At 39.2% G+C, this 144179-nt stretch overlaps 2 protein-coding genes and 1 long non-coding RNA gene across 10 annotated transcripts in view; all 3 read left to right on the forward strand.

Moving 5' to 3' along the window:
• The first annotated feature begins 30739 nt into the window (after positions 1-30739).
• LOC148865004 (low-specificity L-threonine aldolase 1-like) lies at positions 30740-85773 on the forward strand. 8 transcript variants are annotated; one of them, XM_088976761.1, is made up of 11 exons: positions 30740-30965; positions 31151-31462; positions 31958-32405; positions 55603-55714; positions 58039-58089; positions 58353-58424; positions 58619-58751; positions 61015-61073; positions 61676-61776; positions 85392-85458; positions 85545-85773. In XM_088976761.1, exons 3-11 carry the CDS (start codon positions 31963-31965, stop codon positions 85581-85583), a joined length of 1077 nt encoding a protein of 358 aa, XP_088832887.1. In that variant the 5' UTR covers positions 30740-30965; positions 31151-31462; positions 31958-31962; the 3' UTR covers positions 85584-85773. The 8 variants fall into 8 exon arrangements, with proteins under 8 accessions (XP_088832887.1, XP_088832889.1, XP_088832891.1 ...); XM_088976762.1 differs by having other exon boundaries at positions 30791-30965; positions 31061-31462; XM_088976758.1 differs by having other exon boundaries at positions 30824-30965; positions 55591-55714.
• A 30315-nt stretch (positions 85774-116088) lies between these two features.
• LOC148865005 (uncharacterized) lies at positions 116089-116744 on the forward strand. Its single transcript, XR_016109657.1, has 3 exons — positions 116089-116266; positions 116372-116486; positions 116607-116744. It is a non-coding gene; the product is annotated as an uncharacterized LOC148865005 (long non-coding RNA).
• A 25790-nt stretch (positions 116745-142534) lies between these two features.
• Positions 142535-144179, forward strand: part of LOC148865006 (protein LIGHT-DEPENDENT SHORT HYPOCOTYLS 3-like) — a 1804-nt gene continuing 159 nt past the window's right edge. The window contains exons 1-3 of the mRNA XM_088980942.1: positions 142535-142676; positions 142759-142855; positions 143173-144179. The exon at positions 143173-144179 is cut by the window's right edge and continues 159 nt beyond it. Of these exons, the coding sequence (XP_088837068.1) occupies positions 143225-143764 (540 nt within the window). The 5' untranslated portion in view covers positions 142535-142676; positions 142759-142855; positions 143173-143224 and the 3' untranslated portion in view covers positions 143765-144179. The remainder of the gene's footprint in view (positions 142677-142758; positions 142856-143172) is intronic.

Raw genomic sequence — 144179 nt, forward strand, 5'->3', positions numbered from 1 at the left:
TGCCTAGAGGCCATACTTAGTTGGCACAAGGTGCCACGTGTCACAATTTCACTGGAGGGCCAAATCTGCCATCATTAATACTCATTGTCAATTTCTAAAGAATCAGTTGACATGGCCTAGTGGTATCAAACAAACAAATTCTCTAATGTCTAAAAATCAATGATCTTAGAAATCGGTGTTTTATGAGAAATTTCATTAGAAGAATCAACAATGGTACCAAATTAACATCACCTTAATGGTCAAGGACTCAAGGAAAACCTTTCACAATGGAACCATGGAATTTAAACCAATCCAATCTAATTGCCAAGGTTTTGGAACTAAGAATGTCTAGCTAGTTGTTTCTTTCTTTTATTTTTGATGGATAGAATGTCTAGTTGTTCTTTATAGCTATGTTTGATTTTGATAGAAAAATAGAAAATTTGAGGGGATAACTTTCTCTTTCTCTCTTACTTTCTATAAAAACCAAACATGGTTAAAAAGAAAAATCTTGATGAAACATAGGGTTTCTTAAGTTTCCAATTCTATAAGCTAAGGTAGTAACATTAGAAAGAGAATAACTTGAAAAGGGTCAGTCCCTTCGTTTGTGGACCATTTTCCTTACACCCTCATTTCAAAGGGAGAAAGAGAAAGATTTATCTCATTTATTCATTATATTGGTCTTTGTTTTTTTTCTTCAACTTATAATAGATCACTTTTTCTAGTAGGTGTTTTACATGGTTTTAACCAAACCATTTCAATCTACACCCAAGTAAGACCGTAAATGGGTTGGTCTAGGTAGAAATGGGACTGACCTGAGAAGAAATATTAAGGAACTGGAACTAAATCAGGCCCTATAGGGTTTGTAATTTTAGCTCTAGAACTGGACCAATTGGTTCTCGCGACATTCAGGTCTAACTTAATGGACCCAATTATAATAAACCTGATAATTTTATTCATTTTTATTATTCTTCATAATTATACATGATGAGGGAAGATTTGGCCCTCCACTATCAGCCGAGCTAAGTAAGGTATAAGTGATGGCTTATAAGGCATGTTCGCAGACCTATTACATAGATTTGTTATCAAGACCAAGTTCTCTAGAGTAATAACGCTCGACCGTTAGGCTGACCTGCCTATGCCAGAGTTATTCAGGGAGTCGTAATGCCAGCACAAATCACGTAACTGATGTAATAACTCAGCTAACTATAAGGAAACAGCTCTGTGAGAAGATGAGAACCATTGATGAGAGTAGAATTTATCATATTTTTATCCTCAATTATTCTGTCTTCATATCTCTTGTATTTTGGTCCAGGGTATGAAAGAAGGCATCAAGAGCAAAGAAAGACAAATCGGATGATTTTTCATAGTTTCGACATCGTTCGGTGATCTGAGCCTAACTCGCATCTCTGAACTCCGAATGGGCTGATTCTAGATCCACTGGAAAGATAAGAGAAAAACCCACAACTTTCATGTTTTGGGCTTTCGCAGATTCGGCCTGCATCAAAGTCTAATCTAGACCTGAATTCGGGGCAATTTCATAGGAAGGCCCAATCCGCAGTTGAAGCCCAACTCGCAGAAAAGCCTGGCTGAAGCCCAATTCACAGAGGATGTCTATTACGAATTCAAGAACAAGAAACTAAGAAGAATCCTTCTAGATCTAAATTCTTGATGTAATCTTAGAGTGAAAAAGGGATTGAGTTCAAGAAATAAAGAGATAAGTTTAGAATTAGGATAGGACTTTCTATTCTCGTAAGATAAACTTCAAGAGGAAGTAGGAGACCACACCCTCCCCTTTAATCTATATAAAGGAGAGGGCGGACCAGCTTTAGGGATCATTGGATCACAGAATCATTCAATCATTCAACTTCCGATTTGAATCGAGAAGCAAGGAGCAATCAGTCAAGAAGAGTTCAAGAAAGGTTCAAGAATTCAAGAAACTTCAAGAAGAGGAGATCTCAGCACCATGGGCGAAATCAAGAGTTCTTTCTTCCCCTTTGTTTGTATTAATTCTTCCATTATGAATTGATTTGTTTCTTGCTAGGGCTATGGAAAGCTAACCATGTTGATGAATATATTTTTATTTTCTTGATTTATCCAAGATTGTGATTTCCTTATAGTCTATGAATTATTGTGTTTAATGCAATTAAGAGCTTGGCCACCTCTTAATTGATTTGGGTTATGTGAATGAATTGAGAAAGTAATTCACATAATTGAATGAATAATTCATACTGTGAATTGAATGGTATATAGAGATATATATACATGATTCATCTGAATTTAATGGTTTTCTTGGACTTAATGCACTTCCATCTTGAGAGCTCTACTCGAGAGATCAAAGGGTTACCTGATGGGCGTAGGTTTAGTACATCTCAAGAGAGAATATTAAATAAATTTGTGAAAATCTCAGCTTATGGGAATAACAATTAGTCTTGGATAATTGGACCCATCAATATTCACTACATTGGTTAGGTGGACCAAAAGTCCTAGCGGTTCCATCATTTGCATATTCGATTAGTGGTCACCCTTGTTTTTACTTTTCTTTGTTCTAGTTTTTATTTTCAGTAGTTCTTGTTTCCTTAAATCTAAATTTTGACTGTCCAAATAACTAGGGAAGACTATGATTCTAATACTTATTTTGTTAAATCCCCGTGGGAACGATATTATTATACTACTTGATCACTAGTGCACTTGCTAGAGTTATATATTTATAGCTATCACCCATTACAGGAGGTCTTTAATCCCTCACACCTATATAAAGGCACCATTTTCCTGAGAGAAGGTATGCACGATTTTAAGCTCTCAAGCTCTCTCACTTTCTAAAATACTTTCAAAATACTCTCTGACTTAAGCATCGGAGTGCCCTCCCCGGGTAAAGACACCCGGGCACTCTAACTCTGTCTTTCTTGTAAAACAAAAACAGCTCAACCCAGCAGAACTCGGCTAATATTGTTTCCTTGAAGGTCTCTAAAAAAATTACACAACTCTCTATTATATTGTTCGGACATCTCCAGCTCAACCCAGACAAGGAAACTATCCAAATCAGCTTCTAAGTCATTAGCCAGTAGGGGAGTTGCCAAATTGTGCATCATTAATTGGCGTCGTCTGTGGGAAACCAACACAAAAGCTAAGCTCCCATCCGTTCTCTAAGCCTCAAGTAATGGCATCCTCAAGCAAAAACTAGCAACGCCTAGATCAAAAGAATCCGCCAGGGGGTAGAATCAAAATGATTAGACTAGACAAGTTCTTGCAATTTTTCTCGGATAGAATCTCCCTAACTGTGAGGCCACCCCTGCAGGTCAAGCCCTCCATGGTTCCCATTGGAGTTGATAGCCAAGAAACTGTAAGGCCACTCCGCATGTCGAGCCCTCCATGCTTTACGTAGGAGTTGATGGCCAGCAAGTTGTGGAGCCACCCTCGCAGGTCAGCCCTACCAAGGTGATGAGGTGTCTGTAGGCCGAGGTGCTGAGAGCAAACCAGATTGTTAAAATTTCAACGACCTAACGAAGGCTCACTTTGGCGACCTAAATGAGCAAGCCTGGACGAGCCTTGTTAGCCATGTTCACGAGGTCTCCCCTACAGGTCAAGCCCTTCGCGGCTCCCACAGGAGTCAGCGGCCAACGAACTGTAATCGCTCTTGTGGGTCAATCCTTTCAAGGTTCCCATGCAAGTTGGCAACCTGTAGTTAGTAGAGTTGCCCCCGCAGGTTGAGCTCCCTATGGCTTATCGTAGGAGTAGATGACCAGCACCTCCGGGGACTAACATAGTGTATCCGTTGCACTGACTTTCTATTCAAATGACAATAGTGACGCATGTATCACAAGGGGAAGCTAAACCACTTTCAACATCAAGACCCCATAAGCCAACCTCAAAATGTCTTTGTAATAGGTAGGCCGACCTATGCTGGTCGACCCCCATCTATCCAGCTCGGCATCATTTTGATAGCTGAAATTATAACTACTTTTCCGACCTGGGCCGATATTTATGAGCTCATCGAACTAGTCACTTCGGGCCAAAGGACCTACAACAAGCTACTCCCTTCGCCAAGATGACCTTAGCTCGGGAGTGGGAGCAATTGATGAGGGCAGATTTGGCCCTCCACTCACATCATGACATGTGGCATCTCAAAACAGCTAGATGACACCCCGACACCACGTAGGCGATGACTTGCCTTAGCCAAAGTGATGGAGACCTACCTCCAGAGACCTACTTCTAGAGACTTAGAAACTTACCTCCAGAGACCAACTAAAGACCTGGAGACCTACCTCCAGACACCTACTGAAGACCTGGTGACCTACTTCCAGAGACTTACTACTAGAGACTTGGAAACCTACCTCCAGAGACCTACTACTAGAGATGTGGAAACCTACCTCCAGAGACTTGGAGACCTACCTCTAGAGACCTATTGGAGACCTGGTGACCTACCTCTAGAGACCTACTGGGGACCTACCTTCGCCGACATAGCTACCTACCTTTGGAGACCTATTGGAGACCTGGAGACCTACGTCCATAGACACATGGCATCCAAGTAACACCTTGACATTGAGTAAGCAAATCACCCTGGTAGGTTGGCTAGTAGCACCTCACCTATGGCTGACCTAAAGTACCTCCACTTAAGGAGTGACCTCCTTTGGATATCAGCCGAGCTAAGTAGGGTATAAGTGATGACCTACAAGGCATGCTCGCTAACCTCCTCTGCGTACATCCCATCACTCTCAAGTCTTCCGGAAGTCAGTTCCTGCACTGAATGTTTCAAAGGAAACCAAATAAGGCATAAAGCCTAGTCTATGTGCATCACTACCTCCGAGGACTTCAGACTGGCTAGCCATGTCTTCCCGGAGATTTCAGACGTGGTGTGTGAAGCCCATGCTAAACAACACCTATATATAGGCCTCACCTCCAACCTCACAAGGTACATGCGCAATTTAGTTCTCACAGCTCTCTAGTTCTCTTACTTTTAGCTCTCTCAAAACTCTCCAATTCGCTAACTTAAGCATTGGAGTGCCCACCCCAAGTAAAGCAATGCAGACACTCTGACACTGTCTTTTTACATGTCCCCCCGATGAACTAGCCAATTTGACATTCGAACCACCTTCTAGCAGGAAGCTGCTAGACCACGATTCATCAATACATTTGTCATACCTATCAAACCATATAATGTTAATTGTACCTAGCTAAATAGAAAACATTCTCCCTATATAATAAAAGAATTTATTGTACATATCCATAGTTCATACCAATTTCGATTGACAAAGTGAATAGCTAGCTAATTGGAAAGAGCAAAACTCCAATTTATGTACAACATAAACCTCATAAAAAAGACAAACCAACAACTCATTCAATTGTGGCACTTCAGCTACATGTCTAGGATAGGAATGTTAGTGGGTCTAGTTAAGTGGTAATCTTGCTATTATCACAACTTTCACTTACACCAATCTAACCAGATAACCTACCGATTAGTTATAATTGGGTTCAAGTTGGTGAAAAACAATGCTAAACACTATTCATTGACACTAAAGGGGATTTTCAACTTATTCTGACCTAAGATAATAAGTTTTTGGGCTTGAAGTTACTTTACCATCAGAAAACAAAAGAAGACTTCTATCTCCAAGCTTAGCTCAAATGTAGCTTGCTTCTTTTGATGTGTGAAGTAGTGTCAAATCAAAATATCCAACAAGCATTAGCTCTCCTTGAAAAGGGAGGTGATCTAGCTAGGCCTATAATCGGATCGGACTCAGATCAGATTCATTTAAATCCGAGTTTGATTCGAGAGATTGTTAGCTGCATCCGACTCCGATTCGAAATCCAATCGGATTGTGTACAGGGAATCCGAGTTCGAATCTGATTGGATTTTTCTGATTTTGGATTTTATTCCGACTCCAATTGAGAGCTCTATGGTCAAGACTTCATTGTCATTCCAAGCTAGAAATCTGAATTCAAAGTTTCGAACCATTTATGAATCCATATTCCCTTTGGTGAATGAAGGCCTGGACCAAGTGATGCAAGAAATTAATGGCCGCTTGGAGATATCATTAGGAAGGTCAAGATGGATAAGAACCATGTATTCGACTTTCAACTAACATTTCTGTATTTTCTTGCAAATATGGTCTATAAAAACTAAGAGAAGTATTCTAGATTGTAGGATGATGAATGAAACTCTTAGAGCCAACAAAAAAGGTTCATCCTACAACAAAACAGGATCAAACCAACAAAAGGAAGAGAGTGGAACAATGAGAATGAAGAAAACCTGGGTGAGAAAAGAACGGTGATAGCGAGAGCCTTGTTTTTGTTGGTTTTTGCAGAGAGTGAGAGTTGAGAGAGGAGAGAACACCGACGGCGAGAGTCTTGTTCTAGTTGGTTGTTGCAGAGAGTGAGAGTTTAGAGAGGAGAGAATGATGATAGTGAGAGTCTTGTTCTTGTTGGTTGTTGTAAAGAGTGAGAGTTGAGAGAGAGGAGAGAACGGCAACTCGACAAGGCGAGCTAGGCGAGTGAGAGTCAGATTGTATACCACCCTCTTAAACTTATGTTAACAAATTTTATGTATTTATATGAATTGATGAGGGCAGATTTGGCCCTCCAGTGAAATTGTGACACGTGGCACCTCGTGCCAACTAAGTATGGCCTCTAGGCAGCTCGCCATAGGCAGCTCGCCACAGGCAACTCGCCATAGGCAGCTCGCCACAAACAGTTCGCCATAGGCAGCTTGCCACAGGCATTTCGCCATAGGCAGCTTGCCACAGGCATAGGCAGCTCGCCATAGGCAACTCGCCACAGGCAACTGCTAGGGCTTGCCACAGGCAGCTCGCCACAAGCAGCTTGCCACAGGCAGCTCGCCCAAGGCAGCTCATCACTTGTAGAGAAGCTCGGTACAGGAGTAGTTTGGCATATCGCAGGAAGATCTCCTTTCTGACGACCTGGCCCAGACAATGATCCGCCGACTGACATGGGCGCCGACCTGACAACCTGGCCCAGACACCGACCCGACGACTGATGCAGGTGCCACCCTGACAACCTGGCCCAGGTGCCGACCAAGCTACCTGACACAAGTGCCAGCCTGACGACCTCGAGGAGTTCACCACCGTACCCCGGTTCTAATGGGATGTGATGAGTCTTACCGTTTGGAAGCTTTTCACCCACCTAACCCGCGACGACTCCGGTATATAAAGACCTCACCCCCCAAAGGGGAGAGCGGGGAAAAAAGGTGGAGGTAATCCTTGCTCTCTAGCTCTCTCGTTCCTTCAATATTATCTTCAAAGCTCTCTACAATCAGAGTGCTAACTTAAGCGTTGGAGAGCCCCCGCCGGGAAAATACCCCCGGGTCCTCTGATTCAGTTCTCGCAGGTCCCTCAGCTCCCACCACCTACAAAGAGGAGGAAAAGATGGAGCTCTCGTAGGAGCGGGGAAAATATGGAGTTCTCGTAGGTCCCTCAACTCCCACTGCCTAGAAAGGAAAGAACACCTCATGCTAAGGGCAGTCGAATTGCACCACACCAGGGAGCTCCACCATCCTCTAAGTCACAAGCTGCCTAGTAGGGAGTTCATCACCAGGCAGTTCGTCACCACTGGGTCAAATAACGAGGTACTTAGCCAAAAAAAGTTTACATCACAAAACATTGGTACGTGGCCGAAAATGGTTACATCATGAATGAACACATTTTGGGGTTTTATTTTTTATTTTTTTAATTTACCTTATGTGTGATAATACCCCTACTATCTTAGCATATCTTATTTGTGTGATTCAGATTCTCTAAAGTATTACATGAAACAGGTTTGGATACATACAAGATTCTATGTTAGCATCTCATATGTGTTTTCATAAATAATCAGGGATTGATCTTTTTTATCTTACCTTATTAAGTGCTAACATAAGGTATGGTCTCAACTAATACATATATGATTCTAGCATGAGGTGTTAACATAGTACCCCTACTATCTTACCACCTAATGTTAGGAATCATACATGTATTAGTTGGGGCCATATATCTTTCTAGCCCATATTTATATTGGATGGAAAACATGTATTTAGCAGGTCAGTAACTTGTATTTAATTAATGGGTTCATTCATCTATGGGTTCTCATAGTCCATGCAATTCATATTAGGCCCCTATGTCGGAAGCATATATCTTATTAGTTCATATTAGAATCAGGTTTGATTTTGGTTAGTTGGACTCAATATATGTTCTAAATGGTTTCAGACTATGTGTCATCTTTTTTTTGTGTTAGTTGTAACTAGGGATGAAAACGGATTGGATTGGATTCGAATCAAGGTATATTTGTGATGCAACACGATCTAGGCGCTCGTAGCTGGCTGAAACTTGGCTCCTAGCTGTGACAGATGGCACCTGAGAAGAAGAGGAATGTGAAGGATTCCCGGGGAGCTCTCCCGACGGGAACACTCCGATGGCTAAGTTAGAACTCTGAGGAAAGTTCAATGAAAACGCAGTGAGTTAAGAGTGTTGAAAGTGCTAGCTTCAATACCTTTGCTTCGTGAGGGTCGTGGTCCTTTTATACTGGAGCTCGGTCACATTAGGCGTAACCGCCACTACCCTAGCCATTACTACTAGGGCTGGGGTGGCAAGTGCAGGCTGCTGCTATAGGGTACGAACTCGTCAGGCGTGCCATGCTTTTTAGAGACGGCGGGCAGAACGTCATCTGGCAAGGGATGCGGGCACTGCCACTGGATCCAATAGGTATGGATGTCAGGCAGATCTCCCCTGTAGGTTGCCGAGCTACTGTGCACTGAACCACTTGGGGCTGGTTTGCCTTGCACCGAGGTGCCGAGGTGCTCCCACTGGAGGCAAGCCTTAAGCAAGTACGAACAGGAGTCTCGACGGTGCTGTCCCGAGGTGTTTCTCCCTCGGAACACTTAGCCAAAAGCTGGGGTGCTCCCTTCTTAGGAAGGGAGAGCTCAGAGTCCCTTAGGAGGAGCTCAGGTCCCTTTGCACGGGGGGAGCTCGGGGTGCTCCACCCTCAGGCTCGGGGTGAGCTGGGCCTTGCTTCTCGGCGAGTTGTCACACCCGCCAAGTCGTTTGGTCGGGCCTCGGCGAGCTCGCTACGTTGAGTTGTGGCCAGGCTATCACGTTGAGTTATCACTTATGCCAGGTCCTGTCCACATGTCCCCGTGCTACGAGGTTGGGCCAAATCACCCTACATCAATTTCCCCCCACTCCCCGTGTTAGGGGTTCTGACCCAGTGCGGGGAGTCCTCGGTCTGCCGAGTGGATTTGGCTCGGGGCCTGAGCTTTTCTGTCTGCCAGCTCATCGGTTGGACCGTTTCTCTACTCAGCTCTACCAAGAGCAACTTGGGTCGCATACGATCTACGCACGGACGTCACGTGACTTATGGACTTCGAGGATGTGAAAAACATACTAAACTTATTTCACCTCGAAGGTCGCACAGCCGGTTTTCATGAGGACCGTCAGATCGTTTCGATCTCAACCATTGATGCCAGCGTATAGTGGCTATAAATAGCGGGGGTCCTGGCCATTTTCCTTCGCTACAAATCCTTAGCCATAGTTTTGAGCTCGCGTCCAAAGCCTCCAACTCAAGTCAGTTCTTACCAGTCCGGTCTATCTCTCTTTGGTGAGTCACCCTAGCTCTTCTTCAGTTTCGTTATGTCTTCCTTTGATAGCCAATTAGATGAGCCCGAGGTGGGTACCTCGGCTCAGGGTAACCCAACTGGAGTCCAGCCCCCCGAAGCGCGAGAGGCCTCGGGAAACTTGGTGTCCACCTCTCAACGAGGTCGGATGCTAGACAGGTTCGGACCCTCCACCATGACCCTGGAGAGGCTCCGCCACCTTATTCATTAGTACAACCTGCTTAGGGAGTACATCTACAGTTTACTTGCGGGTAGCTTCCCATGGGGACATAGCCCTGATGAAGTCGTAATCTTGTAGGAGCAGCTCATGGTCGGGCTCCGTCTTCCCTTCCATCCGCTCATAGTGGAGGTCCTAAACCACTTCAATGTTACGATAGACCAGCTTCACCTGAACTCAGTCCGTAACGTGGTTGGGACAATCTCCCTCTGCTATGAGTACATCCTCCCCTTTAATTTGGACATATTTTGTTATATCCTCACCATCAAGAAGAGCGCTTCATGCGTTCTCCCCGAACACAGGAGGAGTTACTACTTGTCCCCTCATCGGGCTTTAAATTGATGCATAAGCTTCCTAGCAAGATCCCGGCCTGGAAGTAGGACTACTTCGTAATCCGAAACCCTACGGGGTGGCCCTTCCCTACTCACTGGAGGGCGGCTATCCAAGACCTTGGCATCATCCTCGACAAGAAGACCAGGGAGACATTTCAGTCATGGGCTGAGGTCGGTTGTAGTTACAAGGATTACACCACCGGGAGTATGCTCATTTAGGCAGGCTTGAGCCCGGGTAGGTAGTTAGTACCTTTGTTGTTTGGCCTGATCCTTTCTTTTACTCGAGTACTAATGTCAAGCTCTCTTGCAGGTCCCATGGAGGCAGATAAGCTCAAGGGAGATCGGCTCTTCAAGCACATGAAGGGGAGGAAGAAGCGGGCTGCTAAGAGAGCTCGTATCGAGTCACTGCCAGCCTCCACTCTCAAGCCCAAGCTTCCATCGGCTCCAACTTCTGAGCCTGAGCTCCCTGGGGCTTCTCCGATCATTGACTTGGAGGTGTCCATACCAATAAGGGAGCCCGAGACCTCGGCCGAGCCCGCTATGAGGGCAGTAATTGGGCCCGAGGTTGCCACCAGAGCTGCTGGCGTAGCGGTTGAGGTCTTCGTTGAGCCCATTCATACAGCTGAGACGACTGTCTCCAGCTCGGGGAGCCTGGATGGGGGCCGAAGTATCTTGGTTCCCCAGTGCGGTCTTCAGAAGAGCAAGGGGGTCGTTTACTCTGAGGAGATTTCAGTCTGGGCCGATATGCTCAACCCTGCTCAGCTCGGAGCCCGAGCTGCCACCCACACTATGGTGGTAAGTTCTCTTTGTCAGGTGAACTCCACCGTGCACGCCCATGCTCTTCAGTCCAAGAGGAACCTGAAGCAGGCTCTGACCGCTGAGGAGACTTCCTGTGCTGCTCATACTGATCTGAGAGTAGCTCGCAAGCAGATCCATCAGTTGGAGAGCAGCACCATGGCCTAGAGGGGCGTTATTATGGTGTTGGCAGCGGAGAAGGATGAGCTAGCATGCGAGAATGGCGTGCTGAGGGGTGAGGTGGAGGCCCTCAAAGCGGAGTCGGCACACAAGAAGGGTGTGTTGAGGGACGAGCTGGACGCCCTCAGGGTGGAGGCGGAAGGCCTTAAGGAGAATAAGAAGGCCCTCCTGCACGAGGTGGAGTTCCTCAAGGCGGACATCAAAGAGAAGATCGAGATCTTCACTCAAGCGATAGAGGAGACAAAAATCAAGGCTGTCGCGGAGTACATCCAATTCAATAAATTTGATGTTGTTCTGTGGGAGGCCTACCGGAAGGGGTTCAAGCTCAGCAGGTGGCTGATAAGGCACACATACCTCGAGCTTGACACAAGCGCCATCACCACCTCGCGAATCACGGATGAGATAGCTCATCAAGCCACAGAGGATCCGGATTTAGAGGAGGAGGATGGTGACGAAGAAGCGGACGCCCCTGACCAGCCCAAAGCTCCTAAGGAGGTCTTGCACAGAGATGAAGAGCCCCCGAAGTGATTGCCTTTATATTCCGAGTCTACGAGCTCAGTCTTTCTAGTTGTTTTTCTTTTTGTCGAGCTCATTGTACAAAACTTGTTAATGAAATTGATCTTTCTTTTCCAAGTGATCTTTCTTTTCCAAGTGTTGTTTGATCTGAGCTATCATGGTTGAGTGTGCGAAGTGATTTGACGTAGTAGGGCATAGTAAGACATATGCCCGTACTATCTTGTGGCATACACCGAGGTGATTGATAGTGAGGCACAGGAAGGCATATGCCCGAACTGTCTTCTGGCATACACCGAGGTGATTGACATAGTAAGGCACAATAAGGCATAGTAAGGCATATGCCCGAATTTTCTTCTGGTTGTATGCTGAGGTGAGCTAAGCATCGCGGAATCTACTGGTCTACTTGCGCCCTCGATACATTATGTACTATGGTGCCGAGCTCCTTGCTCAGCTCGGTGTTTTAGCCCCTTAGAATTCATTCGCGTCATAGAGGGGGCTAGGTTATTATGTCGGAGTCTGTTAGTTTGGCATTTTGGCCTTTGAGCCCTAAGAGACTCGTGGTCTGCTCTTGGAATTCACCCATGGCATAGAAGCGACTGGGTTTTATTGTGTCGAGGTCTTTGTTAGCTCGGCATTTCGGCCCTTAAGCCCAGAGAGTGACTCATGGTCTACTTAGTTATTTATAGGTAATATTGCCTTAGGTTGACACTATTCCATGCCCGAGGTACTTGTTCCCCTTCCAGGGTTTCGAGCTCATACGTTCCTTCCCCGAGTACTCGCTTTACTCAGTAGGGTCCTTCCTAGTTCGGACAGAGCTTGCCAACACTGGGCTCAGGCACCATAACCTTATGGAGAACCAGGTTGCCAACGTGGAGAGTCCGCTTTTTGACCCCGGTGTTATAGTACCGAGCTACCCTTTGCTGGTAGGTCGTGGTCCTGATCTATGCAAGGTCTCATACTTTTTCAAGCAAGTCGAGGTTGATGCGTAGCTCGTCTTCATTCGCCCTGTCATCGTGCGCTTCTAATCTCAGCGAGGGAACTTCGATCTCGGCTAGAGTGACTGCTTCAGTGTCGTAGGTGAGGTTAAAGGGGGTTTCTCCTGTGGCGGTCTTTTCTGTGGTACGATAGGCCCATAATACACTAGGTAGCTCGTCTACCCATAGTCCCTTAGTTCGGTCTAGTTGCGCCTTTAGTCCGTGGAGAATAGCTCTGTTCGTAACTTTCGTCTGACCATTTGCCTTAGGGTGCGCCGCTGAGGTGAAGTTCTGCTGAATTCCCATGTCTCGGCACCAGTTTTGGAATTTGATGTCTTCGAACTGCTTACCATTGTCGGAGATCTGTACCCAAGGTAATGCGAAACGACACACTATGTTCTTCTAAAATAAGTTTTGCACGTTCTGGGCTGTGATTGTTGCGAGAGGTTCAGCTTCGACCCACTTCATGAAATAGTCAACTGCCATCACTAGGAACTTCCTTTGCCCTGTCGCTGGTGGGAATGGCCCGAGTAAGTCAATCCCCCATTGTGCAAATGGCCACAGGATAGTGAGGTATTTTAGGTCGGCGATAGGCTGGTGGTGGATGTTGGCATGCTTCTAACACTTGCCGCATTTTTTTACGAGCTCAGTCGCATCTACCTTCATCGTTGGCCAGTAATTCCCCTATCGTAGCACTTTTTGAGCAAGGGCTCTGCCCCCCAAGTGTCCACTGCACAGGCCCTCATGAGTATTGTGGAGGACAAGCTCGACTTTAGAGGGTCGTAGGTAATGTAGGTAGGGGAGCGTGTAGGATCTTCGGTACAACTGTTCATCTATCATGACGTATTTGGCTGCCTAACACTCTACACTCCTGGCAGCATTACGATCTGCAGGGAGGGTCCCGAGTAGCAAGAAGCTCGTGAGTGGATCAATCCAGCTCGACTTTGCTTGAACGACGGGAGCGACCTCCTCTACCCCCTTGAGAATGCTAGGCCGATGCAAGTTCTCTATATACACAATCCTCATGGTGTTATCACCAGTGCTGGCTAACTGGGATAGGGCATCGACCTCAGTGTTCTATGACCTCGGGATATGCTAGATGAAGTGTGATCAGAAGTTGAGCAAAGCTCCTCTTACTTTGGCTAAGTATGCTACCATAGTTGGCTCGCAAGCTTCATACTCACCCATAACCTAATTGACCACGAGTGGGGAATCGTTGCAGACGACAATGTGTTTGGCTTTCACTTCCTTTGCCAGATCCTGCCCGGCTAGTACCGCCTCATACTCTGTTTTGTTGTTGGATGCTGCGATCTCAAAGCGTAGTGCGTACTCCAATTTCACACCACTTGGCCCATACAGAACGATCCCAGCTCTGCTGCCCTTCCGGTTTGACAAGCCATCTACGTGACGGATCCAGGGTTCCTTGTCCCAGTTCGTGCTTGGCCTAACTAGGAGAGAGACCGCGTTGGTTGCTACTTCACAACGCTCGAGCTCAACCAGCCTAGGAACCCTGGGCTCACCCGCACTGGGGGCCTCGTGTTCTACCGGCTTGGGGACTTCGGAGCTAAAGGTGCATTCTGCAATGAAATCTGCTAAGGCTTGGGGCTTGATAGCAGTTTGCAGCTTATACTGGAGTTCATATTCGCTGAGCTCGATGGCCTACTTTGTCAGCCTTTCCAAGACCTTGGGCTTAAGCAATACTTGCCTCAAATGTTTGTTGGTAAGGACAACGATGGTGTGAGCTTTGAAGTACGAGCGAAGCTTTCGGGCTACTATGACTAGTGCATAGGCTAACTTTTCTATCTCTGGGTACCTTGTCTCTGCTCCCTGCAACACTTTACTTACATAATAGATGGGTCATTGAACCCGATCTACTTCTCTTATTAGTATCGAGCTGACCACCTCGTCACTTACCAAGAGGTATCGCTCTAAAACATCACCCTCTTTGGGTCAGGTTAAGACTGGGATGCTGGTGAGGTGCCTTTTGAACAAGTCGAATGCGAGCTGACACTCTTTAGTCCATTCAAAGCCTTTGCTTTTTATGGCCTTAAAGAAGGGCAGGCAGCGATCTGCCGACTTGGACATGAAGCGGCTCAGGGCGGCTAACCGGCCATTCAACTTCTGAACCTCCTTTAATTTCTGGGGTGGTCTCATCTCTAGGATGGCCTTGATTTTGTCCGAGTTGGCTTCAATGCCTCACCGGTTAACAATGTACCCTAGGAATTTACCCGAGGAGACACCAATGACACACTTGTTCGGATTTAGTTTCATATTAAATCTACACAAAATTTCAAAAACTAAATGTAAATCTTGTATTAAATTATGTGAAAATTGGGTTTTGACAACCATGTCGTCTACATAACATTCCACTTTTCTGCCAATTAGTGGCTCAAACAGTTTATTTACAAGTCTTTGAAAAGTGGCCCTAGCATTTTTCAACCCGAAGGGCATGACCTTGTAACAGTGCAGACCGAACTCGGTTATGAAGGTAGTTTTCTCTTCATCAGTTGGGTCCATACTAATCGGATTGTAGCCCGAATAGGCATCCAGGAAGCTCAGCAACTCATGCCCCGAGGTTGCATCTACTAGACGGTTGATCCTGGGCAGTGGGAGGCAGTCCTTTGGGCAAGCTTGGTTCAGGTCGATGTAGTCGACGCACATGTGCTATTTACCGTTAGCCTTTTTCACTAGAACGGGGTTGGCCACCCAACTCAGGTAATGAACTTCCCTGATAAAATTGGCTACAAGGAGCTTCCCAACCTCCTCGTCAACTGCCCTCCATCGCTTTAGGGCTAGGTTGCATTTCTTTTGTCTAACGGGCCTAACTACAAGATCGGTGTTGAACCTATGTGTTATAATGTTGGGGTCTATGCTAGGCATTTTTACCGCTGACCATGCAAAAACATCTAAATTTTCGAGTAAGAAACTTACCAGTTGAGATCGCAGGGGTTTCTCAGTAGAAGCATCGATCTGAAGTACCCGAGCTGGGTTCTCTACCGAAGCCTGGATGGGGATGGTCTCTTCGGTAGGTGCAGCTCGCTCCGCGAACTACTTCGCAGGTCGTTCTAGCACAAGGTTGTCTACTACCTTGGTCTTTCCTTTGAGAGCGGCTATGTAGCACTTGCGGGACTCGAGCTGATCACACCGTGTCACTCTGACTCCAAAGTCTGTAGGGAACTTCATCACTAGGTGGTAGGTGGAGACTACTACTCATAGGGCATGGGTGATGGGCTGACCTACTATTGCGTTGTACGGGGAGGGGGTCGCGACCACCAGGAACTCGTGGTTGACCATTACCATGCTAGGCCTGGTGCCGACCTCCACCGGTATAGTGACTCTCCCTAAAGGCCTGACCTCCTCACTGCTGAATCCTACAAGTGGAGTGTTTGCGGGCTTCAGGTTGCTTTCCTAGAGCTGAAGCTGATCGAAGGCTGCCTTGAAGAGAATATCTTCCGAGCTGCCCGAGTTGACTAGGACGCGCCTGAACTCGAAGTCGTTGATCTTAATCTTTATGATGAGCATGTCATCATGGGGATAATGGACCCCTCGTGCATCATCTTTAGTGAAGAAGATCGGTTCCTCCATCCTTGGCCACTTTGGGGGGTTAAACTCTTCCCTGGCGGCCTCGCGAGCTGATGACCGAGCTATTGCCAAAGTGCAGCCAGCAACAATTGATCCTCCGACAATTACATGAATGGTCCCCATTGGTCTCTCATCGGGAGGCTGCCTCTGCGGTTGTTCTGCTTATCTGTTGGACTCGGGAGCCTCTTTACTCTGCTCTCCCGTGTCGACCTGCAATATCTCATTACGAAAGTTCTTACAATTTTCGGTATTATGATTGTGATCTCTATGAAAATTACAATACAAGTTTTTATTCCTAACATTGGGATCGACCTCAAGCCGAGGTGGCCACTTCACATATGGGGCATCCTTGATCGTCATGAGGATCTTGGCCCGCTTTGCGTTAAGGGGCGTATAGTCCCTTTCTACTACCGGAGCTCGGAAAGGCTGAATTGGCTTTGCTCCCCGAGCTTGGTCCTTCTTCTTCTTGCCGTCACTTGGAGTTGGGGGCTCCGGTTCCCTTTTTCTTTTTTCAAGGGCATGCTCGCCCTTCTTGATCTCCTCCTCTATCCCTATGAACCGATCTACGAGTTCGAGGAACTCGGTCACGGTCTTGGGTTGGTTGACAACCACGTGCCATCTGAACTCCTTGTGGGTGATGCCCCGCTTGGCCGCAGTGAGCCAAACTGTAGGGTCTAGGTCAGGTATCTGCAGGCAAGCGTCATTAAACTTCTTGATGTAGTTCTGGATGGACTCTCCTTCCCTTTGGACTATGTTGAGGAGGCTTTCTTGGGTCCTCGAGCACCTTTTACTGGTGACGAAGTGGGAGGTGAAGACCTGCACGAACTGCGCCCAACTCCTTATTGAACCTGGCTTAAGGTTTTGGTACCAAGTGCGAGCTACTCCTTTGAAAGTGGTGGAAAAGGCCAAGCACATGCAAGACTCGCTCGCTCTGGCTAGATGCATCTGGGACTGAAAGGCGTCCACGTGGTCATTGGGATCGAAGGACCCATCGTACTTGTCCAACTGGGGGGAGGGAATTGAAAGAAGCGGTGTAGCTTTTACCTTGCCTGAACTTACCTCAACCTTACCTTTGAGCTCGAGCAGGTCGTGGGTGGCGGTTCGGCGAGCTCGGTGATGCCTTCGTTGCTTCTTAGTGGGCTCGGCATTGGTGCTACTGGCCTCGGTATTACTAAGCTCGATGAGCCTAGTGAAAGGCTTGGACGATTGTTGGTAGCTGCGAACAGAGGGACCTTGTCCCAAGTCGTCAGCCAACACTTCAAATCGGTTTTCGGCAAGTGGAGGTTCAAACTACGAATGCCGAGGTGATACGGGCCTAACCGGCAAGGAAGCCCCCAACCTAACTGCAAGCCACGATGCGAGGGTAGGGGGTCTTTCCTTCCTTCCATGAGACGATACCGAGCTCTCTCCTCGGCGAGAAGGAAGTTCACTTCGGCGGTGAGGCTTGGTTGGCTGCGCAGCTGGATGTTGAGGAGGGAGTGAAGGAAACTGTTGCTGATACTGGTATTGGGAAACTTGGTGCAACACTTGTTGCTGGTGGAACTAGAGTTGTTGGAACTGTTGCATCTGAGCCTGCATGGCTCGCATGCACTGCATCAGATCCTCAAGCTGACCTTGGCTAGCCACCGGAGGGAGGATGGTGGGTTCATCAAAGGTTGTTCTGACTGTAGAAGGTAGTGGAACAGTCACGAGTGCCACCGTCTGAGGCACATTCAAACTTGGAACCCTGTCCACAGAGAGGGGGACGGTGAACTGCCGTTGCAAGTCACAGGTGCCGCTGTTTGAGGCACATTCAGACTTGGAAACCCGTCCACAGAGAGGGGGACAGTGTACTACCCGTTGCAGACGGTGGGTAACTGGGGTTATTCCTCAGGGGTGTTCCGGCGTTTGGCGTTGCTGGAGGAAGCCATAGGTGTTGGTGTTGCTGATGAGTTTTTGGGAGAAGGTTTCACAGAAGTTAGAGGAAGGCCTTTTGAAGCGTTCCCACAGACGGCGCCAAATGATGCAACACGATTTGGGCACTCCTAGCTGGCTAAAACTTGGCTCCTAGCTGTGATAGATGGCACCTGAGATGAAGAGGAACGTGAAGGATTCCCGAGGAGCTCTCCCGGCGGGAACACTCCGATGGCTAGGTTAGAACTCTGAGGAAAGCTCAATGAAAACACAGAGAGTTAAGAGTGTTGAAAGTGCTAGCTTCAATACCTTTGCTTCATGAGGGTCAGGGTCCTTTTATACCGGAGCTCGATCACATCAGGTGTAACCGCCATTGCCCTAGCCATTATTGCCAGGGCTAGGGTGGCAGGTGCAGGCTATTGTTGTAGGGTACGGACTCGTCAGGTGTGCAATGCTTTTTAGAGACGGAAGGCAGAACACCGCCTGGCAAGGGATGCGGGCACTGCCACCAGATCTGGCAGGTACGGATGTTAGACAGATTCCCCTACAGGCTGCCGAGCTACTATGCACCGAACCACCTAGGGCTGGTCTGTCTTGCACCGAGGTGCCGAGTTACGCTGAGGTGCTTGCACTAGAGGTGAGCCTTAAGCAAGTACGAACAGGAGTCTCGACGATGTTGTTCCAAGATGTTTCTCCCTCGGGACACTTAGCCAAAAGCCAGGGTGCTCTCTTCTTAGGAAGGGAGAGCTCGGAGTCCCTTAGGAGGAGCTCGGGTCTCAAGGGGAGCTCAGGGCACTCCATCCTCAGGCTTGGGGTGAGATGGGCCTTGCTTCTCGGTGAGTTGTCACACACACCAAGTCATTTGGTCGGGCCTCAGCAAGCTCGCTACGTTGAGTTGTGGCCAGGCTGTCGCGCTGAGTTGTCACTTATGCCAGGTCATGTCCACATATCCCCATGTTACGAGGTCAGGCCAAATCTCCCTTCATCAATTTGCATCCGATCTGACACTATTCATGTTGGGTTTGATTTGATCCAAAGATCCAATCGGATTCGATCTGAATTTGAATCCCATCGAATTTTTAGATCTGATTTGATCCAACTTGTTTTCTTTAAAAAATAATAAATTATTGAAAGAAAATAAAATATATCAATTTAAATAAAGAAAAATAAAAAATACAAGTATTTTTTAATTATTTTCATCAAATATATACATGATTTTATAAAAAATAAATAGTATAATAAATTTATAAAAATAAAATATAAATAATATATTTATAAATAAATAAAGAACATATGTATATGTATTATATATACATATATATATATATATATATATATATATTTATTTATTTATTTATAAATATATAACACATCGGATTGGATCTTCTCATATCGGATAAGGGGTGATCTGAGTACGATCCAATTTTTTATCGGATCATAGGATCTGATCTGGTCCCAAGATCCGACCAAAGGTGATCCAAATTCGACCAAATAGGATTGGATCTTGGATCGGATTGAATCATCATCCGATCCATTTGCACCCCTAGTTGTAACCATATATGTTAGTAGTATTAGTTGGAACCAGATCTGATTTGTATTCATTGGGCCCATGTTTGTTAATAGTCCCATACTTTATACTAGTGTATTACTTTGATTCAAACTTGCTATCATTCGAATAACATGATGTGTTAATCAGGTTCTCATATTGTTTCTCTATTTTTGCTCATATCTAGGATTTTTCATATTGAATGTTGATAAACAGTGATAACTATTATCCATATTATTATTTGTAATTTATAACATTGGGCAATGGTTTGGGTTTGTGGTGGATTGTACCAACATGTTTGTTGATAAACAAATACGTAGTTTTTTGATGTAGGCATATTACTTTGATTGGAAAGAACTATACGCTAATCACAAGCAAGGTTCAAAAAATTGATACGATATGCCTAATATATCGTATCGTATCTTTTGGGTCTTTACAAGTGTTTCGGGACCCTACCCTTTTTTAATAAAAAAACCCATTTTTAACTCCCAAAAAACCAAAATTTGAAAAAAAAAATGTATTTCTGTATGTTTCTAATTACTGATACGCAGAGGCATATCGATACTTTGGACCATGATCACAAGTCTTTCTACTTTGTCCATAATTTTCCATTTAAGTTAAAGTTATTGGGTATGGTAGTGATTTATATGTTCACTCCTAGTATTTGATTTCCTCTCCTTTGGTTAATGTATGTATATGGATGGTGTGGCACTATTTTAGATGTCTACAAGTGTATAGTAAACAATATACAATTTGATGATGTACTGATTAGTCTAACTAATTGGATTAATGAACAGGAGAATATTTTCATAGACCTACTAGTAGAACAAATGCAAAGTGGTGGGATGGTAAATGGTTGTTTAAAAACCAATGCATGAAAAGAAGTAAGGGTTGGGTTGGATAATTTAATGGGTCAGGAGTTTAACATAAAGGCTTATAGTAATAAGATACAAGATCTTAAGTATCGCTATAAGGAGTTCAAGTTGTGGTATAATCAAACTGGATGTGGTGGGATGATGAGAATCAAATGATAGTGGTCGATCCACACACTTAGAACAACTACCTGTTAGTAAAATACACATATACACCTTAAACTATAATTTTTATTTTTATTTTTTATTTTGGATAACCAACACAATTTTAAATGATTATTTCCATTATTTTCACCTCTAAAGGCTAATCCTAATGCAAAGAGGTTTTAAACTATAGGTTGTTTGGAGTTTGACCGCCTCGAGCTAATTTTCTTAGGGACCTACTCCCATTGATAGAAATTCCATTTCCATAGCATGTGGAATTAGTACTCCCCTTGAGAGGATATTTCAGTCTCTAAAACATAGCAGCCCACTCCTAATAATGTCCATGGTTCATAGTATTTTGATGCCAATGATGTCAACAATGTTTACAATGAGCAATCATCTACTGCAACCAACCACCATGAAGCCCATAGAAGGAGAGTCAGAGACCTTAAAGAAGCAGTTTAGGAACTAATTATTGCAACAGACAAGAGGATAAACAAGCTAGTTCAAGGCCTTAATGCTATTTCTACGAAACCTGACCTATATTCCATTTCTATTTTCATGGATGATGTAAACCAGATAGAAGGCTTGAAGTATCTCAATTACATGAAGATGAAGTTGTATGAAGTATTTGAGAATCCATCTGCCAAGGAATGGTATCTAAAGATACCCCGTAATGAGAGAATGAGCTAGATCAGTCATAATCCTCTAGCATTAGGTAGATGGTTTTAGGATCTTCTATCTATTTGTGTTTGTGCTGTTTTGTTGGACCACATTGATGGCACCTCATACATTCATTCTTATCTTTTTTATATATGAACTTACGATGACTGATGATGTTGGTTTTGGTTTGTTTATTAAGACCTTTTTAACAAACAGCTAAATTTGATTAGGTTTAACATGTTATTTTTCTATTCATTCATGTGTTTGTTTATTATTCTTTATATTATTATCATGTGGTTCAATTATAATTTTCTAGTACTTTTGAGCTATTCAGATAGTAATGGCTACTAGCTCAAATTGGGACATTATTTTGATCACCACCATTGCATTTTTGGAAGAAGAAGAAAATGAGGGAATGCCAATAAGCAAGTTTGTGGTGAACTCAGTTATAGGCAATCAACGGGCCTCTATTCCTAGGGCACCTTATCATGATGATATCCTGACTGGGTCAAAGTATCTACGCAATGTCTTGTTGAATGAAGGCAATAGGTGCTTGGAAATGTTCAGGATGCCACCAAATGTTTTAATTATCTTGATGGCATCATTGTAAGGGTGGACATTTATTGAGTTTTTCATGAGTTATTCAAGCTTGACTTGTGAAAAGCTAGATTGGGATTTGTCTAAACCAAGCTTTAGGCTGAGCTCAAGCCCAATAAAGCTCAACTCACAAGCATAATTGAGTTTTTACATATACATACATATTTATACATATAAAAACAATAAATATAAAAAAATTATATATATATATATATATATATATATATATAATAATAATAACTAGTTTTTATAATTCTTAATGTTTTATATGTAAAATAAAAAAAAAAACTATTTATTTTTAATCGGAACTTTGGCTCACAATCAAGCTTGAGTCGAGTCGAGCTTGAACTTATAAGCTTTGAGTTGTGCTGAATTCAAGTTCAAGCCTCATAGTTTTTTGGTAAATTGAGCTCAAATAACTAGATATTTGGCTCGGCTTGACTCAAATCAACCCCTACACCATTGAGGCAAAGGGAGATGCTAAAGGATAGTTGATATATAACCATGTGAGCAACTTGGGATTTCCTCCAAAGTTACTGGATAATAATTGAATCAATATTTAACTAATCATTTCCAACTCAATGAATACTAATAGAGTTGTACTTTGGTTAGGGTTGTCAACAGGTTGGGTCTGGGCCGAGACAGGGTAGAGCCAGTCTTGAACCGACAGATAATACATGGTCCTAGATCCAAACCAGACCCTATAGGATTTGGCTTTTTCAGACCTAGAACCAAAACCGACTGGTTCTTGAGTTCATTGGGTTTGACTCGACGAGCCCGATTGTATCATTTAAAATAGAAAAGTGGCAAATACCATTGCTATGCAGAGGAGACTAATTCTTTGATGGACAACTTACCACTTTAGCTATACTTTCCTTTTGCAAAAAAAAATAAAAAAGGAATATGTGTGTCAAGCTTTAAAAAAACATGTGAGGTTTTGCCATTTTGGTTACTTGCTGCAACATTGTTGCTAGTTGCTGACCTGCCGTAGTGCCACTGCCCCTACTCACAACTTAAACAATTTAGTTGCGATATTTGTCGTCGTTACCACCTACCGGCACTGTCTCCACCAATTACTGTTATCATTGCTACCTCAACTTTAGAACAAGACAAGAGCTTGGAAAGTTGGAGTTTGGCCTATGGCCAAACGAGATGGGGAGATGAGAGAGTAAGAGAATGAGAAAGATAAGGGATGGGGATAAGAGACTGAGAGATTGAGAGGAGAGTGTGAAATGTTAGGGAAGAAGATTGGTTGTTGGTGGTGACTATAAGAGACTCTGAGATAGAACAAAGTAGAGAAGAAAGGTGGAAAAATGAAACACCTTCCCTCTTTTGTTCAATTAGGATTTGGGTTTCCATGTTTCATTTAAAACATGGGTTAAATGATCTATATGGGCCCATGATTTTAATATTACACATAAAACATATTTAATATTATATATATAGTATCAGTTTGGGACAAGGTATACCCAACCCCGACTCGATAATAATCGAGACAAATTATTAAGAACTAGAATTGATCCATCAATATAGATTCTCAAACCAAAACCAACTCAATCGGTTCAAGTCCGTGGGCCAGTCTTGACCCATTAACAGCTCTAACTCTAGTAGACCCGCCCCTTGGGGTTAAAGCAATTGGTTACAAGTGGATCTATAGGAGGATGAACTGATGGAAAGGTTAAGACCTATAAAGCTTGACATGCGGTGAAAGGCTACACTCAGAAATGATTTAACTATAAAGAAATATTCTCATTCGTGGCCATGCTTAAATCCATTAGGATACTATTGGCTATAATTACATACTACGGTTATGAAATATGGCAAATAAATATAAAAAAATTGTGTTTCTAAATAGTGATCTTATTGAAGATATCTATATGCAATAGTTGGAAGGCTTTGTTGCCAAGGGTCAAAAATACATGGTGTGTAAGCTCAATTGATCCATATAACGAATTAACTCAAACTTCCAGAAGTTAGAACATTCGTTTTGACTCAACAGTCAAATAGTTTGATTTTGAGCAAAATCTGAATGAACCCTGTGTTTATAGAAAAACAATGGGAGACAAGGTTGCATGTTTTGTTCTATATATAAATAACATACTACTCATTGGGAATGATGTAGGAATGTTGACAATGGTGAAAGTATGGCTTTCACAAGTAACTCTCCATGAGAAATCTTGGAGAATATTCTTATATCTTGGGACTTCGACTCTATAGAGATAGATCAAAGCGGTTAATTAGATTGTCTTGATTTACTTACATTGACAAGATTGTCAAGACGTTCAACATGTAGGATTCCAAAAAGTGATTCGTTCCTCTTAAACATGGAGTCACTCTCTCCAAAAGAATGTCACCTAAAACCCCTAAGGAGATAAAGGACATGAGAAAGGTTCCCTATGTATCTATCGTAGGGAGCATCATTTATGCTATGTTGTGCAATTCGACTTGACATTGCTCATGCCATTAAAATTGTAAGTAGATATCAATCCAACCCAAGACAAGAGCACTGAAAAGTTATGATGAACATACTAAAATACCTATGAAGAACTAATGACCATTGTCTTTGTCTTCTATGGTAGTTCACTACAGATGATCGGTTATATAGATGTCAACTTTTAATCTAACCCAGATGATAAAAAGTCTACATTTGGATATATTTTTATGTTGAGATCCTATGCAGTCAGTTGGAGAAGTAGCAAACAAAGATCCACAATAGACTCCACGACTGAGGCTGAGTATATTGTCGCAAATGAGGCTACCAAAGAAAGTTTGGATGAATAAATTCATTCAGTAATTAGGAGTTGTACCATCCAACACATCACTCATTCTATTGTTGTATGACAAAACTGGAGCCTTTACTCAAGCCAAAGAGCCAAGAGCCCACTCAAAGTCAAAGCACATAGAGAGAAAGTATCACATTCTTTGGGAGAATATTGGTAAAAGAGATATCAAGATTCAAAAGGTAGCATTAATGGAAAATGTAGCAGACTTGTTAATTAAGCCACTGACATAGAAAGTATTTGAAGGACGTGTGGGTAGTATGGGATTGAGGCTAATACCTAATTGGACCTAAGTGCAAATAGGAGTTATTAGACAGTATATGCCCTTAGCTCAAATTAGATTGATATATACAAACATTTATTAGTAAATGAATAAAGTATATTATTGTTTTATGTTCTTATTAGTGTATTTCTGTGAATTACTCCTTAAATTGGGCAATTATGAGACACATGTTAGTTTAGAATGTTCTCAAGCATTGGATAAACTTGGGGAGTTTATCCTAACAAGATTTGACAACAGTGTGCTACCAAATTGGTGGAGTAGCTTGTCTCAGCTACTAGGGTTGGACTTCAAGCATAGCTAGTGGGTTTTTGAAAAAAAAAAACAATAAGTTTAAACCAATTTTCAATCATGCCCTAGTCCTTAGAGATGGATTGGCAAAATTGAAAAATTGCACTTAACCCCATATTTGATTATGATGTTGCACTAGGTTTTGAATTGAAGTATCTTTGATATGCCAATTAGTGAGCTCCATCAAGGGTCAAATATTTGGGTATGTTGGGGCAGTTTAGGAAATTACTTGAGTGGGTGATCATTGTGATAGTATCGTCCCCTTTGTCAAACAAAGTGAATATTAAGATCTATACTCTTTATGATGGAAATTTAAACCGTCGACAATGGATTTCAACTATATTTGAAATATGATTTGCAAAATGTATTTATATGTTGTATTATTATTCTATGAAAAAATGTTTGTAAAAGATTTTAATCCCAAAATTCATCCAAGTAGAGAGTGTGAAACTACATTTTGTAGTCCGGGAAGAGGTCATTCCTCGTGGAAAGTATTTTGATGATTATGGGCTGAGAGGTTAGGTGTGAGAGACCATTATAGGGTTGATTGCCCGATGGGATTTATCTTACATAAGTCCATTATCCTTAAATCTTCGTAGGGTGGTTGAATCCAATGATCATCTATGTGTAAATGTTGGGCCCAAATTGAGTTAAGCCGATCGGGTTTAGGGTTCACTGCTCTTGAGTAGTGAATTCAGCATAACCTCTTCCAGAGGTGGGGCTGACCCTTATGGACTTGTGTGGAACCTTTGTGGGTTCCACGCCATACAATATTCAAGTCCAAAGTGTCCATGCAACACCTTGGGACATGACCCAGTAAAGAAAATGGGCATGAGGCCCATTACTAATATGATTAGTTAAGATATCACATTTTATTAAATTGTCATGTAATTTTGATTGAAAATGGGTATCGATCTAGGTATGGAGTACATATTCTCTTACGGAGATAATGATTATCAATTAAAGATAAAGTTTGATCCAAATTTGATTTGGATCATCTCTTAGTTAGATTAAGAGAGCATTCTATTTAAGGGACTAAGAGGAGAGGGGCGAATTCACCAATTCTCTCCATTCTCTTGCTCTCTTCTCTTCTCCCTTGCCTCCTAGAAAGCCCTAATTCGGCCCAACTATGATATGGGATGATTTCCATCAGTTCTATACTATGTTTTTTTTTTTTGCAAGAAAAACATTAGAGGATCTCAAGTTCATACACCCACATCGATCAAAGCAAGTTGGGGATCGATTTTGCTAAAATGGTGTTGTTGAATTGGCTTCGCATACAAACTACGCCATCTTTAGTTGGAGGGCAATTTTGGGATTGATATTGGGAGTGAACTAATACTCTGGGAGCTACACATTGTAGTTTCTGTATCAGGTATAATTAGTTTTAATTGGGTTTTCAAATCTGGTCTGTTTCAGCGCAAGTTCGATCCCAAAATTTCAAATTTCAAAATTACAAGAAAATTAGTTCCTAGGTGGGGTTAGAAAATTTTAAAAAATTGGTTAGCCAATAAGTGTGGTTAGGCCAGGTTTAATCTGATTTGTAACCCTTCCAACATGTTTTATGTGGTTCTCATCAACATTTGTTGTTCAAATGTGATTTGTAACCCTTATGCTTAATTGTGTTGACTTAGTGGACTTCAAAACAAACTATCTTTGCTTGTGTTAGATGTTCTATTTATGTATTTCCATTAATACCAATTGAATTGCTAATTATGTAGATTTAAAAAATAAATATAAAATTATAAAATATTATGAAAAATTTTAGGCACATCTCTAATATTATATATTTATCATATTAAACAACAATAAATGTGATAAATAAGAAGTACTTTTATTAATGATTGAAATAAAATAAAATATTTAAACCGACCTAGAAATAAAACCATTTTCCTATTTTAATGAGGGCCAATGGTTCAATCTTTTAGGTCAAATGGGTCAATTCATGATGTCATAATTAAATATTAAGAATTTTAAAAAAGATAGAGACACAATTTTTAAAATATATACATTTTGTAAAAATAAAAATTTGGGAGCATTTCTATTATTATGTATTCGTCGTATTAAACAAAAATAGAAATAGAAGAAAAAAGTAAACTAACTTGAAAAGAAAACTGTTTCGTGGTCTGCAACTTCGGTTTGGAAAGCAATTACCGATAAGTTCCATTCTGCCCTCTTTATTATTTATACAACAATTTTTCATTCATGGATTGTCACACACAATACCAGAACACAACTAACAAAGAAAGCAAATTATTAGATTCTACGGAACTAAGGTTCAAATTTAGAAGAAAATAAAAACATTGAGTAAATGCCCAAAGGACTAACCAACAAATAAAGCATGCACACACGGGCAAAGAACAAGTAGAACAATTTTTTTTTTCAGATCTGCATAAAATACATATATCCTCTACATAAAGTACAACTCTACATAAAATACTCCAATCACACAAATTGCTATGGGTGACAATAAAACCCCTAACAAGTTTCTAGAAGAAAGTTTTAAATCTAAGGGGATATTCTTAATTTTCAAATTTTCTTCAAAATAGTTATCTTATCAGGGGGCTCAAGTGCTCATTCCCCTACTCCCAAAGTCAATTATAAGGTCCCATTCACTTTTCGGTAAGTTACTTACCTGGGTAAATGCAATTACCTTAGTAAGTTTTTCCTGGGAAACACTTGCCTGGGTAAGTGCATTTACCCGTGTTCTTTTATTTTCCAGGTAAATAAGGTAATGACCATTTTAGTTATAAAAGTCCATTATCAAAATGGGCATTTTTGTCCCATTCAAGTTTTAGCACCCAAGAAAATAAACTTTACCTATTCCCCACAAAAATCTAATAAATGAACATGAGATTCTTGGTCAATGGGAACCAAAATCCTATTGACCTACTTTCCCCCCTCTCAAAATCCAGAAAAAGAATGCCCCCTAAAAGTCTTGTGTTTGATCCTGAAAACACAATAAATGTTAAACAAAACACTTGGAAGCAAATTGAAACCAGTTTTGAGTGTCACCTACGAATACCTAGTTTTTGTCTTCAGATCATATATTCCTATAGTGGTAAAAGGAAGTATTCTTGATTCATAGTACTCTGTTTTGCACTACACAATCAAGTGCAAAATGTCTTATTCCAAGCTGATTCAAATCTCAATGGGAGTTAGGATAATAATAACAATAAGCAACATATAACCAAGAAACATCACAAAAATAAAAAATAAGCACACAACAAATTTTAATGTGGAAAACCTCTCCAATGTGAGGAGGAAAAACCATAGGGCATTATACCCAAAAATCTTCCACTATAAACAAAATAATGGGGTTACAACTTATCTGGTTCCAACTAGAGGATAACTACTTCAAAAGACAAGAACATCTCTTGGATACACAAAAACAGTCATCAAATAAGAAGTATTTCAATCGAGAAGCATGAAAAAGATCTCACTAAACAAGGTAGCCCAAGTCCTCTCTCCTTCTTCTTTCTCATAAATGAAGATACCATCCTAAGTGTCTAACCTTTTAAGAGACTCTCTACACTAAGATAAAAAAAAATGAGGCTTGTATAGAAAGACAAATAATAGTGGAGAGTGGATCCCACCATCCACTAACATGAAACGAGACCACACAATTTGTTTCTTTCTCACTAATGAGGGAATACCAAGAATCTCACAACTATATTTGTCTTTCTATTTTTCTTTCTCACGTGTTGTTCAAGGAAACCCAACACATGAGTGGGTCCCACCTCCATATAAGGAGGGAAACCCAATAGAAAGTACCTTTAGAATTATTGGCCAAATGATTCTACCCAACCTCTCACTGAAGATATGTGTAGATAATATACATTGGACATCTTCCCCAAAGGCATTATTCAAGATCTCTCGGTTCCATTTTTGTGAATTTGGGTCCATTGGACATTTAAAACCATTAGTGATGTGATTCTTATCCAAACCACACCCTAGATATTCACATCCTATAATTTTATTCCAATGGTTTTCCAAAGCAAAGAAGCAATTGAGGGAATTTTCCTTGGAAATCAATGTTTTTTTTTTTAAATATTTTCCTCTTGTAATCTAGACCCCCAAAACATTATTTTCCAAAAGGAATATTCAAAATAATTTACTTCCAAGTCCAAACTTGTACCCAATCCCAACATTAATTATTAAAATATTTTTATTTTAGTATTTTTTATTATCATATTATTACTTTCATAATATTTTATTGTTTAATGACTAATGCTTTATTATTATTTCATGAATTATGTATTAATATTGTATTAATATTTTATTATAATACTATTATTTTATTACTATTTTACAATATTTTTGTTAATAGTTTATTAGTTTATTATTAATTTATTATGATTATTATTATTATTATTATCAATTTACTAATATTTTATTATTTTATTAATATTAGTGTTTTTTTTTGGGGGGGGGGGTGGAATGGCCATTATTAATAATGAAAATCGGATTTTTATTCTTGTCAAACAAATAGTTGAAATCGGAATGGGCCATTCTGATTCTAGGCACCTATTCCTGAAAACCAAACGGACACTTAGAAAGCCCTTATGAATAAGAATATAAGATCCATCATTCGAAATCCCAAACCTCCCTTTAATTTTAGCTAGATCACTTGGGTGGGTTTGCTGTTAACAAAAAAAAAAAAAAAAAAAAACTTGTTAAGTACTTGATGTGCTCCATTGGGGGCAGTTCATTCCATCTAATGTTTCCCACAGTCCCTCATGTTAAGTGTATTAGTGTTCATTATATAGTCAAGTATAGGCAACAACTTCACTGAAGATTGCTTAAATTACAATCAAGTAGGGGTGTCAATGGTATTTGAAAATTTGATTTTAAATTTGAGATTCGATATAATTGAATCAAATTTGGATATCCTATTCATACCGAATAGTTAATTGGATTCGAATTCTGATATGACCTGATTCGATTCAATAAATATCCGAATTCAACCGATGATTTAATTTTTATATATAATATATAAAATATTTAAATATATTCTATAATATATATATATATAATAATTAAATTATATAAATAATTTATATATTTATATACTTTAATAAAATATTTATTTTATATATTTATTAATTATCTAAAATAATCAATTAATCAAATTCAAATTCAAATTCAAATATTAATTTTTAATATCTATCGAATATCAAATTTTTTAATCGGATTCGAATTCGAATATTAATTGACCCAATTCGAATTCGATCTGTTTACACCCCTACAACCAAGCAATGACAAAAACTGACTAAACTTTAAACAGGAACGAAACAAAAACAAAACATTGGGTAACTGCATTGGTTGTTTGTCGGTTATCACATGCTCTTTTACTCTTTAAATTGCAATTTTACCCTGATTTCGGTGCAAATTTGCATATGCACCAAGCGACGACAAAACTGAACCTGTGAACCAGGACAAAAATTTTGCTTTGATTCTGTATTTTGCACCCCAAACAAACGGCAAGACAAATCAATGATGCGGATGTTATTACTTATCAGTATGAATCGCTGGAGCATTCTCCTCCGTAACCGTCACATAACACATTTGCACGTAAGTGCTTCCCAGTTAAGCGGAGAAGCAAAAAGTACATTTTCTTCCTCCATAAAAAGAAACCCAAAGCAGTTCGCCATTGAAGAGTTGAAGCTGCAGAAAAAGCTTTCTCAAGGCAATCCATACGAACTGTTCATGCAGAAAACTAAAAGCAGGTGAGTCTCTCGTTGCTATCTTGTCTTTTTGTGTGCTTTCGAGGAATTGGAAGGGAGGGAATCTACATCTACAATTGGAATTTATTTTATAAAAGGTTAAAAAGAAAGAAAAGGCGCCTGTTGTCTGAAGGTGAGTATCGGGACGCTCATACTTGTCGACTCATTGCCACCTCACCTGTTTGTAGTTATCGGGACGCAGCGACTGCAGGTTGTTCTACTTGAGCATGTCAGATGAATGCAGTCGAGTATTGCAGAATTTGTAGGGTCCAAAGAATCTCGTGTACCTTTAGTAAACTGGCTCTTTTCGGAAAAAAAAGTCGCGGTTTAAAGAAGTGAAAAGAGTGTAAGAAGAGGGGTTGAGAAGATCTTGCTGAAGGTTTTCTCGGTTTCTAGGAACAGAGTAACCACTGTTTGACAGTAATTTAAGTTGAGCCGTTTGGATTTTCGGTATTGCAGAGCAGAATTGTGGGTAGAATTTCGGAGTACAGAAGACAAAGGTACGAAGAGCAAATTCTTCAAAGGAATTGAATAATGTATGCTGTAATCAAGATCATTTTATTGTTACTATTACGGTCATTTTTTCTTAATTTTATTTTAAAGCATTCAACAAGGATTTCTATTGAACTCCTTCAGGCTTTTGTTTTGACCAAAATTGCATTATCAAAACTCTCCTTAGCTTTGGATGATTGATGTTCTAGGTGGGGTTCAAGTCCTACATGATAGGAGGGTAAGGGTCATTTGGAATCATCTCCGGATCAAACGCAGAATTTCAAATGGACTTGTTGGAGTTTTCCATTCTTGAATTTTGGTTTGACAATATATTGTCAAGATAAGGATTGCTAATTTATAAATTTGAGAGGATACAGTGTTTCTGTTTTATTGGATTTTCTTGTTTTAGTATCAACATCACTGGATACAGTAATCTTAATAAAGTAACATCAAGAGCTTCTGATTAAAAATTATTGTTACTAATGTCTGTTTTTGGTTTTCAGCAAAAATGGTAACCAGAACAGTGGACCTTCGATCTGACACAGTCACCAAACCAACTGAAGCAATGCGAGCTGCCATGGCAAATGCTGATGTCGATGATGATGTCTTGGGTGTGGATCCAACAGCCTATCGCTTTGAAGCAGAGATGGCCAAGGTCATGGGTAAAGAGGCAGCACTGTTTGTTCCTTCAGGCACTATGGGTAACCTCATAAGTGTACTTGTCCACTGCGAGATTAGAGGAAGTGAAGTCATTCTTGGAGACAATTCCCATATCCATGTTTATGAGAATGGAGGCATTTCTACAATTGGGAATGTTCATTCAAAGACTGTGAAAAATAATTCAGATGGAACAATGGATATTTCTTTGATCGAAGCTTCTATAAGAGATCCTGAAGAGGAGCTTTATTACCCAACTACTAGGCTTATATGCTTGGAGAATACACATGCAAAGTAAGGGCTTGGGTTTGCTTGATTGTTTTTCAAAGTTTTGTGGTTTTTGAAGGTGGGACATTCCTGGGCCTTATTTATAGGATATTAGTCTTCACATGGCTGTGATCATGATTCTTTTAGTGGGATACTAATAGAAGGTTATTTTACATTGTTGTTTAGTTTAATTTTTCTTTTTTAATAATAAGTTGTCTGGTTCCCAAAGAGTGAGGCTTTTGTATATTGAGTTTTATTCCTTTTATCTGCTGATCTCCTTAAATGAACTGAGGGTTGGTCTGAATAGGTAATTATTCATGCAAGGAAATATATGGTGTTACTATGGAGGTTTCTTTTACATTCTGTATGTGCTATAGTTCTTTCTGCAAGAAAATGCCAACAATTAGGTCCAGATCCAGTCCACCCTTCCAAAACCCCAGGTAGCCAGGGTCAACATTGGGTAATAGCCCATTCTTTTCCTTTTATTTGTATTATTTTTAAACATATTATGAAGTTTGAGAAAAATTTTAGTTTCGCAAGTACACTTGTTAGGAAATTTACCCTATTTTTTTTTATCTTCTTTTAATCTATATAAACTTTACTGACACATCTTATGAAATTGGAAACTAAAAAAATTCATTTAAATAAAAAACAAAAAAATTCTGCAGATAAGATATCCAAACTCCTTATTATACTTGAAAACTATTGACAATCCAGAAGCAAATATTCTATAAGCCATTTTGGAAGAGCACCAAATCAACTGGACTCAGCACAAAAAATTTAGCTTGATGATCTTCAAAGTGAACCACATGACTTGTATTTACATGAACAAACTGTTATTCTGGTTCAGATTGAAGGCGTAGCAGAGAAACGAACAAGGGTGAGTTGCAGGTTGTTAGTGTCGAGTATGTAGGGGTAATTCTGTCTTTGTGCTTGCATTTAGGTGCTGGTGTGTAAGTTTATGTTAGATTTAATGTCCCTAACTTAAGTAGGGGCATATGTGACTTTTCCACATTATTTTAGTAATATAAAATACATCTGGCCGAATGGGAGAGTGAACTTTTTCTCTCATTCGAACCATAATCTTTTCTCCTTGTTTCTTTTCTGCTCTCTTCCTTTCTCTCTTTCTCTCCTCTTTTCTCTCTCTCTTCCTTGATTGTTATCAGTCTAACAGGTAGACCGAACACTAACATGGTATCAGTGCTAAATTGAGCAAATCGGATCTGCCCAGAATTCTGTTATCTGCGCACCCAGTCTAGGGTTTTCTCTTATTTTCTTCGCCATCAGCTAGAGATAAAGGGACAGGGCTGAAAAGGAGTGATCACCCTTGTTTTGACTGGTGCTACAGTAGTCCGAACCAGAAAGAGAAGAAGAAGAAGAAGAAGGGTCTGTTGAAATCTGATGGGATTCCCATACAGTCGACCCCCTTAATCTATATTAGACTCTAATAATCTTTACAAAGACAAAAATGCCCTTACTTAAGTGTGGGGCAAAGTAACTCTAATAACACTGCCACATAAGCAAGCTACTTAACAAACATAAGAAGACTAAACTACCCCTATTTGGCACACTTTAACACTCCCCCTCAAGCTGGAGAATATATGTCATATAATCCCAGCTTGTTACATAGATAGTTCACTTTCCCTGAGTTTAGAGCTTTTGTAAACAAATCTGCCCACTGGTCATTCGAGCCCACATGTTCTGTATTTATCTCTCCAGCAAGAACCTTCTCTCTCACAAAGTGACAATCAACCTCTATGTGCTTTGTTCTCTCATGAAAGATAGGATTGGAAGAGATATGGAGTGTAGCTTGGTTGTCACAGTACAATCTCATAGGTTTATCCATGTGAAACCCAATTTCTTGTAGGAGATTCCTTAACCACACTAATTCACAGGTGGTGTGGGCCATGGCCCTATATTTGGCTTCAGCACTGCTTCTGGCCACAACCGTCTGCTTTTTACTCTTCCATGTCACAAGATTTCCTCCAAGAAATGTGCAATAGTCTGTAGTAGATCTTCTGTCATTCACTGAGCCTGCCCAGTCTGCATCTCTATACCCAACTACTTCAATTTTTCCCCCTGGTTTATACAATAGCCCACGGCCTGGAGCTCCTTTCAGATACCTCACAATTCTAAGGATTGCATCCCAGTGAGGTATACGAGGGTTCTGCATGAATTGGCTCACCACACTGACTGCAAAGGAGATGTCGGGTCTTGTGATAGTCAGATAGTCCAACTTTCCCACTAGTCGTCTATACCTTCCAGGATTTTCAAATACTTCTCCTGTATCACTACTCAACTTAACATTTGGTTCCATAGGGGTCTCAGCCGTTTTTGCACCTAACAGTCCTGTTTCTTCCAATAGATCAAGGACATATTTCCTTTGGCACAGATTTACACCTTGTTTTGACCTGGCAACTTCTATTCCCAAGAAATACTTTAATGTTCCAAGGTCTTTTGTTTGAAAATGATTTTGCAGAAATATCTTTAGTTTGTCAATCCCCAATTTATCACTACCACCAGTGATGACAATATCATCCACATAGACCACTAATAAAATCTTCCCAGCTTCTGAGTCATAGCTGAACACTGAGTGATCAACCTGGCATTGCTTCATTCCAAAACTCTTCACCACTTCGCTGAACTTCCCAAACCAAACACGTGGAGATTGCTTCAACCCATAAATTGCCTTCTTCAGTTTGCACACCTTACCAACCTCCCCCTGAGCAACAAACCCAGGTGGTTGCTCCATATATACCTCCTCCACCAAATCACCATGGAGGAAGGCATTCTTTATGTTAAGTTGAAAGAGAGGCCAATCATAGATAACTGCCAAGGAAATGAGTACACGAATAGAACCAATTTTAGCCACCGGAGAGAATGTCTCCATATAGTCCACTCCATACAACTATGAGTAACCTTTAGCAACAAGTCTGGCCTTCATACGCTCCACACTACCATCTGGCAAGTATTTCACAGTATACACCCATTTATAGCCCACAACATGCTTACTAAGTGGGAGAGTATTAAGTTTCAGGTGAACATTGTTAGGTATGGAAATAGAGGACAAAAGTGAAACAAACTGGCGATGTGAGGTAGAAAGACGAGATAATGAAACAAAATTGGAAATGGGATGGAGGGTAGAACTGCGTTTACCTTTCCGTAAGGCAATGGGTAGGTCAAGGTCTGAAGAATCAGCAATAGGAGCCATGAGGGGATCCGTAGATGAGGTAGAAGCCGGAGGAGGGGCCGGTGTCGTTCTACGTGTATACACTTGTCGGATCGGTGGTCGTTTAGTGGTGCCTGCACTGGATGAGGTGATGAGTCTTCTCCCACAACAGCCTTTGGAACTGGATCACTGACAGGAAGAGGAAGAGGAGCTAAGGGTGAAGACAAGGGTGCTTCATGACTGGAGAAGAAGGGTACAAACTCAAAAAAGGTGACATCAAGGCAGACATAGCACTTTCGGGTAATGGGATTATAACACTTATACCCTTTTTGAGTCCGAGAGTAGCCAAGGAAGACACATTTAATTGAGCATGCATCTAGCTTGTCTATTCCAGGACTCAGATTGTGGACAAAGCACACACAACCAAAGACACGAGGAGTTAATGGAAACGGAGATAAAGTGGGAAACAAGATAGAGAATGAGGACTGACCATGAAGAATAAAAGAGGGCATCAGATTAATGAGAAAACATGCAGTGACTACAGTATCACTCCAAAATTGTTTAAAAACATTCATGTGGTGAAGCATAGACCGAGCAGTTTCAAGAAGTTGATGATTCTTCCGTTCAGCCACCCCATTTTGTTGAGGGGTGAAAGCACATGAGGTCTGTTGAATAATGCCATGCTGTTCTAAATACTGTTGAAATGAAGTAAGAAAGTATTCACGACCATTATCTGAACGAAGAACTTTGATTGGAACACCAAATTGTGTGTGTATTTCAGCATGGAATTTTTGAAAAATGGAAAATAATTCACTTATTTCTTTCATTAAGTAAATCCATGTCATTCTTGAACAGTCATCAATAAAGGAGACAGAATACTTGTACCCATTATAAGACTCTATTTTGATTGGACCCCAAACATCTGAATGAACCAAAGAAAAATGACTCAACATACGACTCTCAACTCTTGGACTGAAGGACACACGACGATGTTTACCAAACTGACATGACTCACATTGTAAAACTGACAACTGACTTAATGACGTAACCAACATCTTGAGAACCTTGAGAGATGGATGTCCCAGTCGACAATGCCATTGTAGAGGAGTAAGGGAAATCTGAAGTGCAATTGAAGATCCACCACCGTCAAGGTAATACAATCCACTAGCTTCATGCCCCCCACCAATCTTCTTCCTCGTTTTGAGATCTTGAAAAACACAAGTGGAAGGAAAGAAAGTAACAAAACAGTTAAGAGCCTTGGTTATTTTACTAACAGGAATAAGATTGAATGGAACTTAGGTACATATAAAACAGATGATAAGGGGACAGAAGCCATGTCAACATTACCAACACCACAGATGGGAGATGAGGACCCATTGGCAAGTGTAACAGTTTGTGATGTGGAGGTTTCAGAAAGAGAAGAGAACACACCTGGAGTCCCGGTCATATGATTTGAGGCTCTAGAGTCAATAATCCAGGAAGGATTGTTGATGACATGCAAGCAATACCTGATTGGGCAAGTGTGGCAGTGGTATGCTGTGAAGTAGTTTGAAGGAACCGTTCATACTCATCACGCGGTACACTCACCAACTCCCTCCCAGAAGTAGATGTAGATGTGGGAGGAGTTTGGCCTGCCAGTTTACTGTCACTGATATCAACTTCGCCTGTTACAGCATGATTAGCCCATTTAGAGGGAGGGCCATGTAGGTCATAATAGAAATTCACTGTGTGTCCTTCCCTAGTACAATGAGTCCACTTCCTTGTAGAGTTATTTTTTCCTTTGCCACGACTTGCCCCTGAGTCACGGCCACCCCGACCAACCATGGAATTGCCATGGCCTCCTCTGGGAGCATGACCACCCCTCTTGTACTATGTCCACCACCTCTAGCTATCACAAGTGTTGATCTATCATACTGTGTGGGGTTCTCTGTCTGCCCAAAGAGATTCTACGAAGTCTTGAGAATACTTTCTCAAGTGTAGGAAGAGTAGAGCCCCCCAATATTTGAGCTCTAACTGGTTCATATTCCGACTTCAGCCCCACTAAAAATCTTGTAACATCTAGCTGCTCCCTTTGCTGTTGCTGAACTTGAATATTTGGAGTAAGGGGATGATAGACATTGAGTTCATTCCTTATATTCTTCATGCAAGCATAGTACTCTTCTATTGTTTTGGTTCCTTGTTGCAAATTAAAGTAATCCTGATACAGCTGATATACTCTTGTTGTGTTATCTTGTCCAGAATATAGCTTCTTAGCATGCTCCCATATATCCTTAGCCGTATCAAGGAACATGAAGTTGGCACTGATTTTGGGTTCCATACTATTCCACAACCAAGTCATGATTTGAGCATCTTCTTGTTCCCAATCATCAAACCCTGGAGAGTCAACCGGTGGCTTCTCATCTCTAACATGCTTTGCTTTCTTCTTTGCCTTGAGAAGAACTTCCACGGATTTAGCCCATGGAACATAGTTCTCCCCATTTAGCTTAATTGAGGTCATTTGTACTCCTAGGTAGTTGGAAGAAATTACTACACTAGGTTTCTGATCATTGTAGCCATCTCCTATTGCTGCCATTGTACCTTTTCACAGTTGTCTCTAACTTTACTTCTCAGCTACAAGCTGATTGATGTTGTTCACAGTTTAATACTTCAACACCTACTGCAGCCCCTAAACACAATAGTGGGAGCACACACTTGTTCTTATTCACACTACTGCTGACTTCACACACCTACGACCCACATAAGCATCAAATTACCACTCACTAATCACAAATAGGCCCTCTTACAACTACTCAATAAAAAAAAATGTGCATCACAAGCACCATAACATAGTCAAAACTGCTACACCCAGTTCAGACTTGTTTAACACACTTAAGAGGGCATTACGCAACCACAAAGAGCTCGGCAAGGTCACTGCATTCCACCTTACACCACTCGGCCACTTACACAAGCCCTAACACCACTCAACAACTCACAGCAGCCCTACACCATTCAACAACTCACAGCAGCCCTACACCATTCAGCTACTGCACACACAACCCTTTCTAGGGCAACAATGAACCTAGTTCTCTAGGTTCCAATCAATACTAACAGCTTCTTGTAGGGTTTCTACCCAGAAATATCAGTAACACTAGAAGAAGAGAAAACCGACCTTCCTTTGAGAATATCAACCAACCATTCACTGCTGAAGTCACTTTCCTTGCTGAAGAAGATTATGCGCAACAGAGAGAGATGAGCTGTGATGTTTCTAACTTAGGGCGAACCAGTTCTCTCCATTGACTTACCAGAAATGAAGGAGAACACTGCTGAGGCGCTTTACCAACTAAAGTAAGTCAGGAGCATGGCTCTGATACCATGTTTCGACTGGTGCTACAGTAGTCCGAACCAGAAAGAGAAGAAGAAGAAGAAGAAGAGAAGAAGAAGAAGGGTCTATCGAAATCTGATGGGATTCCCATACAGTCGACCCCCTTAATCTATATTAGACTCTAATAATCTTTACAAAGACAAAAATACCCTTACTTAAGTGTGGGGCAGAGTAAATCTAATAACACTGCCACATAAGCAAGCTACTTAACAAACATAAGAAGACTAAACTACCCCTATTCGGCACACTTTAACAGCCCTCTTCCCTTGGAGGTTTCTATGCCTCCAGTTGTGGTGTTTGTGGTCGGTTGCTGTAGTTTCTAAGAAGCCCTCCCCTAATCGATGAAGAGAAGAGGGTTGATTCATGTGGTGTAGTGGGTGTCTTGTGTGGTCTGATTTTCGGTGATTAGGTGAGAGGTTTTATGCATTGTTTTTTGGTGTGAATCAAATGAGAAGTCTATTTCAGACTGTATGGTGGGATTTCAGATTGTAGTGTGCTAGGGTTTGTGCACCCTTCAGTGTGATTCGAAGGGGGGGTGTTCCTAAAACAGTGTTGGGAAGTTTTAGGCAATCATGGAGTTGGGTTTGTGGTGTAAATAGTGCAATTTGCAGCAGTAGTAAGTGCTGAAATCAGGGTGTAGTGTGATCTAGTGTGCAGTTTGCCGAATTCAGCAATATCAGAATTCAGCAATGGAGACAACAGTGATAGCAAGACTAGTGTGATGGTCCCTACTGACTACTTGAATGTTCAAATGACATCCATTAAGTTGAATGGAGAAAATTATGTACCTTGGGCCAAATCCGTAAAGGTCTTTCTTAAGGCAAAGAAGAAGGTGAAGCACATAAGGGATGAAAATCCTTCCATCTATTCTCTTGAGCATGATGATTGGGAGCAGGCAGATGCACAGATCATCACATGGTTATGGAATAGTATGGAACTCAAGATTAGTGTAAATTTCATGTTCCTTGATACTGCCAAAGAAGTGTGGGACCATGCTAAGAAGTTGTATTCGGGTCAAGACAACACAACCAGAGTATATTAGTTGTACCAGGAATACTTTAATCTACAACAGGGTAATCAGAGTCTTGAGGAGTACTATGCTAGTATGAGAAACATTCGTAATGAATTGAATGTTTATCATCCCCTCACTTCTGATGTCAAAATTCAGCAACAACAAAGAGAACAACTTGATGTGACTCGGTTTTTGGTGGGGCTGAAATCTAAATATGAACCAGTGCGGGCTCAGATACTAAGAGGGTTAGCTCTCCCTTCCTTAGAAGAAGTGTTTACTTGACTTAGGAGGATTTCCATTGGATCTACCGAGAACCCTAATATTTCCAATAGATCAGCCCTAGCAGTATCCAGAGGCCGTGGTGTTAGAGGTGGAGCTCAGTTTGGCCGTAGTGGTAGTACTGGACTAGCATATGGCTGGAGTGGTGGTAGTGGACCTACATATAACCATGGTGGTGGTCGTACTGGAGGTCGAGATTTAGGGGGAGCCCATGGCAGAGGACGTAGTTCGGGTCCAAGGAGGTGTACACATTGTGGTATGGATGGACATACCATCAATTATTGCTATGACTTGCATGGTCCACCTTCAACTTGGGCCAATTATGCCGTGACCAGTGACAGTAGCTTCAGACAAGAGAGCCATTTAGCCGATCAGGTACCTCCTACATGCATAGATGTTGCTGGGAAGGAGATGATGAGTATTCCCCGTGATAAGTATGAGAGGTTAGTACAAGCCACATCTTAGCAGAACACAGGCACTCTCGCACACTCAGGTATGGCTTGTCTGGCATCCACACCCCATTCCTGGATTATTGATTCTGGAGCCTCCGATCACATGATTGGAACTGTAGGTGTGTTTTCTTCCCTCTCTCATTGCTCAACATCACAATCTGTTACCCTTGCTAATGGTTCCACATCCTCCATTTGTGGTGTTAGTAATGTTGACCTGGACCCTGTATACCTATCCTCAGCTTTGTATGTCCCTAAATTTCCTTTTAATCTTATGTTTGTTAGTAAGTTGACCAGGTCTCTTAATTGCTCCATTACCTTTTACCCCTCTTCGGCGTTTTTCAAAATCTCAAGACGGGGATGAAGATTAGTGGAGGGCATGAAGCTGGTGGATTGTATTATCTTGATGGTGGTGGAAGTACGTTAACAGCTCTCCAATTGTTCTTCTCTCCTCTCCAGTGGCACTGTCGATTTGGTCATCCTTCACTGAATGTTTTGAAGTCTTTGGTTCCTTCATTGAGTCATCTTTCTATTTTGGATTGTGAGTCGTGTTAGTTGGGGAAACATCACCATGTTCCCTTTAGTCTTAGAGTTGATAGTCGTGTATTGAGTCATTTTTCTTTGGTTCATTCAGATGTTGGGAGTCCTTATAAAGTGATGTCATACAATGGATATAAATATTTTGTCATTTTTGTTGATGATTATTCAAGGACGACGTGGCTCTATTTAATGAAAGAAAGAAGTGAATTGTTTACCATTTTCCAAAAGTTTTATACTGAGATTCGCAACCAATTTGGTGTTCACATTAAAATTTTTCGTTCTGATAATGGCTGTGAATATCTTTCTTCATCATTTCAGGACTACCTTGACCAACATGGCATTATCCATCAGACTTCATGTACCTACACCCCACAAAAAAACGGGGTGGCTGATAGAAAGAATCGTCACCTCTTGGAAACAGCTCGGTCCCTCATGCATCACATGAATGTTCCCAAATCCTTTTGGAGTGATGTAGTGCTTACTTCCTGCTTCTTGGTTAACCGGATGCCAACGTCTATCCTTGATGGTCATTCCCCATTCACCACATTGTTTCCTACCTTGTCTCCGTTTCCTCTCTCTCCCCGAGTTTTTGGATGTGTTTGTTTTGTTCGTAATCTGGGGCCAGGAATGGACAAGTTAGATGCACGGTCTATTAAGTGCATCTTCCTTGGTTATTCCCGGACTCAGAAAGGGTATAAGTGTTATCACCCTAGCTCTCGACGTTCCTTTGTATGTCTTGATGTTACTTTCTTTGAGTCTACTCCATTCTTCTTGGGGTCCGGTGATGTTTCTTCCTCCTCATCGCCTCCTCCCCTCCCTCTTCCAGTTGTAGACTCTGTTCCCCTTGTTCCCGTAGTGACCAAGTCTTTGCCTCCGGTGCCACCACTTGTTGAATGACCACCGATCCATCACGTGTATACACATCGCCCACATGTACTAGCACTTCCTCCAGCTTCATCATCGTCGATAGATCTAGCAGTTGTTACCACACCAGCCCCGACCGCAGTATCTGATCTTGATCTTCCCATTGCCTTGCGGAAAGGTAAGCGCTGTTGTACCCTTCATCCTATTTCTAATTATGTTTCACTAACTCACCTTTCCACTTTCCATCACTAGTTTATCTCTTTTTTATCCTCTGTTGTTATACCTAAGGATGTCTAGGAAGCCCTTGCCTCTCCAGGATGGTGCCATGCAATGGAAGAAGAACTCTCAGCTCTGGCTCATAATAATACATGGAAACTCACCACTCTTCCTCCTGGTAAGCAGGCTGTTAGATGTAAGTGGGTTTATACGGTTAAGTACTTACCTGATGGTAGTGTAGAGTGGCTGAAAGCTAGATTGGTTGCCAAAGGGTATTCCCAAACCTATGGTATTGATTACACAGAGACTTTCTCCCCGGTTGCTAAGATTGGTTCAGTCCGTGTTGTGATTTCTGTTGCTGCTATGTATGGTTGGCCCCTCTATCAGCTTGATATCAAGAATGCCTTCTTGCATGGTGATCTGCTTGAGGAGGTCTATATGGAGCAACCACCGGGGTTTGTTACTCAGGGGGAGGATGGTAAGGTGTGCCGGCTATTGAAGGCCATTTATGGGTTGAAACAATCTCCTCAAGCATGGTTTGGCAGATTTAATGAGGTTGTAAAGAAGTTTGGTATGAAACAGTGCCAAGTTGACCATTCCATCTTCAGTCATGGCTCTCAGGTAGGGAAGATCCTATTAGTGGTGTATGTAGATGATATTGTCATTACCGGGAATGATAAAATGGGCATTGATAGGTTAAAGATCTTTCTGCAGGAACTTTTTCAGACGAAGGACCTTGGTAAATTGAAGTATTTCTTGGGGATAGAAGTAGCAAGGTCCAAGTATGGTATTAACTTGTGTCAGAGGAAATATGCTCTTGATTTGCTTGAAGAAACAAGTTTGTTAGGTGCTAAACCAGCTGAAACTCCTATGGAAACAAACACTAAGCTGAGCAGTGATATGGGTGAAGTGTTTGAAGACACTGGTAGATACCGGCAGTTGGTAGGTAAATTGAACTACCTAACCATCACTCGGCCAGACATTTCATTCGCAGTTAGTGTGGTAAGTCAGTTCGTGCAGAAACCTCTGGTTCCACATTGGGATGTGGTTATAAGGATTGTGAGGTATTTAAAGGGGTTTCCTGGTCGTGGTTTGATATACAGAAGTGGTGGAAAACTTGAAATAAAAAGATATACTGATGCTGATTGGGCCGATCCTGTATCTGATAGGAGATCTACCACAGGCTATTGCACTTTTCTTGGGGGTAATCTGGTGACATGGAAAAGCAAGAAGCAGACAGTTGTGGCAAGCAGTGTAGAGGCAGAATATAGAGGTATGGCACATACTACTTATGAATTAGTGTGGCTAAGGAACCTTCTACAGGAGATGGGATACATTGTTGATACTCCAATGAAACTCTACTGTGACAATCAAGCTACAGTTCACATTTCCTCTAATCCGGTGTTTCATGAGAGAACCAAACACGTAGAGATTGACTGTCATTTTGTTAGAGAGAAGGTGCTGAGTGGAGTGATAAACACTGCATATGTCAACACTGGGAACCAGTGGGCAGATTTGTTTACTAAAGGGTTGAGTCGGGGGAGAGTGGACTAGAGAGTGAACTACATATGTAACAAGCTGGGATTATATGATATATACTCTCCAGCTTGAGGCGAAGTGTTAGTGTCGTGTATGTAGGGGTAATTCTGTCTTTGTGCTTGTGTTTAGGTGCTGATGTGTAAGTTTATGTTAGATTTAATGTCCCTAACTTAAGTAGGGGCATATGTGACTTTTTCACATTATTTTAGTAATATAAAATACATCTAGTCGAATGGGAGTGAACTTTTTCTCTCATTTGAACCAGAATCTTGTCTCCTTGTTTCTCTTCTACTCTCCTCCTTTCTCTCTCTCTCTCTCTCTCTCTCTCCTTCTCTCTTCTCTCTCTCTTCCTTGACTGTTATCAGTCTAACAGGCAGACCGAACACTAACACAGGTGTAGAAAGAGAAGAGAAGAAACCTGTTCAGTTGAATAAAAAAACATAACCTCATTAGTAGGAGGCTGATTCTTATACTAAATTAATAGGAGAATAACATCTTTGCCCCTACTTAAATTATAAACTAGGACAAACAAGAATACCCTTCTTTGGACAAGTACAAAGACAGAAATACCCCCTTTCCTACCACACTAATAAACTCTTAACACAAAATAAAAAAATTTAAAATAATGTTTCAACTGCAAGATCATGCCTAAAATGGGTCTGAAGGACTAGTTAAGATCAGTCTGACCTTGAAGGGCTTGAATCATCACTAATGGATGATTTGACAACAACCTTTTTGAGCAACAAGATGTAAAACTTCTTTAATCACTATAAACTCAGCTCTTTAGCTTCCAAATGAGGCCAAAGCAAGGTTGAAAATATCGATACGCCCGATACACCGGCAGAGGCGTATCGGGCAGTATCGATAGCTTTTTTTTAATTTTTTTTAGTTTTTTCAAATCTGGTTAAGAGTGGCTGGTTTAAGGTCCGTCCACCCCCTGAACCGGTTGAAACCCCGATACACCCTCTGTAAGGGTGTATCGGGAAGCTCCCGATACGATACATATCGGCCGATATGTGTCGATACTTTGAACCTTGGGCCAAAGCACCATTAGCTGATTTACTGATCTGGCTAGACACATATAACCAATATATACTGTTTATTTCTCCAGTGGTCTTTGTCTCATTTTTTTCTACTGCATAAATGCATAAATTATAAACTTGAACCTATGACAATTTAGTGAAAATACAACATTTAGACAAACTTCAATGATAGATATAATATAAATTTAAGTATATATGAGCATATATATTTAAATTGAATTGAATCAAATTATATCGGGTCAGATAGGGGTAGATCCATATTTACTCCAATTATAAACTGATTGAATTTGGATCACCCTTAATAGAATCTGTTGAAATAATTTAGTTATTTGTGTTAGGATCTGTTTGGCTAGTTAAAGCATTTTTTTATTTCTGTTATTTATGTTATTGTACTCACTTACAGAAGGGGCACAAGGGTCTTTTCCCTTCTTATTTTTGCCGCCCTATATAATATAATATAAACTGGCGCCGCCAGCACTGTTCTATTGCTCCAATTTTTTTCTTCTTCCTTTATTCCATCTCCTTCTCTCTTCTTTCCTTCTCTTCTCTACTTCCTCATATTTCAATCCGATTTATTGTCAAGATGGTATCAGAGCAAGGCTATTGAATCTGGGCGATTAAGTTTTTTCTCTTCAAGTTGCTGAATCTGGGTGGAACAGAGGACTGAATCTGGGCTGATCAAATCAGATCTGTAACTGGTACAACCCTAAAGTTTTCTTTCTTCTTTTATTTCTTTCCTTGGTCGTGTACTAAGTGGAGAGCAAATGAATCCAAACCATTGAATGTCGGCAGACTTTTGCGAGGGTTATATCTTTTATTTGTTGGATCGTGTGATCCTGTAAATGTCGGTAGACTTTTGTGAGGGTTATATCTTTTATTTGTTGGATTGTGTGATCCTGTACCTATGAAAAGGTGATTGTAGGTCGTAGATGACCTATTTTCTCTGCTCGTTAGTTTGATTTCATGTGTGTTAGGATCTCTCTTATTGATTAATGCTGTGGTGGAACTTACACGTTATTGATTAATGCTGTGGTGAAAATCAGTCTCGTCATAGTTCTTTGGAAGTTGGTGCTGTTTGTTTTTGTGCTCGATTAAGTCCAGAACTGAATTGTTGTGTGTGGAGCTTTTGTCGATATAAGGAGGGATCCTAAGTTGAGAGTTAAGATAAAAAAAACTTGTGCTTACCATGTCGTCTGAGAATTCTGCTACTTCAGAGATTCTAGGGAGCCACAATGGAGTGAGTGGGGGAATGGATATGAGTTTCCCCATGGCTGTTATTCCCTTTGATGGTCTGAACTACCTTGAGTGGTCTAGGGGAATAAAACTCTACATCACTACTAGGGGGAAATAGGATACATCAATGGGAGAGTGAAGGAACCGAAGTACGGAAGAGTTGAATATGATAGGTGGAACCAAGAGAATAGTATGGTGATGTCATGGCTCTTGGTTTCCATGCTGCCACAAGTAAGGTAGACTTTTATGTGGGCTGAAGCTGCTTGTGAGATATGGAAGCAAACAAAGTCCACCTATTCAGAGCAGAGACACTATGCCAAGATATATCATCTGCAAACTGAATCCTCTACTTGCAAGCAGGGGGAGAGGAGTCTCTCGATGTACTGTTCTGATTTGACATCGATATGGAAAGAACTTGATCACTACTAGAATGTGAATTGAAAGTGTGATGAAGATGCAAAGGCGTATAAGTCACTTGTATCTCAGCAACGGGTCTTTGCTTTCCTCCTAAGGCTGAATCCTTCATATGAGTCTATCAGGGTGCAGATCTTGGGTAGTAAAGACTTGCCATCAGTTTAGGAGGTGTATGCCTTAATGCACTCAGAAGAGAGTAGAAGAAGTGTGATGAATTGTGTAGAGGGGGAGTCAGTTACCCTAACTGTCAGGGAAAATTCAGATACAAATGTCGGAGGTACTTTTAAGAAAGGTGACTCTTAGAAGAGAACAAATGATAAGAGTAAACTTTGGTGCACTCACTGCCAGAAGACACGAGACACGAGAGATACATGCTGGGATCTCCATGGAAAACCTAAATGGGCACATGATTTGGGTAAGAAGTCAACACCTGATCAGGGCAAGAAACCAAGCCAGCAGAATCAGAAAAAGTATAACTCAACTAATATGGCGTCGATAGAGACTAGTCCATTGGTAACTCAGGAAAGGCATCCCAATTCTGACCCTAAGGAAGAAATTATCAACTCCTTTCGTGATCATTTGGAATTGTATGGTAGGACTCTCCACTAGATGGATTCTGGTCCTACTCCCTCTACCTCTTTCGCCTCTACATCAGGTAACGCTGCCACTGCTTTCCATGTGTCATCTCATACCACTGATTCTCCTTGGGTTATTGACTCCGGAGCCCCAAACCACATGACCAGTAAGTCAAATTTATTTCAGACATATAACCTTCTCTCTGGGAGAGATAAGGTGAGACTAGCTGATGGTTCTTTCTCTACCATAGCTGGCCAAGGTACCATACCTCTCCCACTCGGCCTTACCCTTTCTAATGTACTGCATGTTTCGAAATTACCTATAAATTTGCTATCCATTAGTAGTATAACTCACTCCTTGAACTGTTCAGTCACTTTTTTTTTTTTCCGTCTTCATGTGTGTTTTAGGATTTGGCCTCAGGGAAGACGATTGGTTGAGGAAGCATGGTGGATGGTCTCTACGTGTTGGGGAATAAAGCTGGTCTTGTGGCTACAAAGTCCATGAGTTTGTCAAGTGAGAGTCAAGCCTATTTATGGCATAGTTGTCTAGGTCATCTTTCTTTTGAGTTAGTAAAAGTTATGTTCCCAAAGTTGTTTGAGTCCTTATCAGTGAGTCAGTTACAGTGTCAGACGTGTCAATTGAGTAAACATTGTATAAGTTCTTTACCTTTGAGAAATAAAAGATCTGAGTTTCCATTTCATATTGTTTATTCTGATGTTTGGGGCCCTGTTACTCTACCCACTGAGGCTGGATATAAGTACTTCATTACCTTGATTGATGATTACTCTAGATACACTTGGGTTTACCCTATGCGATCTCGAGATGAAGTGCCAAAAATTGTGAAAGACTTTCAACGCATGGTGTCCACTAAGTTCCAAACTGAAATCCATATCTTCCAGTCGAACAATGCGAAGGAATACTTGCATAGTGATCTTATGGAGTTTTTTGCTTTGAGTGGGTCACTTCAGCGAAGCTCTTGTGCCAGGACACCCCAACAAAATGGTGTTGCTGAATGAAAGAACCGTCACCTTCTCGAAGTAGCTCATGGCTTATTAATTCATATGAATGTGCCAAAACGTTTTTGGATGGATGCAGTTTTGTGTGCTACATACATCATCAATTGTATGCCATCTTGGTTACTAGAGTATAAGGCCCCACATTAGCTTTTGTTTCCTGCAGCTTCGTTGTCCACCATTCCGATGCGTGTTTTTGGGTGTCGTTGCTTTGTCAATAACGTGTCCCCTACTCGAGGTAAGCTTGATCCTCGGGCTATTCCTTGTGTTTTCCTTGGTTACCCTTTATCCCAAAAGGGGTATCGCTGCTATGATCCTACCTCTCGTAAGTACTATGTCTCCATTGGTGTATCCTTCTTTGAGAGTCGACCTTTCTTCTCGGTTTCTCCTTAGGGGGAGAGTAGGGTTGAGGAGAAACAGGCAGCTCAAACTCAACTACCCTTTACCCGATCCTCCTCCATTTCGGGTTTTTCATTGTCACCATAAAAGCCAGTAGAGTTCAAGAGCCATGGAACCTGACACTATGCAACCAACATCATCGGATTCACCAGAGGCAGATCCGTCTCATCAGCCAGGTACACTTGTTCCTATTGATATGCCTGTTTCTCTCAATGTTGATTCACCTGTCATCAATGATCTTAACATTCCTATTGCTAAGAGAAAGGGTGTTAGATCTTGTACCACTATGTTTGAAATGGTAGAAAACTGATTTGTTTCATTCCATTACCAATCGACATATTTATATAGTAAGCTGCAACAATAAATAGAAAAAAACTTTCTAAATCAATCCCTATAATTAAGGGAATCAATCCCTATAATTAAGGGACTAATCAATCCCTATAATTAAGGAACTAACTTTTTAATCCCCATATTTAAGGGATTATATTTTTCCACAATCCTAGGAATACATATTCACATAATTTTATTTTTACACAATTACCAAATATATTTGCTAACTACCAATATACATCTACACCAGTAATCCCATGTTTTCCAACACTCACCCTCAAGCTGGTGAATAGAGATCCTCCATTCCCAGCTTGGCTACAATTCTTCTAAAGTTTGTACTATTGAGCCCTTTATTATGTACATCGGCCAGTTGTCCTTTTGTAGTTACATAGGGAGTGCAAATCAACTTGCTGTCCAGTTTCTCTTTTATAAAGTATCGGTCAATTTCGATGTGCTTCGTCCTGTCATGTTGAACATGATTGTGAGCAATATTGATGGTTGACTTGTTGTCACTATATAGTTTCATAGGCTCTTCTCGTGGAATCTTCAGGTCTTCTGAAATTATCTTCAACCAGAGTTATTCACACACTTCTTGTGCCATAGCCCTGAATTCTGCCTCTGCACTTGACCGAGCCACTATATTTTTCTTCTTACTCCTCCAAGTTACTAAGTTTCCTCCCAAGAAGGTACAGTAACCAGAAGTGGACCGTCTATCTACTGGAGATCCTGCACAATCGACATCTGTATATGCTTCAAAAGCTAGTCCCCCATTTCTTTTGAATAAAATTCCTTTCCCTGGATTGGCTTTCAAATAGTGCAGAATTCGATGAGCAGCCTGCAGATGAACTTCTTTAGGATTATGCATAAACTGACTTATTACACTTACAGCGTATGTAATATCTGGCTGTGTATGTGCAAGATAAATGAGTTTTCCAACCAGTCTTTGGAACATTTCCTTGTCTACTCTTGCATTCTCGCTGGCTTCTCCAAGTTTATGATTGGGATCTATAGGCGTGGAAGCTGGTTTACATACCATATTTTCTGTTTCTCTCAAAAGATCAACAACATACTTTTGTTGCGAGATAAAAATGCATTGTTTTGAATGTGCAACTTCAATTCTGAGAAAATACTTTAGTCTCCCCAAGTCTTTTATCTCAAATTCTCTGGAAAGGCAGTTTTTCAATGCTTCCTTCTCCTTTTTATCATTCCCAGTAACGATTATATCGTCCACATAGACTAATAGTGCAGTAACTCCCCTTGAGGTTATGTGTTTGATAAACAATGTATGGTCACCTTGACTTTGCTTGTAACCTGTACTAAGCATCACCTTTGTAAACCTTCCAAACCATGCTCTAGGAGATTGTTTGAGGTCGTATAGTGCTTTCTTCAACCTACAAACTTTGTTCCCCATAATGCCTTCTCCAAAACCCGGTGGAATGTCCATGTATATCTCCTCTTCTAGATCACCATGGAGAAATGCATTCTTTACATCAAACTGTTGCAAATCCCAATTATAGTTAGCAGCCAAAGACAACAACACCCTTACTGTATTCATTTTAGCTAATGGGGCAAAAGTTTCCTGATAATCTACCCCATAAGTCTGTGTATATCCCTTGGCTATCAGTCGTGCTTTGCACCTTTCTAACGACCCATCAAATTTGTACTTAATTGTGAACACCCATTTTCAACCTACAGTCTTCTTGTTTCTTAGTAGATCCACAACTTCCCATGTGTTGTTCTTTGCTAGTGCCTCCATTTCCACTCTCATGGCTTTTCTCCACTCCTTATTAGAAAGTGCCTCGGCTAGAGTATTAGGAATTGGAATGGCATTAAGGCTGGCTAGAAATCTTTTATGGGATTTAGAGAATCTTTGGAATGACACAGATTTGGCTAAAGGGTACAATGGGCGTTTGGTACATTCTCTGGTTCCTTTTCTCAGTGCAATAGGTAGGTCATACTCAAACTGTGAAGATGCAGGTTCAGGTTCTGCATATCCCTTAGTTCCAAGATTAGGAGTTGAATCTTGGACTTGCACAAGTTGAGGGTCTGGATTTCTTCTCCTAGAGTAAACCTGCATATATCTCGCATCATCATGCACATCATTGGTGGGGTTAACAGTGTCTGAATTTGGTTCAATGGTCGGGTTGTTTGACTCTTGTTGAGACTCGGGAATGTGGGGCTCAGAGGATTGTGACTCAGAGGGATGTGATTCTTGACGGTTGGATGACTGTGAGGAGGGTAATACATCTAAGGAGAGTAGATCCGAGGCCTTATCTTCCATTAATGAGGGCTCCCCGTGAAGATAAGGTTGAGTGAAAAAGGATTGTCCCTCCTGAAATGTGACATCGATGGAGGCGTAGAATTTTCTAGTGGCTGGATGATAACATTTATAACATTTCTGAGTTGGGGAATGTCCCAAGAAGACACACCTGATTGCTCGTGGATCCAATTTTCCCTTATTATGGACATGAACAAAGGCAGTGCAACCAAAAATTCTTGGTGTGAGATTATTTGAGGTTTGAATATTAGGGTAGAATTGAGAAAGGACTTGTATTGGGCTTCGGTTGTCAAGAACTTTAGATGGCAGTCTATTTATGGTGTATGTAGCAGTAAGGACAGGTTCCCCCTAATATTGTTTTGGCACCCAGTTTTGAAAGAGAAAGGCCCGGGTGGTTTGCAAAAGATGGCCATTTTTCCTCTCAGCTATCCCATTTTGTTGGGGAGTGCTAACACAAGAGGATTCATGCACAATGCCTTCTTTCTGAAAAAATGGGACAAATTCTGATTAAAATAATCTGTAGCATTATCAGATCGAAACCTTTTAATTCTCACACCAAACTGAGTTTGGACCATGTTATGAAAGTTGGGAAGAATGGTACCCACATCAGATTTAGACTTAAGAAGAAAGATCCATGTGACCCTAGTGCAATCATCAATAAAGGTGACAAACCATCTAGAACCAGTAATGCTGGGAATTTGAGAAGGGCCCCATATATTCGAATGAATCAAATAAAAAGGAGTTGAAGATCTTTTATTGCTGATTGGGAAAGAAACCCTTTTGTGCTTAGCAAGTTCACAAACATCACAATGAAAGGTTTCGACATCAATCCCTTTAAACAAGGAAGGAAGCATTGTTTTTAAAACAGGAAATGAAGGATGACCGAACCGAAAGCGATGATGCCAAATTAAATCTTTATTGGAAGTAGATAAGGATGACTCGTGTGTGACATGCATAACAGTGTGAGATGGTTTGCTGGTTTCTTCAAGGTAGTAGAGTCCATCCCTTTCCTTAGCAAGTCCAATCTTCTTCCCCGAAACCTGGTCCTGAAATACACAATAAGAAGGAAAGAACACAACATTGTAGTTCACATCCTGGGTTAGTTTATGTATAGATATAAGGCTAGTGGATAACTCAGGAACATGAAGCACATTTTTAAGTAATAGGGATGGAGTAATTTGAATATTCCCAATCCTTGCCACTGTGGTGAAAGAACCATCAGTAACAAAAAATTTTCTATTACTAGGACAGGGTGTATAGGTGAGAAAATGTAGTGAAGAGGGTGTCATGTGGTCAGTAGCTCCAAAATCAAGTATCCATGGAAAAACACTAGCCGAGACATGTAATCCTAGAGATAAAGACTCACCTGAGAGAGCAAGAGAGGTAGAACCACTTCCTGGTTTCAAGGATTTCAGGAAACTCCTTAGCCTTTCAATTTCTTCATCATTAAAGGCCCCTGACTTGAGTGTTCTTGCTGCGGGATTGTGGAGACATTATGGGCCTGTTGAACTGCTTTAGAAACTCCTCGATTTCCCCATTCCTTGCTGGATGTGGGAGGTTTCCCATGAAGTTTCCAGCAGCGATCTTTTGTGTGTCTAGGCTTCTTGCAATAGGTGCACTAGAGGTTATCATTAGAGTCACGAGTGGTTGTGTCACGAGCCAAGTTGTGATTGTTGTCACCCTTTGAAACACTATAATTTCCTCCCCTTGCCACCATGGCTGAGCCTTTGGGATCTTTAGGCTTAAGCATGATTCCACGACGCTTTCCTCAGCTCTGACAAGGGCTATGACTTCATTCAATGGAGGCACTTCTTCTTTTTCGAGAATTTGTATTCGGATCTGATCAAATTCAGCATTCAGTCCAACCAAAAAATCATACACCCTATCTCTTTCAATAAAACTCTTCAAGATCACAGCATCATCGGGGCACTTTGTCTCAAGGATCCGATAATGATCAAGCTCATGTCACAAATTTTGCAGCAGATTTGCATACTCTGTAGCACTTCTGCTCCCTTGTTTGGCCGCCACTGTCTTCACTTTGACCTCATAGACACGAGCAACGTCATGGGCTTTGGAATAGGTTTGTTGGACAGCGCCCCAAATAGCCTTTGCAGAGGGAAGAAACATACAAGTATCGCTGATCTCGGGTGTCATTGAACTCCACAACCATGACATAATCATGGAGTCCTCTTCGTCCCAAGCATCAAAATTTGACTCGCCCAGCTTTGGCCCTGTCCCAAGAAGGTGACTAATTTTTCCTTTTCCCTTCAAATATGTATGCACTAGTTGTGACCACTTCAAATAGTTCTGGCCATTCAGTCTATATGTTGCCTGAATATTCTGCAAATCACCGGTGTGAGGATGAGAATTCATTGCTCCTTCATTGGTTTGGACGGGAGCACTTGTTACAATCATGTCGGACATTGTTAATGGAGGAAGAATAAGGCCAGTAGGAAAGGAGAATAAAGAAGGGAAGAACTGGCCATAATAAAGGAGAATAAAGAAACACTTCTGGTTACAGATTAACACTGAAGACCAGAAAAACACGAAGAGAAAAAACTAGTAATGAAGGCCGAAAAAACTTCTCAAGGTTGGCAAACCTAGAGCTCTGATACCATGTTTGAAATTGTAGAAAACTGATCTGTTTCATTCCATTGCCAATCGTCATATTTATACAGTAAGTTGTTGCAATAAATAGAAAAAAATTTCTAAATCAATCCCTATAATTAAGGGAATCAATCCCTATAATTAAGGGACTAACCTTTTTAATCCCCATATTTAAGGGATTATATTTTTCCACAATCCTAGGAATACATATTCACATAATTCTATTTTTACACAATTACCAAATATAAATGCTAACTACCAAATATACATCTACACCAGTAATTCCACGTTTTCCAACACACTAATCATCCTATCTCTAATTTTGTGTCCTATGATCATGTTTCACCTTCATTCTGTGCATTCCTCTCTTCTGTGGATAGTGTCCCCGTTCCTAAGAATGTGACAGAAGCTTTATCTAAACCTGAATGGACAAATGCAATGCAAGAAGAAATTGATGCATTACACAAAAATGGCACTTGGGAGTTGGTGGACCTTCCTGAAGGGAAGGAACTAGTGGGTTGCAAGTGGGTGTTCATAGTGAAACACAAGGCTGATGGAACTGTTGAAAGGTATAAGGCTAGATTGGTAGCAAGAGGTTTTACACAGGTATATGGAGTGGACTATGCAGAGAATTTTGCTCCAGTAGCCAAGATGAACTCTATCAGGATCCTTCTTTCATTGGCAGCAAATCTTGACTGGGAACTTCACCAATTGGACATAAAAAATGCTTTATTGAATGGTAACTTGGAAGAGGAAGTGTACATGACCCAACCTCCAGGTTTCTGTGCCAAAGGTAGTGAACAAAAGGTGTGTAGGTTAAAAAAATCTTTATATGAGTTGAAACAATCACCTTTAGTAAGTTCCATTTAGCAATTCAACAGATGGGGTTCAAACAATGCCAGTAAGATCACACTCTATTTGCGAAAAAAGGTGAAGGGAAAATTGCAGCTCTTATTGTGTATGTGGATGACATAGTGATCACAGGAGATTGGGAGGCTGAAATATGAAGACTAAAAAAATTCTTAGCCACTCAATTTGAGGTGAAAGATCTAGGCCTTTTATGTTATTTCCTTGGACTTGAAGTTTCTCGCTCTCACAAGGGCATCTTTATTTCCCAATGGAAATATGTACTAGATCTACTAGAAGATACAGGCAAGTCGGGGGTAAAACCAATTGACTCACCAATTGAATCTAATTATCATTTGGGAGACAGTCCAGGAGAGTTTTTGAAAGATGTGAAGAAGTTCCAAAGACTCGTAGGGAGACTCTTGTAGTTGTCTATGACCGGGCCTGATATTGCTTATGCAGTGGGTGCCCTTAGTCAGTTCATGGACAATCCTAGGACAACTCACTTTGAAGCTGCAGAGAGGATCCTTAGATACCTCAAGAAGTTTCCCGAAGCTGGTTTGTTGTTCCAGAAACATGGTCACTTAAAGGTGGAAGTATATACTGATGCTGATTGGGCAGGAGCAGTCGATAACCAAAAGTCTACCAGTGGGTATTGTGCCTTTGTAGGAGGAAACCTGGTCACATGGAGAACTCTTAGGTTCGAAATACAATTCTTTCAACCATGAACTGTTATTCTTTTTGCTGTTCCTAATGGAGAAGACTTAAACGATACTTTAGGTCTAGAAAGGCTTCAACATCAATCATTTTTCTACTTGTGGTGTAAGCAGGAACAATAGAGGACATGTAACACTGATTGACTGACTAAATTTACCAACTTTTGTGTTTTGATTTAGCCATTTAAATTGTTATGTATGCTATTTCAAGAAATTGATATCTAACTCATCTTACGAATAAAAACTATAGCAGAGCTCTTTGTTTTACTATTTACGTCTGGCCTTCAAACTGCCAGTTTAAAAACTTCATTTTCATACCCATACTTAGTTATCATTGCAGTTGCGGTGGCAGATGCCTCACTGTTGAATATACAAACAAGGTAGGAGAGGTTGCTAAAAAGCATGGGTTGAAGCTCCACATAGATGGAGCACGCATTTTTAATGCATCGACTGTAAGTGCAATTTCTTTATTTGAATTATAGCTTAGTAACTTATAACATTGTTTAGCTTGTCTCTGTGACAGTTTCTTTTTATGTATTTTATGTAAATGTTGACATTGTTGTTGCCTTTGGGCTCATGCATTATGCATAATCAAGGAAGTTGTATATATTCCATCAAAAACATTTTTTGTCATGTGATGTGAGGTCAACTAGCACTAAATTTCCACAAATCTTATTCCCCTTAAGTATTGCAATTAAATATTATATTTATTATGAGATGATGCCCTATTTGAGGATTAAGCTTTGGAAACTCTTCTGGTTGGAACTATCTTTGAAACTTACGCTCCAGTTCCACCTCCACTTCTCTATAGGCCTACATGTTCTAAATTCAATATGCTTCATTTTGTTCCTTGTTGCCTTGATGGAATGTTGAAGGCATCTTATGCAAGTTGAAACTTTGCAATCTATCTCCTTGTCAAATCTCTAGAACTGATGACATGGTGGACCACTTTGCACTGTCTAGCTTTTTATTGGATGACATCTTGGGTCAAGCCTTGGAGAGGGTTCTTTGTGTTTCCTCTTAGCTTCTTCTTTGTGCAAGGAGAAATCATTTTAGACCTTATCAATTGAATGGCTCTTTTTTCCTCTAAAACCTTTTTGGCTTCATCAATTGAATGGCTCTTTTTTCCTCTAAATCCTTTTTTTGAAATCATTTTAGACCTTATCCTGGTTAGTTCCCTACCCCCGCCCACCACGCACATACACTCGTTTTAGAGATCTCTCTCCTCGCAAAATTATGGTCTAACCTAGGCAGATTGCCTCAGAAATCAAGTATTTATGACACTCTTAAAGTCTGTCTCAAACCAAAAGCTTGTCCTTTATTTGTGGCATTGTTGGAGAAATATTCAATGTTATGCTTATTTATTGCCCGTTGGCACTGGAAGCCGGGAATTACTTTTTAACATTGCTCATTTTCTTTGAGTTTGTCTATTACCATTTTTTTTCTCTTTGAGTTTGTCTAATACCAATTTTTTCCCTTTGAGTTTGTACTTCGGAAATAGGCAAATTGATGGTATAGAGAGAGGACCACCGCTTGGAAAAATGGGGCAGTATCTGGATATAACTTTCTTTCCATGTTGTGAAGAAGGATAAATTGGTTTTAAGAAAAAGATTCTTGTGCCTTTAAGATAACCTGATAATTGAGTCAACACTATCATCTTAAAAACTTTATGTTCTATCTTTGGTATTCTTGGAATTGGAGTTTTTTTGCTTGAAAATCTGGATCGTTCAGATCTAGGTGGTTTTCTTAGAAGAATCATCCAAGTATTCTCTTATCCTTTAGGAGGGTTTTACTCTTCATATTTTCAGTATTTAGCTCTTCTTCAAGGCCTTGAGAAGACTGAGGACTTGGATGTATGGATATTGTTATTGAATTTGATTTAATTGGGCTTCCAGTTTGGAGGAATAGCTATGGACACTTTCTTCCATGAATCATATCCATAAATTGTCTGCTACAATGAACATTCGTTCTCCCTAATCCTAGGGAAGCAAGCAGATTAGCAGAACTCTTACCAGAAGATAGGTGGCTAGATCTTTCTTGTTTTCTTTTTCATTTTTAGTGCCTTATAAGAATGTTGAACAACTGGGTTAATTATCTTAATTGCATTTTTGGAACTCTTGGTCATAATGCTTGGGTTTCAGATAGAAAGTGCAGCTTGAAAATGACAGTGTGGCATTGCACTTGTATTTAGAGTATGAATACAACAACCAAAAGCGTTACCAATGAAAAAAAATACAAGAAGCAAAAAGCATATGGGTTGTAGTAGGGATAAATTATTTGAGTGCCCATAATTTAACAATGAAAATGGCATTGGAGAGTGGAATGGTGGAACAGGATTCATAGAACTGACTTCATATAGCTGGGGTATGGTTTAGAGTTGAGTAGAACAGCTTTCATATTGTTATAGGCTGTGCTTATTCTTCTCATTTTCGAGGCCTATGCTTTTCCATATTGTTTCTTTCTCTTGCTTTTCCCCCATTACCCCATGACAAAAAAACAAATGTTTTGGAATTTGAAAAAGGTGAGAAAAAGACATGGATTGCATACATGCCATGATACTTATATCCAATGCTTTGTCATTGATATTTTTAGGATGTTTAGAAAATTAATAAAATAATGTAAAATAGGCATAGCATATTGCTCTCAGTTGAAGAAAATAAATTCTGTTGCTTTTTGTTTGAAGAATAATGTTGCATGTACTACTGTCTGATTTTCACATTATATGCATATATGGCTACTTCAGTAATTTCTAACTTAAAACAAATTGGCTTCCCAGGCACTTGGAGTTCCTGTTAGTAGGCTCGTACAAGCTGCTGATTCGGTTTCAGTATGACTTTCTTTAATTGCTCTTTTTGCAAGTTGACTCTTTTCTCTTCTTTTTTCTTTTTTCTTTCCTCTTTCTGTATTTTGTGATATCTTATTTAAGTTTACCTGATTGACATGCAATGTATACGACCCTCTTGTGTAAACTCATAAAAATTCTATCATTGAAATATGCAGTTTTGTTCAATGGTTAATTTCTCCCCACTATGTTATAATGTGACCTGATTCCTTTTTCAAATTTATATCTTCATTGAATGTGCAAACCAGGTTTGTCTGTCTAAAGGTTTGGGAGCTCCAATTGGATCTGTCATTGTAGGATCAAAAAGCTTCATTGCCAAGGTATTGGTGATAATTTGCGGTAACTACCAGTAGGGGTGCAATTCAGGTTGGCCTGGATTAGCATTTTACACTGCTTTGGGTTGGGCCCATTCAAAATTTGACAAAAAACCAGCCTGAGCCTGCCCAAATTTCAACGCTAACTACCAGTGTTTTTTCTGCAATGAAATATTACTTGGTATTTGTCTCTGTTTTAGGCTAAGAGGATCAGGAAGACCCTGGGTGGTGGGATGAGGCAGGTCGGTATTCTTTGTGCTGCTGCTTATGTTGCATTGCATGAAAATGTGGGTAAGCTTGAGGATGATCACAAGAAAACAAAAATTTTAGCAGGTCATTTCTATGTCCTTTAGGTTGCTTTTTGCTAGTTCTCACCCTAAATTTGTTATTCTTACTGACAACGGTTCTCAATTTTGTATGAGGAAGTTCAAAACCTTAGTAGCGGGAATGATTTATGATTTGGATGTTTTTTGGCATTTTCATACTCATTTAAAGAGAATCTAATGCCTTCATCCGGGGAATCTTAATTTATCATATGCATATATACTCATTCATTTTCTATATCAATTTGTCTAATTCTCTGTGTTATCTTATCTTCCCATACCATGAAATTATTTAAATATTAAGTTCTGTGAAAAATACATTTGATACAAAGAGGTTTCCTAAATCTAATTGAGTCAAGTAGGAATCTCTTTAGATGACCCCACTCACATTTTGCCATGGGGGAAAGATCCTGTAACCCATAAACTAAGACAACAATGTCAGAAGATCTGATTCAAGTATTTGTTTCAAGAGGGAAATGTGGTGGCTGATGTTATTAATATTTTTTGGCCACACCATTAGTTGTCAGTTATGGACTGATATCCTCCACTTCATATGTTGGATCATTTTGGATGAACGTGGGGTAGGGTTACTCTGCATGTTGTGTTGCCCGTGCATTTTCTGTATGCACTAAAAGAAAGGGGAACAGGGTTTCCCTAGATAGTTAAGTGAAAACCTTTGTCTTGAAGGTGATTTAATGTCAATATGCTATCCAAAGCCACTAGCCAAGCATAACTTCCACCCTTGGGGGAACAGGGTTTCCCTAGATACCTTTCGGTCCTGAAGTTTCTCCACTTGACCTTGACAAGGACTTGTAGAAGGATTTGACTGAGAATAGACCATTTCTAGATTCTTTCCACCATCTTGAATCTTTCTTTCCAGCTGAGGCTCAGCAGATTGTGACTTTTCCAGTAGATATACACACTCTTGAATTTCCCAATCCAAGAGAAACCTCCTAAATTTTGACACCAAACTGCTCTACCTTGATTAATCTCAACTCTACAATTTTTGAATGATTTTTTTAATACAAATAATATTTAATAATTTATAACCCAAATAAGTGGGTTGGCTAGTTTGCTAGCCAGATCATCAGAACTATAAAAAAAGTGTCCTGTATGGGAGTTCCCTCTCTTTAAGTGGGAGGGGCGGGTGTAGGGGGAGGAGGTAGTTGCATAACCTACCCCACTGTCTATTTAAGCTCCATAAGGGGAAGCTAGAAGACTCTCTTTGGGGAAAATTGTCTCAAGAGATTCTTAAGAAAAGACAAGATAAAGAGAGAAAATTGTCCCAAGAGAGACCTTCCTATATATGTCTTCTGCTATGTATCCTTCTTTCTCTCTCTTTTATTTTCACTTTTGAAAAAGGAAATAAAGGGAAATAAACCATCTACGACCAGGCGCCTCTACTTGGTTGATTATGGTCCCTCTTTTAAGATAAACTTAGGGATTAAACCATCTACAATCTAATTCTCAAGGGCTGATTATGGTTCCCTTCAAATGAAAATGAAGAACAAGAAGATAAAAACCATCTACAATCAAATATTCAATTTGATTGACTACGGTTCCCTTCTTGTACTAAAAAATCCAAAGGATTAAGGCTGTCTACAGTCAGCATTTCATTTGATTGACTACAGTTTATTGTGAAGAAAGGAGTGGGAAGGAAATCTTCTTTGTATCAAAAAGAAAAGAGAGAAATGTATTGTTGTAGAGTTTCTCAATTGTATTTTCTTTTTTTCTTCTCATTCTTGTAACTTGATGTAAAAGAAATGTAAATGAAAGGTTCTTCATAAGTACTCTATTGTTCTTTTCTTTTGTTCTATGCATTCATTTCTCTAAGTCAGAATGAAAAGGTGCTCTCTACTTTCTTGTGGAGACGTAATTAAGGGGAACAATTCGTATGATTCCCTGAATGGGCCTTACCCAAAATAATAAAAACTCAATCACTTGATTGATTGAATTATGTTGCATGGGAATTTATTAAAATTTTCACACCAATAACAATGGAGCTATTCTTCATGCCCAACCTATGCATGCGAGGGCAAAGATCACACAGTTTTCCAATACCCAGCCAATCGTCCTCCCAAAATTTAATTGTTGAACCATCCCTAGCTCTGAAGGAAACGAGATTATGAAAGAAGAATATTGAACTTTGCTGTCTCATGAGAAAAAATGCTAGTTGAGCTATATATTTTGAGCTTTATCTGTAAAATCTACTTATGATCTACAATGTCCAATATTTTACTATGGTGCATTTTGTTGATTTTGACTTTCTGCAGATGGGATTAATCAGATCAAGGAACTAAGTATAGATATGTCTTCAATAGAGACAAATATTGTGAGTATCACTAGTTACTTGAGTATAAAATATAGTGTGGCATTGGTCTTTTGAATAGTACCAGACAGTTAAATCTAGGAAACTAGATTATATATTAGGTTAATAGCTGCCTCAACTGATTTGTTGTGTTTTTGGTTCATTTCATAGTCACAAAGACATAACCAAGATGCAATTCTGCTTTACTTACAACCCTCAATTTGTACATTGATAAAATCATCAATTTGTACTCTGAGAGTCAGGTCTCATGCCCCCGTTATGATCATTAATAAAGCCGTTTTGTTTTTCTTTAAATGAAAATTGGTATTTTGGATATCAAATCTGTAGCTATTCCATTAAATCTATCAGGCTTAGAAAGCTTTATCTTTCTCATTCTAGATTTTAGGATTTTCTTAGTATTGCATCTGTTTACCACCTTATAATGGGTTTATTAGTGTTATGCTATGAGAGTTGCTAGTAGAGCAAGTTTAAAACCCTATTTGGGTTATTACTTGAGTATGCTGTAGACTGTTAATTCCATGTATTACTTATATTATTTGATTCTGTTAATTACTTCATATAATGATTATGAAGTAAATATTTGCCTTTATTTATTGTATAAACAGATATTTTTTGATATATTGGAGGGCTCAAACGTCACAGTAGAGAAGCTTGTCCAGTTCCTGGAAAAACATGGTATACTTGTGATGCCAGCAAGCTCGTCCAGGTGTGTTTTCAATTGTGAACAGCCCTGGTTGTCATTGTCATGCTTAGTAATTGGTTGATGCAATTTGTAGTGTCTTTAAATTGTGCAAAGCTTGAAAATTAAGTGCTCCAGTTTGCATGGGCTACTTACCAAATGTAAGGAATAACCATTTGAAATAAGGTTGCCTTGTATTTGGAAGAAATGGAAATACAAGTTGGAGGATGACTTGTGAAATTGCTATTTTTTGGGATTTTCTGTTCAGATCCAAAATTTAGCTTTGTGGAATCTGGACGGCAGCAGACCCTTCTCCATGTTTTCTGCCATTTTAGGTGTTTTCAAATTCTTTTTGTTGGTGGTCGCCTAGAAACTACCAGTTTTCACTCCCATTTTGCATTCCTACTCTCCCCCCCCCCGATGCAATAGATCCTTTTGTTTTAATAAATAACAGAAATATATTCATTAAAGAAAATTAGGAAAGTACAAAAACGGAGAGGTAAACTCTCTTAACTCTTCCCAAACATAATACAAAAGAAAGGTAAATTAAAGCATAACCCAAAAAATATGATTCCTTCCCACTCCCTGTTTAGTCAACGCATCAGCAAAGCAATTTGCTTCTCTTTTAACCCAATTCAGATTAGCTTCTATTCCTTATGTGAGATAATACCTAAACTTCCTTTTTTCATTGATGTATCCCGCCACCCCATCTCTTCCTCCTTTTGAAGCCAGCTGATAACCAACTTTGAATCCCCTTTAGTTATCAGTTTAGATAAACTCAATTCGTTGGCTTTCTGAACTCCTTCCATGACAATGAATCCTGATGCAGTACACCCCTTAGATATTGAAAATATTGCCGAAAGCTTTATTGAGAAAAAGGAGCATCCAAATTTTCATAAACTATATGAAAAGAGAAAGATGACTGAGGAAGGAAAAGTAGCTCATTAGTAGCCCAATAATCAAGCCAATGTAGCATCAGTTCAGTCCAGTTTCTATTAGGTTGTTTAATATATTATTTTTAGTTTTCTTTTTTTTTTTTTTAAGAATTCATGTTAAAAGTTTGAGTTTTACTTTTTCTAAAGAAGTCAGTTTCCTATTGCACGTAACTTTCCTTTTTCTTTTTGGAGTCATATTGTAATTAACTCTTCCCTATTATAAAAGGGAGGGCTGGTAAAGCTTTTCAGAGTATGATTGATATTTGAAATTAATTAATTTTTGGATTACTGTTTATGCTACAGAAATCTGTTAATAGAGTTAGGTAATCCTAGACTCTATCCCTTCATTACTCTTTTATCGAATGTAAGAGAGGATCCTGACACTCTAATTTTGTGGGTTAGACATTGTTTTACAAATTAGAAGCTGAACCTTACCTTTAATTTCTGGCCTAAGAAACTTGTTCCAGGAATTATTGGTGAGTTAATTAAAATACAGCATATCATTTGCTGTTGCACTACCTCAATCGATATCACATATCAGAGATTTGTTCTTCTTGGGAGCATTGATCTGTGGACTGTGCTGAAATCAAAGTATGGAGTCAGATTAGAATTCAATTTCAAGGGAAGAATTTCAGAAATCTCAAGAAGAATTGATGTCACAGCTGACCTAAAAATTCGATATGCTCATACAGAAGTTTGCAAGAATTGTTCTTAATCTCCAAATAGCTGGACAATCACAACATGCAGGAGATGTTGTAAGTTTGGTCATATCCTACACCACCAGACCCAAGTCAGAGCTCTCCTAGAAGAGGGACTTGGCCAGGAAGACTATTTTGTGATCAGAACCTTACCCAGCTTAATGATAACTTCAATGGACAGAATAGTCATGGCCAAAATAATCAACTCCAGAATACTCATTGGGTGACAGGGCTTGAACTCATATTCCTGAGTTCAATGGAGTTCAAGAGACAGATGATGACCTGGATTGGACACTTGTTGTTGACAATCTCTTCAAGCTGTTCTTTATGTTAAGTTATTATTGTTTGGGTCGTTTGCCTTTTTCTTCATTGAGTCTATTATTTCCAACATTATTTAAAGGATTAAGTCTGTCGAGTCTACATTGTGAGTTGTTACGATCCATTTCTCCCACATTAGTAGTATGAGATGCTAAAATGAAACTCAACTGGGACAGGGAGAGGAAGACTCCCGGAGATAAACCCCCACTGTTCGGCCTGATTTGGAGCTCAAATCAGAGATTGATAAGACTGTAAGTTGCATTCAGTTATCCCTGGGTTATATTTCTGGTTTTGGGGACTGTTGAAGTGTTCGAGACCCCTTTAAATTTGTTCAGCTGTTCGGCTGTGGTTAACCTGATTTAACTCGGAGATTTTTGGGTTGTTTTTCTCACCCTGTTGGACTGTCAAGTTGCTGAAACCTCTTTGGACTCAGTGGTGCAAGTTCTTATTTCAGTTTAGTTGCTTCTTGGACCTATACGGACTGCTCCTGAGGTGGTTCTTACTTGGTGACAGTGGGGTATTCTCTGCTGCATACACAGTGTTCGTAAAAAGGCCTCTTTAATTACTACAGACTGTGTTTTGCTCTCTTTAGGGCACTTATTGTTGGGAACCTAGAATCCCTAACTAGAAAGGTACTCCAATCGGGTACACAGTGTTTGGAGGTCTGCTGGTTACCTCTTGAAGGCTGAATCAAGTCATCTTCTTCTTGAAAGAGTTGTTACCGAGTTTGGTTCTCACGGCTGTCGGGTGTGAGTTGGCCTTGTGAGTTGCTATGTTTGAGGCCGATTTAACCCAATCTGAAGCATTTACATGATGGACTCCTCAGATATTGAGAGTAACAATGTTGCTGAATATGGACATGCTTTGGGAACCCCAGCTGATTCTTTATTGACTGTGACCACAGTTAAACTGGATGGAACCAACTATCTGGCATGGTCACAATCTGTGAAAATTTATATATGTAGCAGAGGAAAGTGGGGGTTTATCTCCGGGAGCAAGAAGGCTCCCCTAGAGGATGATCCCTCTTATGAGAAATGGATTCAAGAGAATTACACCGTTATTGGGTGGCTTGTGAATTCAATGCAGCCACAGATTAGTCAACATTATCTATGGATGAACTCAGCAAAGGAAATCTGGAACAGTGTTGCAGAAACCTATTCCCAGAAACTAAATGTAGCCAGAGCCTATAAATTGAGAAGTGATGTGAAGAATTTAAGATAGGGGAGAAATTCCTTGTGGTATACTTCTCAACCTTGAAGTCTTTGTGGCAAGAAATTGATCTAATAGAAGTTGTAACTTGGGACACTACCAATGATGCAGAAACCTACAGGAAATTAGTTGAAAGAAACAAGGTGTTTGAGTTCCTAACTCGACTAAACTCAAAATATGACATCACAAAACAAAATATTTTATCCAAGGAAAGTGTCTCATTGTCACAAGCGTATGCTTTGGTCAGTAGTGAAAAAAGCAGAAGGCTGGTACAGGTTCAAGGGGTTGGCACTATTGATCACTTTGCAAATATGGGGGTTAAACCCAAAGGAGTTGTGGGGGCTCCTAGTGGCTCTGGAAAGAAAGAAGTATGCGAATACTGCAAGAAGCCAAAGCACACCAAAGACAAGTGCTGGAAATTACATCCCGGTCTTGTTCCTATTCGGTTTCAGAAGAAACATGATAGTAGAAGGATAGGGAGTGCAAATATAGCAATTGGTCCAGATACTGAAGTTGAGTCTGCCTGTGCACAGTTGGCGGCCATGAAAGTTGAGTATGAAAAGTTTGGAAAGATGATCAGTCATCTCGAAGGTGTAACTTCATCTTCCAACCCTTCAAGAAGTTCAGCCACTTCTGCATTTGCTCACTCAGGTATAAGAGCTTCTGCTAATCATATGACCAACCTTTCTACTTTGTTTGTTTCATATGATTTTCTTCCTGGCCATGATAAAATCACCTTAGCCGATGGTTCTCTTGCCTCTATTTCTGGCAAGGGAACCGTCAAGGCTACAGATTCCTTACTCCTACATAGATTAAATACAAATTTGTTATCAGTAAGTAGTTTAACCAAGTCATTAAATTGTTGTGTAATCTTATTTCTTTCCCACTGTGTTTTCAGGATCTAGAGTCTCGGAAGGTGATTGGGAGTGGCCGTGAAGCGAATGGAGTATACTTGCTCGATACTCCGGGACAATGCTTTGATCAGCCTAGGAATGATGCTTTTGGTTCTATTTCTTCAGTCTACTAGTCGAATTATGTTGTGTCATTGTCGTTTGGGTCATTTGTCTTTTCTTGCTTTAAGTCATCTATTCCCTAAATTGTTCAAGGGAATTAGTGTGTCTAGTCTTCATTGTGAATTGTGTCAGTTATCAAAGCATTGTAGAAACAATTACCCTTTGAGCAATAAAAGATTTTCTTTTCCTTTTAATATTGTGCACTCTGATGTGTGGGGGCCTTACCATTTATCCTCTATGGGGGCTATAAATACTTCATCTTGTTTATTGATGATTTTTCTCGGTTCACTTGGATATTCCTGATGAAATCTCGTGATGAAGTTCCAAGACTCATGAGGCAATTTCATGAATTTGTTTTAACCCAGTTTGATACCAGGATTAAAATTTTCAGATTTGACAATGCAAAAGAATATTTTGAGAAGAACTTATCCTCCTATCTCTCTGACATGGGGGTTATTCATCAAAGTTCTTGTTTTAGAACCCCTTAACAGAATGGAGTTGCTGAAAGGAAAAATAGGCATATTGTTGAAGTTGCAAGGAGCCTTTTGTTTGCCTCACATGTTCCTACAAGATTTTGGGGTGATGCTGTTCTCACTGCTACCTACCTCATAAACCGTATGCCATCCAGCGTTTTAGGGTTTAAATCCCCCTTCAGTCTTCTTTATTCGAACAAGGACCTTTTTCCTATTCCTCTTCGTGTGTTTGGCTGCACCTGTTATGTACACATTTCAAGTGCCCAGAGACATAAATTTGAACCAAAAGCCCACAAGTGTATCTTCCTTGGTTATTCCCCCACACAGAAGGGTTACTGTTGTTTTGATCCAAAGACTGGCACTCGATATGTCTCAATGGATGTCACCTTTGATGAACTTTCTCCCTTTTATGGTTCCTCACAAGTGTTTGCTCTTCCTCATCAAGAGACTCATCTGGGACAGGGAGAGGAAGAGCAAACACTTGTGATAAACTCTCCCCCTGTGGACAATGTCCTTCCAGAGAGGAACCATAAAAGGGAGAAAGTCCATCAAAGGTGACATCCATTGAGACATATCGAGTGCCAGTCTTTGGATCAAAACAACAGTAAACCTTCTGTATGGGGGAATAACTAAGGAAGATACACTTGTGGGATTTTGGTTCAAATTTATGTCTTTGGGCACTTGGAATGTGTACATTACAGGTGCAGCCAAACACACGAAGAGGAATAGGAAAAAGGTCCTTGTCCGAAGCACCTGAGTCGATAATCCAAGGGGTCTTAAGATTACCTGAAGCGGTTACATGATTAGTAGAAGCTCTTATACCTGATTGAGCAAACGCAGAAGTGGCTAGACTTCTTAAAGGGTTGGAAGATGAAGTTACACATTCGAGATGACTGATCATCTTTCCAAACTTTTCATACTCAACTTTCATGGCTGCCAACTGTGCACAGGCAGACTCAACTTCAGTATCTGGACCAGTTGCTACATTTGCACTCCCTGTCCTTCTACTATCATGTTTCTTCTGGAACCGAATAGGAACAAGACCGGGATATAATTTTCAGCACTTGTCTATGGTGTGCTTTGGCTTCTTGCAGTATTCACATACAACTTCTTTCTTTCCAGAGCCACTAGGAGCCCCCACAACTCCTTTGGGTTTAACCCCCATATTTGTAAAGTGATCAATAGTGCCAACCCCTTGAACCTGTACCATCCTTCTGCTTTCTTCACTACTGACTGAAGCATACGCTTGTGACAATGAGACACTTTCCTTGGATAAAATATTTTGTTTTGTGATGTCATATTCTGGGTTTAGTCCAGTTAGGAACTCAAACACCTTGTTTCTTTCAACTAATTTTTTGTAGGTTTCTGCATCATTGGTAGTGTCCCAAGTTACAACTTCTATTAGATCAATTTCTTGCCATAAAGACTTCAAGGTTGAGAAGTATACCGCAAGGGATTTCTCCCCTTGTCTTAAATTCTTCACATTACTTTTCAATTTATAGGCTCTGGCTACATTTAGTTTCTGGGAATAGGTTTTTGCAACACTGTCCCAAATTTCCTTTGTTGAGTTCATCCATAGATAATGTTGACTAATCTGTGGCTGCATTGAATTCACAAGCCACCCAATAACGGTGTAATTCTCTTGAATCTATTTCTCATAAGAGGGATCATCCTCTAGGGGAGCCTTCTTACTCCCGGAGATAAACCCCCACTTTCCTCTACTACATATATAATTTTCACAAATTGTGACCATGCCAGATAGTTGGTTCCATCCAGTTTAACCGTAGTCACAGTCAACAAAGAATCAGCTGGGGTTCCCTAAGCATGTCCATATTCAGCAACATTCTTACTCTCAATATCTGAGGAGTCCATCATGTAAATGCTTCAGATTGGGTTAAATCGGCCTCAAACACAGCAACTCACAAGGCCAACTCACACCCGAGTCGTGAGAACCAAGCTCGGTAACAACTCTTTCAAGAAGAAGATGACTTTATTCAGCCTTCAAGAGGTAATCAGCAGACCTCCAAACATTGTGTACCCGATTGGAGTACCTTTCTAGTTAGGGATTCTAGGTTCCCAACAATAAGTGCCCTAAAGAGAGCAAAACACAATCCGCAGTAATTAAAGGGGCCTTTTTACGAACACCGTGTATGCAACAGAGAATACCCCACTGTCACCAAGTAAGAACCACCTCAGGAGCAGTCCGTATAGGTCCAAGAAGCAACTAAACTGAAGTAAGAACTTGCACCACTGAGTCCAAAGAGGTTTCAGCAACTTGACAGTCCAATAGGGTGAGAAAAACAACCCAAAAATCTCCGAGTTAAATCAGGTTAACCACAGCCGAACAGCTGAACAAATTTAAAGGGGTCTCGAACACTTCAACAGTCCCCAAAACCAGAAATATAACCCAGGGATAACTGAATGCAACTTACAGTCTTATCAATCTCTGATTTGAGCTCCAAATCAGGCCGAACAGTCCTCTCTGATTCTTCCTGGTCACCGAACCACTCTCCCAGTGATTAGAGTCTTGGGCACCCTCCAATGACCTCTAAGAATTAGGCGAACAAGTTGAAACTTCCAGCCCTAGAACACCCTCATGTAGTCGGCTGGACAATACCACATGAGAGCCACGCCAATTTCAGGCCTGCTCTGATACCATGTTGAAAAACAACCCTTCGAAGTATGGGATTGTATAGGATTAGATGGAAAAATCAAAATGAGTAAAACAACTGAAAAGATTGGTAGAAGATGAAGAGAGAGCTGGCGGCAAAGAGGGTTAGAGAATGAGAGGTTCGAACTAATCTCTCCCTCTAACACTCTAACACTATTTCATTATGTTAGTTTTTGAATAATTACAAGGGAGGCCCTTGGTTGGGCAAGAAATTTCAAAAAACATAGCATAGAAGAGGATGGGCCCGGAATAAGGCCCATTACAGAAAAGAACATAAATGTAACATAGAATAACAGCCTATGGGCCATTTGGCCCATCTTCTCTACACCTCCCTCTGATAGCTAGCTTTTAGGGGTGAATTCTCCTAAGGCACGTATCAAATGGTATCAAAGCCTACAACATACCTCCTAGTTGCAATTGTGCGATGTAGGTGGTGACATCGGTATTGCAGTATTCGGTCGGGACTAGGAGGACTAGTGCAAAGCCAGCTTGCATGTGGAGCATGGTGGAATGTTACGATCCATTTGTCCCACATTGGTAGTATGGGATTCTAATTTGAGATATCCCACATTGGTAGTATGAGATGCTATTGTGGGGTATATATGTGCTTGGGTTCCCTCCCTCTAATAGCTAGCTTTTAGGGGTGAGTTCTCCTAAGGCACGTATCATGGGTCTTGTGAGTTCTTAAAGCATTGTAAGAACTCTTATCCTACCAGTAATAAAAGATGTACCATTCCTTTTAATATTGTTCATTTTGATGTGTGGGGGCCCTACCATTTTCCTTGTATAGGTGGCTATAAATATTTCATTCTATTTATTGACGATTTTCATGGTATACATGGATTTATCTTATGCGCTCTCGTGCTGAGGTGCCTAAACTTGTGTAGAAGTTTCATGAATATGTACTCACCTAATTTGATATCCGCATCAAAATATTTCGATCAGGTAATGCTAAGAAATATTTTGAGAAGGATCTTAACTTTTCTATTTTGAAAAGTTTGGGGTTGTTCATTATAGCTCTTGTGCCCATACTCTACAAAAAAAATGGAGTAGCGGAGAGGAAAAACAACACATTGTGGAAGTTGCAAGGAGTAGTCTTTTTGCTACCCATGTCTGTGAGATTTTGGGGTGATGAAGTTTTAACATAACCATTTTCCTTCTCGAGTCTTGGGGTTTAAGTCTCGTTTTGGTGTCCTCTTTCTTTTTTGATATTTTCTCCATTCCTCTACGTGTTATGTACACATTCGTAGTTCCAAGAGACGCAAATTTGAACATAAGGCTCGGAAATTTACACATTCCTTATTTTAACACTTGATTTGTTTCTATTGATGTCACTTTTGCAGAGTTTGTTCCTTTTTATATTCATTCTTCTGAGGGGGAGCATTCTCTTGAACTGTTTACTTCACCCCTTCTGTTGCCAATTCTTGTTGAACCTTGTATTGAGTCCTCTATAGTTCCTTCTATTTCCATCGAGTGTGCTTTTTCTCCTTACTTTCCTAGTCCTAAGTCTGTAACTGAAGCCTTGGCCAAACTAGAGTGGAGGGGTGACATGAGAATTGACATAGAAGCACTTCATAAGAACAATACTCGGAACATTGTTGACTTGCCTGTTGGTAAGGAACCTATTGGCTGTAAATGGGTTTACACCATCAAGTATCATGCTGATGGAACAATTAAGAGGTATAAGGCACGACTTGTTGTCAAGGGATATACCTAGGTGTATGGGATAAGTTATATGTAGACCTTCTCTTCAGTAGCTAAAATGACTTCTGTAAGGGTTATTATCTTTGGCAGTGAGTTGTCACTGGCCTCTTTATCAATTTGGTGTTAAGAATGCATTCTTGATTGGTGATCTAATTGAAGAAGTATATATGTCTCTTCCCCCTAGTATGTATGGTAAGGAGATGTAAGGCAAGGTATGCAAAATGAAGAAGTCACTTATGGCTTGAAGCAATCTCCACATGCTTGGTTTGACAGGTTGAGGGCTGCTCTCATTTGTTTGGATACACTCAAACCCAATTAGATCATACCCTCTTTGTTAAGAGGAGATACTTGGGTCACCTTTCTTATTGTTTATGTGGATGATATTGTTGTTACTAGTAGTGATACACATGAAGTTACTGGTTTCAAGAAGTTCCTTAATTCTGAGTTTGAAACCAAATATTTAGGGGAGTTAAGATATTTGTTGGGCATTGGAGTTGCTAGATTCAAAGAAGGAATCTTCATTTCCCAGTGGAAGTATGTGCTGAACCTTCTCATTGAGATTGGAAAGCTTGGTGCCAAACCTGCCTCCATTCCTATTGATGTGAATCACAAGCTCTCAACTGATGATGAAGAGCTCTTGAAAAATAGGGGAGTGTTTTAGAGATTGTTGGGGAAACTTTTATATCTCTGTATGACACATCTAGACATTTCATATGTTGTGAATGTAATTAGCTAGTTTTTGCATGCCCCCAGAGACACAGATATGGCTGTTGCAGAAAGGGTGCTATGTTATCTTAAAGGCACTCCTGGGAAGGGCATACTCGTTGCCAAGCATGGTCATATTAAATTAGAAGTCTATATAAGTGCTGCTTGGACAGGTAATATAGATGACAAGAGGTCTACATCAAGTTATTGTGCTATGGTAACTAGAAACATGGTTTCTTGGAGGAGTAAGAAGCAGTCAGTGGTAGTTAGATCTTCAGTGGGGCAAAGTATACAGCTATGGCCCATGGGGGTTTTGGAGTTGTTATGGCTCAGATCTCTCCTAGATGAGATAGGTATCACTTATGATAAGTCCCTGATATTATATTGTGATAATCAGGATGCTATAAACATTGCTCATAACTTGGTTTTGCATGACAAAACTAAGCACATTGAGGTAAGACCGACACTTTATATGAGGGAGAGTGGCCTTAGGGAAGTGTGTCTTCCTTTCATTACTTCAAAAGAACAACTAGTAGATATTTTGAGTAAGGGAGTTCCTAAGGTGAAGCTACAACACTATGTAAGCTACAACACTAGTAATCCTTCCAATGCATATGCTAATTCAGGTACTGCACTTGCTTGCCTCTCCACTAATAACCCATGGATTGTTGACTCTAGAGCTAGTGCCCACATGACTGGTATGTCTTCTTCTTTTTCTTCCTTTACACTGACCACTGGGAAAGTTTAAGTTACAGTTGCTGATGGATCCTAGGCTCCTATCTCTGGTTTGGGTGAAGTTAAGCTTGCCCAAAACCTTTCCTTAAAATCCATCCTTCATGTTCCCCAGTTTCATAAAAATCTATTATCTGTTAGTTCTCTGACTAAGTCTCATAACTTCTATGTGACTTTCTTTCCTACCCATTATGTTTTTTAGGACCTGAGCACTAGGAGGATGATTGGAAGTGGACTTGAAGTTGGAGTCTACCTTTTTGATAAAGCTTTGGAACAAGGAATGTTGTGTTTGGCCGAATCCTCTACAAGTTAGAAATTGAGTCTTTTGCAGCTATGGCATTGTCATCTTGGTCATGTATCTTTGGTTTTGTTAAACTTTTCTTTCCAATGTTGTTTGAGTTAGTATTAAACTTAAGTCTTGATTGTGAAGTTTGTCATTTGTCAAAACAATGTAGAACCACATATTTTGTAAGTAATAGAAAAGCAATGTTGCCTTTCATTTGATCCACACTGATGTCTGGGGCCCATATACTATTCCTAGTATGGGAGGTTACAAGTACTTAATTCTTTTCATTGATGACTATTCTCGATACACCTAGCTCTACTTGATGCGAAGTCGGGACAAAGTTCCTACAATTGTCCAAAATTTCATGAAAATGGCGGAAACACAGTTTTGAGAAGAGAATTAAAATAAAAAGATCTGATAATCCAAAAGAATACTTTGAAAATTGTTGAAGGAATTTTTTTTAATCCAAATAATATTTAAATAAATTAGAACGTGGGTTGGCTAGTCTGCTAGCCAAATCATTAAAACTATAAAACAGTATCCCATATGGGAATTCCCTCTCTTTAAGTGGGAGGAACAAGTGTCCTTCACCTAGGAGGAGGTAGTTACATAACTACCCCATTCCCTATTTAAGCTCCTTAAGGGGAAGCTAGAAGCGGAGAGAAATAAAGACTCTTTGGAGAAAATTCTCACAAGGGATTCTTAAGACAAGCAAAGGTAAGGATAGAAGAAAAGAGAAGTGCTCAAGGGAAGGCAGGAAAGGAAAAGTCTCACTAATATAGGTAGAAAAAATGAAAGTCCTCTCTGTGAATACTTCCTATATATGTCTTCTGCTATGTATCCTTCTCTCTCTCTTTTATTTTCACTTTTGAGAAGGGAAATAGAGGGAAATAAAACATCTACAACCAGGTGCTTCTACTTGGTTGATTATGGTCCCTCTTTCAAGACAAAGTTAGGGATTAAACCATCTACAGTCTAATTCTCGAAGATTGATTATGGTTCCCTTCAAATGAAAATGAAGAGTAGAGGGGAATAAACCATCTACAATCAGGTGCCTCTACTTGGTTGATTATGGTCCTTCTTTCAAGACAAAGTTAGGGATTAAACCATCTACAATCTAATTCTTGAAGGCTGATTATGGTTCCCTCAAATGAAAATGAAGAGCAGTGGGATGGAAATCGTCTACAATCAAATATTCAGTTTGGTTGACTATGGTTCCCTTTTTTGTGTGCAAAATTCCAAGGATTAAGGCTATCTACAATCATAATTTCATCTGATTGACTACAACTTATTGTGAAGAAAGGAGTGAGAAGGAAATTTTCTTTGTATTAAAAAGAAAAGAGGAATGTATGACCGTATAGTTTCTTAATTGTATTTTCTTTTTCTTTCTTCTCATTCTTGTACACCTAATGTAAAAGAAAAGCAAATGAAAAGTTCTTTTAAGTACCCTATTGTTCATTTCTTTTGTTCTATGTGTTCATTTCTCCAAGTCAGAATCAAAAGGTGTTCTCTACTTTCTTGTGGAGCTGTAATTAAGGGGAACAATCCGTATGATTCCCTGAATGGGCCTTACCCAAAATAATAAAAACTCAATCACTTGATTGAGTGAATTATGTTGCATGAGAATTTATTAACATTTTCACACCAACAAAAACCAACTACAAGTATTTCTTTAAGAAAAAGGGCGTCATCCACTTGAGTTCATGCACTCCTACTCCACAATAGAATGGGATTGCTGAGAGAAAGAATAAACATGTTGTTGAAGTTACCAGAGGGTTGTTGTTTCAGACTCATTCTCCCACTCGTTTTTGGGGAAATGCTATTGAAACAACTATGTACCGCATTAACTGACTTCCATCAAGGAGCCTCAAACTTCAATCTCCTCATCAACTCCTTTTTCCTGATGAACCACCTTCAGTCTTCCTCTTAGGGTCTTTGGTTGCCTCTGCTTTGTTCATGATATGAGTCCCTCTAGACACAAATTTGATCCTAAGTCTATCAAATGTATTTTCCTTGGTTATTCTCCTATCTAGAAAGGGTATCACTGCTCTGATCCTCAATCTAGAAGGAGATATGCTTCTAAGGATGTTACATTCATCGAGTCCTCCACTTTTTTCCAATCATCTCGTCCTTCTCTTTAGGGGGAGAATGTTAGTGAAGATCAGACTCCCTTTTGTCTTCCTATTCCAGACTCATATTCTACTTCCAATCCATCTTCTACTACCATTTCTTCACCTCCTCCTCCCCTTCATGTGTTTCGTCCTTGGTCTTGGCAATAGTTTTTTATTAGGCAGCAGAAAAAGGTAGCTTCTAATGCTGAATGTCCACCACAATCTGAACACCCAGACTCAGGTAATCTTGACCCTACTCCTCTTGAATCTACTGATGCTCCTATCACTAATCCTAACCTTGATCTTCCCATTGCCATCCGCAAGGGAAAGAGAAAGTGCACCAACTATCCCATCACCAATTATGTTTCCTATGATGCTTTCTCACCCTCTTATTGTGCCTATATCTCAGCTATCTCTTCTGTTTCTATTCCTCATAGTGTTACAGAGGTAGTGTAATCACCCCATTGGAAAGAATCTATGAACCAGGAGATGGATGCCCTCATAAAGAGCCAGACTTGGGGTCTTGTTTCTCTTCCCAAGGGTAAATCTACAGTTGGATGTAAGTGGGTGTATGTAGTCAAACACAAGGCTGATGGCTCTGTTGAAAGATATAAGGCACGGTTGGTAGCCAAAGGGTATACTCAAGGTTCAAAGTATCGATACGATACGAGTTTCGTCCGTATCGTATCGGCACTTAGAAACGGCCGAAACTCTATGTTTTTTTAGTTTTTTTTCAAAGTTTGGTTTTTTGGAAAGCTTATAACCTGTTTTTTATTATTAAAAAAATTGGGGGTCTGAAACACCTGTATTGTTTTCAAAAGATACGATATGATACGCCCGATCGTATCGTATCGATACTTTGAACCATGGGTATACTCAGACTTATGGCATTGATTATCAGGAAATGTTTGCTTTAGTGGCTAAAATGAGTTCTATCTGTGTGATTTTGTCTCTTGCGGTACACTTCTCTTGGCCTTTATATCAGATGGATGTGAAAAATGCCTTTCTTATGGAGACCTACAGGAGGGAGTTTATATGGACCTGCCATCGGGAGTGAGCCTTCCTAATAGTGAGGGAAAGGTTTGTTGCTTAAAGAAGTCCTTGTATGGACTCAAAAAATCTCCTAGAACTTGGTTTGATAGATTCAAAAGAGCAATCTTGATAGTTGGGTTCTCTCAATCTCAGGCTGACCATACTTTGTTCATAAGAATGCATGATGATTAAGTGACTATGCTGATGGTTTATGTAGATGATATTGTTTTGACTAGAGCTGACATCTCTGGAATCTCTCAGTTGAAATCTTTTCTTGCCTCTTGAGTTTGAAATCAAGGACCTTGGTGATCTTAAGGGAATTGAAGTAGCAAGATCGAAGAAGGGTATTTTCATTTCTCAAATAAAATATATTCTTGACTTTCTCTAGGATGTTGGAAAATTGGGATGTAAACCAATTGGAACCCCAATTGATCCTAACCACAAGCAATGTTTTAAAATGCGGTGGTGTGACGCGAGGCGTTCCACTACCTAGAGGTATGAGTAGTTCAGAACGCAAGAGGCGTAAGCCTTCCGAACACAAGGAGGCGTAAGTCTCCTTAAGAGGAGGGAGGTTAGGAGGGGGAAGGGGGGATATAATTTTTTCTTTATTTTTAATAAAAGTCTTTTATATTGAGAAGAATAAAGACGCATAACATTAGTTGAAGGGGGGGTCTTGTCAATCTCAATATGAAGTGTTTGTCAATCTCAATATGCTTTGTTTTATCACGAAAAACTAGGTTGGTAACAATACTGATGGCTATCTTATTGTCACAATAAAATGACATGGGGCTGTCAACTACAATCCCATTTCTCCCAACATGTTCTTTATCCAAAGCATCTTTGCAATTCCATGCACCATAGCTCTGTATTGAGCCTTAGCATTGGACCTTACAACCATACTCTATTTTTTGCTTCTCCAGGTAACCAAGTTTCCTCCCTCAAAGGTGTAGTATCTACTAGTAGATTTCCTATTACTTATAGAACCCGCCCAGGCAGCACCTTATTTATATTAGGGTGGCAATAATAAAGGTAAAATTACACAAGTGCCCATGTGACATAAAGTATTAGAAATACAACATTCTCCTTGTTTGATACTTGTAGATTTTAACAAGTTGTTTGAACTTGATTGTAATGCATCTAAGGTGGGCATTGGGGCTGTTCTAATCCAAGATAGCAGACTTGTAGGGTATTTTAGTGAGAAGTTGACTAGAGCCTTATTAAATTACTCTACCTATGATCTTGAGTTTTATGCCATAGTGCAACCATTGCAGTTTCAGAGATATTATTTGCGAAGTAAGGAGTTTGTGCTGTTTTCAGATCATGAAGCCTTGCAATTCCTTAGGGCAACATAAATTGCACCCTAGGCATGCTAAATGGGTTCTTTCCTTAAAGGATATACTTTTGTGCTCAAGCACAAATTCAGGACTCTAAATAGGGTGGCTGATGCCTTGAGCAGAAGACATTCTCTTTTAAGCTGTGTGGATTTGAATTATTGAAGGAGGAGCAAATGGAGGGCGAGTTCATTAAGAAAACTACGGGTGATGCTGAAGTTGGAGAAAATCAAGTTTATTCTGGCCGAATGTTTCCTTTTTAAAGGAAATTGCTTATGAATTCCTAACACATCTCTTTGACAGATCATTATGAAGGAGGCTCATGAATCTGGACATTTTGATAGTGATATAAGACCTGTGCTCTGATTTAGGAAAGCTTCTTTATCCAAACCTTGAGAGTGATGTCTCTTACTATGTGCAAAGGTGTCATATATTCCAAACAACCAATGGAAATGCTTGTAATGCTGGTTTATATACACCTTTAACGATTCCTTCTTATCCTTGGGTTGATATTGCTATGGACTTTGTTCTTGACCTGAGTAGAAATCATTTTTTGTAAATCAGGAAGAATTCCTTGTGAAGAGAAAGAAGAAGAAGATGAAGAGTTTCAGCAGTAGAGAAGAAAGGAGAAGAAAGAAAAAGTGGGATGATAACCAGAATTGAATTAGTTCTGGCCGCGAACCCCTCATTATATTTTATACTTAACTTAAAAGAATGAAAGATTACAAGAATGCCCTTAGTAGGGTGGCTACTAAAGTAGCTGAACAGTCACAATGTAAAAAATATAAGCTAATGGGCCTAAAGCCCAACAACTTCCTAACTTAACAACTTAAAATAAGAATAAAACAATTGGGCCCAATAACTAGAAATCGGCCCAACTCAACACTCCCCCTTAAGTTGGGAGTAAATGTCACGCATTCCCAATTTGCGTAGATCATGCTCCAGCTTGTTCCTTGCAACACCTTTTGTGAGAACATCAGAAAGCTGCGGATCCGAAGCAATGTATAGGAGACAAACTTCCCCAAAAGTCACCCTTTCTCTAATGAAATGTCTATTCACCTCAATGTGCTTAGCCCGGCCATGCTGAACTTGGTTATGGGCAATGTTAATTGCTGCCTGGTTATCACAGTACAACATCATAGGTTATTTTGCCTATATATCAATCTCTCCCAATAGGGAACGGATCCAAAGAAGTTATGAAACTCCATGTGCCATGGCCCTGTATTCAGCTTCAACACTTGATCTTGCCACCACTGTCTGTTTCTTACTCTTCCACGAGACAAGGTTACCCCCAACAAGGGTGCATACTCCTGAACTAGATCTCTTGTCATCAAGGCATCCTGCCCAATCTACATCTGTCTAAGCCTTTAGTTTCAACTGTCCATGATCAACAAACAATATGCCTCTACCCGGGTGTCCTTTTAGATAAGCAAGAATCCTGTCAACAGCCTCCTAGTGCTGGACTCGTGGAGCATGCATGTATTGACTTACCACACTACATAGGAAATGTCTGGTCTTTACATACACAAGTATAGTATCCGACCCACAAGTCTCTGATATCTCCCAATGTACTTTACTGGCTCACCTTCTGATGCATTAATTCTGTGATTCTGATCAATAGGAGTACTGATTGCCTTTGTTCCAAGCTTCCCTGTTTCTTGAAGAAGATCCAAGACATACTTCCTCTGAGAGATAAAAATTCCATGTTTTGATCTTGCAACTTCAATGCCTAAGAAGTATCCAAGTTCTCCAAGATCCTTAATTTCAAATTCTTTGTGTAGTTTCTTCTTCACACAATCAATCTCACCTAGGTCATTACCTGTAACAACAATATCATCCACACCAAGGATCCCCTTTGCTTCACAAACAAGGTATGATCGGATTGAGTCTGAGTGTATCCAAAAGTAACCAAGACCTTCTTGAACCTATCAAACCATGCTCTAGGAGATTGTTTCAAGCCATAAAGTGACTTCTTATGCCTGCATACCTTTCCCTTTTCAGCATCACTGTAGAAGCCAGAAGGAAGATTCATATACACTTCCTCTTGCATATCCCCATTTAGGAAAGCATTCTTCACATCAAGTTGAAACAGGGGCCAAGAGTGTGTGGTAGCAAGAGAAAGAAGTATCTGAATAAAGGTTATCTTTGCAACTGGTGCAAAGGTCTCTAAGTAATCAATGCCATAGGTCTGTGTGTACCCTATTGCAACAAGTCTGGCCTTGTACCTTTCTATACTTCCATCTGCCTTATATTTTACTATGTAAACCCATTTGCATCCAACAGTCTCCTTGCCCTCTGGTAGGTCCACAATTTCCCATGTCTGATTTTTAATTAAAGCTTCCATCTCTTCCTGTATAGTTGTCTTCCACTCAGGTTTGGAGAGAGCCTCACTGACACCCTTGGGTATAGACATAGGGTCAAGAGAGGAAAGAAAAGCACGATAGGAAGGAGAAAGTCCACTGTAGGATAAGTACTGTGAAATACAATGAGTAGTACACTTTCTCTTCCCTTTTCTAAGGGCAATAGGAAGGTCCAGGTTATCTGTAATGGGATTAGTAGAACCAATGGGAACTGAAACAATAGAGGGATCAAGAGGAATACTTGAATCCGTGTTAGCTGAATTTGGAGTTTCCAAGGAACCAATAGGAAGTGATGTGAGTTCTGTTGCAGTGGAATCAACCTCCCTATGAAATTTCTATCGTGAGTAACGCTGAGAAGCAAGATGCAAGGGAGGTGGTAAGGTAGGTGACACAGGAGGATCAGGCACAAGAGTGGACACAGGGACTAGAACTGGGAGAGGGATAGACTACTCACTCACTTCCCCAAAACATTCCCCCTGAGAAGGATTCTTCAAGAAGTATGTGGACTAAAAAAAAGTGACATCCATAGTAACATACCGACTCCCAGAGACTGGATCATAGCAGTAGTACCCTTTCTGATTTTTTGCATACCATGGAAGACACACTTCTTTGCCTATGGGTCAAGCTTCGAGCGGTGAGGACCAAGGATATGTGCAAAGCAGACACACCCAAACACCCTAAGAGGAATATGAAACATCTCCCCCTCAAGAAAAAGGAGACTGAATGGGGTGCTGAATCCAAGTATACGAGAAGGCACCCTGTTAATCAAATATACTACTGTGAGAACTGCATCACCCCAAAACCGAACTAGAACTGTAGATGTGATCATCATGCTTCTTGCAATCTCAACAATGTGTCTGTTCTTCCTTTTTGCAACATCATTCTGCTGTGGACTGTAGGAATAGTTGTTCTGATGGACAACACCATATTATAACAGATATGAAGCAAGGTGTTTTTCAAAATATTCTTTGGCATTGTCTGATCTGAACACCTTTGTTCGTGTTCCAAACTGTGTTAGCACCATCTGATGAAATTGCCTTACCACGATGGTACCTCATCTCGGGATCTCATCAAGTAAACCCAATAATATCAAGAGAAATCATCCACAAATATGAGAAAATGTCAAAAACCACCCATAGAAGGAACATGATAAGGTCCCCACACATCAGAATGAATAACGTTAACTAGCTTTAAAGGAATGTCTACAATGCTTTCCAAGTTGACAACCTTTACACTCCAGACTTGACAAACTAACAGACTCAAATAGTTTTGGAAACAAAAGACTCAAAGAAGAAAAAGGAAAATGACCCAAACAATTATGCCAAAGCATAATCTAACCCACAAACCCTTACTCACTGTCCTTGCTGACATGATGACTCTGATGAGGAGGAAGCACATCCAGGAGGTAGATTCCATTCACTTCACGACCACTCCCAATCGTCCTCTTTGAATCCAGACCCTGCAAGATACAATGACCAGGAGAAAAAATTACTGAGCAGTTCAGGTTCTTAATCAAACTACTAACAGATAACAAATTAGTGCTCAATTTGGGAACATGAAGGACAGAGGGAAGGGAAATGGAATGACTAATCTTGACAGACCCCTTCCCAGCAATGGGAACATGAGATCCATCAGCTGTGGGGACCCTATCTTTGCCAGAATAGACCTGGTAAGAGGAAAAAATAGTGGAGCTATGGGTCATGTGCTTAGAGGCTCCAAAATCTATAATCCAAGGAGGTCCCTCCTTACTTGAAGTAGAAACAAAATTTGCAGTGGCATGTGAACTACCTGTGTGAGCAAAGGAAGTAGAGTGAACTCCACCAAAACCACCTGAACCTTGTTGTCTGCCTATTGCTGCACTAGAACTGGCTGTATCCCGCTGGTTGAAAAACTGCCCATACCTCTTAAGTTCGGCCCTTACTGCAGCAATTGCAACATACTCCAGAGCAGTTGTAGTAGGAGGGGTCAGAATTTCACCAGTGACTGCCATGTGAGCATTTCCCTTCTTATTTTTGAGTCTACTTGGCATAAGATGTGGATGAAGCTTCCAACAAGTATCTCTTGTATGTTTAGGCTTCTTACAGTAGTCACAGATCAAATATATTTTGTCTTCCTTCTTGATCTCACTGCCACCCCGGTCTCCACCTTGTTTAGTTCTCATAGTACTAACCATGGCTAACTGATCAAACCTAGAATTTTTCATCATCACATTTTTCCTACTCTCCTCCCCTGACACAAAGGCATATGCCTGGGAGAGGGTAACACTGTCCCTAGAAAGAATGTGATGTCTTGCAATATCATACTCGGGATTAGGGCCAACAAGAAATTCAAACACCGTATACTTGTCTAGGTGTTTTTGGTAGGTAGCTGCATCCTTAGTGGTTTCCCAAGCAAATGTCTTTAAATGGTCACTGTCCCTGGAAAGAATGTGCTGTCTTGCAATATCATACTCGGGATTAAGGCCAACAAGAAATTCAAACACCCTATACTTGTCTAGGTGTTTTTGGTAGGCAGCTGCATCCTTGTGGTTTCCCAAGCAAATGTCTTTAAATGGTCAATCTCCTGCCATAGGGTTTTAAGGGCTGAAAAGAAAACTACAATAGGTCTATCTCCCTTCCTTGTAGCAATAATCTGATTTCTCATTTGATAAGTCCTAGCAACATTCTTCCTCTGTGAATAGGTTTCTGCAACCCCATCCCATATTTCCTTAGCTGTATTTGTGCATAAAAAGTTTGTACTTATATGGGGCAACATGGAATTACACAACTAAGTCATCACCATATAATTCTCCTGTACCCACCGGAAGTTGTTAGTTTCGGGTTTCACTTCTTCACCAATGATATACCCTAACTTCCCATGAGCACCAATGGCCATCTTTGCAGATTGTGACCATTCTAAGTAATTCGAACCATCCAAATTAACTATAGTAATGGTCTGAGCCCTCGAAAAGGTCTCCAACACCTCCCACTGGTCTATTTCACTCCCGGGCTTGTTTTCAACTCCGTGACCCTCCATACTTCTCGAAAGGTGCAAAGAAAATTACTATAATATGCAAGAAGATTAAATGAAACACTTTTGGAACCAACGACACCTTTCTGGTGCCCTAGATGGTCCTCTCTCCAGAAACCTCCAAATCAAGTAGGATTTGAACCACCCCCTACAGAAAACTCCAAGGAACACTAAAAAATTAGGGCGCCACTTCCTAGGTCAAAATTGAAGAGTCCAACAGAAACAGGACTCTCTCTCTTTCTCCAATTTTTCCTGATTTTGATGAGAAACCCTAGACCAGCTATAGGGCAAAACAGATTCACCAAAAAATCCAAAAACTGAGCTTACCTGATATCTTTGATCAGCCTCTTAAATCACCATGCAGTCGGCTGATCTAGGGCTGCATGAGAAAACAGCTCAAGGAACCTTTGGCCTTGCTCTGATACCAAGTAGAAATCACTTTTTGTTAATCAGGATGAATTCCTTGTGAAGAGAAAGAAGAAGAAGATGAAGAGTTTCAGCAGTAGAGAAGAAAAGAGAAGAAAGAAAGAGTGGGAATTGAATTAGTTCTGGCTGCCAACCCCTCATTAACAAAAAACATAAGCTAATGGGCCTAGAGCCCAACAACTTCCTAACTTAACAACTTAAAATAAGAACAAAACAATTGGGCCCAATAACTAGAAATCGGCCCAACTCAACCACCTGCCCAAGATTGCTAGAGGATGGCATAGTATTTTTGTGGTTGTGGACAGATTTTCAAATATGGCTTACTTTATTTCTTGTAAGATAACTCATGATGCAAGTAATATTTTACCAATATTTTCTTCAAGGAAATAATTTGATATCATGGAGTACCTACTACTATTACTTCTGATAGAGACTCTAAATATATGAGTACCTTTTGGAAGGTTCTTTGGCAGAAACTTGGTGCTAAGCTTCAGCTTAGCAGTACTTGTCATCCCCAAACTGATGGACAAACTAAAGTTTTTGATAAAACTTTAGAGAACATGCTTAGAGATCATGTAAAGACTAGGCAAAAGTGTGACTTAGCACTAAAAAAGCTGGATTTTGAGTTCAATTTCTCAAAGAATAGAACCACTGGACTTTTCCTCTTTTGGAATAGTCTTTGGAAGGAATCTTCAAAGACCATTTGACCTTTTCCTATTCCTAATCTCAAACACCACAACAAGAAGGCTGAAGATGTCATTGCTGAATTGGAGAGGACTAAGTTTTGAAGAAAGCTATGCCAGATACAAAGCAAATGCAAATAGACACAGGAGAGAACTAAGTTTTGAAGTGGGAGATGAAGTATGGGACTATCTTTCTAAGGAAAGGTATCCATATGGTGAATTTCACAAATTGTGAAATTGAAGCCCAAGAAAATTGGTCCTTGCTAGACTTTGGAGAAAATGGGAGCCAATGCATAGAGTTCAATTACCTCTACAACTTAAAATTAGTGATCCTTTCAATGTGAAGCATTTATCATCTTACCATGGGGAGCATGAATTAGATAACTCGAGGGCAATTTATTTTCAAGAGGGGGTGAATGAGGCAGTGCATCCCTTGGATATCAAAAATATTGATGAAAACTTTATTTGATAAAAGGGAGCATCCAAATTTTCATAAACTATATGGAAAGAGAAAGATGACCGAGGAAGGAAAAGCAGCTCATTAGCAGCCCAATAGTCAAGCCAAAGTAGCATCAGTTGAGTCCAGTTTCTGTTAGGTTTCTAGTATATTAGTTTTTATTTTTTTTAGAATTACTATTAAAAGTCGGAGTTCTACTTTTTCTAAATAAATCAGTTTCCTATTATAAGTTAGTTTTCCATTGCAAGTAAGTTTCCTTTATCTTTTGCAAGTCAGTTTCCTTTTTCTTTTTGGAGTCTTATTGTAATTAAGTCTTCCCTATTATAAAATGGAGGGCTAGTAAAGCTTTCGGGAGTAGAATTGATATTTGAAGTTAATTAATTTTCGGATTACTGTTCACGCTACTGAAATCTGCCTTACTAGAGTCAGGTAACCCTAGACTCTTTCCCTTTTTAACTCTTTTATTGAATATAGCTCTTTCTAATTTTGTGGATTAGACGTTGTTCCAAAAACTAGAAGCTGAATAAATTACTGGGCTAAGAGACTTTGTTCTAAGAATTTTTGGTAAGTTAATTAAAATACAGTCTACCATTCGATGCTGCGCTACAGCATGGAAGCCAAGATGTCATTGAAATGATCTTTCCTGACATTGGTTTTTCTAATGCTTTGTGTATGAGTCATTTTTTTTGGCTTTTGTAATGTGCTTTGTGAGGACCAAGAAAAGATTTGGGGATGGCCGTGATTTTTATTTCTGTTTATAATTTCTACTGGATTGAGGTTGTTCTATTTACTCCTAATTGTGTAAAACTGAATTTTCAATTACTAGCTTACAGGTTGCTAATACTATTTTCAGGACAGATTTTTAATAAAATGCTAGAGTAGGTAGTATCTCTTTCATACCAAGTTAGGAGCTCTTTCTTTCAACTAACACTGGTTGAATGTGATGCTGCTCATAGGCTTATAAAACTTCCATTTTATGATTCTGAGACATGCATATTATTTCGTCATCTATTTGAACCCCTTAGACTCCAAGATGGTGCAGTAGAAAAATTAAAACAAAAAGTAAGCATCAATATTCTTGATCTTAAAATTTTTCTTTTTCCAGTTTGATATATGTAGGTCTGTGAAATTATGTTTTGAGGTGGCCAAGATGTTCTTATCCTGTAGGTTGTTAACACATAACTATTCATTCCAGAAGGTGAGATTCCCACCTTAATTTGAGCTAAAGAGAGATTATTGTCTAGAAGTAAACAACCACTGTTCGGTAATGCCATAAGTGTTCGAAATTCATTTTCACATTTCTTATTTTTGGTATATTGTGGTTTTTATATAATTTAAGTAAATCATGGTTGATTTGACTATACATTTTTAGTCTTTTTGTGTTTGCTTCATACAATTTATAATTTACTTATAGTGAAATAACTTGTTATTTGAATACATTGAATTTTGTAAACCTAAGGTTAGGTATTTTTCCATTTCACTCTTTCAGCATCAGGCTTGTTCTCCACCACCAAATTTCAGAATGTGATGTCCAGTATACTTTGTCATGCATTCAGGTGATAAATAGTTCTACCTAGTCTTTATTTCCCATGGATTTTATTAGATTTTGTAAGGCTGATATTTGATTATATGAATATTGCAGCAAGCTGTTCAACTCCAAGTTGAAAATGCTAGAAATTGAGATTTGTCTGGTGGCCCTCGATGGCTCCTGCTCTGTCTCAGAAGAATGACTTCCTTTTCTTGTTAGAAAGATGTTTGGAGGTTGAAATAATAGGAAATATGTGCTGTGCCAAATTTGTGAACTCTGGATATTTTGTTTCTAGTTTTTTTTTTCCTTTACCTACTTATCAAAAGCATTTCTTCTTCTTCCACTTCCTTTTACCTATCCAAAGAATTCTATTTCCATTTTCATTTCTCAAGCAATTTCTATGGCTTTTGTAGGTTTTATTTACCATGTCTATCATCATAGCATTATCACAGTCTTTGAGTTGGTTGCGTGAACCCTGCCTTGCCTTTGCATTCTATATTGAATGCTTAATTTGTAAGAATAGAGACCCATTCTTTGTGGTTTATTCATGTTTAATTTTACAGGCTAATTGGGTTGTCTCAGTTAATAGGATAGTTACAGATTTCTTAACAGTCTTAAGTTGATTAACTTGTAGAGCTTGATATAGCCTTAAATTTGTCTCCATGATGGGTTAGAAACTTCCCATAGCTTGGATATTGAGTTTTGGTTCCCATCCTGGTCAATCAAACAAATATGTAAGTAATCCATTTGCACTGGTTGGGAAAGGAGAGAAGATCAAGACTGTTGCTTTTCAGAAAACAGAGGGGTTGGATCTTCATACAGTGAACTCATGGCAAAAGGTAAGTTGCTTTTCTTAATCAATATACATATTTGTACCGTTTCCTATCAAAAGAAAAAAAGTCAATATACATATTTGTGTCCTGGGGCTAATAATAACACTTCTGGGTCGTGAGAAATTTCAGTAACTGATATTAGTTGGTATGAGAGCTAACCCACAGTTACTAAAGTTAATCAGCTTAGTTTAAATTCTTTAATGGTTCAAAACATGCTGCTCTCCATGTTTTGATTGAGAATCAATTTTGTTTGTTTGATTGTAAATTCTTTAGAAAAAGTATGTATTGTTTATGGTTCTTTTGGACTATGACAGATCATGGGACCTCTCTTTCTTTCTCTCTCTTTGATATTTGGTATTTAATTCATGTGGGAACATTCAAGCTATATTTTTCTACAATTTTATGATGTGGAATATGTTGGAGCATTTGGTTTCTATATTTATTTTGTAACATTCAGATTTTTCTAGAGAATTTTTTTTTTTGATCAGCAAGAAATATATTTTATTTATTGTTTAGATTGAACCACAGAAAATTAGTACAGCTTGGTGATGGGAGTGCCATTCCCAACTTTTAATCCCAAATTACTACAATTTTCAGTCCCAAGTTACATAGCCACCCAAAATAATTGTTGCCTCAAAGCCCCTTGTTTGGCAAAGGAATCAGCTAGCCCATTTGCACTCCTTCTTACCCACTTGGTTTTTCTAGAGATATTTGTCAACAAACTTTGACTTTCCAGTGACCTGCATGCACTCTGTGACCTTCCAGTCCTTGCACAGTCGAAAATGATGGAGCTTTTGGCCAGTGCCAACAGATGACTCTAAACTTAGCATATAGTAATTTTATAGTTTTGTTTTATTTTCTTCTTTTTTGTAAGAAAATTTCACAAAATACCCTATTAATATGAGGACTCAATAATTTTCTACTTGTTAGAGAATATCAACCTATTCAAGGACCTCTCCTAACAGCTTAAGCTTTTAGGTTGAATGGTTCTTTAAGATGGTATCAGAGCCATTTTGACCAAGTGGTCTAGTGTTCGATCCTCGTTACCCCCATTATAATTAAATAAGTTTCAACACAAGGTATGGGTGGGTTTGTGCTTGTTCACGCTAAGTTAAGAGCCTGGTATATGGAATCCTTCAAGTCAATTGCTAGTAGTGTGATCAAGGTTCAAAGTATTGGTATTGCAAAGAGTATTATAAAAGTGACTTTAGGATATGCATTGGGATACACTTATGAAATGCTTGAATATGGTGGAATGATTAGGATATTCATGAGTACACTAGGGAAAGTCATAAACATCCCACAAATGCATCAGTAACTTAAGTCTAGGCTCAAATGACTATGGATACAATATAAATATACAAGGAATACATATTTTAAGAATTTTGTGAAGTATGAACTACTGGATACACTTGAAAAATGTTGGAAAATGGTGGAAGAATTAAAGAAGCCACTATAAATCTCTTAATACCTTAAAAGTACTATTGTTAATGATCGATTAAAGTTTTCTTTCTTTATTTATCTATTTTTGTCAATTTTCTGGGTGATAAGGAATGAGTATCTGTATATATCTGCTGACAGTTATGGATATTATTGATCGATATAGACTGGCATGAGGTGGGATTGCATAGATGCTCCAGCAATATTTTTCCTGTGCTGTGCACTGACCCATTGAAAATCTAATACAATATGCCATGTATCAGATGCATCATATCAATATTTTGAACCTTGGAATTGGATGTGTAGTGAATAGGAAGATTGGTTACTTGGGTAATGTGTTAGTACTTAATACACATTTTATACATTGGTTGGTTGGCTATAAAGCTGAAAACCCTCAAGATTAATGTGTATGATGATATTTTAATTAAGTTCATATTCAACTCCCTACATAAAGTATATGATTAGTTGAAGATTGCCTTTTCCACATACAAAGAAAATTAGAGTATAGATAACTGGTACCCGTAATATCTAAAAAAGATGATAAGCTACAGATAGCTCCAAGTGCCCATATAACACTGTTTGAAACAGGAAATAAAAAAAAATCAATTACAAATACAACCAAATAATTCTGACAATCAGAACGACTCAAGACTTCACGATGTGAATACAGTGAAGTTTAGATGCAACTACTGCAAGAGATTTGGACATAAGAACAGTTTCAAACTAAAGATACATAAAGAAGAGAAAAAGGCTTATCAACAACCACCAGTTTAGAATTAGGAAACAAGTACTGAAGATTAAGGAATAGTGAGTCTTCTAACTGCTTTTAATTTACTTGTAGTTGGAAGTTTTATTTTAAATGGTTGGACTCTATATTTAATAATTAGTCAGTTTTAAGACTTGTACAAAAAAAATAAAATAAAATTGGTCAGTTTTAAGTATGTCGAGATTGTATGAGGCAAGAGTCTTTTTGATATTTCTTGCCTTTTTGTATTTGGGTACCCATATGAGGGCTTTCAAGTAATTTCTCTCACATAATATAAATTTCATGTTTGAGAGAGTGAACAGTAACACTCTCTCCTCCATTTGTTACTATCTCTCCTCTTTCTTCTTCTCTTTTTTTTCGATGAATAATTTGAGTTTTATTAAAATACTTTATGTAAAATCAGTACAATCATCCCTTAGAGAGGCACGAACTGCTACCTCTCTTACAAAAGAAAACACATTACAATTGTGCCCTGAATAAAATAGACCTGTTCACCCCTTGTTTAGCTAAAGCATCCGCCATCCCATTTGCTGATCTTCTCACCCATTGTATCCTTAAATTCATATTCCTGGTTAGCTATGTAAATTTTTTCATTTCACTCCTATAGCACCAAATTATAGACTCAGGATTCCTTAGCCATTCTACCACCACTTTCAAGTCCCCTTCTATCACCACATTTGTCAAGTTTAGCTTACTAACTATCTGCACCCCTTGAATTGCAGCAAGCAGTTTAAGAGAGTCCCCCCATACCTGTAGGGCCAAAAAAAGTGCTCTACGTTTACCTTTTCCATCTCTCACCACCCCTCTACTTTCAGAAGGGCCTCGATTACCTCAACTACTCCCATCAAAATTCAGTTTAACAAAACCTTCAATTGGTGGTATCCAGACCATCTCTACTCTGTCCTTTCTCTTAGAGCTTTTAGCAACTACTTCTCAATTCTTCCATATATCATCAAAGGTGAACTGGAAGAACAACTCCAGAGTCTTGATCCAGTGGATCACCCTAACCATCACACAAATCCTGATTTCTTGCTTCTCTCCTGTAAGATGATTCTTGCATTTTTCCGTTTACAAATGGTCCAAAACAAGACTGCTTTGACACATCTCCACATTATCCTCCCTCTCTTCTTTAGCCAAGTAAAACAGGAGGGATCAAATTACATAGTAACCTCCGTAGGTAACATCCACCTGCACCCAAACAAAGAAGAAAACCAAAGCCAAAATTTGCAACAAAGGGGCAGGAAATCTGTAAGTGACAACAACTCTCATTACTGGATTTGCATAAGATTCACCAGTTTGGGGAGAGGTAAGAATTAGGTCTTCTGTTCTGAAGCAAGTCCATAGTATATATCTTCTCGTGAACTACTTCCCAGTAGAGGGCTCTTACCTTGGTCTTCTCTTTCTTCTTCTCTTCTCTTCTTCTTCTTCTTGCTCTCTCAACAAAACCCTAGATATTGCAACTTGGTATCATAGCCAGTTTGATCCAGTGGTCTATTGTTTGATCCTCGTCATCCCCAATTATAATTAATTAAATTTCAGCACAAGGTATGGGTGGACTTTTGCTTGCCTATGCTTCAAGCCAATGGGCTTTCATGTGAGGGGGTGTGTTGGAGAATAAAAACCTATTCAGGGGCCTCACCTAATAGCTTAAGCTTTTAGGTTGAATGGTTCCTTGAAATGGTGTCAGAGCAACTAGAAGCTCTTGGGAGAATCTTCTTCTGCTGATCTTTGCTTGGAGGATGAATTGCTAACATCAAACTGTTGTTGGATGACGTTAGCAGTCTGTATAGGTGATGGTGGATATCCCTAAAAACTACATGGCTGACTCACCTTGATTTTAGATGAATTTTGATGTCTTGTTGCTTTTTGATTTCTCTATGATTTATTTTGGATTTTTCAAGTGGAAAATCACAGAAATTCCAGATCTGGTTTTGAGGCTTGTTTCTCTTGTTTGATGGGTTCTCATCTTGCGAAACCTGATTCTCTTAGGTTGTTTTATACCTTGGGAATGATGGTAAGTGATCCCTTAGTTTTTTGAACCCTAAAATGTTTTTGGGAGTTTTTCTTCTATTTTTCTGTTAGCTAGCTTTTTGGCCCCTATTTTGGCCTTTAACTGAATTGACTTACTTTTTTGGGTTGTTTGTGTTCCAGTTGGGTGTTGGGGTCTTCCTTGGTTGTCGAGGAAGTTGTTGGTAAAGTATGGAATCACCAAATGATGTATAGATGGGCTCGAGTGTGTTTCCACAAAATGTTGATGTTTCCAGTGGTATGATAACCACTATAAAACTTGATGGAAGAGTGGTTCCAATCGGCTAAGCTTACCATCATAGGGAGAGGTAAGTTGGGATTTGTTTTCTCTGTTGCTACAGTAGTCCGAACCAGTAGAAGAGGAGAAGAAGAAGAAGAAGAAGAAGAAGAAGATGAAAGAATAGTCGAACCTAATAGGTTAAACCCTATTAGCCGACCCTTAATATTGATTAGGCTCTAGTAGTATAAAGACTAAACTGCCCCCACTTAAGTATGTGACAAGAAGTCTCTTTAAAGACTGCCACATAAGCACATAACTTAACAGAAGTCAATTGATTAATCTCCCTTATTCGACTAGCTCTAACACTCCCCCTCAAGCTGGAGAATATATGTCATATAATCCCAGCTTGTTACATATATAGTTCATTCTCCCTAAGCTTAAGTCTTTTGTAAACAAATCTGCCCATTGATCACCTGAGCCCACATGTTCTGTGCTTATCTCTCCAGTAAGGATCTCCCTCACAAGGTGGCATTCAATCTCTATGTGCTTTGTTCTCTCATGAAAAACAAGGTTGGATGAGATGTGGAGTGCAGTTTGATTGTCACAGTACAATTTCATATGTTTATCCATGGAGAACCCGATTTCTTGTAGGAGATTCCTCAACCATAATAATTCACATGTAGTGTGTGCCATGGCTCTGTACTTGGCTTCAGCACTGCTTTTAGCCACAACCGTCTGCTTCTTACTCTTCCATGTCACAAGATATCCTCCAAGAAATGTGCAATAACCTGTAGTAGATCTTCTATCAAACACAGAGCCTACCCAATCTGCATCTGTATACCCAATTACTTAAAGTTTTCCTCCTGGTTTGTACAATAACCCACGGCCCGGAGCTCCCTTCAAGTACCTTACAATTCTAAGAACTGCATCCCAGTGAGGTATACGAGGTTTCTGCATAAATTGGCTCACCACACTGACTGCAAAGGAGATGTCTAGTCTCGTGATAGTCAAATAGTTCAGCTTCCCCACTAGTCGTCTATACCTTCCAGGATCATCAAATATTTCCTCTATATCACTGCTCAACTTAACATTTGGTTCCATAGGAGTTTCAGCCGGTTTTGCACCTAACAGTCTTGTTTCATCCAGTAGATCAAGAACATATTTTCTTTGGCACAAGTTTACACCTTGTCTTGATCTAGAAACTTCTATACCCAAGAAATACTTCAATGTCCCAAGGTCTTTTGTTTGAAAATGATTTTGCGGAAAGACCTTTAGTTTATCGATCCCCAATTTATCACTACCAATTTTGACAATATCATCCACATAGACCACTAATAAAATCTTTCCAGCTTTTGAATCATAGCTGAACACTGAGGGGTCAACCTGGCATTGTTTCATTCCAAAATTATTCATCACTTCACTAAACTTCCCAAACCAAGCACGAGGCTATTGTTTCAACCCATAAATTGCCTTTTTCAGTCTGCACACTTTACCATCCTCCCCCTGAGCAACAAACCCAGATGGTTGCTCCATATATACTTCCTCCATAAGGTCACCATGAAGGAAGGCATTTTTAATATCAAGTTGAAACAAGGGCCAATCATACATAACTGCTAGGGAAATTAACACATGGACAGAGCCAATCTTAGCCACTGGAGAGAAGGTCTCCATATAGTCTACTCCATACAAATGTGAATAACCTTTAGCAACAAGTCTGGCCTTCAGACGCTCCACACTACCATCTGGCAAGTATTTAACAGTATACACCCATTTACAACCCACAACATGCTTACCAGGTGGAAGAGTAGTGAGCTCCCATGTGTGAGTATGCTGAAGGGCAGAGAGTTCCTCCTCCATTGCCTACCGCCACCCAGGTGAGCTAAGAGCCTCTTGGACATTCTTAGGTATAGAAATAGATGACAATAGTGAAACAAACTGGCGGTGTGAGGCGGAAAGGCGAGATACTGAAACAAAATTGGAAATGGGATGGAGGGTACAACTACATTTACCTTTTCGTAAAGCAATGGGTAGATCAAGTCTTGAGGGTTCAGGGACAGGAGCAACAATAGGATCCGCAGACAAGGTAGAAGCTGGAGGAGGAGCCGATGTCTGTCGATGAGTATACACGTGCTGGATCGGTGGTCGTTCAGTAGGGATCTGCACGGGAGGAGGTGAAGGGTCAATCCCAACAGGAACACCCGGAATGGGATCACGGACTGGAAGAGGAAGAGGAAGCAAAGGTGGAGACATAGATACTTCAGGTGCCGAGAAGAAGGGGACAAACTCAAAAAAGGTGACATCAGGACAAACATAGAACTTTCGAGTAATGGGATTGTAACACTTGTACCCTTTTTGAGTCCGAGAGTAGCCAAGAAAGACACACTTAATGGAGCGTGCATCCAGCTTGTCTATTCTAGGACTCAGATTGTGAACAAAACACACACAACCAAAGATACGAGGTGTTAATGGAAAGGGAGACAAGGTGGGGAACAAGATAGAGAAGGGAGACCGACCATGAAGAATGAAGGAGGGCATCCGATTAATGAGGAAACACGCAGTTACAACATCACTCCAAAATTGTTTAAGAACACTCATATGATGGAGAATAGACCGAGCAGTTTCAAGGAAATGGCGGTTCTTTCATTCAGCCACCCCATTTTGTTGAGGAGTGGATGCACATGAAGTTTGATGAATGATGCCATGTTGTTCTAAATACTGTTGAAAGGATGTAAGAAAGTATTCACGACCATTATCTGAATGAGATTGGAACACCAAATTGTGTACGTATTTCAACATGAAATTTTTGAAAAATGGAAAATAATTCACTCATTTCTTTCATTAAGTAAATCCATGTCATCCTTGAATAATCATCAATAAAAGTGACAAAATACTTGTAACCATTATAAGGCTCTATTTTGATCGGGCCCCAAACATTTGAATGAACCAAAGCAAAAGGACTCAACATACGACTTTCAACTCTAGGATTGAAGGGAACATGACGATGTTTCCCATACTGACACGACTCACACTGTAACGACGACAAATGACTCAAAGACAGAACCAATATGTTGAGTGCCTTGAGAGATGGATGTCTCGTCGACAATGCCATTGTAGAGGAGTGAGAGAAGTCTGAAGTGCAACTAGCGATCCACCACCATCAAGGTAATACAACCCATTAGCCTCATGCGCCCCACCAATCTTCTTCCCCGTCTTGAGATCCTGAAAAACACAAAAGGAAGGGAAAAATGCAATAGAGCAATTGAGAGTCTTGGTTAATTTACTAATAGACATAAGATTGAATGGAAATTTGGGGACATATAGAACAAATGATAAAGAGAGAGAAGCCGTGTCAACATTGCCAACACCACAAATGGGAGACGAGAAACCGTTGGCAAGGGTAACAGTTTGAGATGTGGAAGTTTCAGAGAGGGAAGAGAACACACCTGGAGTCCCGGTCATGTGATCAGAGGCTCCAAAGTCAATAATATAGGGAGAGGGTTTGGATGACAGACAAGCTATACCTGAGTGGGCAAGGGTGGCAGTAGTATGCTGTGAAGTAGTCTAGAGGAACCGCTCATACTCATAATGCGGTACACTCACCATCTCCTTCCCGGAAATAGATGTAGATGTGGAAGGAGTTAGATCTGCCTGTTGGTTATTACTAACATCAACCCCACCAGCTACAACATGATTGACCCATGTAGAAGGAGGGCCATGGGGATCATAGTAGAAATTTACTGAATGTCCGTCCCTGCCACAATGGATACACTTCCTTGTAGAGTTACTTTTTCCTTTGCCACGACCTCCCCCTGAGTCACGACCACCACCACGGCCAAATACGGAACCACCATGACCTCCTCGGGAGGCATGTCCTCCCCCTTTAGTACCACATCCACCTCCTCTGGCTATCACAAATGCTGATCTGTCAGACTGTGTGGGATTCTCTGTAGGTCCCAAAGAAATCCTACGAAGTCGTGCAAACACTTCCTCAAGTGTAGGAAGAGTAGAGCCCCCTAATATTTGGGCCCTAACTTGTTCATATTCTGATTTCAACCCCACTAAGTACCTAGTGACATCTAGTTGTTCCCTCTGTTGTTGCTGAACCTTAACATCTGGAGTGAGGGGATGATAGACATTGAGTTCATTTATGAGATTCTTCATACTGGCATAGTACTCTTCTACGGTTTTATTCCCTTGCTGCAGATCAAAATACTCCTGATAGAGCTGCCCAGAATGCAGCTTCTTGGCATGTTCCCGTATGTCCTTAGCTGTATCTAAGAACATAAAGTTGGCACTTATTTTGGGTTCCATACTATTCCATAACCATGTCATAATTTAGGCATCTTCCTGTTCCCAATCATCAAACCCTGAAGAGTTAGCTGATAGTTTATCTTCCTTCACATGCTTCACTTTCCTCTTTGCCTTGAGAAAAACTTCTACTGACTTGGCCCATGGAACATAGTTCTCACCATTAAGTTTAATTGAAGTCATCTGTACACCCAGATAATCAGAGGGAAACACCACACTATGTTTTACTACAGCCATCTCCAGTTGCTGCCGTGATGCTCTTCCAATGCTGCTTCTAATCTGAATTCCCAGTCACCAACTAAGTACTGTTGTCAGGAGTTTGATGTTCCAGGAACTACAACAGTCCCCAAACACAATGATTGGTACACAAGATTTTGTTCTTGTTCACACCACTACTGATTTCACAAAACCATGAATCACACTGACATTAATTCAGCATTTACTGACCACATACAAGCCCTCTTACAGCTACTCAACAGAGATTGTGCATCACAAGCACCACCACATAGCCATAGCTGTCACACATGTTGCAGACCTGTCTGACCTTTTTCAGAGGGCACTACAAGTCCAAAGAAAACTCAACTAGTGTCACTGCAGTACCCCTTACATCATTCGGCCACCTGCAGTAACCCTTACACCATTCGGCCACTGTAAACACAACCTGTTCTTGGACCTTTTTCCAAGAACCAAGGCAACAACAACCTAGTTTTCTAGGTTCTGATCAGTCCTCACAGATTTTTGAAGACTTTCAACCCAGAAATATCAACAACACAAAAAAAAGGAGGTAACCAACCTTCTTTTGAGAGCTTCAGTCGACCATTCACTGCTGAAGTTGTTCTCTTGAAAAAAAACACAGGTTCTGCGCAGAGAAAGAGGAACTGAGGTGTTCTCAGACCTAGGTCGAACCTGTGTTCTCCATTGTCAGCCCGGAAAGAAGAAAAAAAGAGGCCACGAGCAGAAAGGAGCAGGTCACAAATCTGTGAGGAGATTAGAGGGCAACGTCCTGCTCTGATACCATGTTTTCTCTGTTGCTACAATAGTCCGAACCAGTAGAAGAGGAGAAGAAGAAGAAGAAGAAGATGAAAGAATAGTCGAACCTAATAGGTTAAACCCTATTAGCCGACCCTTAATATTGATTAGGCTCTAGTTAGTAGTATAAAGACTAAACTGCCCCCACTTAAGTATGGGACAGGAAGTCTCTATAAAGACTGCCACATAAGCACAGAACTTAACAGAAGTCAATTGACTAATATACCCTTATTTGGCTAGCTCTAACAGGATTCATTACAGGCAAGGAGGTGAAACCAAAAATTGAAGAACCTAAGTTTGGAAAATGGGAGCTGGATAATGTCTTGGATGGTTTGTTCAATGCAACCTCACATTGCTCATAACTACATGTTCCTCTCATTTTCCAAAGATATTTGGGATAGGGTTGTTGCCACTTACTCATAAGTTAATAATACTGCTAGAGTATATCAGCTTCGGAAAGAAACTTGTAGTAGGCATCATGGAGAGAATAGTGGCCATGTATTTCTTCTCTCTACAATCTCTTTGAGAAGAAATGGACCATTTAAAGGCTCTAGAGTGGAAGTATCCTATAGATGGTGAGTAGTATAGGAAGTACATTGAGGAGAACAAGGTCTTTGACTTTCTGATTGGCCTGAATCTGGAGTTTGATTTCACTAGGCAGCATAATCTTAGTGCAGGTGCTGGCTACTGCTTACTCTCTTGTGCAAGGGGAAGAAAGTAGAAGGGCAGCCATGATGTAACCTCCTATGATTGAGCACTTTGCCTATATGCCATCTATGTCCAAGCCGAGTGTTAGTGAGCATCTTATTACTAAGAAGACTAAGGATGTCATCTGTGAAATTTAAGTAGCCAAGATATGCTAGAAACTAAATGCGTACTAGAAATCAGAAAAGTTTAAAACTGGAAGGAAAGGTAACGGTCATTTAACTACAGTTAGTAATGATGGTCAGTCTTCTGATTGTTCACCCCCTCCCATGACTCCTCTGGTCTGACGGATAGACTTTAGAGTCTCTTGTTGCACTTGGAAAAGAGTGGGGCATCCTCCTCACCTAGTTTTGGTAATCTGTCAAGTGCATATGCTAAAATAGGTACTGCATTTGCTTGTTCCACCTCCTAGGGTCTTCGAATGTATTTGTTTTGTTCATGATATGAGTCTTTCTAAGCATAAGTTTGATCTTAAGTCCATTAAATGTGTTTTCCTTGGTTACTCTCTTGTTCAGAAAGGATATAGATGCTTTGATCCCCAGTATGGTAGGAGGTATGTTTCTAAGGATATTACCTTCCTAGTGTCCTCATCCTTTTTTTAGTCATCCCATTCTTCTCTTTAGGGGGAGATTGTTAGTGAATATTGAACTCCATTTTGCCTTCTTGTTCCTTTTTGTGCCTTCTAGTTCTCTTTCTTCTCATCCTTGTAATGAGGGAATTCTTTCTCCTACTGATCCTAACCTTAATCTTCCTATTTCTATCTAGAAGGGAAAGTGAACATGTACCAAGTATCCCATTACTAATTATGTGTCGTATGAAACTCCCTCACTCTCCTATTGTGCCTATATTTTTGCCATTTCTTTTGTTTCTATTCCTCGTGTTATAGAAGCAATGCATTTTTTTCACTGGAAGGAATCTATGAACCAAGAGATGGAAGCCTTCATAAAGAACTACTAGGAGATTGTGCCTTGTCCCAAGGATATGGTTCCTATTGGGTATAAGTGGGTGTACACTATAAAGCACAAGGCTGATGGTTTAGTTGAAAGGTATAAAGCTTGACTTGTGGCCATAGGATATACCCAAACCTATGGCATTGACTATTTAGAAACCTATGCTCTAGTTACTAAGATGAATTCTATTCATGTGATTATATTACTTGCACATTTTTCTTGGCCTCTATATCAGATGGATGTGAAGAATGTCTTTCTTAATGGAGATCTGTAGGAAGAAGTATATATTCTTAATAGTGAAGGGAAAGTTTTCAATATAAAGAAGTCTTTATATGGGATCAAGTAGTCTCCTAGAGCCTAGTTTGTCAGGTTTAGAAATGTCGCTTTGAAGATTGGATTCTCTTAGTCTCGAGTTGATCACAACTTGTTCATGAGAAAATTTGATAGTTAGTTAACTATGTTGATAGCATTGTTGTGACAAGGGATGGCATCATAGGAACATCTTAGTTAAAATCCGTCATTGCTTTTGAATTTGAAATTAAGGATCTCGGTGATTTTAAATACTTTCTTGGAATTGAAGTTGCAAGGTCCAAGAAGGGAATCTTCCTTAGACTCCATGAAGTTGGGAAATTGGGATGCAAGCCTGCAAAAACCCAAATACCACAAGTTGAGTGCTACTAAAGGAGACGCTCTTCCGGACAGTGGGGCCTTTCAGAGAGTAGTTAGCCACTTTCTTTACCTTTGTTTGACTAGACCTAATATATCGTATGCAGTTGGAGTGGTTAGCTAATATATGCATGAGCCCAAAACTTCTTACATGCAAGTTGATGATAGAATCTTGGTTTATTTGAAGGAATGCCCTAGTAAAGAAATGTTGTACTTCGTCCATGGACATCTAAAAGTTGAGGCCTACAAAAATGCAGATTGGGTAGGGTCTATTAATGATAAAAGATCTACATCTGGTTATTGTGCCTTAGTTGGAGGCAATGTGGTTTCATGGAGAAGTAAGAAGCAATCAGTTGTTGCTAGATCCAGTGCTGAGGTAGAATACAAGGCAATGGACTATGGGGTGTTAGAACTACTTTGGTTGAAGATCTTGTTGACTAAGATGGGCACCCAAGCTGATACTCTAATGAGACTTTATTGTGACAACCAAGCAGCCATAATCATTGCTCACAATCCTGTTCAACATGACCGTACAACACATATTTAAGTGGATAGACATTTTATCAAAGAGAGGATAGCCAAAGGAGAGATTTTCCTACCTTTTGTAAGGTTGGAAGACCAACTCGCTAACTGTCTCACTAAACGCCTTCATCATCCAAAGTTTGCTAAGAACCTAGGCAAGCTGGACGTGATTGGCATATATGCTCAGCTTGAGGGGAAGTGTAGAGATTGTATGAGGCAAGGGTCCTGGTATTTCTCTCATATAATATAAATTTCATGTTTGAGAGAGTGAACAGTAATACTCACCCATTCGTTTCTTTCTCCTCTTCTTCTCTTCTCTTATTGCTCTCTCAACAAAACTCTGGATATTGCAACTAAGTACTCTTATGGTAGTTTACTTAAACATCTATTTGAATTATGAGTTTGTACATAAGTAGGACATGCATTGTGTTTTGGATGTTTATCTGATAATTGAGCTCAATTTTCAATTTATAAGAGGTGTTTTTGGTATTATGGTGTGGTTAATATAATTGTGCAAATTATTCAGATATGTGGACTATTGATATTTGCTCTTAAAGTCCTCTTTTCAAATTGAAGAGAGATGATTCATATGAAGTTTGGACATAATAAATGTAATGAGAGTAACAATTAGAAACTTTGATTAAATTATTGAGTAACCATTGTCTCTTAAAGTCCTCTTTTCAAATTGAAGAGAGATGATTCGTATGAAGTTTGGACATAATAAATGTAATGAGAGTAACAATTATAAATTTTGATTAAACTATTGAGTAACCATTGTCTCTTGGGTGATAAATCAAATGTTTTGGAAAGAATAGTTATTGGTGTAATCTGAAGAGCTATACTCGAAGTAGCAAGGAAGAGAAGAGAACCACAGAACTGAAGAGAATGTCGAACTGTACTATCCAGTCGACCAGTCCTTTATTTATAGATGAATATAGTACAAGGTACAAGAAATTACTGGGATGCCCCTGATTAGTGATGGGACACCCAGATGACTTAAATCATTAAACAGGATTAGGCCCATTAACACAAGCCCAGTTACAAGATAAGTTAAACATAAGAATGGGCTAATAAGAACTCTTATCAGCCGAACATCACTCTAACATTCTAACACTCCCCCTCAAGCTAAGCATGAATATCAATCATGTTTAGCTTGCCAAGTATGTCCTTGAACTTCGTTGATGCCAGCCCTTTAGTTAATACATCTGCAATCTGCATCTCTGATGGAGTATAAGGCACACAAAGTTCTCCTGAAATAATTCTCTCTCTGACAAAGTGTCGATCAATTTCAATATGTTTTGTCCTGTCATGCTGCACAGGATTGTTGGCAATGTTGATAGCAGCTTTATTATCACAATATAGCTTGAGAGGACCCTCAGTCTTGATACCAAGCTCATTAAGGAGAGTCCTGAGCCATAAGAGTTCAGCAACCCCGTGTGCCATAGCCCGGTATTCTGCTTCTGCACTTGATCTAGCCACAACATTCTGCTTCTTACTACGCCATGTGACTAGGTTTCCTCCCAAGAATGTACAGTAACCTGAGGTTGATTTTCTGTCTCCAACGGGCCCAGCCCAATCAGCATCAGTGTAGGCTTCAATTTCAAGTCTGCTGTTTTTTTTGAATAGAATTCCTTTCCCTGGGCAAGTCTTCAAGTATATGAGGATTCTTTCCACTGCTCTCATATGAGGGGCCTTTGGTGAGTGCATGAATTGACTGACAACATGCACTGCATAGGCAATGTCTGGCCGAGTAAGGGATAAGTATATCAGTTTTCCTACCAACTTTTGGTACCTTTCCTTATCACAGTATTCCTCACCCATTGATTCTTGTAATCCATGGCTTGGTTCTATTGGAGTGTCTGCTGGCCTGCACCCCATCATGCCTGTTTCCTCTAGGAGATCTAGCACATACTTTCTTTGACATATGTAGATTCCTTCTCTTGATCTAGCAACTTCAATTCCAAGAAAGTATCTCAGATTTCCCAGGTCTTTGATCTCAAATTCTGAAGCTAAGAACTCCTTCAGCCTCTTCATCTCTTTCACATCATTTCCAGTAATCACCATATCATCCACATACACAATGAGTGCTGTAAGTTTGTCATCCTGTCTCCTTGTAAACAATGTATGATCTGCACTGCTCTGAGTGTACCCTACTTTCTTCATGGCCAAACAAAGTCTCTCAAACCATGCCCGGGGAGATTGCTTCAAACAATATAATGCTTTCCTTAGTTTACATACCTTCTTTCCAACATCATATCCAGGTGGGGGTTCCATGAATACCTCTTCATGAAGATCACCATTTAGGAAAGCATTCTTCACATCCAGCTGATGAAGTTCCCAAGAGAATTTTGCTGCTAGTGATAATAGAACCCTGATTGTGTTGAGCTTTGCTACTGGGGCAAAGGTTTCCTTGTAGTCAATTCCTTCCTTTTGTGTAAATCCCTTTGCCACAAGTCTGGCCTTGTACCTCTCAATTGACCCATCTTCCCTGTGCTTTACTGTGAATACCCACTTGCACCCAACAGTGCCTTTCCCTTCTGGCAGGTCCACCAATTCCCATGTCCTTGCTTTCATTAGGGCTTTCATCTCCTCATTCATGGCTTCTTTCCACCTTGGATCAGATGCCGCCTCTGAATACCTGGAAGGGACACATACAGAGGAAAGAACAGACACAAAGGAATGATAGGCAGGGGATAAGTGTGAGTAAGAAACATAATCGGCTATGGGATGCCGAGTGGTACAAGAACGAACAGGCTTACGGAGAGCAATAGGAAGATCCAAATCTGAATTGAGTGAATCAGAATTACCTTGGATTGCAGAGACAGATTGATCTGAGTTCAACTGGTTGCAATCATGAGGTTGAGGGGCCTTCTTCCTTCTACTGTATGTAAGTATCTCTTTCTCTTGTTTACTGGAACCTTCAGGAGCATCAGCCGAATCTGGAGAAGCAACTGGCACAGTGGAAGTCTCACTAGGTTGACCCGGAATGTTACAGCTAGTAGTAGTGGAAGGTGATAAAATGGGAACAAAAAAGAAGGGAGAATGAGAATCCTCTTCCAACCCACTACTCTCCCCCTGAAGAGGATTCTGAGAAGACTGGAAATAGGGTTGAGACTCAAAAAAGACTACATCCCTAGTGACATATTTTTTCTTGGAGACAGGATCATAACACTTATACCCCTTCTGCGTAAGAGAGTACCCCAAAAATATTCCCTTTGTAGCCTTAGGATCCAGCTTGGTCTTCTTTGGATCTTTCACATGTATGAAGCATGTACAACCAAAAACCCGCGGGGGAAGAGGAAATTCTGGAAGAGTGGGACACAAAACAGAGAAAGGGGTCTTCATACCCAGTACCTTAGATGGCATCCGATTTATCAGGTATGATGCAGTAAGAACAGCTTGAGACCAATATTGCTTGGGCACATTGTGCTGGAAAAGAAGGGCTCGAGCTGTCTCCAATAGATGCCTGTTCTTGCGCTCAGCAACCCCATTTTGCTGAGGGGTGTAAGCACATGATGATTGATGTAACATGCCTGCATCTTCCATGAATGAGTTTAGGGATCTTTCAAAGTATTCAGCTGCATTGTCTGAACGGAATTGCTTGATCTTTTTATCAAATTGTGTTTCAACCATCTTGCAAAACATCATAGTTATCCGGGGAACTTCTTCACGTCCTTTCAACAGATAAATCCAAGTGCACCGAGAATAATGGTCAATAAAACTGATAAAGTAACGGAAGCCATCAATGGAAACAATGGGTGAAGGACCCCAAACATCAGAATGAACCAAATCAAAAGGGGCTTGAATTTCATTACTAGAAATTGGATACATTGATCTACATTGTTTTGACATTTGACACACATCACAAATTAAACTCTGACTTGGAATGCCCCTACATAATTCGGGAAACAACATTGCTAAGGAAGACAAGGACAAATGACCTAGCCTAGCATGCCACAAGTGTAGCCTAGCTATTGATTCCACACTTTCCAGACTAGTAGTAGAGCTTGCAAGGCTGAGCTGACATCTTCATCAAAATAGTAGAGGCCCCCATACTCATGACCACTCCCAATCGTTCTCCTCGTCAATCTGTCCTGGAAGACACAATGAGAATGAAAGAAAGTTATACTGCAATTCAAGTTTTTTGTAAGCTTTGAAACAAACAACAGATTTGAGGTAAGACTAGGAACATGTAGGACTGATTTAAGAGAGAGATCCTTGCTTAGGTCAACCATCCCCTTTCCAGAGATGGTGGAGAGGGACCCATCAGCTACTCTCATCTTATCCTGGCCAGACAACAGATGATATGTGGAGAATAAGGAGGACATATGTGTCATATGGTCAGTGGCTCCGGAATCAATCACCCAAGAGGTAGAATTAATGGAACTAGATGTACTAAATGCAGAGGTTGTACCTGATTTGGCAAGAGAGGTGGAAGCTAAAGAATTGTTCTTCAGACGGGCTAATGCCCGACTGAGAACCTCTACCTCACTAGCTGTGAAGCCCAAAGTACTTGGTCCAGAGGAGTCGGCAGCCTGCCTTGCGGTGGAAGATGACACTGTCTGAATACTCTGTGAGTTGTCACTACTGCTGTTGGTGGCAAGATTCCCACTTGCTGCGTGGCCCTTATGTTGCCTTTTGTCCTTTCTCAGAGCAGCTGGCTTCAGATGAGGGTACATGACCCAACATTTCTCCTTTGTGTGTTTCTCACCACCACAATGTGTACACTTGAGGGACTTCTTGTTTGAAAATCTATTCCCCTTAGTGGAGACTAAGGCTGAATGTTCTCCAGGTAGTTCTGTTGACTGTGTCTGGGAGTCAACTTGCATCTCCTTTCTCCTTACTTCTTCATTCCTCACCAGGTAGTAGACATGGTGAAGCTCAGGTAATTCATCTCTCCCTAGAATCTGTGACCTTATACCTTCATATACAGGGTCAAGACCCGCCAGAAACTTGAAGGCTCTGCCCTCCTCAATCTGCTTATCATGCCTCCCCTTGTCATTAGCATTTTCCCAATCCAAAATCAAATGGTGGTCAAGCTCTTCCCAGAGGCCTTCCAGTGTTGCAAAGTAGGTTGCCACGGACATGTCTCCTTGCCTTAGGGCTGCAATGTCTTGGTTCAGCCTGTAGATTCTAGCATTGTTCTTTTTCTGGCCATATGTCTTAGATACTTTCTCCCAAATTTTAGCAGCTGTGGGGAAGTGATGAACAGTTCTGGCCACCCTAGGAGTCATAGAGGCCAACAACCAAGACATGACTGTGGCATTTTCCTTGCGCCACACGGTGTATTCAGGACTGCCAATTTCTGGTTGTTTCTTGTCTCCATCCAAATAGCCTGTGATCTCACGAGAGGTAATGAACAGCATTGCTGAGACAGACCACTCTCTGAAGTTATACTCATCTAGCAGCACACTTGTAATCTGCAAGCTGTGCAAATTAGGGTTTTCCAGGTTTGAGGACCTTGTAACAGGTCTGTTATCTCTAGAGGAAACTTCACCGGATAGTGAGGACATCCTGACTTCAGTCCAAGAGTTGTTCACAGTGCTGTAGGTGGTTCTGTTTAGGACTGGCCGAAGTGGTCACAGTGTTCACAGTGCTGGTAGAAGTGTTCACAGTTCGGGTACTGTGCAGTGCTGTTTAGGACTGGTCGAAGTAACTGAACCAGTTCACAGTGCTAGTAACTGGAGTTACTTCAGTTAGGGCTTGTTCTGCAACCTGAAGTAACTGTGCAGTGCAGTAACTGAAGTTCACAAAGTAGGACTGATAACCGACCTGAAGAGAATCTGTAACTGAAGTTACCACAGTTCTGCCCAAGTCTTGCTGGGGCACGAAGCTGCAACTGTAGAGAAGGCTAAGTCTTTACCACTTGTTCTGCGCAAGTCTTGCTGGAGCACGAAGCTGCAACTGTAGAGGAAGCTCTCCCCCTTTCGGCTAGTGCTAGGACTGCTGAAATCAGTCCTCAACTAGGTCTGTCCTATACAGACCTCTCTTAGTAGCCCAATAGCTACTATTTGCTGGAGATAATCTAGTAGGACATCTACTTCTGGGTCTTACTTCCCTTGAGTCCTACAACCAAGAGAAACCCTAGGTTCGAACTTGCTTTACTCTCTTACACTCCTAGGTCTTCACTGCAGCAACCCAGAAAAGGAAGAGAGAAGATGAAAAGACAGCAAGAGAAAAGAGTGCGCCTGCTGAAACCAGGAAGGAGCTAATGCTTTGATACCATGTAATCTGAAGAGATATACTCGAAGTAGCAAGGAAGAGAAGAGAACCACAGAACTGAAGAGAATGTCGAACTGTACTATCCAGTCGACCAGTCCTTTATTTATAGATGAATATAGTACAAGGTACAAGAAATTACTGGGATGCCCCTGATTAGTGATGGGACACCCAGATGACTTAAATCATTAAACAGGATTAGGCCCATTAACACAAGCCCAGTTACAAGATAAGTTAAACATAAGAATGGGCTAATAAGAACTCTTATCAGCCGAACATCACTCTAACATTCTAACAATTGGAACCCTTAAAACAAAGGAACATTCAGTTGCAATTAAGAAATTAATTGTGATGTTGGTGTGAGGATGGGATTTATGTGGTGAATCACAGGAAATTTGAAATTTAAGAATTATGGACACTATGCTGATGAATATCAAGTTCCTGACAATCTTGTGGAGAACAATGTTACGTGAGTGTATTGAGGAACTATTTGAATAATTAGTTGATTACCATTTCTGCTTATTTTTAGTGACCATGTAAAGTTTTGAATTGAAAGTATCCATTCAAAGAAAACTGTATACATGAATTTACTATTTCTTTGAAGTAATTATCTTGGTCCAAACTTTGACAATTTTGGAAATTAATTGACACTTAGACACTTTATGCAGTTAGGCTGATAGGAATTGGTTTCTATTTGACAAGTATGCATATTTTGGATTGATATTTGTTGAATCATTATGTATGACAACAAATTGTTAGTTGAAGGAAGCTGTTAATGATAAATTAATCTGGAGTTATCTACAAATTGTTTGTAGTGAAGTTGGTTATAAAGCTTATATTCTATGGTTCTGATTTAACGAAATTTATGTCTGAGAATTCAGAATTGATTATGTTGCTCATTTTACTTTGAAAGAGCTCTGTGAAGGTTTCAGCTGATTCTCCTTATTTTGGTTAAACATTAGCTTGAGAATAATAGATCCTTAATCTGTTATTTCAGTAAGTTTATATGCTACATTAAGTTAAACTAGCTCTTCAATTTCTATATTGCTTCTTTAAGTATCTCAGTTCTTTAAGAATTGAGATATCATGAAATGGCTATGAAGGTAACTAATTAGATCATTAGGTCTGTTAAGTAATCAAACCATTAAGGACTTTGATTCATGGAGAGTAACGGTATTATAACTGTAAAATGATACTGCATTATAGTGAAGGTATGGTAGGCCTCTATGTTTGATTAATAGCAATCTTACTTGTCAACTGTTAGACTTCTTTTGGAATTGAAATTTCAAGTCACACCAGAGTCTGTATATTTTTTAAAAACTAACTGATTGGGTTAAAAGGTCTGAAAATGAGTTTCCGAAGAAAAATGTTGTGTTATGAGTAACTAATTTAAATGTTAAAAATCAATTGGGGTATTAGAAGAATAAAAATCCGTTGTTTATGATCTCTACATATAAAAATGACTGGATTGTTTCAACTGATAGGACTTTGGATCCATGTTTAGCATAGTAAAGGTTGTTGGAGCCTTAAATTAGTTCCCATGATGGAAGACTGGATAAATATTTTGTCGGATTTGTTAGTGAGCTTTGCTAAATGGCGGAGGAATCTCCCATAGAACAAATTATTTTGAAGCCCAGAAAGGTCTCCCATGTCTGTCTAGACATCCTTTATTCATGTGACAGATTTCAGCCATAATCACTTGCCACATGTCAAATAATAAGCCATTCTTCTTTTTACCAAGCTTTATATTAAAAAATCTAAGATTAAACAGTTGATATTTGTTGGGAAAACCACTAGTATGAGGTGAGGAAGCTTCCTAGTTGACCCGATAGGAAACCCTTTTCCTATAAATATGGGGTTCTGGTCCTCATCCTTGCCATCTGTTAGAATGCTCAAGTCAGGGGTATTTTGGTTATTCTGGATTATCTGCTTGAGAGTGAAAGGTCTATTGTATCCAAGTTTAAGTTATGTGTCTCATCTTCTATGAGGGACAAAATGGTCATTTCTGTAACTCTATGTTTTTGAATAAATACAAGTGGGTCAGCTAGGGGAGTGTGATTTTGACTCTCTTCTAGACTGACTGAACCTTTCTTTCTTCTTCTTCTTCTTCTTTCTCTTTTCTTTCTTCTTCTCTACTTCAACCTAGAATCTGCTAGGGTTTACTAACATGGTATCAGAGCTGTAAGGTCGTATCCTCATTTCTTTCTTGCTGCTGTTCTCTTTCTGGGTTCACCGCCAACTTTCACAGTCATCTTCTTCCTTTTCGACTGACCTGAGTGAAGGTTCGATAAGGGGCTGAAAAGGAGCTGTCGTTTTGTGGGCCTGGAGGTGAGGATGCCTCCGGTCATTGCTGTGGTGGTCGTTGGAGTGGTATACTAAACCCTCTATTCAGTATCAAAGAGGGCTGAATGTGGACATGTATGAACACTACTGTTGTTTGTCCAAGGGACTGTGAATGTTTCTTTTTGTTTCAAAAGTTGGTTGTGGTGGTGCTCAGTGTGGCTGATATGCATCTCAGTCGTGTTCCTCTGCATTTCTCTTCGTATGTATGTTGAAAGAAGAGTTGTCGACTGTTGAAGTTCACAATAGCAGTAGATTGGTGGTGGTTGTGTCGTGGTGATTGGTGTATATATGTTTCAAAATATTTAAAAGTGATCTCCTATACCTTGTGTGTAATCAGTTTTGCAGTGTGCAACCCAAGTGTTTGATGTGAGGACTGAGTGATTTCAATCTTAGTGTGTTGATGGTGAATGGTTCTGCAGTGTGCAGCCCAGGTGTTTGATGTGAAGACTGAGTGATTTCAGCCTTAGTGTGTGGTGTGTAATGTGTATTTAAAGAAGCTGGAATTGGTGGTGTTATAAGTGAGAAAAGTCTTGTGAAAGAGTGTGAAGTTGTGTTGTATAGTTGAAGGTGAAATAATTAAGATGGCTTCATTTGAAAATGGGAATGATAACAAAACAGGTGTCATGCTTTCTCCAGACTATCTAAGTGTTCAAATGACATCCATCAAGTTGAATGGTGAGAATTATGTACCATGGACAAAATTTGTGGAGGTGTTCTTGAAGGCCAAGAGGAAGGTAAAACATGTAAGAGAGGAGAAACCTCCCTCTGATTCCCATGGGTTCAGTGACTGGGAACAAGTAGATGCACAGATAATGACATGGCTCTGGAACAGCATGGAACCAAAGATTAGTGTGAACTTCATGTTCCTAGATACAACTAAGAAAATCTGGGATCATGCTAAGAAGTTGTACTCTGGACAAGACAATACAACTAGGGTGTATTAGTTGTACCAAGTGTATTTCAACTTGAAGCAAGGGAGTCAAAGCTTAGAAGAGTACTATGCAAATTTGAGGAACATTCATAATGAGCTCAATGTGTATCATCCTCTAACATCAGATGTTCAGATCCAACAACGGCAACGAGAGCAGCTTGATGTGACAAGGTTTCTTGTGGGGTTGAAGGCTGAGTATGAGCCTGTCAGAGCACAAATATTGGGAGGATCTGCTCTTCCCTCTCTTGAAGAAGTTTTTGCTCGTCTTAAGAGGATATCCATTGAGTCGATAGAACATTCTTTTCTCTCTGACAGATCTAGTTTTGTAGTGATTAAAGGGGGTGGTCGTGGAAATAGAAGTGGTGGTGTCAGGAGTGGATTCCCAAGCAACCGTGGTGGTCACATGTTTAGTAGGGCTAGTGGTCGGACTGGAGGCCGAGACTCAGGGGGAGGTCGGGGAAGAGGAAGGAGTAGTACTCAGAGAAAGTGCACACATTGTGGTTTAGAGGGGCACACAGTTAATTTCTGCTATGATTTGCATGGTGCACCCAACACTTGGGCTAACCATGCTAGGACTAAGGGTAGTGACACAATTACTGAAAGTCAGCAAACTGACCCAATCCCTTCCACATCTACTTGTGCTTCTGAGAAGGAAATGGTGAGTGTACCATGTGCAGTATATGAGTAGTTCATTCAAACCTCTCAGCAGAACACCGCTACACTTGCCCATTCAGGTATGGCTTGCTTAGCTTCCAAAGACTCACACTGGATCATTGACTCCGGGGCCTCGAACCATATGTCTGGGACTCATGATGTATTTTCTTCCTTTTCCCACTCCTCGACACCTCAAATAGTTACACTTGCTAATGGTTCTACATCTCCTATCTGTGGTGTTGATGATGTTAATCTCTCCTCCTTGCCTTTATCATCTGTTTTATATGTTCCTAAGTTTCCTTTTAACCTTATGTCTGTCAGTAGATTAACCAAGTCTCTTAATTGTTCTATAACTTTCTACCCTTCTTCTTGTGTGTTTCAGGATCTCAAGACGGGGAGGAAGATTGGTGGAAGGCATGAAGCAGGTGGATTATATTACCTTGATGGTGGTGGTCCTCCAGTAGCTTTTCAGTCATCTCTTACTACTCTTCAATGGGACTGCAGACTTGGTCATCCTTCTCTCAAGGCCTTGAGGTTACTGGTTCCTTCCTTGAGTCATCTTTCATCATTAGATTGTGAGTCATGTGAATTGGGTAAACATCATAGAGTCTCATTTAGTCCAAGAGTTGATAGTCATGTCTCAAGTCCTTTCTCTTTAGTTCATTCCGATGTATGGGGTCCAATTAAAGTGGTGTCATACAATGGGTATAAGTATTTTGTAATCTTTGTTGATGACTTTTCAAAGATGACATGGATTTATCTTATGAAAGATCGTAGTGAGTTGTTCCCTATTTTTCAAAAATTTTATGCTGAAATACGCACTCAATTTGGTGTTCCTATTAAAATTCTTCGCTCCGATAATGCCAAAGAATACAATTCCTCACCATTTCAGCAATACCTAGAACATCATGGGATCATTCATCAAACTTCTTGTGCCTACACCCCACAATAGAACGGTGTAGCTGAACGAAAAAATCGACATCTTGAAACTGCTCGATCGTTGATGATTAATATGAATGTCCCAAAACATTTTTGGAGTGATGCTGTTCTCACATCCTGTTTTCTGATCAATCAGATGCCCATGTCAATCCTTGGAAGTCAATCCCCTTTCTCCGTGTTGTTTCCCACTTTATCTCCATTTCCTCTTACCCCAAGAATCTTTGGCTGTGTTTGTTTTGTTCAACACTTGGGGCCTGGGTTAGACAAGCTAGATGCTCGTGCTACTAAGTGTATCTTTCTTGGCTACTCAAGGACTCAGAAAGGGTATAAGTGTTATAACCCAAAATCCCATAAATCGTTTGTGTGCTCTGATGTCACCTTCTTTGAGTCAGTTCTGTTCTTCTCAGATGCTGGGGTCTCTTCCTCTCCCTCTGTGGTTCCCCTTCCTGTACCTGTTGTGGACATCCTTCCAGTAGCTCCTGTTTCTACTGTAGATGCACATCCTATGCCTGTTACTACTGAGAAGCCACCAATCACTCAAGTGTATACCCGTAGAAGTGCATCGGACCCTCCTCCACTTCAGCCCCTGTCGACAGATCCCGCTACTGCTCCTTCTCCTTCAGATCCTAATCTTCCTATTGCTCTGCGAAAAGGTAAACGTACTTGTACTTCTCACCCCATTTCACACTATGTTTCTACTGCTCACCTTTCTGCTTCTCATTGCAAATTTATATCATTAATCTTATTTGTTCCCATTCTCAAGACTGTCCAAGAAGCTCTTGCCTCTCCAGGGTGGCGACAAGCCATGGAAGAAGAACTCTCTGCTCTACTACATAATCACACATGGGATCTCACCGTCTTCCCTCCGGTAAGCACACAGTTGGGTGTAAATGGGTCTACACAGTGAAGTATCTTCCTGATGGCAGTGTGGAGCGATTGAAAGCGAGGTTGGTGGCCAAGGGTTATTCTCAGATGTATGGTGTGGACTATATGGAGACATTTTCTCCTGTGGCTAAGATTGGTTCAGTTCGGGTGCTGATTTCATTAGCTGCTATGTATGATTGGCCTCTTGTACAACTTGACATAAAAAATGCCTTCCTGCATGGTGATCTAGTTGAGGAGGTGTATATGGAGCAACCACTAGGGTTTGTTGCTCAGAGGGAGTCTGACAAAGTGTGTAGGCTCAAAAAGGCAATTTATGGACTGAAACAATCTCCATGTGCTTAGTTTGGCAAGTTCAGTGAAGTGATGAAAGCCTTTGGGATGAAACAATGTCAGGTTGATCATTCTGTTTTCAGCTATAACTCAAAGGATGGGAAAATCTTGCTAGTCGTGTACGTGGATGATATTGTCATAACTGGGAGTGATAGCAATGGAATCAACAGGTTGAAGAAATTCTTACAGGATCACTTCAATACGAAAGATCTAGGGAAGCTAAAATATTTCATGGGAATAGAGGTTGCGAGGTCAAAACATGGGATCAACCTATGTCAGAGAAAATATGTTCTTGATCTACTTGAAGAAACAGGGTTGTTAGGTGCTAAACCAGCAGAGACTCTTATGGAACTCAATGCCAAGCTGAGTGTTGATGCGGGTGAAGAGTTTGATGATCTTGGAAGATACAGAAGGTTGGTGGGCAAATTGAACTACTTGACCATTACCTGACCAGATATATCATTTGCTGTGAGTGTGGTGAGCCAGTTTATGCAACATCCCCGGGTTTCTCACTGGGAAGCTATTCTGAGAATTGTTAGGTACCTAAAAGGTGCTCTAGGTCGTGGTTTGTTATACCAAAGTGGAGGAACTCGTGAGATAGTAGGGTACATAGATGCTGACTGGGCTGGTTCTATATCAGACAGGAGATCAACTACAGGGTATTTTACCTTCATCGGTGGCAATCTTGTAACTTGGAAGAGCAAGAAACAAACAGTGGTGGCAAGAAGTAGTGCAGAAGCAGAGTACAGGGCTATGGCCCATACCACATGTGAGCTAGTATGGCTGAAGAACTTGCTTCAAGAGATGGGATTCTCAATTGACAAACCCATGAGACTATACTGTGATAACCAAGCTGCTGTTCACATCTCTTCCAATCCTGTCTTTCATGAGAGAACTAAGCATATTGAGGTTGATTGTCACTTTGTAAGAGAAAGTGATAAGTGGGGTGATAACCACATCTCATGTGAGCTCAGGAAATCAGTGGGCAGATCTCCTCACAAAGGGATTGTCTCGGGGAAGAATAGATAACATTTGTAACAAGCTGGGACTATATGATATATACTCTCCAGCTTGAGGGGGAGTGTTAGAATGCTCGAGTTAGGGGTATTTTGGTCATTCTGGATTATCTGCTTGAGAGTGAAAGGTTTATTGTATCCGAGTTTAAGTTATGTGTCTCATCTTCTATGAGGGACAAAATGGTCTTTCCTGTAACTCTATGTTTTTGAATAAATACAAGTGGGTCAGCTAGGGGAGTGTGATTTTGACTCTCTTCTAGACTGGCCGAACCTTTCTTTCTTCTTCTTCTTCTTCTTTCTCTTTTCTTTCTTCTTCTCTATTTCAAACTAGAATCTGCTAGGGTTTACAACACCATCAAACAAATACATAGCCATACCACAGCGGCAGTTCAACACAAAAAAAGGAGTGGATATCAAGACTTGCTCTTCAAGAAAAGAGAGAGCCTCATGCAGCTAAACTAATGGCAATAAGTAATGCACATGCTATTTTAGACTGATCACAATGCTCCTATCCTGGGTCCTGGATTCCTGGGAAGATTCCTGAAACTTATAACATAATTACACAAGAAAAGCTGATAGGGAATGGATAGGTCCATTTGGTTGGACTTCCAATGTCCAAACACAGCTGGAACTATTTTGAAAGTGTGCCTCCACTGTTCTTGGAAAGAAGGCCTCATGTAAATTGTGCTAACAAGGGAAAGGGTGTAGGGCATTTGAGGTGCATTTTACTATACATACAGCAAAAAGGAATTAGAAAAGGTGCATGACAGTTGAGGTGCATTTTGCTTCATCATAATTGTGCTAGTACTAATTCCTTTTAACCATGTGGGAGATGTCTACCCAGCCTGAACATCTGGGCCAGCATGGCTTTCTGCAATTCTTGGGTTTCTACTTTACATTTGATTAGTAGCTCTACTTTCAGAGAGTTAATATCTTGCTTTTCTGGATGAATTCATATCCTCCTTTGATTGACGAGATTCATACATCTTGAATACAATTGTAGCTCTTGGAGGGAGTTATTCAAGGTCATGTATATATGGTGGTCAAATAGATTCAATCAATGAGTTAAAACAGTAGGATGCTTTATAAGTCCAGGATTTCTTTCATTTCTTTCCTTCCTGGGATTTTATAAAAATTTTTCTTAGCTGAATGTATTGAAAAGCAAGTTATTATGATCCAACCCTCTTCTCATGTAGCAGGTTTTAGCCAAATAATCTTTCTACATTATGTAAAAATATGCACCTTTCTTCTAAGCACTTCCCCCCTTTCTTTCTTGTGTACTCTTGTGGATAGTAAGAACCCTGTCCCCTATTTTCCCTATACAAGGTCTTTAGATTGTTTTACATGAAGCATTTTTCTGTATGGTAAAAACATTCCTAGGCCCAATAATCTTCAGCGGCAGTAGATAAAAGAGCCAATTTATGCATCCTTTTATATTTGAACAGCAAGAAAATCATATTATCACTCAAATATTAGGCCTTCAGAAAAAGCTATCAAGTTTTTACTTCTTATGTGACAAGTAGTAACACTTTCCTCTTAAAATATTTTGCCAAGATGTTTCCCACCCGTAGTGGTGGCAATTGGGCGGGTTGGGTTGGGTTTGGTTTGGGTTGAGTTTCAACCCAATCCATTTAACCTGCCAACCCGTTAATGACTCAGTTATATAAAATTAAATGGGTTGGGTTCAACCCAAACCCGCATTAACCTAATCCAACCTGCCCAAACCCATTAATCTTATATTTATGTAATTAAAACAAAAAACTAACTCCTTTTTAACAAATAAGTTAGTCATAGCTTAGTGGTAATAGTAGTTTCTATTTACAAGCAAGAAAGCCATTTAACTATGTTTGGGTTTCAGATTTAACGAACCACATAGGTTCAAACTGGTCAAACTAAGTTGAGCTATCTAATTGGATCGTCTTTGAGGTAATCACATCAAGTTCAATAGTGGTTGAGCCGTTTAGATCCAGTTCAGCTCGGTTGGACAAAAAATGATTGGACCAGTACCGGTTCAGTTTGGTCGGGCCAGACCTTAATCGGGGCCGGTTCAATCCAGTTGGACCATAGTGGACCGGTTTAGTCAATGGTGAATTGACTTGGGTTGACTCATATCAGGTTTGTGCATGGGTTTGGGGCCAAACCGATTGGCCCAAAGTGGGTCAAAAAAAGTAAATCGGACTGGGGCGGATTTGGGTCAGGTTGTACGGATCTGAATCAAACTAGACGATCTAAACCGGGCAAAGCAAACAGAGTGGTTTAGGGTTTAGACCCCCACCTGGTCTGACCCATTTCGGATTCAGGTCGACCTGGATCAGCATGTACTGGGTCGAGCCAGGCCATGTGAATAATGATTGGATTGGACGACCCAAATTGGGCAAAGTAAGCGGCATTGAGTCGTCTCGTCCGAGGTCTATTTTGGATTTGGGTTGACCCGGATCGGTATATGTTGGGTTGAGTCAGACCATGTTGAACTGGTTCAGACTTAGGCCAAATTGATTTGGATTTATGTTAGGTGAAGTGTGTTGATTCAAGACAAAACTAAATTCAGTCAATAATTAATAGAAAATTAATGCATTAATTATAAATTATTTAATTCAAATGGAGAAAATAAAAAAAAAAGGCTAAGGAATTAATACTAATGTTTGTAATGGTTAACCCAACGGTTATCCACAACCCAACCCATTTAAATGGATGGGTTGGGTGATGGGTTGATCACACAACCCACCAAGGGAATGGGAAGATTGGGCAGGTTGGACACTGGGTGGGTTGGGTGGATTCAGCTGGTTGGGTGAAAAATTGCCACCCCTACCCACCCGACCGCAGCCTTAAGGCCATCTCATATGCATAATCCCTTTCCATCCTTCTAATTAGGCCTGCAAATCAAAGTAATTGGAATCCAATCGATTTACAGGTTGAAGTCTCATTGAAGTTATTTTCAAGTGATTTTATTCATGATATAGAATACCAAAGTTAGTTTAGTTCATTTTGTTAATAATATGGAATATTCTGATCATTTTTAGTTTAATTTATTAATGGTATCCAATATCCAGTTTTGATCCATGGCCAACTTGAATCCAACGGATAAGATTCAATTTGCATCTGAATACTAACAATTGCATTTGGATGTAGACATCCTATAGTTGGGATAAGGTTTAAATGATGATGATTATGACATATCTTTGGATAAGGATTAGGGATTTTGGAGGGTTGAATGGACATGGACAAAATCTTTGGCATATTTTAAAACTCTTAGCTCAAGGTTAACATTACACCAAGCAATGGCCCTACGAAGCTTCAAAATATCGCAATGAGGTCATCATCTAAGCCTTATCCCATCTATATGAGGTCATCAGTTACATGAATCCTGTTTCTCCATTCTTTCTATTTAGCGCCATATCCATTGTTAAATAATGGGTGCTTAAATAATTTCTCATTACATCCATTCAAGTCTTTTTTGATCTACCCCAAGTTCTTCTAGAATCTTCAAATTGTAACATTATAACCGGTGCTGTGGATATTCTTCTATTCATGTGACTGAGCCATCTCAATCTACTTTCTCATTTTATCACCTATTGGAGCTATTCATAAAGTCAAAATATCTTCTTTATTAGAATATGGGTTACCCAGAGAGTTGGAATTAAATACTTCCTTCACCTAATTATCACATCTTCATCATTAGAATGATTAATAGTTTAATACACCTCTCAAACCAAAAGACTGCATACTTGGAATTAAATCCTTATTTTTAGTTTAGGATTCTTTTCAAAAAAAAAAAAAGCAATGTGAGCTTTGTATAGCAGTACAGCAATACGGCAAATCTGAAGCCGGTTGTGTATCCCGCCGGTGGGGGCTACTCTGGTCCAGTCTTTGCTACCGGAGACAAGTTGGTTTGCTCATCTGCCATGCCATTAGACCTTCCCTTCTTTTTTAGGCATTGAGTTAATTGGCTCTGGCCTTTTGCAGATAGCAACTTGACATATCTGTTTATGATGTAACATGGCACTCCAAATCTTTCCTGCATGGATCATACATTGGGCCCCAAACACTAGCAAGTAGTTACTACCCTGTGGCTCATTCTCTCAACATTTTGTGAACTAATAGTTGAACCACCCAAAAGAGGGAAGCGCCATGATAATTGAATTATATCTAATGTTTAGTCAGGCAAGTGGGCGGTTGGACAACTTGGATTGGTGTCAAGATGGGAACTGGCCTCTCAGCAAATTGGTTTGCAAAGCCAATCCAGTTGCATAGAAAACTGGACAGAAATAATGAGTTGGGTATTAAAAAAATAGTTTAAATGGATTGGTTCAAACAAAAATTCATACTAAAACAATGTTTTTTTTGACATTCTCTTTAAAATTAAGTGATTTTGTGCTGGTGTTAGTGCTGCAGATAGCGATGGTGCTCTCCATTCAATGTCCCACTGAGCAAGAGGGCACTCAGAAAATCTTGATAAAGCTGCCGACCTTTATCTTTCCTGTCCGCTATTAATACCAGGAAAGTATCATCAGTTTGTATATGTAGAAAAAATGATTTTGAAGAATTTCCCTTCTTTAGGTAAATAGGGCAAAGCCCTAGTTGTTATTTAAGAAGTACATGCAATAAAAAAAGCATGTTATTATAGTTTTTTATTCTGTATTTTGACAACAAATATACCTTGTTTATCAAAATTGAAAAAATGGGAATTCCCAATTATGAGGAATCTAAACGACTATGAAATTTTAGATGCCCAAAAAAGGTCCAATATCTCTTACAACCCACAAGCCTATATTTATGGAGAAATTTGGGCTAACAAAGCTTGTCATTCATTCTAAATAAGCCCTTCTTTCTAGACAGCTTTTAAATTAAGTTTTGAAAATCTAGATGGCCATTATTAATCAAGAATACAAGGTCGTTATGGGGTATGTGGACTGTGGGATTCTAATACATACATGGTCTCCATCTGATAAATGGTCTGAATTGGTCACAGAATCCCTCCATATGACTAAAATAGAGTAGTTGATGTTGGAAAACAATTCTATGATCTATGACAGTAAAAGAAAGACATGCTTTGGCAATACATGCAAGTCTCCTAAGGCAACACATGATATTTAAACAGCATACAAGAATTTCTCTTTTGGGTGTAAAGAGCATAGACAAATCAAAGAAGTACTTTACAAAATAGAACTTTTGTTTCATTTGCCTATTCTTGCTATTCTTTTTTAGCATCAAATGAACTATGCAATCCCACTGGAACGACCCAATGTACCCCTATTGATAACAATAAGACTTTGGTTTGGGGGATGTAGGGAAAGGAAAGGGAAAACTAAGGAAACCAATACAAGGTTTGTATAGGTTTTCTTATCTTTCTTTTCTTTTCCCTACCTATTCCTTCGAACCAAACACAGCCTAAAAGACAACATGTGAATATAAAAGGTTATTGTTGTTTTCCAAACAAGTCCTTCGACAAGTTGTTATGGGTGTGGCCCATTTATAATGAATTGGATACACTATCCCCAGCTAGTTAATTAGTGTATTCTCCCTATATATACCAAAGCCAAAAAGAAAAAAAAAAAAGCAAATAAGCTTATAAACAGCTTCTACGGTTCTACCAGATATTTTTTTCCTAGAACTTCTATTCTTTTCCCTTGGGCCATGACATCAACTGGTGAGAGGTCAGAAAGTAGTCAAGCTTAGATTTGAATAGACCGACCCTTTTATTCCATGTCTGTCCGGTCTCTAAAACATTGCACATGGCTCTTTGTCATGGTGCAGAGTGTCATGTGGTTGCTGACATATCACTAAAACTATAGGGTGCCAACACGTGTCAGATGACAGATGGCTCATGATTCTTTCAATCTTTCTCCTCTTTATATGGCCCCATGGCTGCATTGATTGAGAGTCCGGATTTATGTCCTCTTGTTAAGATAAACTATTCTTTCTCCTATTCTATTTATTGAAGGATGTGGGTCATTGTTAAAACGTTGTCTGCTGCATATAATGGCAAAGGAAAGGAAAGGATCATTCAAGACTGAGACCTCATTATTATTAGGAAAATTTAAGAATATATCCAATAATTTTCTTAATTATTTTTTCAATTTCCAATAAAATGTTTCAAAACTTTTAGTACTCAATAATATGGTTTAGGGCTATGTATTCACCCAAAGACTTCAGTACTCAAGTCCCAATTATCTCAGTTGGTAAAATCTGGGGGAATTATTGAACGCATTAAAACAGAACCCAACCTCCATTTAATAATTGATGATAAGCCACCAAACTATCTAGGAGGAGGAGGAGGGTTGTTTGCTATACAGAAGTGTTTCTGATCTGGGTGGTATATCATCATACATTGAAATTGTTGAAGATATAATGGTATTATATCTAAATAATATGTCAATATGTGGAGGAATAATATGGAAAACAGAAATTGAATAAAAGGAACAATATAAACAAGGCCTAATAAGAGTATAGTTTCAGTTGTTGAGATAAAGTTGGTAAGAGTATCTATGAGACCACGGTAGCTGTTCCAGCCAGAGTCACCAGACATTATCATCATACACTTTTTGAATCAGTACTTTTAAAGGTAAAAATTGGAGAATAGAAGATTAGGAGTAGAATTGTAGGGTGAATGGACCAGTGGTTCAGGCCTAGGTTAGCTCATCAACATTGCCTGATCTACTACACTCCAAATCCTTGTTTCTGGACTAAACCAATTCTGTCAGACTCAGAAGATAGATAGGTCATGGGTTGAACAGTCCAACCATCTGGTTAATTATTCAACTTGTTCAAATAAAAATGTGAAAATATAAAATATTAAAAAATATATATATAAATAAACTAAAAACAATAAGGGGCATGTTTGTTTTACAGGAATAGGGGTTTGGAATTGGAATCGGAATGGGCCATTCCAATTCCGATTGTTTGGTTGGGTGGAATCAGAGTCTTATTCCTATTCCTGGTGGAAACATTCTCTCATTTAAGGGAATGGCCATCCCTTTCTCTTCTTTGGGAATGAAATTCCATTCTAATTGATTCCAATTCCTATTCTGATTCTTGTCTGAACCAAACAGATCATGGGAATAGACTTCTGATTCTGACAGATTTTGATTATAATTCTGACTATAAACCAATCAGACCCTAAATACTGAAGGGTATATGACATATGTCATCCCAATGCAAATGGGGTAATTAAGTTTGAACAAGTTGACATTTATAAGAACTGAGAAATCAAAACGAAAGCATTTTAGTTGCGCTTTCTGGACCATCCGGTCTGATCCAAATACGACAGTATTGGATTAAGCCAATTAAGTGAAGAGCACAACACAGTAGTTGTGTATTTTAGGATTTTAGGGGATACCAAGTAGTCTTTCAGCATTTTCTTAAGAGATCTGAGACACTAGATAGGACTAATCACCCTCATTGTTGGCTAAAAACCCTCAAAATCAGTTTTGATGAAGCTTCCTCAGATACCAAGTATGCTCTTGGTGTGGCTCCACTTAATGATAAAGGTTCTATGGTTTTTGCTCAATCACCTATTGTCTCCAAGTGTTAGTGCTCCTGGAAGGTATCCAATTTGCTGCCTCACTTGGAATCACTCTAGCTGTGGTTGAAGGTGATGCTGCCCTTCTTCCTTGGAGCGTACACACTCATAACCAGCTGCAGGAGTCTACTTTTACACCTTCCTGGCTACTCAGTTGCATTTGTACCTACAATTTGTAATCGGGCGGCCCACTCGGTTGTTCTCAACTTGTACCCGGTCCAATCCACCAGATTTTTTCTGTCCTATTTTGGACTAATCTGATGTAACTGAGCTATTTGATTGAATGGATTTGCCTATCTATCTATATGATTCTGGCCTATCCAATCCCCAAATACTCCACTTCCTCTAATACTGATATCATGTTCAACAGACGTGCCTCCCATCTAGTATTTTTTCTTTCTTTAGTGACAAGAAATAGTAGTTTCTTTGTCCTTTCACAAAGGATGTGCTTTCTCTATCCAAAATGGGTTGTGCCCTAATCACTCATCCCATAAAGTAACTTGATTTTCTATTGGCAAGAGCTGGATCTCAGGTATACAAGACGCCTACTGCTGCTTGTTTCCACGATAAACTTCCACTTGTCATAAGCTAAGAGGATCAGGTTCTACCAAAAACTCAATTATATTCCACCTAATATATCAATTCAACCAGAATCAGCCCTAATATATAGATCGTTACACCTATCCAAAAGGTTGATAAAGTTCTTCCATCAGTGAACAATAATGATCTGAATGTCCTCATAAGATGCTATTCCCTTGGAAGAAGCTGGCCATGTGAAATGAGATCCTTTCATTTTGACTTTGCTTGGCATTTAAACACAATGCATCATGGCATGAAATGGATTCATTATTGGGATGCTAACAAAAATTTTAGACATTAATTCGTTAATTGAAATCCTAAAATGGTTAAGTCTTTTTCTTTTTCTTCTTCAAGATTCCTCTATTGAATTCATCATTTTCGATTATGTATTTTACACTTGGGCTCAGAAATCAGAATAGGTTCACCCAACTTCAGCCTTGAAATTGATTCTGGCTTGACCCAATCTGCTGAAACCTATTGATCAACTAACAAGATTTAAGCTTCAATTTGGACAGAAAACATTAATTGGCCGCAGAGTGAATAGCTGCCAATTGATAGTTCTCAGAAGGAGCATGAACTAATTAATATAATTAGGTTTCCTTAAAACACACATAGTTAGAATTACTCATTGGCATCTTGTAAGCTATATTTTTTTATCTTCTATATATAAAAAAGGAAAAGGTTTCAGCTATGACACACCACATGCCTACGCACAAATATTTGCATATTTTAAAGCTAATACAGAATTTTCTTCTGGTTCACATGCTCACTCACAAACCCAAAGATTTCCTTCAACTTGCTCCTCATCATGTATCATTTATTAAAGTCTGTTAATCAAACTCTGTCCCATCTATCTCATTATACAAAATGGACCTGTATAATGAGTATGGCCTAAGTTACTTGAATCAATTTAATATGCTTTCTTCTAAGCAACCCAAATAACTAATATTGAGCTTCAAAAAGTATTACATAATATACTCTTCAATCTTTCTTGCCAGTTTTCCATGTCAAGGAAAAACCAAACTGGAAGCTCAGAAGCTGTGAGGTAACATATTAAAAGTTTGAAACCCACAATTTAATGGAGATATTTTAACAAATTTCAGTCTTAATACCATGCCATATTTTACTTTTATTTTAATAACTTCTGTGACTGAAATTTGAACTTTCAATTTAAAGGGACTCACTACTATGGGATAGGGGTCTCGATTGGCTGAAACCCGCCAGATATGAATATGGGCACCTTTTTTCCCTCTTAATTAAATAATTAAGGGTACGGCTTTGAGGCTTGGCTAGGCAAGATGTCTCTCAGTGAGTTCTTCCATGGTATTCTCTGTAACTCTAGCATATCTACCATATCAAGCAAAAACTGATGTTTATAAATTGGGAAATTTCCGTATTCCATCTACAACAGGATTGAGACATGATATCTGTACTATGCTTTGCATTTCTCAAGGCAAGTGGAGAAAAAAAAAATGTGGGTAGGTTAAGGCTCTTACTGCCCCCTGTCAGGCTCTAGACATGGGAGGCTCTCTCCTTCTTTATACCTTCCATGAAAAGAAGAAAACAAATCTAATCCTTCACTTTTAATCTTGTGCCAAGCAAAGGGATTGACTAGAAGTCTAGAACTGCTGTTTTCTTTTAATTTATACCTTTTTTGATTGGCATTTTCTGGTTAATCATTAAGTGAAAGAAATAAGAGAGTTGAAATGGTTCAAGATTAAAAAGAATGATTGATTTCAAACCTAGAATTGAACCCCATAAAGAAGTTGAAATAAAACTAAATTAATCCTCAGCTGATGAGATCAAGAGAACAAGATAATTAATAGTATAATGGACATGATCGATGAGAGCTAATTGGAAAAAATAAAAAATACGAAAAGATTGAACTGGTCCTTTTGGTTCCTAGCTATTGGTGGTTTATGCCTGCTTCGACCTTAGAAAATAACAAACCCCTTTTCTGAAACTCAAGAGATTGTCCTTTTTTCTGACGATAAAAATGTGACCCATGTCTGCATTTAAAAGTAGTAGGTGAGAGAACATGTTGGATAGATGAGTGGTGCAACAGAGGGATCCATGCAATGTCTGAGAACTGGATGGACCAGATTATCAGACCAACTTGGCTGCACAGTCACTGAACCCTTCATTGATTCCATCTGGGTATTAGAGAAAACAATGGAAAACTAGATGGAGAGATCTAGTTGTGAATTGTTGGAATCCAAAAGCTGCATTAACTGTTCAGTCAGTGATGGTTCTATATAATTTTTCTTATTTTTTAATACCTATTTGCCTATCCTTGGTCTGATTATATTAGAGCTTAATGGTGATCAAACTGAACAGAAATGTCAATGTGTCATAATAGAGTAGAGTTTGATTCACAAAATTAATTGCTGCTTATTTAATAGATCAGTCAGCGAGGAAGAGACGTGCTGCAAAGAGACAATCACCTCCGTATGAAACATCTTCCCCATTGTTAGGCGTATTGAATCAATCACAATGGCTCTGCATGGTTGCTTGCTAACAAGGGAGAATGAATTTTTTAGGCCCAATTTAGTCATTAATTTGCAAGCTACTCGCCATGATCCGACACCGAATATGTAATCCCAAGTTGTTTAGAGTCGTTTGCATAAGAAATGCACATTGGGATACTTATAATGTTCCCCGTTTTAGACTTATCCAAACACTGTTGTAGGATTCATCATCCAGATTTTATCTCCATTTTTTTTTCTTTATTTTGGACAGCGTCTTCCATGTTCTTGAAACTCGCAAGATCACTTGGTGAAGTGGGTTAGCAAGTTTTTTCATGTTAATTTCCTTACTGCCCATTGGATAATGCACCTATAGTCTAGATCAAATATTTGGGACCTTAGCCAATAAACAAATAGAAGGGTTTTCATCATTCACATGGTTGAATTGTTCTTTCTTTTCTTTTTCTGTTTAATTATATTTCCATTTTTTTTTCTTTTACTTTGGGATAGCAACCATATGAGGCAGAAGGGTTCTGACTGAACAACCAGAAATTAGCCTCTGTTTATTGATATTGAAAATTCAGATTCAATTAACTTTTTTTATTCTTTTATGTATATATCCCCCCCCCCCCCAAAAAAAAAAAAAGATGTACAAGTTACATTCCACAAATTAATTTTACACTATCCCAATAAGCCAAAAAGTCATTTTCAGATGTCTCGTTTTTGCTATATCATCGTGAGCAACCATATTTAATTAATTTCCCATCCATGACAAGCACATACATAATTTATTAATATTTTAATAACCCTGTAAAAAATAATGCAGCAAAAGGAAATTAGTTGTCTTCAAAAGTTCTGAAATATTACAGTTTTTTTCGGTACATGCATGGATTAACTATATACTGTCACTGTATATTCACTATTTTGAATGGTATACTGATAAATAGTGATCAGTTCAAGCCATGATTTTTAAAGCCGATCCGAAGACCAAACCGGTTAGGGGTTCGGTTACTGGGCTGAATGGTCCGATAATTTGAACCGAATGCTCGGTCCGTTCTGATAAAAATATAAAAAAAAATTAAAAATAGTCAAAACTATTTAAACGATTAATCACCCTGTTTAGCAGTTCGCTGACCAAAATTAACAGTTTTGGGGGAAAATGAAATCAGTCACCTGACTGATTCCCAGTTTTTCCACTCCAACTGTCCGGTCTAGTCCGGTTTTGAAAACCATAGTTCAAGCCAAGAAAAATATTGAGAGGTAAGACTATCCATAAGGCCCTATCTCTTCATTATTTGTATCAACTGTTTTATCCTTAGTGCTGCAAAAAAGAAGTGGATGCATGGTTAAAGAATAAAGGGAATCAATAAGTTAATTTCTGGACAAGTCTAGTTGAAGTCCATGTGAATAAAGAAAGAAGTTTATCAAGCGTTTGGATCCATCTCTAGGCAAGAGATAAGTACTTTTAGAAGTCTAGGATCTTCTTTTAATTAGTAGAAACCTTCACCCCACTAAGCATTGTAAAACGCTAACCAGAACTTTGGTATTCGAATAACCCCACAAATCAAGTAACTTGGTCTCTCCACTCTGTGGGAAAAATCTAAAAATGAATTATTAGCAGGCAGCAGGTTCACCTGTTTCTCTTACTATCCCTACATAATATGCCCACTTTCTTCCCCAACAAATTACTCACAAATTGGATTCCTTGATGAGAGAATTTTGGTTAAAACACTCTCGAAGAAAGGTATATATATATCCATAATCATGGTCAATAATTTTTAAATCAAAGGAATGGAGTGAGCTAGGTTTGAGGGAAGTTTGTCATTTCAATGAAGCAGTGATAATTAGGTCCTTTTAATTTTGATAAACTTTTATAAAGTACTTTCATACTTTTGAAAGTATACTAGTACAAAAAACATGACATAGCATTTGTATTATTTACTTTATACTTGTAAAAGTATGAAAAAATCCAAAAGCATAGAATCAGTTTTTTATACTTCATACTTTTAGCTTAATCATGCTTTTGTTTTCGTGTGAACAGGTGGTCAGGTGTGACCATCCTTCAATAAAACTCTCGACTTTACCTCCGCTTGCCATTGTTAGAGTTGAACTTCCGTCACTGATCTCAGACCCTAAAACCACTGGAAACCGTCATCAAAAGTAAAAATGGACATGCTTTTTCCATATATATGAAAAATGATACTTCTATTTTAGAAAATATACTTTTCAAAATTTTTTATTCAAAATGATTTTCAAAACAAAAATACCAAAGTAAAAGTATTTTATATATTTTATACTTTAATATTTTATATTTTCAGAAGTAAAAAAATAGAAGTCTATCCAAAACAACGCCTCAATTTATTACTAACTTGTGGTGGAAAATGAAGTTATCAGCACAAAAGCAGTAAAATATGTACTTTTTAAGAGGAAACTTTATCACAGCAAAGTCATGAAGTAATTAAGCATAGACCTGGAAAGGCATATGGAAAACGTACTTCCTCATTAAAGGCAATTCGCTAGTTGGTGGGTGATAGTGGAAATAAGAAATTATTCAATTATATTCTGATGATATTGAAATGCAATAAAGCAAATCCAACTTAATCAGTTGCTGTGCATCAGATGACGAGAAGATATGACTACACTTGTACTCACACTTACCAACTAAAACAAGGATTATTGTCTTAAGACACAAACATGGAATAAGTTTTAATTTGGACTCTCAATTTGTGAAATTGATATTCAATGCACTTCCCTTACTTTGGCTTTGCATGAGCTTGCTGGATTGAGTGGCATCTACATAACAATGGAACAATGTAGAAGCATTTCAATGGATTCTTCAAGTAAAGGAAAATAATTAGGAAAGCAAAGTTAAAATATAGTACTTGTACTCATGTTACCACAGATTTGGAAAGAAAGAAATGAAAGGTCCCGTTTGGTTCACGGGAATAGGGGTCTGAAATCAGAATCAGAACAAGACATTTCAATTCTAACTGTTTGGTTGGTTGGTTGGAATCAGAATCCCATTCTTATTCCTTGGGAATGAAATCTCATTCTAGCTGAATCTAATTCTCATTCCAATTTCTGTCTGAGTCAACAAATTTTAGGAATAGACCATTTCGATTCTGATTTTGACTGAAAATCAAACGGACACTCCCCGATTCATCGATCCCCACAATGAACACTACGAAAAGGGATGTTGAGAAAAGTGTTAAAGTGGTTAATGGTGACACAAGTGAGAACTGATTTGGTTATGCATTAAGAAAAAGAAATTATAGATGCAGAACTTGGTGATTTTGGATGCTGCAATGAGAGCATTAATAGGAAAGGCAAAAGTGGCAGCACAAATGTTCAAGGTCAATTTTTGGCAGGCATGGAATAAGGGAAGATATCAAGTTGGCATGGTGATGAGACTAGAAACCATTTTTAATTTGGGGGAGTTTCCATCAACATGATATCTTTGTTGCAGAACCACCTTCGGAGTTTGCTTGAATTATCATTGATGAAGACTCAAAAGATAAAATAACCACCCAAAACCCGGATGGTAAAACAGGGGACACCAGCCATCTGCCATGCCGGCCACATCCTAGAAAATCTTCAGTGAATCAGACACCTGCTAGGAGAGGTTATATATATATATATTCAAAATATCGATACGCCGATAGGGGCGTATCGGGCTATATCGGTATTGTTTTTTTACTTTTATTCTTTTATTTTTTAAAACCGATTCAGGGGGGGGGCAGTTTAAGGCTCCTCCACCCCCTGAATCGGTCAAAACCCCGAAACATCCTTTGTAGGTTATATTGTGTGTGTGTGTCCTCTTCACATTGATGCGCCCAAAATGTTCATGCTAAGATAAAGTATGTGTGTTTACAACCCACATTTGAAATGATATGTCAAACTAAAGGAAAAGCCAAATGGCAAAGAAAAATGTATAGGGATTGGAAATCTAGATAAGCTTAATTTAGTAAGTTTTTTATATTCTTGAAAAAATGGGCTAAAAAATATCTATTTACTAATCCATATTCAAAAATTGCTTTTTAAATTAAATAAGAAAAGCTTTTCCTTTTTAATTAATGTCAAAATTTTGTTTGAGCCTTTTGGAGTAGATAACCAACTCCTAGGAAAAGAGGAAAGAAAAATATTTATCTACTACTCTTAGAAGTTGAAGATGATAGAGTAAGACTTCAGGTTGGTGATGGACACAAAGGTAGTTGGGTCAAAGAACTTCATGATGGCTTTCCTATTATGAACTTCCCTAATTATATATTGTGTAAATATGTCCTAGTGGTATAGTAGTTTCCTTGCACTAATTGAATTATACATGTATTGATAATCACATATAAATAGAAGTTTCTCTTAGGCTATACTTGGTTTGAAGGAAAAAGGTAGGGAAAGGAAGGGAAAGATAGGGAAACTAATACAAGGTTTGTAAAGGGAGTTTGGATCTCCTGCCCACACAAATTATGCCCACGTCTACCCACATAGCATCGCAGTTACACATAGAGAACATCCCATCCTCCTATATAGTATTATGCAGGGGGAGATGTTCCCAATTCATGGGGTAGTGTGTTGTGGGTAAACGTGGTCAGAGTTCTTGTGGGCAGGAGATTCGGAGTCTTGTAAAGGTTTCCCTACCTCTCCCTTCCTTTTCCTACATTTTCCTTCAAACCAAACATAACCTTAGGGCCTGTTCGTTTCCTCTTAACACTTATATTTTAAGAGGAATCTTTTAATTTTAAGAGAAAAATGGCTGTTCGTTTCTTCTTATCTCTTATTTCTTAAAGTGCAATCATACAAATTTTATTTTCCAATAATACCCCCAAAAAAGACAAACAAAAACTCTTATATATGGTCAAAATGAATATTTGATAATTTTCAGAATTCAGAATTCAGAGTTCAGAACAATATTCTCTGCATTCAGAATTCAGAGGAAAGAAAAATTCACCAATACCAATATACCTCTTAATGTAATTATTGCGCTTTCAGATGTCGGACTTTAGAGCAAACGAACAGGCCCTTAGGGTTTCATCACATTTTGAAAAAGGTGAATGACCAACATTTTCATCTTATATATCATCCTCTCTCTCCATTACCTTCCTATAGCTTGTACTTGACTTTTTGTTGGAGTATAAAAACTTATTCAAGGACCTCACCTAACAATAACAAGCTTTTAGGTTGAAAGGTTTAGTGAGATGGTATTAGAGCCTATTTAACCAAGTGGACTAGAGGTTTGAAGCCCAACCAATAGGTTTTCATGTGAGGGGGAATGTTAGAGAATAACCTACCTAATAAGGATGTCCTACACTTTTTAAAATTTTCTTGCATTTTTCTTGTACTTTCGGTGACAAGAAGTCCATTACAAGTGTGTGGATATCCGTATGCATGAGAATAATACACATATCTCCTCCTATTTATCTATCTGCAAGTTTCATTTAAATCATATTAATCAAGTCTTCCTTATTATCAATGTCACAATAATCTTTCATGTGACAAGTCAACTATGTCTTATATTTCACAATTTAAAGTAGATTGCTTGAAGAAATTTCTTTCTTTAGGCCGGCTGGGTTTGGAAATGATACAAATAAGTGTGCAAATATGTAGAGTGTAAGACAGTTCATATAAATTGCAAAATTGGGTTAGTTTTGCACCGACAAAATTACCTTCTTACCAAACAGATTTTTAGCTGTAATGGATGCAAACATGAATTCCAATAAGGCATATGCTTTCTTTTATGAAAGGTTCATTTGAATGCAAATTTACTTCTTTTTTATTGATGTATTTTTATGTCTTATTATCAATGTAAATATGCATTGGTCTGACATTTGTCAATACATAAATGTAATGTTGCCAAACACAGACAAATTTACCCTGAACCGGGATTTACACTCCATTTGCATCATTTCCAAACACAGCCTTAGTTTCATTTTCTTATTGTTGGAGCATTCTGCAATTTTTGTTTGCCATGCTAACCTTTTGATTACAAAATTTGGCAATTTTGTTCAAGATGACCATTTTGTAGCAATCAAGACATAACAGAAATCTTTTTCCATTGAAACCTAAGGCTATGTTTGGTTTGAAGGAAAAGGTAGGGAAAGGTAAGGAAACCTATACAAGGTTTGTAAAGGTTTCCTATCTTTCCCTTCCTCTCCCTACCTTTTCCTTCAAACCAAACACAGCCTAAATGAAAATTTTAGAAAAGATCGACTAATCAATCTTTTTTTGCTTGGTGTGAGTGTTTGTGAAGATACCTAGGGGGACAAATCTCTAGCTTTAATGCAAGGAATTTGCACCGATCACCTGACTGGTTTCCAGTTTTTCTAGTCCTATCGTCCGGTCTGGTCTGGTTTTGAAAACCATTCTTTTATGAGTGCAAAGATTGCTCAAGAAGGGAGGTGATATCCTTAGACAAAAAGAGTTTGTAGAGTGTACGAGGCTGGGGAAGAGGTGGTCGTGTGAGTCAACCTTCGGTGTAAGGGAGGGTCAGGTGGTTTTGATTTATCTGAGGTTCAGTGGGGGCTGCTCTAGTCTCCAGGCAGAAGTTGGATTTTGGTTTTTATCTTGTAGGAGCGGTTCCCCAGGGTTGGAAGTAGCTTCAGTGTCGGGTTCGTTAGTTCGGGCCGGGTGGTTTTTGTTGTTGTTTTTCGTGTCTTTTTCTTGGTTTTGGGTTCTAGCCGGTTTTTGTATAGTCTCAGGCCTTTCGATGTAATGACTAATTTCCTCCTTTCTTTTCCTTTCTACCAAAAAAAAACAAAGAGAAAGTGTTACTTGCAATAAACAACCTGAATTCAGTTTATGAAAAATTTCAAAAAGAAAATAAAGTTTATGAAACAGGTGGTAAAAATTATATATGTTCACACATAAGAAAATAACATAATCAATAGAAAAAGAAGGGAGATATACTATGCTCTACCTTGTTTCAGTATTTCTTTCCAAATGATGCTTCAAAAATGGCAGCAAGCTTCCTTCTCTGGATGTAACCTAATCTAGTTGTTCACTAGATTTATCCTCCCCACATCACTAGATTTACTGTCATTGATTAATTAATCAGTTGTTTCATTACCTATTGATTCCTTAAAACTCTATTCTCTTTCCTCTTTTTCATTTCTCTTGCTGAAGATAAAAACATCCCCAACCACTTAAGAGTCAACTTACACATGAATCGATCCTACTGTGTCATTTGGGATATATAGTCGGTTGATAATTATTTAGAAGGGAACTAGTGGTATTCTATGATTGTTGGCTCAGGATAAAACACAACTACGTACGTGGTTTTGATGCTATACTCGTTTATTTAGATTATTTGTGCAATCCATGATTAATTAGAAGACATTCTCTAGGCGTATTGATTCCTAATTGCGATCAATGTTGTGATTTGAAGTATATTATCGATAAGTTTTATTCTGCCTTTTTTACTATTTTTCAACAAATGTAATGTTTATTTTACTTGAGATCAAGTTTATAATTTCTACATCTATTCCATATATATAAAGCGACTCAGTCTAGTGGACTTCTTTCTCTCCTTCAAAACTCACCCCAAAATCCTCATTCGAATTTTCTATTTTTTTTTTTACTTTTAATTAGATTTTTTTAATTCCATGTAATGCCCACATTCAACCACTCGTGCACCTTACAGACTCTCTCACCCCAACTAAAAGTTTTCCTAAAATCTCTCTCTCTCTATAACTTTCGTTTATTTGATAAATGATGCCATGTCATTGCCATGTAAGCATTTGTCTCATCATGCTATTTCATACGTCTATTTATCTTATAAATGTTTGTCTTAGTTTACGTGTAAATCAACCGTTGGAGAAAACACACAAAGGTATTTATTTACCGTTCCACTTATGTGGCACTTAGTGACATCTAACTGTCAACAAATACCAGAAAAACGTTCATCAACCACTTTTTCTTGATTTTGAAGGCAAATCAAATACAAATATTTATTTAATAAATGAAGGCCACACCAAACACATACATGATCTTTATGAAAGACAAGAAATCAGCATGATTGATAGAAGCTGAAATCATTGTAATTGACAGAAATCCAATTTTAGAAACCGATCTTATATGGAAATGGACTTTTAAAAGGGAACTTAAGTCAGTAGGAATCTATGTAAACTTTCCACACAATGAGCCTGCTCTTCCATTTCAATCAAAATCTTCTTCCACCCCAGCGGTTTTGCTGTTTTCTTCCATTCCAGTAGTATTGTTTGCCATAGTTCGAGAGGAGTTCAAATCAGTCACCCCACAAGACTGTCCACACCACATCTCCGCCTTGTATTGGGAACATGAGATGTGGTGTGGGACGTTATGGGGGGCAGTCTTGTGGAGAGTTGATTTGGTCTCGTTCAATTGGTAGATAGAAGAGATATTACCAGTTCTCTAACATCACCTTCCGTCTGTAATTCTTCGTCCTCTATTTTGCTAAACATAGATTCATACTTGACCATGTCAAAACAGGGGCGAGTGTTGTGGTTGTTTTTTTTTGTTGTTCTTCTATTTCAGTAGTAGTTTTTCTTTGTTCTTCTATTAGTTTCTCTAACATTCTTTTATTTCTATTAGTTTCTCTAACATTCGAAAAAAAAAACAGAGCTAATTTGAAAGTTGTTGGAATGCCAAGAGTTTAGTCGTTGGTCATTTTTTTGGGCAATCAGATTCTATGACATTGTTGGGTTCATTTGGGTTAGGAGGACAATTATTTTGGGTTGGATTCTAAACACTCCATCTCAAATTCGACCCATAACCATATAAGTAAGCCGTTTTAATAACAAATAGGTTTGGTTTCATTTTTTAGAACGGGTCCTATTAATAATAACCACTTCGGTTTTGTCTTTTAACTAATAACTATTAATAACCAATTATTACTATTAATTTCTTAAAATAATTGATGATATTTAAAACCAATCCAAATCAGCCAATTAATAAATTATCATTATAACATTGATTAATACATAATCATTACTTATTAATTCATAATCCAATAGCTAATATTAAATATTAATTAATAGCTAGCCAATTATTACTATTAATTTCTGAAAATAATTAATGACATTTAATTTATTAGTAAATTACTTGACACATCGGTCCCATTTGTTTTTATATAAATTAATAATTATTAATCATTTATAATTATTGACTAACCGTAAATTATGAAAATTACAATCATTGTCCAAAAATGATTTATTACAATTTAAAATAATTATTGGATATTGAATATTTATTTTTTAGTTATTTGATAAAATTAATTTTTAGTAATTTTAATATTTTCAGTAATTAATATTTTTTAGTCAAATCAGTAGTTAATAATATTTTTAATTAAAATTTTCAATAATTATTATTTTTAGTAATTAAATCATCTTCATATTTCTTATTTATTTTTTATATTTTGTACTTATATGATTTAATGTTTTCATTAATAATTTATTATTATTTTTTTTGTATTTTAATATTAAGTTTTAGTTACTATTTTTAGTTATTTCAGAAATTAATATTTTTGGTAGTTAAAATATTCAATTATTATTATTTTCAGTTACTCAATAATTCTAACATTTTTAGTTATTTTTTAATATTTTTTACTTATTTGTTGTAATGCTTCCAGTAATTAGTTATTAATATTATATTTGTATTTTAATATTTTAAAATGCAAACATTGAAAGTGAAGACCTCCTACCACCTCTGAAATCAATGGATCCAGAGCAAGCTTTTCTCTAGCCACTTGCATCACACCAGTACTAGAAGTAGTCACTGCCTCCTTGCCTCTGAAAGGCTTGTCGCTAAAGAAATGAAGTCGACCTTGATGGTAATTCAATCTCTACTTCCTATTCCTATCATTTTTTTTTTGAATAAAACTAGAGAGCACTACAACAAACCGGGGTAGTAAGCCCCTAGCAGTTAGCTAAACAAATAGGAAAAAGAGAAGGGGAAGGGAAGATGAGTTAAATGATTACAAACTCTGAAGTAGCTATCTGGGCTTCATGAGCAATCCAATCTGCAGCCTGGTTTGCTTTTCTGTAGACATGCTGAAAGATAAGTCTTTTAGTAAAGGTGTTTTTCATCCAGATGCAGCTCTCGATAGCGTTCCTCATCTTCCAAAGGGGCTTCGTCTTCTGGTTGAAGCACGAAATCACCAACTTTGAGTCTTCTTCGATAATGATCGGAAATTGATGGAATTTCAAGGCCATCTTAATGGCCTCCCAGGAAGCCCATGCTTCAGCTTGATTAATTGTACAGAATCCAATATTGACAGCTTTGGCATCCAAGACACGATCAAGATGGTTACGGTCAATACATGCAGTAGTACAAGGACCATCTAAGATACCAGAAGCATCAAAATTGATTTTAATGTTATTTTGAGACGGAGATAGGAGGTCCCTTGCCTGTTTACAAGCAAGTGAAGACCTCCAAGCCCTTGCTTGTTTACCATAAACAGGGACTCAGGTCCATTTACTACAATCCTGATGACAAAGACTTTGCCCAAAACTTCAATCGTAATTGAATTGGAAGGCTTAAATGGGGCATGTAACCAAATCACAAGTCGAAGAGAGTTATTAACTCCCCATTGCAAATTTTCTAGATCCACCCTTACAAATCCTCCCAAAGCATCTCTAATCTCTTTACATGCAGCCCAATACCATGTGTGAAGAGGTATCCCAAAACATCTAACTATCCGTCTTTATGCCCCTTTCAAGGTGCAACCTCTCTCCAAACTTATTAGGGTCAACTTTTAGCCATTAACTAAAAAGTCTCATATCCACAATCCTTGTATCCTCCAACTCAAAATCACAAGGGAAAAGAAATAGACCCCCTATCAATAATGTTACCCCAACCACAATGCAACACTAAAGCTTGTATGTTAGCAGCACCCAATTTTGGCTCGGTCCCTTCACCCTACATCAGTTATCCCAACATGAGACCTCAAGAGGGTGGGGTTTGACATCATCCCCATATGTGACCAATTAAAACACCTAGCCTAGTAAACTTAAAAAGCCCAAAAACCTAAAGATACCCCCACTTAGAGTTAGGGAAAGACAAAACAACATTAATAAGTAAGTCAAATTTACATTTTGTGCCATTGACAGTCCTAAATACGAGACTACAATGATAGACACGCCCAAAGCTCCCATTGGATGCACAATGCCTATAAAAATCAACTCCATATCAAGGAAAATCATTTCACCAAAGAGGAAAGTTTGATTAAGCATATTTTTCTACCAAAATCTCTGTCCATCATCATAAACAACCCTCTCTTGAAGCCTAGTCTCTAATTGGGCGAGATTCAAATGTGTCCCCTCTCCTTTCTCTATAAATAGATATTGAATGCAATCTCTAGGGGGAATCTTTAGAGGGGAAAGCAAAGGAAAGAGCCAAAAAACATTCCCAACCCTATAGGTGCCCATTCTTGAGAAAACCCCAAGCCTTTGAACCTGTAACTATTAAATCCACCTCTCTATTATCAAATTGAAGAGTTGCAACTAGAAGTACTCTCCATCTTAGTATTCCATTCAAAGATTCTTTCTAACTCATTCCAGTTGTTGGAAAACCTTTGCTAAGGTTATACATACAAGAGGTAACCCTCTCACTCCTAAGACCTTAGAGAACCATTATTCTTAACTTTCTAGGCTAAGAAAAAGAGGCAAGGAGGTGAAGATCATATGGAAATTATTACCTAAAGCCTGATAACATCACATCGAAATCAATCTTAGGAGAAGTTGTAAGAATTTTCTTTAGATTTCAGAATTCTAGCAATCATTTTTATTGGTTCTTTATCGTAAATTGAGCCTAAATAACTCCTATATTAGGCTGCTACAACAATTTGGAGAGAGGGGTGCCTAAAACTTTCGCTTTTCCAATCATTGGGATTCAAGATCTCTTGGTTATGTGTGTTTTCCCATGGAGAATAGAGTCACTATCAAAGAAATAAGATCAAACTATCAAAGTTGGAACGAGGGCCAATTTCCTTTAAAAATGGGTGGCAAATCTATCTTTTTGTGCTGGCCATGTGCTTCACAGAGCTAACAACTGGTGACTCCACTAGGGAGATGTTTAGGACCTTTACTAATAGTCTTAGATAGGCTTGGCACGATAAACCTTCCCAACTTGGATTGGAATCACATTTCAGTGATGTTCAATGTGGTAGATCTCCCTTGCATGTTGAAGTCACATCCTAGGCTCACCCAAGACTACAACTTTACCTCTATCTCACTTGAAACTACACCCAGAACCATACCTCTACCTTTATAACACTTAAAACTGCACCCAAAATCTCACATAGAATTGCATCTTTGGCTCAGTTTGGAAAGAGAACAAATACAAATATGTACAATACAAATACATACAAAATAATATAAAATACAAGGTTTTGCACTCTACATATTTGCATTTGTACTCCTTCCAAACTAAGCTTTTGTCGAAAATAAATCTCCTTAGAGCTCATCTCAGCCTAGAAATTCAAAAGTTGACCTTCTTTCAGCTCCATCACAACCTAGAACATCAAAATTAAACATTCTTTCAGCTCTATCACAACCTAAAACAATCAAAATTGCACCTTATTTCAGCTCCATCGCTCATGTAGCCTCCATAGAACTTCAAAGCATCAAAATTTCTCCACCATCGTACATTAGCATACCTCTGTCGCACCTCAAAATACCTTCATTGCACCTCATTTCAGTCGCATTGCACCTTAGTTAACCTCTATTGCACCTTGGCTTACCACCATCGCACCTCAAGACATTAAAATTGCATCTTAGAACACCACCATCGCACCTTAGAACATCAAAATCGCACCTTGGAACATTGCCATGACACCTCAAAACATCAAAATCACACCCAACATGGCATAGCACCCCTCAAAATCACACCCACCATAGTAAGAGATGATTCTATACCATAGAAATACTAAAGAAACAAATTGTCATCACCATCTAGACCTTGTCCCAACTATATATAGACAACTACTACTTTGCTACATGAATCATGTTTACTGTTCCATTATATTTAGACATGTTGAAGAAATAAACGAGTTATCAATATTTTTTTAGTTGTATTTTAGTGTTTAGGTATATTAATTTTTTTAAAATATTAGATAAAAAATTATTAAGAAAAAGAAGGTACATAAGATATATACATTATTGGAGGAGAATGTTGGTTTAATCAAGTCATCCCCTTGTTGTATGGGGACATCTCTTCATGTTTTGATGATAACAATCACATTGGGAGATTGTTGCCTGAATAGAATCATCTTTTTGTATATGGGGACATCTCTTAAAGTTTTGATAATTTCAAATCTATCCTCATGAAAAAGTATGTAAGGGCACTCATGCTCATGCAAATTACATAAACATACTATTGGTTTTATTGTATACTAAAGTTTTATATCTTATAGCTAAAAAAAAAGAATATTTCCAAATGTTTTAGCAAAGAAAAGAAATTCAAGGCTGCTTATTCCTATGCTCCAATGTTCACAAAACTTTCATACTTTTGGATAAAAGAAAGTAAAGAAAAAAAAGTGACAAAAGTACATTTTGTCACACTTGAAAAAGATTGAGAATTTCTTGGGCATTAAATGAAAAAAGGATAAATGAAATTTAAGACAAGTCAAAATAAAGGTTGAAGAATGTGCCACTCAAGGAGATAAGAAAGGACGAAAGTACCTTCTATGTTAGGTTTACTTACTTGCCTTGTCTATATAAAAAGCAAAAATGGTGGAACTTAAAGGTGCTCAAAAGACACTTGTCATACCTAAACAATAGGTTATATGCTTTTTAGCTCAGTTTGTAAAGAGTACAAATACAAATATGTAGAGTGAAAAACCTTGTATTGTGTATTATTTTGTATGCATTTATATTGAATAAGGGGAAAAAAGGCTTAGAAAAGAAGGGAAGATTGTTACTTTAAGTTTAGAAAGAGTTAATCAAAAGAAGGAAGAACAATGAAAAAAAAGAAGAATATACAAGCTTAGATTGAATAAGGGGATGCTTGGCAAGCCTTTTCATGTAGTTTTTTGGGCTTTTCAAAACTTAGAAGACCAAAGTTTAGTCTTTCTCCATTTGACAATGAAAGATAAAAAGATGAAAAGACCTATGCCCTAAAAAGCTCATGGAAGCCCAAAATGGCCAAAATTTTGGAAGCTTCAAACAAAGCTTCTTGTCTTTCTATATATGCCTAAAATCTTTCATTTAATAATTTGGTAGACCATGCTAGACTAGGATACTTATCAAATAATCTAAATCTTTAAAAACAATACCTCAAAAGCTCATTATGTCTTTTGGTTATATGGGTTATTAGAAGATCTTCCTAAAAGACTTGTCAAATGACACCTAAATCTTTTGAACAAAATGAAGAAGGCAAGAATTGAGCCTTGAATGTTTGAATCCTTCATTCTTGTTTTGTGAGTTTTTTTTTTTTTTTTAATATCTATCCTTTGTGATGAGGATTGTTACTTGTAACCTCTTTGTAAAGAAAGTGTGAAGGAGGGTTTGTGAGCTCTTGAACGTAGCTAGCATTCTATCTACCAGCCAGGGTGTGCCTAGCACCATCAACCAGTTAGGATGTAACTAGCATCTCGTTAGCCAATCGGGGTGATTAGTACTGTATCAACTAGTTGTTGGTGTGATTAGCATTGAATAAACTACTCGAAATGTAGCTTGTAATGGATTAACTAGCATTATATCAACTAGTTGTTGTAACTTTTGTTTGAAGTTAGTGGAAAATCTAAAGGGAGCTTTCCTTAAGGAGAGGGTAAGCTGGGATAACTAAGCCTCCATAAAGAGTTGAAATCAGTCCCCCACAAGATAGTTTCCCACAATGTCCCACAGCACATTCCTGCCTTGTATTGGGAACATCTCCCGATGATAATGCCAGAAATGATGAGGCATCATTGGGAGATGTTCACAATACATGGCAGGGATGTGCTGTGGGACGTTGTAGAAAACTATCTTTTGGGGGCTGATTTCAACTCCTCTATAAATTGTTTGTGTGTTCTCTCTCTCTCTTTCTCACTTACTCTCTTGCTCATCTTGTCATTCATCATTGATTGTTAGTTATTGTGTTGATTAACACTTGAGCACTTATCATTTACTACACTCTATATAATTGAAGTATTTGCCTTTATTCTTTACATAACTGAGCACTAACTTCAAGCATCTATTTCTTTTGTTGTAATAATTTCATTAAAGGGAAAGAAAGATGGAAAAGTTTAAGAAACCAATCCTTTCAAAAAGAAACCCAATTCACCCCCTTCTTGGGTTGCCTAACTAGAGCAACATACATGACCCATGGGACTACGAATTACAACATCCACAAAAAATACCAATTGTGGGGCCAACCCCCTTGCATGCATACTTATTTTCTTGAACCCTAAACCCCCTAGGCAAGATCCCACTTATATACTCAATCCATAACTTTCCTATTCAATGTGGAACAAGTTCTTTATAGAACATTCAAAGGAGCTCTTAAAGGTTTAGAGGGAAATGAAATCAAATAAGACAAATATTCAAGGGAGGGTTTGGTCCAAAAGTCAAAGGCATTAAAGACAAAAGTTTTTGAATCTCATGACAAACAAAACACTAACTATCCCCAGGCCAACAAGATTAAAAGAATGAAACTAGGAAAAGAGGATAGAATGGAAATTGATAACATTAATGCAATGATGTTGATGTCTATTTGACTTCGAACCAGCACTTAGAGCACACAAATTGTGAACCACAGGGGTGGAATGACTTTGGCATTTGAACCAATCCATCATTAGATGGAACGATGAACTTGATACACATACTACGCTGATCATAACACCATAGCTATAGTGGGGTGGCATGAAACAGTTCTATGCCATACCTGGGTTTCATGAGTTCTCTAGAGGACTAGTCTAAGCCCTCATAGATTTCATTAAGTGTGCATATGTAACTAATGTACCATCCAAAATAGGAAGGAATATATAACTTATGATCGATATATGATGCTGTCCAATAGCTTGCTGATTTTGCTCTTACCCTTTTGAACCTACTTTAAGAATTCTCCCATCACCTAGGTGGGGTGTCCATTATTGTCAAGTTCTGTGATAGGCTTTAGTTCCATCCCTCTCGAGGTATCATTCACTAATTTTCTTGTAAGTGGTTTAGTGAGGATTAATTAGACAAATTCTTCTTCGACCTAACGAAGGAGATTGTACTATTACCAATCAACTAATTTACCACATTGAATCTCAATTTCATATGCCTATTCTTACCATTGTAGGTTTAACTTTTGCTTTAGCTATCGTGGCTTGGTGGTTACAATGTAAAGATATTGAAGGTAGTTGTTTTACACCCAAAGGATATCTACTAATATATTTTGCAGCCACTCAACTTCTATATCAACTTTATCTAAGGCAATAAATTCAGATCCCATGGCGGACCTCTAGCTATATACATTTGAGCTCATCCACCTAAGGTAAACACATATCTACTCGTGAATTTTGTTTCTTTGAATATAATATCCAATTTGCATCATAACATCCTTCAAGTAGTATAGAAAACCACAATAAAACAAGCCATAATTGATAGTTACCTTTAAATATTTCAACACTCTCATAAGATTAACCCAATGTTTCTTGATTAGAACTAGTATAGGAAAATCGTATATACATTCATTATTATAGAAACCTTTGCCAACAATACCATTTCTAGTAAGAAATAGTTTGTTAGATTCAAAAACCAATTTCGTCCAAACCTTTTTAATTAGAAATGTTTAAGAAAGCAGGTTCCGACGGATCTCAAAAACAAACAAGACACCATTCAGTGTCAATACCTTTCTAGAGGTAAATTTTACTCTCCTTTCTCCACATTTGAGGAGAATGCTCCTCTTTGGCCATAAATATGTTCAGTGGCATTAGTATCAACCACCCATTCCTTGGTATCTCCTACCAAGTTTACCTTTGAAACTATAGCAGCAACGATATTGGTCTAAACTAGATTTACTTTTAGCTTCTTTTTAGACTTATCTTATTTATCATTTTTCCTCTTCTTCTTGAATATACACTTCGTTATCTAGTGGTCTATGTTACCACATACAAAATAAGGGTTATCGTTTTTCTTCTTGAATTGTGCACCATGTTTCTTAAACTGGTAACTTTTCTTTTTGGCCTTCTCAGCCTTGCTTTGTTTCAACTACTCTCCTCTACTTTGATATGAGCAATCAGGTATCTATCAAGTTATTAAGTTAAATCCAAAGGTTCAACTACTCTCCTCTATTTTTTTTTTTTTGAAAATTTCCAAAAGTTTATTAAGTTAACTAGTAATAGATCCTCTCACGCCCATTAGTATTAGACTATAGTTAGTATGGATCCAGCCACATCTGATCTGATACTGCTATTGAAATTAAAATCTGAATTTGATCCAAAAGTTTATTAAGTTAACTAGTAATAGATCCTCTCACGCCCATTAGTATTAGACTATAGTTAGTATGGATCCAGCTACATCTGATCTGATACTGCTATTGAAATTAAAATCTGAATTTGATCCAAAAATCTGAAATATGAGATTTAGTTTTAATTCAAATCTGCTTTATTGTCTTGGAAATAAATAAGAATTAAAAAATCTTAAAAATTTATTTTCTTTTATGTACTCATATATTATTAATTTAATTATATAATATCAAATATGAAATTTGTTAATTATGAATTTTATATAATTATAGACTAGAAGACCATAGACAAAAACCATAAAAAGTGATTTGTTGCAAACTGAAAGGAACTAGGGATATAGACAGAAAGGACCTAAGTAGAAATAGTAAGAAACGGTTTAAGCACCAATAATTAAATATTAAATATTTAAATGGTATTTGAACATATGCAAGTAAATATATGACAGAAAGGACCTAAGTATATTCAAGTAAATATTAAATATATGACATATATAGTATTTGAATGTCATGCCTAAGTTCCATTTCCAATAGTCTGTTTGAATAAACTGTGGTATTCTCTCTCTCTCTCTCTCTCTCTCTCTCTCTCTCCTTGGGGTGACTTTTTCAGTTTTCTTTCTCGGCTGTGTGTTTACTCTCCTCCCATAGTGAAAGGTGGCCGACCAATTGGAGTCCAGTAACCAACCAAACAGCGCACTTTGTCTTAAATAACCAGCATATATACAGATATACAGTAAAATGCATTGGAGTGAATCAAATGAAATAATTGTCCTGGATTCAGAAAAGAAAAAAAAATGGAATAATTGTCCTGGTTTTCAAGAGATAAAAAAAAAGAAATGAAATTATTGTCCTCCATTCACTATTGTTCATCCAATGAATTCAAGTAAAAGTTTTCAACGTCAGCCCATAAGGGTTCAACCAACCATCCAGTAGTTGATTACTATTATGTATGTAATACTAATTAACCACCTAAAGAGTTAAATTTACTCATTAATTAAATGAAGCTAACTAGGGAATACATTTTCTGTTTTAGCCCATTTTGATAATCTTATAATTTAATATTCCACTTGATTTGGGTGTATCTTAATTGAGAACCTCCCAATCAACCTAAAATGGGAATTAATTGCTTTAATCTTTTTATACGAATTGAGAACTAAAAGAAGTGAAATGTTGGGCTAGAAGGGTTAGAGGTAGGCAAAAAGAACATGGGTCAAAGTAATATTATATGAGATGGTCAAAATGGTATAGTTGGTTTAAGGTCTGGATGATGATGATGGAATTTCGTCTTGGAGATGTTTTGCCTGTTCCATATAACATATATTGGACTTTCTGGTTGTGTAAATATAAAACCAAATAATCAAAACAATAACAATTATAAATATTTAAAACCCAGAGGCCAGAGCAACATTGTCCACTCAGGCAGAGTTTGCAGAGCCTAAGTCTCCTGTTTGGAAATAAAAGCTAAGGAGGAAGTGCTCAGCCAAATTAAGTTTAGGTCAATATAAGTCATTCCCATTAATTCCTCACAACTCAATTCGGCTTTAATTTAATCCAAACTATCTGGGGTTGGCTCCACAAATTCTGTAAAACTATTTGAGCTCCAATAAGAAACAGTGATGAAGCATATGGAATACTGGGACTACAAGCCTTGGCTATAGATCTTGACCAATTCCATTACTTTCTGCTTATTAGCTATAGCCTATAGGGGTATTAGAGTTGGGTACACTGCCAATGCTATAGACCTGTGCAAAATATCGTTATTTTAGAATCCTTTTCTTGGAAACTGGTAGAATAGAGTGCTTCCAACAGCCAAACCGAGACATGCTATGCATAAGCCATTTATTTGGAATATTTTGCTTTGGCTTCATAGAGCTCTCTTCAGTCTGTCAATTCCCAAGAAATAATAAACTTCTGAAAATAGTAACTGTTGTACAAGTCCATATCTTAGCCGTAGATCTTATGTTTATTGGTCTATTAAAAAATTGTCTTGTCATCTATTTTCATTACAAAAGGGTGAAGGGAGCAAAATCATGTTATTCTCTCTTATTTTACCCCCGTAACTTTTTCCTGTCTCCATCACCTCAACCTACTGTCAACCTCTTTCCAATCCCACAAAAGCCCTAGCCGAGGAGCTCCCACCACCGCTTACCACAGGAAAAGGAGGGTGTTTAGAAAGAAAAATAAAAAAGAAACCCCCCTTCTCTCCTGTCTGAAATCTCAACTCTCTCTCTCTCTCCTTCTCTCTCGCTTGTAAGACACTATTGGCCCATCGTTAACAAATAGGAATTCAGTTTCTTCATCCCCTTTTCGGAAAAAAATCCGCCAACACCAGAAACTTTCAAGGTTTCTAGTATTTCTCAAACAAAGAAACCCCAAGAAGGAAGGAGAGAGAATCCTTTCATTCTGCTACTGATCTCCTTGCCACCATATCCATATTTCTCTCTCTCCCTCTCTCTCTCTCTCTCTCTCTCTCTCTCCGGAGCCAAAGATGGAAATTATGGAAAAGTAAAAGACTATTAGTAATCAGTTTCTTTTTGAGAGTTATAATCTCAATCAACAGTAACATCTGAAAAATACTGGTCTGCAGCTGCTACAAGGAGAAGAGCAAAAGGTGAAGCAGATCGACATCCACTATATATGTTTGCCACTGCCTGATCTATTCAAGCTCAGTTCATCTTTAACTGGTTTGCTTTTTATTCTCTCTTTGATCTTTTCTACTTGCTCTCTCTCTCTCTCTCTCTCTCTCTCTCTCTCTCTAGCGAGCACTGATATTTGCCGGACATCACATGCTTCCCTTTAAAATCACCCTCCAAACCCTGGGAGAAGACCAGGAGCTAAGAAGCAAGACCAAGAGGAGATTGAACGTCGTCCTCATAATTATCATTTAACATTATGATAATCATCATCATTATCATCATCACCACCACCACTACTGGCATCATCATCATCATAATGAATAGAAAAGCAAGCTCACCAACATCAATTATTATCACTACTGCAGGTTCCAGGAACAAAAAGAGAGAACAGGAAGAAGGGGAAAGGAAACCATTTCAATGGAAACAATTCCAGCAGCAGACAGTTCTAACTCGGAGAACACCAATAGCAACAACACTAATAGCTCCGCCGCAACCTCATCGTCAGCATCTGCTCCCAGCAGCCGATACGAGAACCAGAAGCGTCGAGATTGGAATACCTTCGGCCAATACCTAAAGAACCACAGGCCTCCACTGTCGCTCTCCAGGTGCAGCGGCGCCCATGTGCTGGAATTCCTCAGGTATCTCGATCAATTCGGGAAGACCAAAGTCCACACCCAAATGTGCCCCTTCTTCGGCCACCCGAATCCCCCTGCACCGTGTCCATGCCCACTCCGTCAGGCTTGGGGAAGCCTCGACGCTCTCATCGGACGTCTCCGAGCTGCCTTTGAGGAGCATGGTGGAAAGCCGGAAGCCAACCCATTTGGTGCCCGAGCAGTGAGGCTCTACTTACGTGAGGTTCGTGAGTTGCAGGCCAAAGCAAGGGGGATCAGCTATGAGAAGAAGAAGCGGAAGCGCCCCCAGCAGCAGGCCCAATTGCCACCTTCAGGTGCAAGCTAGCAACTGCGCTTTATCCAGCTATTTTCTGCACTGCGGATTCTAGTCGTTGATTATCCAAAATTACATTCTGAGAATTGGAGAAGGAGAATTCATCAACATTTTCTATATCTTTTAAGCTGTTATTTGCCTTTAGCGTTATGGGTACCGCCTCCGGCCTCTATTTTCCCTTTCGAGTAGGTAATATATATATGTATGAGTATATGTAGAAGTAGCTACCTATTCATGAGCTATTCATGCATTTTAAGTGGTTCATGCTGTTCTTCTGTCTTATGTTTTACTTCAGCAGAACCTATGTTCAGATTTATAGGTATATTGGATTTGCTTTCGATGCAAAAAAAGTACTGGTACTGGTGGTAATAGTTGTAGTAGTAGTAGTTGGACTACTGGGAGTAGTTGTTGTTGCTGCTTTTGTTGT

Source organism: Nelumbo lutea, chromosome 3 (genome assembly GCF_056320005.1).
Source record: "Nelumbo lutea isolate HS-2025 chromosome 3, American lotus-T2T, whole genome shotgun sequence".
In the NCBI taxonomy this organism is placed as follows: domain Eukaryota; kingdom Viridiplantae; phylum Streptophyta; class Magnoliopsida; order Proteales; family Nelumbonaceae; genus Nelumbo; species Nelumbo lutea.

Excerpts from the sequence above, each read along its gene's own strand:
- LOC148865004 (XM_088976758.1), top strand. The coding sequence starts at position 31,963 with ATGGTAACCAGAACAGTGGACCTTCGATCTGACACAGTCACCAAACCA. Across the intron at positions 58,090-58,352 it reads AAGCTGCTGATTCGGTTTCA|GTTTGTCTGTCTAAAGGTTT; the intron begins GTATGACTTTCT and ends TGTGCAAACCAG. Across the intron at positions 61,777-85,391 it reads ATGCCAGCAAGCTCGTCCAG|CATCAGGCTTGTTCTCCACC; the intron begins GTGTGTTTTCAA and ends TCACTCTTTCAG.